Source organism: Strongylocentrotus purpuratus, unplaced genomic scaffold, assembly GCF_000002235.5.
Source record: "Strongylocentrotus purpuratus isolate Spur 01 unplaced genomic scaffold, Spur_5.0 spur5_contig_821, whole genome shotgun sequence".
Taxonomy (NCBI): domain Eukaryota; kingdom Metazoa; phylum Echinodermata; class Echinoidea; order Camarodonta; family Strongylocentrotidae; genus Strongylocentrotus; species Strongylocentrotus purpuratus.
In genome coordinates, this window is record NW_022145526.1 from 1,534,197 (window position 1) to 1,667,445 (window position 133,249).

The 133,249-nt window shown below is 37.9% G+C and overlaps 4 protein-coding genes and 2 long non-coding RNA genes across 8 annotated transcripts; 3 read left to right on the forward strand and 3 right to left on the reverse strand.

The window, feature by feature from the left end:
• Positions 1–5,763: 5,763 nt before the first annotated feature.
• On the reverse strand, positions 5,764–11,377 carry LOC115922321 (caspase-3-like). The gene is made up of 7 exons (XM_030981079.1): positions 11,116–11,377; positions 9,269–9,354; positions 8,741–8,914; positions 8,010–8,226; positions 7,521–7,757; positions 6,929–7,038; positions 5,764–5,913 (listed from the first exon to the last, which is right to left on the reverse strand). Exons 1-7 carry the CDS (start codon positions 11,375–11,377, stop codon positions 5,764–5,766), a joined length of 1,236 nt encoding a protein of 411 aa, XP_030836939.1.
• Positions 11,378–39,423: 28,046 nt separating this feature from the next.
• Positions 39,424–45,462, reverse strand: LOC100890363 (uncharacterized protein K02A2.6-like). Its single transcript, XM_030981086.1, has 2 exons — positions 41,977–45,462; positions 39,424–39,966 (listed from the first exon to the last, which is right to left on the reverse strand). Exons 1-2 carry the CDS (start codon positions 45,460–45,462, stop codon positions 39,424–39,426), a joined length of 4,029 nt encoding a protein of 1,342 aa, XP_030836946.1.
• A 462-nt stretch (positions 45,463–45,924) lies between these two features.
• LOC115922464 lies at positions 45,925–49,973 on the forward strand. 2 transcript variants are annotated; one of them, XR_004063458.1, is made up of 4 exons: positions 45,925–46,095; positions 48,606–48,682; positions 49,122–49,265; positions 49,802–49,973. It is a non-coding gene; the product is annotated as an uncharacterized LOC115922464 (long non-coding RNA). The 2 variants fall into 2 exon arrangements; XR_004063457.1 differs by lacking the exon at positions 45,925–46,095 and having other exon boundaries at positions 48,523–48,682.
• A 3,238-nt stretch (positions 49,974–53,211) lies between these two features.
• LOC589138 (monocarboxylate transporter 12-like) lies at positions 53,212–55,833 on the forward strand. The gene is made up of 2 exons (XM_030981356.1): positions 53,212–54,213; positions 55,332–55,833. Exons 1-2 carry the CDS (start codon positions 53,289–53,291, stop codon positions 55,466–55,468), a joined length of 1,062 nt encoding a protein of 353 aa, XP_030837216.1. The 5' UTR covers positions 53,212–53,288; the 3' UTR covers positions 55,469–55,833.
• Positions 55,834–82,633: 26,800 nt separating this feature from the next.
• On the forward strand, positions 82,634–87,065 carry LOC583041 (caspase-3-like). Its single transcript, XM_782967.3, has 7 exons — positions 82,634–82,672; positions 83,204–83,289; positions 83,486–83,659; positions 84,420–84,636; positions 85,394–85,621; positions 86,004–86,113; positions 86,572–87,065. Exons 3-7 carry the CDS (start codon positions 83,495–83,497, stop codon positions 86,719–86,721), a joined length of 870 nt encoding a protein of 289 aa, XP_788060.1. The 5' UTR covers positions 82,634–82,672; positions 83,204–83,289; positions 83,486–83,494; the 3' UTR covers positions 86,722–87,065.
• A 17,493-nt stretch (positions 87,066–104,558) lies between these two features.
• Positions 104,559–108,601, reverse strand: LOC105436986. Of its 2 annotated transcripts, XR_004063460.1 has the most exons (4): positions 108,436–108,601; positions 105,850–105,926; positions 105,267–105,410; positions 104,559–104,730 (listed from the first exon to the last, which is right to left on the reverse strand). It is a non-coding gene; the product is annotated as an uncharacterized LOC105436986 (long non-coding RNA). The 2 variants fall into 2 exon arrangements; XR_004063459.1 differs by lacking the exon at positions 108,436–108,601 and having other exon boundaries at positions 105,850–106,017.
• Between the last annotated feature and the right edge of the window lie 24,648 nt (positions 108,602–133,249).

Here is a 133,249-nt window from a genome sequence, read left to right on the forward strand (position 1 = left end):
AGCGTGATGCTCGCTATATACCCTCCGTCTCTGTCTGTCTGTCTGCTCTAAGAATATTACAACCGTGATGCGTTGCTATGGCGACGAGATGTTAGGAGGGTGGTGAAAGCGATCGATCGATCGTTATAATGTGTCAAGTCTGATTCGGGAAGACATCTGTTTGTCACGTGATAGAGTAGGTATCACGTGACGGGATGGAGAGGGAGATGGGGATGTATCTAATAGCTGGCAGTCTCAACAACATCAACGAAGATTTGTCGTCAATTAAAATGGTGACCCGCTCCCAAAGGGAGATAATCAGAGTAAAAAATTAAACTTTTGATACCCCCCCCCCCCCCCCCCCACTTTAAAACAAAAAAGTTCCAGAAATCACCTAATCGAGTTGGGAATGTCTGCCCCAAGTAATAATTAATGAGTCCATGATGGGCTCACAATTAATTTTTAGCAAATCATGAGTTTCTTTTTTATCATTACACTGAAATGAATTTCTCAAACGACTATTAAAGAAACAAATCAATTAGAATTCAATTCAAATTTAACCTGATGACAAACTATGGTACAATGTGTTAGACAATAAAATATAATCAGATAAATAAAAAAAAAGATTATAGTAGACATTGCAAAGAAGCCCCCCCCCCCCCCCAAAAAAAGAAACTCATCTTGAAGGTGCTTCCGCAACCCCAACCACCCCCCCCCCCCGCTTTGCTTTTTTTCTTCCTTGGTCTTGCTACAGAAGTGTCACTATATAAGAAAAGGAAATTAGCGATTATTGTCGATAATGGCAGATGTTTTTTTAAATTGTGGACCGAAAGCTCAAACCTCCAACTGATTGCTGTTCCTCTTTACAATGCCTTATTCACGACATCACCTGACATGGGAGGGACAACATTCTGATAATATTCTCTCTCTCTCCCCCCTCTATTATCCTTTTCTTTTTCTTTCCTTTCTGTCTCTCCTCAATTCACGCATCTCCCTCTCTCTTTTTTTCATTTCCTTCTTCTTCTTCTTCTTTTTTTTCCTTCTTCTTCTTTTTCTTCTTCTTCTCCTTCTTCTTCTTCTTCTTCTTCTTCTTCTTCTTCTTCTTCTTTTTCTTCTTCTTCTTCTCCATCTTCTTTATCTTATTCTTCTTCTGATCCTACTGCTCCTCCTTCGTCTCCAATATTCTTCTCCATATTTTCCTATCTCACATTCGTCCTTTCTTGCTACCAGTGATGCTTTCTCTCTTTGATACCAAATAAATTCTTCTCCTCCCCTTTCTCTACTTCCCTCCTCACTCATTTATTTATTTATTTAATTTCATCTCTTTTTATCTATATTTCATTTTTTTGTTCTTTTTCTTTTTCTTTTCTTCTTTCTCTTTCCTTCTTCTTCTCATTTCTCTCCTCTTTTCTCTTACTCCAACTTTACATTCTTCTCGCTCCCTTTTCTTATACACTTTTTTTTCTCCATCTTTCTACCTTGTATTCTCACAGACATGTGCCCCACCCCTCTCTCTCTCTCTCTCTCTCTCTCTCTCTCCACATTTCTCTCCCTGTCCCTCTCGCTCTCTATTTGAGTCTCTCACATTCTCTTTCTAATCACAGTTCACGTTGTTTGACCAAATCAGTAACCAATTTGTCAACCTCAGGCTTACTTTTCTAACTATAAAGCGGCCAAATTCAACTTGAAAATATTGAAAGGGGATTTGTAGGCCATTGTAACACTTTTATATGAGGAACATCAGCTTTTCTTCAGCGAAGAATGAGCTGCAATTACCCCTAAACCCCACCACTTTAGGAGATTACACATAGCTGATCTCAAATTTACAAATCTCAATTGAAAATGGAAATGGTTCTTTTAAAGGCCTAATCCGCTCCAAAAGTAGATCAGATTACCAGTGGTGCGTTCATAGCGTTATTGGTGCGTTATAGCGGTATTGATCAGCTCTCTGTCTTCGCCTACAAACTTTCTTTTCTTTTTATTCATTGTCAGATGTTGTCCTCCCCCCCCCCCCCCCCCCCCTCCCCGGGAAATGGTATTATGCATTTTTGGAAAATTCATGGATTATTGTACAATAATTATACATAATTTTACAAATAAAACAGTTAGCAACGTCAAGTTAAGAGAATAGCGGAAACATCGTATTATGACAATCCTGATATGACCCAGCAAGCAAGATACAGATGTAAAATGACTATGGTGCAAGACCCGGAAGCTGGGACACCCCCCCCCCCCCCCTTGAAGTTAGACCTGGAAGCTTGGCAGCTGGAGACGGCTTTCTTCCAGAAACTTTGGTATTCAAGGTATTCAAGGTATTCAAGGATGTAGGAATCAAAGGAAGAAATAGATTAAAAAATAACGAAAGAAAGAAAAATTAAAGAAGGACGAAAGACAATTTTTCTCCCCCTTTTTTTTCTTCATTTTGTTTAAAACATTCATTGTCAGATGTTGTCCCCCCCCCCCCCGAAAATAGTAGTATGCATTTATTGGAAATTTCATGGATTATTCTACAATAACTACGTCGAGTTAGGAGAATATCGGAAACATCGTATTATAACAGGAAGAAAGGAAAGAAGGATAGAAGGATTCGAAGGAAGAAATAAATTTAAAAAATGGAGATGGAAAGTAGACAAAAAGAAAGAGAGTTATAAATATTAAACGAAAGAAAGAAATAATAAAGAAGGACGAAAGAGATAAATATCAAAATGCAATCAAATGGAGTGTCCTGCGTTCATTATAGGTGGCGCTATACAGTTCTTTGCGAAATACACGTTACGTGAACTGTCTTGCTGTGCTGATCTCTGAGCTAAAAACCTTTCTCTGCACGGCCTCTCTCTCTCTCTCTCTCTCTCTCTCTCTCTCTCTCTCTCTCTCTCTCTCCCCTCTCTCTCTCTCTCTCTCTCTCCCCTCTCTCTTTCTCTCTCTCTCTCTCTCTCTCTATCCTCTCTCTCACTCTCTCTCTCTCTCTCTCTCTCTCTAAAGACATTTTACCAATACATTTTTCGATATATATTCATGAAATAGATATAAAAAGTAATGCTTTAATTGTAATAAAGAGCAATTAATGTCTTTAAAAAACGATGTATTTCTTGGAGTAGGGGCTTATACAAACAGTCGATGAAATAATAAGTCATGACTACAACATCATGTTGTATGTATGCAATTCGCATTCTGAATATTGATATATGACAAGTGAATGCAATCATAATTATGTAACATGAGAAAGTTGAGTTCTGGGAAGAGGTGAAAAATAATTTGTGAGCGTTATCTTTGTGTTATGCAAGCGTGGAATAACATCAGATGAAAAATGTTCCCTGAAAAGCATGGCTCTTCAAATGCCTTAATATCCTAAATAAAGCATGTATTATGTATAAAATCAATAAAAATCGGAACGGATTCTTATGCCACATGTCCCATACACATCTTGAGTGCTTGTAACTTTACCAAGACTAGGCCAAATTTCTTTTCATTTTAATGATTCCAGAACCTTGCAGTAGGCCTGCCGCCTACAAACCAATACTTATATGCTAGATGATCAATCTTTTCTGATCGATTCCACAACGTTTATTTCACAATGCAATCCCTTGACAAGAACTCAACTTTATCTTTAACAAAGATGTTTGCATTAAATGTGATTACATTAATACGAAAATGGTATATTACAATGTATTTTCAAATCGCTAAAGAGGCCCATCTGTTTGATGGTGAAAATTAGTTCTTCTTAATTCACAATAAGCAGGAGAAGTTTTTTTTTTCAACGTATTTACAAGCTTCAAAATTACCGCGATCAGCAGTAACGTCGCAGAGGCATGCGTTGTATATAAACATCTTGGTTATTACAATACACCACATAATTATCTAACTTTCAGATTAATATACTTCCACCCTTGCATTTATCACTACTTAATGAAAGAAAAACTTGAGTTCTGGTAAATATAGAAAATGAAGTCTCACAGAATCCAACGAAACGTACACTGAATATTAAAGATTACAAATAAACGACATGTACCAAACAATTTTGGTAGAAAACATGTATAGCGGCCGAGTAATGAGCCCCCCCCCCCCCCTCCTGTGGATCCGTGCCTGTATATAACCATCTTAGAAAACTAACCAACCTATTACAATTCACCATTAATAACATAATTATCTAACTTTCAGATTAATATACTTCCACCCTTGCATTTATCACTACCTAGTTGAAGAAAAACTTCTGGTAAATATAGAAAATAAATTCTCCCAGAATCCAACGAAACGTACACTGAATATTCAATATTACACATAAATGACATGTACCAAGCAATAGTGGTAGAAAATGTATAGTGGCTGAATAATGAGCATAGAAAGATAAGGAAATCCGGGTATTAAAAAGTAGGCCCAAAACCACGAGGTCACTATATATGCAAATGGAGGTTGTGTTTTTTTAAATCAAAGATGGCGCCCAGTACTTTTTTGTGCGGACTTTTATTTCACTGATTCAAACAACCAATCTACTGCAGGATAAAAACGCCAGGATAAGCCATATCATTTTTTTGTCTCAAAACACGATTCCCATACCAGCAGGGGCAAGGGGCGTCTTTCAAAGCGAGGGGGGCACCCAAAAAGGGCAATTTCTGGAGAAAAGTAGGGGCACCTTCAAAGCGAGAATATACAATTTTTAGACATTGGTAGGCCCTTATACCCCTACATTGTGATGAGATTATCAGTGATGATTTCACCGTTTTTTTCTCTCTCTTTACATGATCCAAGATACTTATTTATTTGCGAGCGAGTAACTATTTTAAGATTTGTGAGGTTGCCGTGCTAAAAATTACATCTTATAAAGAGGAAAACAATCCTAATCATGAGATATAGAAAGATCTTATTATGTTAACTCAAAATGCGAGCGAGCGTAACGAGCAAGCTTATGGGTGAAATCGAAGAAAAAGTTGCTCTTAGTCGCTTTAAATTAGATGCACATTTTATGGGGAAAGAAAAAGGGGACACATGTCCAAAGTTTAAAGGACAATCATTAGAAAAGAAAAAGAGGACATGTCAAAGTAAAAATCGGATTTATCAGAGGTAAAAATGAGACACTACTCGCACCTCATGAGGTGGGAGAAGAAAAAAAAAGGAACTTATAACGAAGGAAAAGGGGCGATTATCAAAAGGAACATGGCACTAATAAAAAGGAAAGGATAGGGGCATGTGTCAAAATAAAAGGGGCACTTATCAGAGATGAAAAAGGGCACTTATTACAAAGTTAAAGATGACACGTCTCACATTTTTGATAAGGGCAATCGCCGGAGATAAAGAGGCACTTTAAACTGTCAAAATAAAAGGGACATCTCTCAGATTTGAATAAAGGCAATTATAAGAGGTGAAGGGGCAATCACCTAAGATTAATGGGGGCCCTTGTGAAAATGAAAAGGGGCACGTATTACAAAGAAAATTGTGCACCTATGAGATTGTAATAGAAGCATTTATCAGACGTTGAAAAAGGGGCATTTATGAGAAAGGGAAGTGGCTCTAATTAAAAAAGAAAAGGGGCATTTATCAGAAGGACAAAGGGCACTTATCATAAAGACGAGGGGACATGTTTCAAAATAAAAGAGGGCACCTATGAGAGGTGTAGAGGGGCACTCATCAAAGATGACAAGGGGCACTTTTCAGAAGTAAAAAGGGGCACCTTTCCTATGTAAAAGGGATTACTTCAGGAAACTTGAAAAAGTGTGTGGGGGGGGGGGGGGGGGGCAATACTCCACCTCCTCTGAATACCAGAGCTCAATATAGCTTTATAGATGCATCTTAACGACTTCCCGCTTGCGGCGGGTATTTTGGTAAGAAGAAGATCTTCTTTCCTATCCCTTGCTTGATAATCTGTGGGGTCTGCAGGGTTAGCTGGCGTCGGCGCTGGTAGAGCATATATCCCTCCTGGCGCTTCACTCTGTCAGTTACCTGAATGCATGGATGATTATGAGAAGAAAACTATAATGAAACCTGTCTGTAAAGAACACACAAGGGTGACAAGAAAAGTGGTATTTACGGACAGGTGGTCTTTATGATCAGGTTCCTTTAGTACATGTTTTAATGAGAAACCATTTTCAAGGGTAACAAAAATACGGTCTTTGTAGACAGGTGGTTTCTCTATACAGGTGGTCACTAAAGCAGATTTGACTGAATATCAAATAGCTCTTATAGATGCAAAGGTTTGATTGGGTGTCGTATCACAAGAGAGAAATGTGGAATGGAGGCGGATCTGTACACAATAACCCCACCCCACGCACTTTAAAGGAAGAAACAAGGGGAAGAGAGGAAGGAGGAAAAGGAGAAGGAAAAGAAGAAGAAGGAGAAGAAGAAGAAGAAGAAGAAGAAGAAGAAGAAGAAGAAGAAGAAGAAGAAGAAGTAGAAGAAGAAGAAGAATAAGGAGAAGAAATTGATGAAGAAGAAGAAGAAGAAGACAGGGAAGAAGAAGAAGGGAAAGAAGGGAAAGAAGGAGAAGATCGAAAAAGACGATGATGATGACGAAAAAGAAGAAGTAAACGATAGCGTGAAGGAGGAAAAAATAGAACAAAAAAGAAACATTGGCTTAAAACCATTCTTCTCTTTTTATTAAGCCTCTTCAGCACCGATGCTGTTCTTCCTGATGTCCCTGCGGCTGTTATTACCCCAGCATCTGCCAGCCTAGGTCTATACACTTGTGGAGATTGGCAAATGTGGAGTAATGCTTTGCCAAAAGACGTATTCGAACCATTAACCCTTGGATCGAGAGTCCAGCGAATGAACCACGACACCTCCTCTGAATGGGCAACAAAATGATTTGGGGAGGGGGAGGGCATCGGGGATGTTTGGAACGAACAAAAAATCGAATGAATTCATTATTCATTTATTCTCGATGGAAAATTAGCTACTCCACGTACTACTCATCTAAAATTAACTCAAAACGAAAATGATGTACTAAAAGAAGTGTAACCTTTGTCATGATGTCATCGAGATGGTGGTCGTGGGCACTGGCGATCAGCTCTTCACAGAGAGCCTGAATGAACCAAGATCCGTTCTGTTTGTGCCGTAGTGAGAAATAGCCTGTCAATGAGAGTACAATCATCGTAAATGTACAGCAATTTCTTCAATTTACTGCTCGTTACCTCTTCCCTTTCATGACCTTCAGCCCCCCCCTCTCCTTCTATCTTTCTCTCTCTTTCTCTCTCTCTCTCTCTCTCTCTATATATATATATATCTCTCTCTGTTCTCCACTCTCTTTGTTTTTCTTTCTCTCTCTCTCCACTCTCTTTGTTTCTCACTCTCTCTCTCTCTCTCTCTCTCTCTTCCTATCCCTCTCTCTCTCTCCCTTTGTCTCCCCTCTCTCTCTTTGCCCCCCCCTCTCTCTCTTTTATCCTCATCCCTCTCTTTTTCCTTATCCCTCTCTCTCCCTCTCTTCCTCGCCTCCCTCGCCCATATCTCTTCCTACATCTCTCTCTCCCTCTCTCTCTGTCCCTTCCTTCTCTCTCTCTCCCTCTCTCACTCTCACCCCCTCCCCCCCCCCCCATCATCATTTCTCCCCATACCTTCCGACGTGGATTGAGCAATGTACATATCAGCATTGTCCGGTACACTGCAGTCAGTTTCCACTTCTCCTCCTCCTCCTCCTCCAACTCTACCAGGTGATGTCAAACATGCTTCATCTTCTGTTACCACGGTAGCCCCTCCATCCCTTGCTACCCCGTCAGTCCCGACAAAGTCTGCACATATTTCATTATCCACTGCGGAAGTGGAGAGAGATGGAGCACTCGGCGTTATTTTTTCTGAAAACAGTAAGAAGAAAAAAAAAATTCAACTTCTTGGCAAACAACTCTTTAACCTCTGCGTTTGATGTCATCGGTGAACGTTGTATTCGAGTGGTGCAGTCAGTGGAAGTGATAAATACACAAAATACTGTGTGTGCATGTGAACGATTTGACCGTGCCTTTTTTTTAATAATTTGAAACATTTTGAAAAACAGCCTTGCGGCTGACGGCAGGTTTTTTTTTACCGTATTGAAATAAAATAAAACAAACCTCCACGGCAAGCCTGGAAGATCATGATCTTTGGTTTCCCAATCAGGGCGGGGCAGTTGTTCCCAGAGAACATATCCTTGATTTCCTCAACGGTCACAACCACCTCGTCGGTACCTTGGATACCTTCCTTCTTTCCGTGACTCATGAAGACTAGGACCACCGAAGTATGAGAGGGTAAGATCTTCCGGTTTAAGCTCTTCAACTTCTGTCTGATGCCCTATAGAGTGAGAAATGGATAAGAGATTAAGAGGGAACAATGAAAATGCTTTGAGAATACACCGAAATGGCTCTGTGTGTGTGCGTGTGTGTGTGTTTGTGTGTTTGTGTGTGCGTTTCGGTGTGGGTGCGGATGTGTGAGTGTGCGGGTGCAGGGTGTGTTTGTGTACAGGGATAGCAGGTACGATGTCTCTGTGCGTGTGTGTGTGCCTGCAGTGTGTGTGTGTGTGTGTGTGCGTGTGCGTGTGTGTGTGCGTGTGTGTGTGTGGATGTGGATGTGTGGGGTGCGTGTCGGTGTGTGTTTGTACACTGGAATAGCAGCTACAGCCTCCGAGACTGATGGTCCGAGAGGCCGACAGCTCTTTCTTAATTGTGCCTTCTGACAAATTTTGTGGTATTTTTAGGTAATAATTATGTCTGTAAAGCGCCTGGACACATCGTCGGTGTATCTATATATATAAGCACGGTTTATTATTATTGTTATTATTCTGTATAGGTATATAAAAAATTCTTACCTGAGCAGTGAGATTTTGAGCTTCGTCTGCCGTATAGCCAATCTCGGTGAAGACATGTTTCACATTGGCTAAGTCAACATCAGACCCTGTTCTTTCAGTCGTTCGATCGGGACCAAAACGGTAGTTGTTCAAGATGAAGACCAGACCCTTATTGCGTTGATCCATCGGGTAACACTGAAAGAAATAATAGTTATAATATTCGTTACAATTATCATCTTTCTTTGTCGGAATCTTTCAGGAGAGGCAAACTTCCCCCACTTGCCAAAATACGCTAGTGAACAAGGAGCGAAACAATTTTTTTAATTAAAAAAAAAAAAAAAAATTGGTTAAATAAATGTATCAATGTACAGTATTATACATTTACTATTTTTTGTTTCTTTTTCCGGGGGGGGGGGGCTTTCTGCCAGCTTCGTTAGCAAGTTTATTAATTGAATGAATAAACACCCAACCCTCCCCTCCAAAGCATCCGACTCCTCCCCCCTCCCTCCTCCAGGAAAAGAACCAATTCTATAGTGGACTAGGACTAACCTCTTCCCGGTTGAGTTGTTGATCGGTTGGAAGAGCTGGGTAGATGTGCATGTCTTTATACAACCCATCAACATCTGGAGGAATATCTGTATGAAAAGGGAGAGAGAGATTGTATATTTTTGAATGTCAATAAAAGAGGAAATTTCAAAATAGGTGGAAACCGGAAAATGTTGGACCTGTGCTTTCACGATGAGACCGATGAAATAATTAATCAAATATTGAATAAGAAATTAAAGAACATTACTCAAATCAGGAAAACAAGATGCAAGTTTCAAAGTACGAATTCGACTTAATTTATCTCATACCAGTAGGCATTTGTTTTTAAATACGTTAATGGTACCTCATAATATTAGTATGATGTCGTATTAATACCATTAAGATAGCAATGCAAATAAGGGCCCGTCTTATAAAGAGTTGCGATTGATCCGAATCGATCGCAAGTCCTCCGATCGATCGTAAGTTTGCAGTCTCCTATCTCGTATGTACTTAGTTGCGATTGCTATCAATCGCAAATAAGGTGCGATTAATCGCAACTGTTTATAAGACGGGGCCCCGGAAGAAATCGCTACATACCAACAATATCGTCTTCCACTGTGTTTTCATCAAGAACACGGTACTGTAAGAAATTGAAAAGTGTATTAGTTGAGAAACTTTTACTATATACTTCTTAGAAATGCAAATATAACATTGACAAAATCGTGAGTCGAACAAGAATGATTGAAATAAATGAATACACAGATTTTTTAGAAAGTAAATCAAACCAAAAGTTTCAAACTCAAAGGTATCAGAAAGAATTTAAATTCATTGAGCCAATTTTGGCTAATTCTAAAGGGAAAAATGAGTCTCATTCCCATTTTTTTATGCCGGTATTTTTTCAGAAAATAAATCAAACTACTGATATTGGTACACCCGGCTTAATTTCTTCAAAGGTATACTGGTTAGGGTTGGGATTAAAATTGGTTTTGAGGTAAGGTTTATGGTTAGAGTTAGGTATACATGTAGTTAGATCTAGTGTTTGGTCAAGGGCTGAAGTTAAGAATTTGATTACTTTAGTTATTGTGTAGAATTAATAAAATAAATAAAAACATAAACAAACATTCTCTCTGTCTCTGTCTCTCTCTCTCTCTCTCTCTCTGTATATGTCTCTTTCTGTCTCTCTCTGTCTCTCCATATATATAAAGGCCTTTATACGAATACCTGTTGTTTGTCATGTCCATGACGTAATTTATAAATGATGTAAATTACTGGCAGAAGAAGTAGGGGAACGCCTAAGAAGCCAATAAATCCAAACTTCCTGAATGCTGTAAAATAAAAAATAACAATTATTATCTAATGACTGATAGCTATGCATATTTTACTATCGATAATGATGTTAAAGGCAGTGTATTATACTGACACTACTGAAGGTTTACGTATACAGAATCAAAGCGGTATACGGTATAATATCACACACAAAACAAGTATTAAGATAAGGAATTTGGGCTAAATACGAAAAAGTTTCAAAGAGCGCCAGTTTGGAGTTGTGAGACGCTCACGCGGTCATAGTTTAAATCACAAAGCTAACAAAATCCCTCCCGTGTGCCATCTCTACGAGAGGGAGTCATTTGGAGATCCATGACATGACTGACCAATCAGGAGCGACTTCCGCTGTCTCGACTCCTTCCATGCGCCTGTGGAGCTTTGACACGTCCACGCGGTTATAGGTAAAATCATGAAGCTAAACAAAATCCCTCTCGTGTACCATCTAGAGCCATTTAGAGCTCTATGAAATAACTGACCAATTAGGAGCGACTTCCGCTGTCTCAACTCCTTCCATACACAAACTATGATTTAGCTGTGGGACTTACTACGTGATGTTTGAGGAAGAGCAGAAGTAGAAGGCACTGTCTTCGGAGTGGAATGACTCGGTGGTGTCGGACTCCTTGGTGTGGTAGGACCAGGACTTATCTCTGTGGTAGGGTTGTCTTTGGTGGTAGGACCCTCGGTGGTCCAAGAACCCTTCTTTGTCGATGAACCCTCCGTTGTCAACGGATCCTTAGTCGCTGGAGGACCTTGCGCTGTCGTCGGATTTCCCGTTGTGAGAGCATTCTCCGTTGTGGAAGAATTCATCGTCTTTGTGGAAGGACTGTTCTTTGTTGTCGAGGGTGGTGAAGTAGTCGTATCAGGCACATGCTTTGTCGAAGATGCTGTTATAGAAGGAGTGGTGATGGGTGGGGTCGGTTGTTCCTTTGCTGTGTAATAACATACTCAAAGACAATTAAATTACTAACAAAAAAATGAAATGAATCAATGTGACCTTCGGCTTATCGCGTCGTTTATGTTTGTAAAACCAAAGTCTAGAAAAAGTAAAAAATATTGTATTGTATTGTATTTATTTTCCGTCATTAAACAAAAACAAATATATATATATATATATTTACATTCATAAAGACACACTTGTCTTATAAAAAAGGAAGACGGAGGGATGGCCCTATTCAGCGTTGTTAGCATAACAATGCTGTTTTACAGAGGGGTATTGACTAGCCTTGAACTATCAAGTAATCCATCACTGGGAATGTAAGATATCAGACTTTCATCCCCAGTGATGGTTTAACTAACAAATTATAATTCGCAGAAAACAATAATGATAACGATAATAATATAAGATTTGTGAGGCGCTGAATCCACTTTAAATCAAAATATGTCGAAAGACTCACAGTTAGAAAAGAAGATATCACATAAAAGCACTTTTCCACAAGAGTAAAACATGAATGGGATAAATATGAAATTCTCATGTGGTGAAATTCATTGATCAGCTTTGTCTTGATGAAAGGCTCAAATAAACAACATCAAGAAACCAAACATTTTCGTATTTCATCAGAAGACATTGGTTTAAATATAGACTGCGTGAATTAAAGTTTGCTTTTTGGTTTGATGGTTTATTCCACCTGGCTGCTATATATTGAGCCTATTATATGCATGCTTGTAAGAATCCAGGGGACCTACGGTTTCAGGTCCTCTCCGGCGAAGGGATTTGGTAAATGGGCATTAGTGCCTTCTCAAAGAGCATTAGACTATTCTCTTGGTTAAAAAAAAAAATCTGGATCCTCCAAGCTACTAGACCATTGCTCTATAACAGGCCCTGTATAGGCCCTGTGTTTTTCGGCTTACTTCGAATCATCGGGTCACCGCGTCGAGTCGAGTTACCCAACCTTTTGTAAGAACATGCCCGTTTGTATTCACAAAATGTCAAGGCTGGTAATGTGTGTGGAATGAACCCCTCTCATCTACAAAATAATAGTCATGTCCACTTTACCCGAAACTAAGCCTACGGCAAATCTAGGAAGGGTCGCGTCCTCAACGCGCATCCTCCATGATTTTCCGCTCGCGTTTCACGAAAGGTCGTCTGACCCGACCACCCGACCGAGCGCGATGATCCGATGATTCGAAGTAAGCCGTAACAAGCCGGACAAGCTTGTAAACCTACCTCGACAACGAGGGAAGATATCGGAGAGAGTCGTATTTGGCTTGCATTTAATGGTAGGATTTCCAACCAGGGTATAGCTAGCATCACTGCAGGCAAACTCACATACGGTATCACACTTGATGCCTTCTCCCGGAGGACAACTGCCTTGGATGAGTACGAGTGGTGATGAATAAGCTGGCACATAACAGGAAGTGGACTCTGAAGAGGATCAGGAAAAAAGAACTAGAGCTCATCAAATTATACGTTCTTTGTCGTTTTATAATCATATGATGGGGGTTGGATATCCGGACACTTAAAGGCATTGTTTAACAATGTTTCCAGTTGAGGTGCATGGCCCTATGTGTGATCAGTGTCGGTGATCTAGTGTAATATTGAAGCCTTAAAACAACTTGCGCTTCGGAAGGATCATGAAGTGCCTCGAAATGGTAAAAATCTTTGGGTGACCGGTTTTAATACCATAATAATTTTTTCCAACAGACTGTAGCATTATAAAAACCGTTGAGAAAATGTTTTTTGAAATTTCGAATTCCAATCATAAATATCTTGATAATCAGACAGGCGATCGGCTTGTAAAAGTCACGGGATTCCTGACTGACCTAAAGTTTTATGATTATGATTGCAGCAAGAGCTAAATCCAGTATTTTGTTTAGAATCTGAAGAAAAAAGATACCCAATCCCTTTAACAAACATAAAAACTAATCTTTTACCTTTGGAATTAAGGGAAAATACTCATCCAATAGCTCTAGTCTAACCATCATGAATGTTTGTCCTTTATGATATTGTCCAACTTTGTTTTAAAGAAGATTTATTTATTTATGTCACATTGCTTGTAACCTTCTCTTAATCAACTGCCCGGATACACAACCTTTCCGGACACTCAACGTTTGGGTATACTATACATCATATTAAAACGATCGAATGTGTTTTGTTTTAATATATTTCACGTTTTACATACCATCTCATTCAGAGTATATTTTACTGCAGTTTTGCTCCCTTTTAACCCCATTTATCATACTTACATCATGCTTGTATTTAATTGTTTGTATTGTTTTAAATCATTAGTATTTGTATTTCATATTTAATTAAATGAAGACATTTATGTTCACCCAATAGTCTGTAATTATATATATGCTAGTTTATGTCAAATAATGTTATTTTCTTACTACAATAAAAGATCGCAATTATTAAACTATTATAATTGTGTACATAAGTTTATATCATTTATATTATATCTGATTTTGTCATCATTGTATACGATATGTATTTCTGTTAATTCGTGCATAATTAAACCTTTAGATTAATCATGTAATTTATTGTATAATTGATTGTTGTAAAGCGCATAGAGAATTTATTATTATGCGCTATATAAAAATGACTTTATTATTATTATTATTATTATTATTAATTTGTTTCACAGCTCCACTGTAACGTTTTCTTTTTTACAAGAAAGAAATGGGATTTTTACCTGTCATGTGCCCTGTAGATATGAGCCAGTCAATCAATACTTTGGTTGCGTCCCGTAGAGCATCTTCCCTCGTAAATCCATCTCGCACCATGACTTTCGTTCCACTCTTTACATCAGTCACGACAGCATCATAACAATAGGGCTCCACCCAAACTTTATATACCCGCTTTTGTGTCACGTTCGTGAGACTGCGACACGATACTCGGGCCTGAAGATTGAGAAAAACAAAAGCCTCTATATAAAGCTACGGTCACAAATGCCATTACTTACTGCTACGAACGCCGTACGAACGAACGATGGAAATTCGGGGAGACAATGAAAAAACAGGGATATTCGTACGAAATTATCGTTCGTAGAACCTTTGTGACCGTATAGCATTAGTCAAGCATTGGTATTGGACTGACCTACAGATAGCATCCAACTTCTGTTTAAAACAATCGCAACTGCACTGAGCAATCAACAAGATTTGTTATTTTTTAGAATTTTTATTTAATAAAGCGTCAATAAAATATTAAAAAAATATGTATCAAATTGAAAGAAAAGTTATACTCTATTAACATCAATAAAGTCAACATTTTGAACTTTCACGCTTAATGGGCAGATTCATTTAACTGGTAGAAGGTCGGATACTTTAAAAAAAAAAAGATCATGTAGCCATTCAAATGTCATTGAACATGTGCATCTGTAAGATAATCTTGCCCACCAACAAGAATAAATGAGAAACAATAAGGGGGATTGAGCTCCGGATTCAAACTGAAGTCTTAGACAAGCACGGTCCAGAAGCCTATCCCATTCGTGTTTCTCGTGATTTTTGTTCATTAATTTAATATGACTTTGCAAGATGGGAATGCTCATCAACATTTGAATGGCCGCGCAGAGACTCAGAGACTAATTTATTAAACGGCTATGCTAACTAATTCGCAAATGGTGTGATTCAAATCGCATATCATCTTACGGAGGGTTAGATTGTCTTTATTTTCATGACAGGTTTATATCAAATATTGATTTGTAAAATCTTAATCATAAATAGCGTTCACGTTTTTATTCTTATTGTTCATTTACGGACGATAAAACATTGAAACTGAAAAAAAACCTACCCCCCCCCGGATTTATTTGAATTTGCTATACCTAATCATGGCGTATGTTCTTTTGTTTTTTGATTGCCCAACAAAGCAGTAGTCGCCATATTAGGGACTTTTAGATTGAGTGGACGAGAACACGACGAACGCCGACTGATTATGCGTGTCAACGTACACTGCCCATGTTGACTACGATTAGAAATCTTTTAGATTGCACTCGACGATATACATGCATGCAGGAAGTAACACTATGAACATCACGGACAAAGAGAGAGGACAAAATATACAGTTCCTCATTCTACTCTCAACAAAAGAACATCCCTTCACTGCTATCATGTAAATATGCATTCGACACCTGTTCTACACATTTTTACATAATAGCAGGGAAGGGATGTTCCTTTGTCTACCTGAGAACTGTATATTTTATGCGCACGCGGCATACTAGTACCTTGAGCATGTAAAGGCGCTATATAAATACCAATATGTATGTATGTATGTATTTTTTTTTAGCAGATGTTTCTGCATTTATTGATAAACAAATATAAAACATTCAAATAACAATAATAGTATATAATATAATTGATTTACATCAAGAGTGACAACTTAATACACACAAAATAAAAAAAAATAAAAAAAATACATAATTGAAAGCTTGAAAGTATGGAGGTAAGTAAAAATAATCAAGATAAATGCAGAGGCCAACTATCATAAGCAAAGAAGCTTGAGGCGATAGCAGCAGTATAAGATTTAGGAAAGTCAAGGTTGACGCATTTTCGATCGCCGACTGAGACGACGTAACGCACGTGCAGTGCCTTAAAATGACGTCACACGTTGCAGTCAAAGCTGTCGACGTGCAAATCTAAAAGTGCCTATTGTGGCAAACTCGAACCGGGTCGGCCAAACTCTCCTAATCAATGGTACTACCTCCAATCAGAAAATTGCCTCCAATATGCCTGAGTAAGCATGCAGTCAGGCAAATTTAAAGTTTGGCACAGTATATCACCGTTTGAAATGTTATTATTTATGACTTCCTCACTTCAATTAGCAATCAAAATGACACATGGTGGCAGCGATGAACCATTGAATAGTATGTTGTAAATAGATATAAGGCCATTACAAACAATAAACATGTTTAGCGTCCCCGCCCGCTTCCTTTTGGGGGCCGCCTCCTATTTTTTTTTTCTTTTTTTTTTAAAATTCTTTAATTTTTTTTTAAATAATTTTTTTTTTTTTTTTTTTTTTGAAGAAAAAAAAACATGAAAAACACTGCTAAAATGGATCTATTTCTGATTTCAAAAAAAAAAAAAAAAAAAATTGGCGGCGGCCATCTTGAAAAATAGCCCGACTGTCAGGGAAAATGTACCGAGCGGCCATTTTGAGCGGCCATTTTGAAAGAAAAAAAAAGGGCCTCCTCCTTCCTATTTTTCGAAAAAACAGGACGCTAAACATGTTTTTTTTTCATTCGGCCTAATAATATAGTGATTAAATTTAATATTACCGAACCCGTCTCCACATCCAAAGCAACGCACCGAGGAAACTTGCAACTATCCCACATTTTGTCTGCCTCTGTGTATGACAGAAGTGATAGAAATAAATAGAAGGGCGTTGCTTTTAATGTCATTACTTTACAATCACTTAGATCTCCATCCATCTCCTTGTGCTGGTCTCTGCTGCCCATATTTTAGTTAAAGGTTGGTTGAAATTCTAATATAAGTTGATTCCTGTTGATGTGAGTGGCTGCATACAATTAGTATATGATTATTCAAACATCTAAATATATTTCATAGATTTTTAAACATTTTTTTAAAATAATTTTCTCAGACCTGCTAAGCTCCACCCTAAAAATGCTCCAGATCTCATTCCCATTATGACATCATCTGTCAATCATTAGTGAGCTAACAAGAGACAGTAGGCCTACCTATGTAGCTTCATCAGAGCTGACCACCTGTTTACAATAGGCCATACAATACCAACATTGGAGTTGCTATATGAGACGTGCTGCAGCATCGCCAGGAAAAGAAAGGTAATGTGGTATTGTATAGAATGCAATTCTTTTGTGAGCATGTGCTGAGCTGGGGGAAGTTACATACCAATGTCTCTTGTTAGCTCACTAATGATTGACAGATGACAATCATTAGGGAAATCAGGGACGTGATAGAGAAGGAATGGAATCAAGCCGCTCTCCTTTGACCCCATGCTCCAAGCCGCCGAAAAGTTATGCGCTAATCTGCAACTGTTGACCAGGTGGTGAGATAAAAGGATTTAGATTTAGAATTCCTACATCAGAAAATGGTATCACTGCAACTGTTTGCTGTCCCTTCCAATGATTTCTCATCCATTGTTGAATGTGTAAAGAGTAGAACAAGCGAACACAAACTTGTGTACTTTCATCCTTTTTTAAACTTGAAAATACAAAAAAACACGCGAAAACACGCATTAGCAAACTTAATGTTTTTGAAGATTGTAAATCATGGATCAAACAACGGCCGGGAGATTAAAGCATGCACAAATTAGCGCGTCATCCTAAAATATTGAGTTTTTGACAGGATGTAATTTTTCTTTTACCAACTCTGGCACACAAATTAAAGGAAGGACGGAGTTCTAAATTTGAAAATTTGTTTGATGCACTATTCCCAATAAAATACCCATATAAATTTTTTGATTTACACTGAAATTTTGCCGGTAATTTAATATTTTGTAATAAATGTAAAACTTGGGCTGGCTTCCGAAACTTCAAAGCCAAGTGGAATGTTACACATCAAATTGTTACGCTTTAGAACTTAAGAATGCGTTTGAATAAATTACAAGAGTTGCGCCTCCTTTTCTTTCACCTCCCTGGGGAAATGAAGACCGCACTTAGGAGAAATACAAAAATCATTCAAATTTTTGTACAGGACCAACGGGAGAGTTGTCCTTTAATTTACTATACGTCACAATCCAATGACCAAATTTGTAATTCAATATTCACATTTATACAACTCACTCCCAGATCTTAATCAAATGATTGGTCATGCGCGGTTACGTGTGATTTATTTACTGAGCCTATTGCACTCGTTTTCATGAACAGGAGTGCAATATTTTCCAGTACTATTGAACTCGTTTTCAGAGCGCGCAGCAGTGCGTGTAGAGGTTATAGCGCTTAATGCTGCGTGTACATGGGCTTATTCTTGCGCAGCACTATGCGTTAATGGGTGTAGATGTAAGTGCGCTTGCTATATCTATACTTACGTGTGCGCACTAAATTGAGATTTATGATTTGTCATATACTGTCATGAAACAATCTTGAATTGATTCTTTTTACATCAAATAACAAGGATCTAGGAGTTTCGTTGTATAAAACAAATGATGCATGTATTCATTCGTTTATTATACGATCTATCCGCCCTCGTTGATGATGTGTGTATCTATCGCACTCGGCCTAACGGCTTCGTGCGGATAGATCGTATAATGAACTCATGCGCATGCATCATTTTGTATATTATACAACTCACTCCCAGATCCTAATCAATGATTGGTCATGCGCGGTCACGTGTGATTCATTTACTGAGCCTATTGCACTCGTTTTCATGAAAAGGAGTGCAATATTTTCCAGTACTATTGAACTCGTTTTCAGAGCGCAACTAATTAGTGCGCGCGTAGAGGTAAGAGCGCGTAATAATGCGTGAGCATGAGCCTATTCTTGCGCAGCACTGCACTGAACTCCCGCCCCCCCCCCCCCACTCCGAGAACGGACGGACCCCATGCGTGTTGCCAAAATGTCCTTTTCGTAACAAAAGAAAAAGGTCGACCCGTATTGACTTTACACACCGGACTTTTGCTGAAAAGGGGGGGGGGGGGGGTGCTGAAAAAGACTCGTATACAAAAGAAAAAGGTCGTGCCGTATTGACTTTACACACCGGACTTTTGCTGAAAAGGGCGGGCGGTTGGAACACGCATATGCGTACCCTAAATAACACTGAGTGGGGGGGGGGGGCGGGACTGAACTATGCGTAAATTGGTATAGAGGTGAGTGCGCTTGCTATATCTATAGCTATGTGTGCTCACTAAATGAAGCCTTATTAAACTTAAGAAACAATCTTGAATGAATTATTTTTACATCAAATAACAAGGATCGAGGAGTTTCGTTGTATAAAACAAATGATGCATGTTTTCATTCGTTCATTACACGATCTATTCGCCCTCGTTGATGCTGTGTGTATCTATCGCACTCAGCCTAACGGCTTCGTGCCACAGATACACACAGCCTCAACTCGAGTGCAGATAGGTCGTACAATGAACTCAAGCGCATGCATCATTTGTTTAATATTTAATGATCTTACATTCCAAAAATTCGTTACTATTATTGTTGGCCCGATTTATTTCGAACGTTCTACTTTCTGTTTCTGTTTCTTTGTTACTTTCATGAAAATGAATTTCATACAAAGTTTGTATTGTCCTTTAGGCGTTTGTTCAATTTCGGGGTTTTACCATTAGTAGGGATTTTTAGATTTACACGACGAGAGCGTGGACTGCCGCGTGTGACATTGTGTTAAGGCACTGGGCCGTGCCCGGCAATGCCTTATTAAAAAGGACGTCACATTACCTTAAAGGCCCACTGCACTACTTGCAGCTACTTGCGCCCTCTATATAACAAACAATGCCTAATCGGTGACCATTGCTCCCCCATGATCCTCTTTTTCTTATGTTAACTGACAGCTGAGTTGATGAGATAACCCCCTGTCCAGTGACCTTGCAGGGCAGTCTAATTCCTCCTATAAACTACGGCAGATAAGCTTTAAAAGGATGTCACACGTGGCGGTCCACGTTCTCGTCGTGTAAATATAAAAGTCCCTATTATTAGGCATGTTCATGACGTGTCCGTTGTCGTAGTACCTGATTGAAATTTGCATCCCCATTGGTACCAGGTTCCACCAACGAGGACACATATTTTGCATTCAGTATTTTCTTTTAAAACTCTTACATCTATCATAACTATACATCAATTTATGCTCTAGCTGTAATATTCAATAATTTATATGGTTTTGATATTATTTGTATTTGGCATTTCATATTTATTGTGTTTGTTTCACAACCTTTTTGTAAACAAGCCTAGTTGCTGAACATTTTGTCATTGTTCTTTTTATAAATCGTGTTCTAAATAGATGAATCTATGAAACAATCAACTAAAACTGTAACCAATTAACACGAGGAAACTGAAACATTGACTGAATTCATTGTTTTCCGCCTCTTGTTATGTAAAATTGTTTTGAAAAGCGTTTAAATAGAGCAAATCGAACCTAGCCTACCTTTGTTAAAGTATGTGTTGTCTATAATTGGGAAGCCATTATCCAAGGACGTCTTTGTAATAGCCCGGGTTATAGTGATGTGTGGCACAAGATCACTCTCTATGCTGTCCGCAGGTTTAGGCCTAGCGTGTACACAACCTTGTATAAAGTTATAAAATATGTTTTTGTTAATAAAACAATATTTGGATAGAATATGCTGAGGGGTCACAACCTTAGTCCCAAATTACATAGACGAACGACAGGAGTGGGGAGAGGGCTAGGGGGGCTAGGGGTTGCAGCCCCCGATGATTTATAACCACCATAGCATCGTGGCACCTCTTCTTCTTCTTCTTTCTCCTCCTCCTCCTCCTCCTCCTCCTCCTCCTCCTCCTCTTCTTCTTCTTCTTCCACCTCCTGCCTACCACTTCTTCTTCTCTTTCTTTCTTTCTTTATCTCTTTATTTTGTTCTTGGTATGTTTGTTGTACTTACCAAGCATAGAATTGAGCATCGTTAAGATGAAGGCCACCCGCTTATAGTTCACAGTTGTCATAATCATCTTCATGGCAGAGAGAAAATAAATCAAGTAATAATATAATAATAGCGACATTTTATATCATGCATAATATTACACACCCAACGAGGAAACTCAAGGCCCCTTTAAGTATAAAGGAAAAGTATTATACCTGGCTTTAGCCCAGCTGCCATAAGACCCTTAAATCTTAAAAGCATTCAATGATAAGGCGCTAAAAGCAGTCAAGGAATGGATTCTTTCCAGGTACCCATTTACTACACCTGGGTGGAGGGAGGCAAATGTCCCATCATATCTTGCCCAAGAACATCAGTGCCTTAGTGGAACTAGAGCCGTGAACCACGCATGTGATCCATAGTCCTATCACCTCTACAAATATAGATAGGGGCCTATACATTGAAGCACAAAGCCGTCCTAGGGTTTAAAAAAAAATCTTTTAACTAAAGAGATGTAACAAACTGGCCTACTGGGTGTGTATTTTCGGATGGGCAAATTGTCCACAATACACATCAATATTGATTCAGGATATTCATTTATCATTCATTAATTACTCTCAATGGTTGATTTATTGTTACAAAATGATGCATTGAAAAGGCCCATACAATAACATTTTGTTGTTGTTGTTGGGGGGGGGGGGGGGAGGTAATAAATGAAACGAAATTTCATTTCATTTCTTTATTATGGCCATAGAGGATAATTGTTCATATTTACATTTACAATCTTGCTTTACAGTAATTTCACAGGAAAAACTGAATTGAATACATGTGAATTGTAAACACTTCCTTAATGTTTGTCTGAATTTTGTTCAACCTCGTTTCAGTTTCAGATTCAGACTTCAAGGCCCTGTTTTTATTATACATTTAATATACATGATCATGATGAATATACTTTGTAATACTCTTTCTTCTTCTTATCTTCTTCTTCTACTTCTTCTTCTTCTTCTTCTTCTTCTTCTTCTTCTTCTTCTTCTTCTTCTTTTTCTTCTTCTTCTTCTCTCTCTCTCTTCTTTCATAATATACACACACACTACCTTTTATTTTATTCTTATATTCTCTAATCTGAAGTAGGTATTTTAATTTTTTCTAATTATTCCTTGATATGGTATAACAGTAGGAGTACGGGAACAACAGTGTATACTGAAACATGTCAATAAGGTATTTTGCATAGTTTTCACATTCTCTACCGTTCTTGATTTCGTTCAGAACTCTTCTCTTTACTGTATTTCATTAACAACTCTTATGGAAAGTGGAATAAATGGATTAATGCGGCGACTCGTTCTTGCTTCTTTAAAAAAAATCTTAAAAATGAGTTCTTGCTTTTAGATATCTCAATCTTCGTCCGCTTCTCAGGTGTATGTACTAGTCATAAAGGGGGTGGATTAGATCAGAAATGAGATGAAATGTAATTCAATGAAATGAAATAATAACACTCACCACCCATTCCTAATCTATTTGTTTATATATTAACAAATGTATTCATTTATTCATGATTTCGTTATATATTTGTTTATTCTGTGTTCGTTATACAAGGTAGTATCTTCAGTATATAAAAACTGTTTTGCAAGGCAGCCCTGTATTACATATTACAAACAAATGACAATGGAAAGCAATAAACAAATTAATAAATAGTAAAATATTACAATACATGAAAAAAAGCAAATGCAAAAACATAGACCGATAAGGGGGAAAAAAAGTATTAGACTTTTGATCACCATACATAGTTAAAACATACTTGTATTAATACAGATACAACACCACAACGGGTGAGTAGTTCGTGATCAGTTTACATTCCCCACTCCCTTCCCCATTTGTATATAATTATGTATGACTATAAGTCGGTCCCCCCCCCCTCCCCCACCCTATGCGGCTATGCGCAATCCATTCAGAGTAATTAAGAAACTACTAATTTCGATACTTAAGTTTGTGATATGGTTCGTAGTAGGTCCATAGTGATAATTATATATAGGTACTAAAGTCATTAATTATGATTTATAACTAGCAACGTTGTTTATCATTTTAGTATTTTCTTCCTCTAAAATCGGTACTTGATACTTTTAGCGCCTTTAAATATCCGATATAATATTTGTTAATTTTTTACTTTTGGTTTCGGTTTAGAAAATATTTGTCTTTTTTTCGAATGCAAGAAATTTCCCGAAAAGGGTCATTATCATTGCGATGTTCGTAAACATGTAAATTCGTATATGCAGAAAGTTAGGTGCTACTGTGGTGCTTCTTGTGTATGCGTATATAGATACGGAAATGGGGGTTATACTTAAAGCTTACTTTTCACCTGTTTCACGCACAAAGGGGTAATATTTTGTGGACAATATTCATGAAAGTGTGCAAATAGGGTATCGGTTTAGACTCTGCCAAGTGCCAACGATCATGCCACATGATCGAAGTGACTTGACCGGGAAATTATCATTGTTTTTGGTCAAATAAACATAGCCAAATTTAATACATGTTACATCAGTTTTGGTTTAACTACTATAGACATGGTATTACTTATTAGAAATTCTAATGACTTAAATCTTTGATATTACTACAAATCCAGGTCTTTAAAAAAAAAATTAGACAACCACCTCGTGTACTGTTCCTGTTCTTGACATTTCTATTTGTAGAGAAACAAATTCATTTCATGTACTTTCGGAATAAATTGCAATTGTCTTTTTCCTTTTCTTTCTTTTACAACATTTCTGAATTCTTCAATTTCATGTTTTATTTCCTCTGAATCACAAGTACCAGTTATACAATTCATTGCATGGAGTAAATGGTCTTATTAATTAATTGTTATATAGGTTTCAATCTTATTATTTTCCAGAATGTTAACAATGCATTTTATCTGTATGTATATATCAAGAATCGTAGTAAGACAACATTTTTACCAACAAGTATTATTGCTATGTAAATTTAAAGGGACTTGGTAAAATCGTTCAGATGAGAGAAAGTGGTGCTTATTAGGTCAGTGGCGTACGCAGGATTTTTTTAAAGGGGGGGGGGGGGGTTAAAATTTTGAAATCGGGCCGAAAATTTCGCAACGACTCAGCCAGCCGCTGAATAAGCGGTGGGGGGGGGGGGGCGGGGGAATTGACTGTTAATCACTGTTAGAGGGTGTCGCACAATGAGGCCTCCAAAGAAAACCATCAATAACGTTGTTGTTTGAGAATATTCTCTGGAAAGTACAGTAAAAGGAATACTAACATTTTTTACAAAAATTACACAGTTTTTTCTTCAACCTTCAACAATGTTACCGAATCACATTAAGTTTTACCTTTTTATATAAATGTGCGATTCAGATTTTTGTATTCAGATGTTGTTTAATTAATCTTTTTTTAATTGAAATAAATCCCCCCAAATCGTCATGTCATTACCAGGAAGTAATCATCCGGTTACTGCATAATATGACCAAAATAAATTTAATTTAGAGATCTAGCAGATATCGATGAAATACTGAAAATTCACAAAACTTACCTTATTAATTGGTCTCCAAACGTTCGAAGTGTTTCTCAAATATATAGCCTATATAATATGCATAAGAATATGATAACAAGCTCCTGGGAAAAAAGCAAGCGGAGTGCCGTGTAATGGAAACTGCTACAATATTACGATGAGATTATCATATGCATGAACAGGCATGCAATATGTACATTCGAGCTTTATTCTCTCTTTCTATCTCTCTCTATCTCTCTCTGTCTGTCTGTCTCTCTCTCTGTCTGTCTCTCTATCTCTATCTCTGTCTCTATCTCTATGTCTCTCTCTCTGTCTCTCTCTTCAATCTCTCTCCCTCTCTGTCTCTCTCTGTCTGTCTGTCTCTCTTTCTCCCTCCTCTCTCTCTCTCTCTCTCCCTCTCCGTCTCTTTCAGGTTAGGTCTTTTGATCATGACTAATACTCATATTTGCATTGCTGATCTATTATTGTCACAGAACTTAGGCCTACAGGAGGGAAATCCCTACGCCTTATTGCGAAACCGCTCATTTTCATTTTCTTTTGTGCTTCTTTTGGTCCTTTTATCTCGACCTTGACGTAGGCCTACATTTAGTTTTTTTTGTTATTATATAGAGCTTTAGATAAAAGTTCAAAGTAAAAATATTTTTGGCAAAACAAAGATCAACATTCATCCTTGTTGATTTCGCGTGGTGTGGGTATAAGCCCCGTATAAGGCCTAACAAAAAAAAAACGATGTTGTATTGCCCATTGCGACCAACCGAAAAATCTTGAAATCTACGGTCGGCTTTTTAATTTTTTTTTTTTTTTAAACGTTTTTTAGGAAAAAATGTATAAAAACTGAGAAATATCAGCGCAAAGAGGGAGTTAGAAAAAAAATTTAAAAATTTTTTTAAAAAAAATCCGACCGACGACCCATGTTTTTGGCACCTAAAGGGCAATACAACATGTTTTTGTTAGGCCTTATTGTATTAAAATATACCCGGGGTGGACCGTGTTAGTGAGCAGAGTGCACTCAATGAAAGCTCGGGGACATCAGATCTGGTTTCAAGTCTTTATTGAAGTTTGCATGTATGAAGAAAAGAAACACGTCAAAAACCTACCGGTGGTCACCAACCACCGACATGTCCAGAGCACGCTGGAAACCATCGACTGTAGTAGGTCCATGAGGAAACACACATGTCAAGATGGACTTTTCTCTTGGCCGTTTGTGCTGTTTATACATGCCCGACTTGCACTATAATTAGAGCGTGTACTTACATTGAATCTATGTACCCATATTCCGCAGCAGCAAAGCTACTACAACAAATTCAATTTCAAGTAACTTCTTTTACATGTCTACTACAACTACTACTACTACTACTACTAAAAGGCTATGCGACTTCTGCTACTATACTAATTCTATACTACTACGCCAATTAGTATCCTGCCAGTGTGCTCGTCTGACCGTACTTAAGTGCCTAATACCCTTGAGCTTCCGGGGGTTCCTCCCCTTCGACTCCCCTACCAGGGGCCCTAAGGCGGTACCCTGGATGCTTATCTGACCGTTATAAAATGCCTAAAATCCCTGAATTTCATGGGGCTCAGCCCCCTGGACCCCACGCCAATTAGTGACCTGCCAGTGTCATGAATAAGGTAACATGCTCATCTGACCGTTATTAAATGCCCATACCACCTGATCTTCCACCTGTACTATTCAAGTTCAAGTTCAAGTTTTATTTCCACATCTGATTAAAAAAAAAACACAAGTACAATTTATATGCATATAATGTACATTAACACGTTAAAATGAAACATCTTCAATTTAAATCATAATGTGGTGGGAAAAAACAAAGGCCAATGGCTATTCCCAAAGATCATAAAATTTACAAAAAAAATTCTTAAATTTGTTAAAAACGAGATACAAATACAGAGACTAAAATAACACAAAGCATCAATAAGCAAAACTAAACCGGACACATCAATTACAAAAAGACAAAAAACAGAAGAGGCATTTATGTAAAAAATGATCGTAATTATCGTATATTCGTATATTTAAAGTCTTTGAAAGACGTGCTAGTATATATGCATGTAGCAAAAGGCTAGAATGACTCTTCACCTCTTTCACACCCTCTCATGCATCTTCACAATCATATTCAAATTAACAGTCTGTGTTGGTACACTCTGGTTCACATCGTAGTCAAGTTAAAGCGCTCATTGTCATGTTAAATGTATTTGCAAGAGCGTTATTACAAAGTATAGTTAACAAAGGCTGTTTATACGGCAATACCTGGCTGTTAATTTAAATATGAAAGGGAGAGAGCAATATGTCCCCAGTTAGGCGCTACCAGTTTGTTACGTTTAGGAAAACACCCGGCCCCCCACTCAGTGTTATTTAGGGTACGCATATGCGTGTTCCAACCGACCCCCCCTTTTCAGCAAAAGTCCGGTGTGTAAAGTCAATACGGCTCGACCTTTTTCTTTTGTATACGAGCTTTTTTCCGCACCCCCCCCCCCTTTTCAGCAAAAGTCCGGTGTGTAAAGTCAATACGGCTCGACCTTTTTCTTTTGTTACGAAAAGGACATTTTGGCAACACGCATGCGGTCATTTTGAAACCTGAGTGGGGGGGCCGGGGGAAAACAGCATCAGGAAAAGTGTTAACGCATTCTAGGAAGGATCGGCTCAGCCTTAAACCTTGAGAAAGAAAAAAAAACATTATGAGCAAGTGGGCCATTGTTTTCACGCTCTTCGCCATCAATTGCATCGACCTTGGGATCGTGAAAAGCTTCAGCGTTCTCATGGATGATCTCGTCGTTGATTTGGACAGCGATGTCGGGACGATAGGGACTATCCTCGGGACGTACCATGGATTGGGCTCCATGCTCGGTAAATACAATGCTTTGTTGAAACTTTGGTAGGATGTCTTTGGAAAGAAGCGATGGGCTTTCAAATGAAAAGAGGGTGTGGTGAAATATCTTATTTTATATAATTTTGTAATCATGGAGATAATCACTTCAATTATACTTGACATTACAATAATAATGCGTATTTATTGAATACAACAATCTGTGAAAGATAAGGTCTCTAGAATTGCTTCGAAATATATTTCAGGAGCAGATCCACGATTCTGTTTAAAAAAGGGACATTTTTTTACAAATTGAAAGAGGCACAGAAAATTAAACAGCAGATAAGGATCAAATTCTTCTTAGGTATATCTAAGATGTTTATAAACATATTACACTTTTGATTGTAAACTCAGAAATGATAATTTGTATCAGAACGAAGTTTTCATATTGAAAAGTGGAATGCTGTCAATGAATTTGGAGTAAGTTTTATGACATTTATTTGGATGCTGTTCTTGAAATAGTACTCTGTACATTTAATCGGATTTTCATTCTACGCAATCGGTTTGTAGCAGTAATTAATACGGAACACGGCCATGCTTTTAAGAAACTCAACCGTCATAGCTCAACACGTGAAAAAATGGTTTTGAAATTGAAGATACAGTTCCCCGAGTATTTTCTTTACAACGTGTAATACCCGACTTACGTTACATTTTAGACTTGTTGGGAAAGGTTTTTGAAGGCTCGTAAAATTTAGGGTGCGTTTAATCGACACTTTTTCACCCTAGAATCACGGTTTCTAAAGACGTTTAGTTTAAAACGCAATGCGTTCAAGCGATTTTTTCGTCGGTCGTAAAAATAAACGTGTTTGAAAACACAAACATGAAACGCTGAAAAAGATGCGTTTTGTATCATGATTCTGCAGAATCACGGTCGCTAAAATTCGATTGAACGGACGGAGTTCTCAATCATGATTGTATGACGGAGCCTGTTCCGGTTTGGGCAAAAACCGCGCGCCTGCTTTTCATGCAATTTGCGTTTACTATACCATGCTCTTTACCGTAGCCTGTTCCGTTATGTTATACCTTGTTTTTCTTCTTTCTTTTTCTCTTTCTGTCTATTCTTATGTTATTCTTTGTTTTTTTCCTTCTATCACCTTCTCTTATGTTATTCTTTATTTTTTATAATTCTATCACTTTCTCTTTTGTTATTCTTTGTTTCTTCTTTCTATTCTAAGATTAACATAAGACTTATGTTAATCTTTGTTTTTTCCCTTCACTCACATTCTCTTATGTTATTCTTTGTTTTAAGCATTCTATCACTTTTTTTTTCTGTCTTTCCTTATGTTATTCTTTGTTCCTTCCTTCTATCACCTTCTCTTATGTTATTCTTTGTTTTTATAATTCTATCACTTTCTCTTATGTTATTCTTTGTTTCAATCATTCTATCACTTTCTCTTTCTGTCTTTCCTTATGTTATTCCTTGTTTCTTCCTTCTATCACCTTCTCTTATGTTATTCTTTGTTTTTAATCATTCTATCACTATCTCTTTCTGTCGTTCCTTATGTTATTCTTTGTTTCTTCCTTGTATCACATTCTCTTTTTGTCTTTCATTATGTTATTCTTTGTTTTAATCATTCTATCACTATCTCTTTCTGTCTTTCCTTATGTTATTCTTTGTTTCTTCCTTGTATCACATTCTCTTTTTGTCTTTCATTATGTTATTCTTTGTTTCTTCCTTTAAGTTATTCTTTGTTTTTTCTTTCTATCACCTTTTCTTATGTTATTCTTTGTTTTTAATAATTCTATCACTTTCTCTTTTGTTATTCTTTGTTTCTTCCTTCAATTTTTTATGTTAATCTTTGTTTTTTTTTCCTTCTATCAGCGTTTTTAATGTAATTCGTTGTTTTAAGCATTCTATCACTTTCTTCTTCTGTCTTTCCTTATGTTATTCTTTGTTCCTTCCTTCTATCACCTTCTCTTATGTTATTCTTTCTTTTTATAATTCTATCACTTTCTCTTATGTTATTCTTTATTTTTTTTATAATTCTATCACTTTCTCTTTTGTTATTCTTTGTTTCTTCTTTCTATTCTTATGTTAATCTTTGTTTTTTCCCTTCACTCACATTCTCTTATGTTATTCTTTGTTTTAATCATTCTATCACTTTCTCTTTCTGTCGTTCCTTATGTTATTCTTTGTTTCTTCCTTGTATCACATTCTCTTTTTGTCTTTCATTATGTTATTCTTTGTTTCTTCCTTTAAGTTATTCTTTGTTCCTTCCTTCTATCACCTTCTCTTATGTTATTCTTTCTTTTTATAATTCTATCACTTTCTCTTATGTTATTCTTTATTTTTTTATAATTCTATCACTTTCTCTTTTGTTATTCTTTGTTTCTTCCTTCTATTTTTTATGTTAATCATTGTTTTTTTCCTTCTATCAGTTTTTCAATGTAATTCTTTGTTTTAAGCATTCTTTCACTTTCTTTTTCTGTCTTTCCTTATGTTATTCTTTGTTCCTTCCTTCTATCACCTTCTCTTATGTTATTCTTTGTTTTTATAATTCTATCACTTTCTCTTATGTTATTCTTTGTTTCAATCATTCTATCACTTTCTCTTTCTGTCTTTCCTTATGTTATTTTTTTGTTTCTTCCTTCCATCACCTTCTCATTCTTTGTTTTATTATCGCGATCTATGGCTATGCTCAAAATAGCAGTCGCCAGTCGGCCGTAAACAATTCCAAAAAGCGCGCGCCGAAGTTGACCTATACTTCCTGGGTCAAACTGCGAGTGTGATCCGCAGTGGCTGGGCTCGAAATGAGCTAGAATCAGCGTTGATGAAAAATCGCTTGAACGCTAACCGCAGTGACCTTGTTTTTTGTAACGGCGTTTTGATTTGTGATTCATGTTTGTGATTCTAGCTTCGAAAATTCGATTGAACGCACCCTAAAATCCTAGGGACTATAATGACTTTGACCTTGCAGCCGCCATATTATCAAAAAGTGTAAATGGGTAGTTTTTAATGAGTAAGATGAATGTAAAATGCGACTTACACGTACATGAAACTTGAGACTTTATGAACAAACACTATGAATATAACGGACAAAGAAAGAGGACAAAATATACAGTTCCTCAGATAGACAAATGAACATCCCTTCACTATTATTATGTAAAAATGGGTAAAACAGGTGAATATGCATGTGACACCTGTTCTACATATTTTTTTACATAATATCAGTGAAGGGATGTTCCTTTATCTACCTGAGGAACTGTATATTTTGTCCTCTTTCTTTGTCCGTCATTTTCATAGTGAAAAATACAAACGATCGAAAAACCCAGGACACCCAGCATAAATTTCAGGGACTATAATGCGCCTTGAGGACCTTGCAAGGTCGATACGTGCGCTATAAGAATCCAATATTATTATTATTATTATTAACTACTACTACTACTATGGTCCTCACCCGTTCCTTTTCCTTCTCCTTTTCCTTCTCCTCCTCCTCCTCCTCCGATTAGTCGTACTAGGCTACTAACAACAAACAATCGAAAACCATTAGAAAAGTGTGCATCTATGCACCTAGATGCTTTTTTTTTGGGGGGGGGGGTATTATGCTTTATTCATATTTGGCAACTTCGTGAATTCATGTTACAATTAAATAATACATTCTTCTCCATTTTCCCTGATCTAGCGCCAATTATTACACCTGTGCTTCAATACATGCGAGTGAAATACTTGTTTTTAATCAGCGTAGTGGGCTCTTTTTCTCTCGTTTGCCTATCCCTGTCTTCCAATGCAACAGCCTTTGGCGTGCTGGCTCTACTTGCCGGTAAGTTTTGTTTATGTTTGTTTGTTTTCCTAACTTATTTGTTTAATTCTTTGTCTATCATACATAGTGTATCATTCGTAGTGTAATCAAATATAATGCATAAAATGTCAAAGACACATAAAAGGGGGCTCTCGGGGGGGAATTCGACACCATTCGGGCGTCTACCCAATAACAGGTGTCTTATTTAATGCTTCGCATATATGGTTAAGACACTACCTTACATTTCTCTCACCCGAAGACTCTCCGAGGGACTAGGGGGTGGGGGTATTTCTTGATGGGACTACGGGTTCGCTGTGTGCGAGACTTGTACATCCATTAATGGTATTTTTTTTACCAAGTCTGGTGTCAGCGAATTATGGCCTTCTGTCATGGAAATTGACGACCTTCTCTCTTTAAGTGCCTCGACGCAAATTATTTCATTCACCTATTACGAATGATTGTATTTCAATGCAAATTGCATACAACCCGTTCCATTTTGAAATTAGACTTTTCAAAAGAGTTGTTCAATATTCCAATGGTTTTGTACTCCTAATTCTGCTATTGTATGGAGGGCAATGAACAGAATTCCACGTAGGAAACAGAAAAAAGTTCTTAGATTTAATGCATGTCAAACATGTTTTCTAAAAAAAACGAAGCACCTCAGCGTCAAAACTTTAAACACTGCTCCCATGGGTGTGTTTGCTTAACTCATTAGCCAGAGTTCACAAAAGGAGGTTTGTCGACAAACCTCCTTTGTGAATTCGGGCCATAAGGGTAGCTACAAAGAGCAGTTTTTGTTCCTGTTGTGTTTCTGTCCTGTGTGCAAATGGACACTCAACCCCTATTTCTTTTGACATGGTCATGTATTCCAATAGAGGATGTAGAGCAAAGATCTACCTCATTTGAAATCCAGGGGCTCACCAAACTGTTGGCATCTACTCCGTTTTCACTCTTAATATTCCTCAAATCAATGCTGCCCTAATTCTCTAACAACTCTGTGTTCAGGGTTAGGCTGATAGCTTATACTGTACACATGCGTGACACTCCACGTAGCTTATACTGTACACATGCGTGACACTCCACGTCGTTTTATATAGCAATAAACAAGAAAGTAAGATGAGGGATTGAAAAATTAAAAATAAATTAATCAATTTTTGAAGGAAAGAAACAGTACTCCTCAGTAAACCTGAACTGTTCCAGCAAAAATTGTCTTTTGTTTCTGGCTTTAATTGTTTATTCTTAAGCTTACACTCACTTTTGTCATCTGTGGTCGACTTGACAGTCTGTACTACTTGTTATACTAAAGTAGGTTTGATCATAGGCTGACATGTTTTTGAGCTTGTAAAAAAAAAGGATGCAAAATAGCATGTTTCAGACAATCTAGGCAAATGTGGTAGGGCCCGTGATTATGGCAGAGGCGAATCTTGCAAACAAATGTTAGAGAAAGGAGAAACTTAGCAGCAGTAAACAATGAAACATTAGAGAACAAATGATTGGCAACCTATTAAATGAACCATGTATCGACTATAAAAATGAAATATTTAGATAATTACAATCATTTTGCTTTATATTATTTTGTGAATTTCTTGTACATGTGTACGTACTTGCTCAATGTGCCTAGAAAAGGAAGTAGAAAAAACCCATGGATTAAATAAATAAATTTATCAGCGAACCGTGGAAGTATGCAGTGAGGTTTGCTAAACCATGGACCTTTTACGGACGGGCATTCATCGTTTTCTTAACGAATTCATTGTGATTGTCTCCGTAAATGTGGTCTCAATAACATTCCGTACATGTTTCTTCACTTTGATCTCATGATGGTCACCGCCAAAAAGCCGGGACAGAATCAAGATAGTGATTTTATTTTAGACATGATTGTTATTCTACATGCGCAGAAGATAATTACTCGCCTAAATCATGGAAAATCGATGTGCAGTTCTGGCTTATAATCGGAAATTGTTGTTCCATGTACTGTATTTTATTTTGAAAAACATGTTGATATACAAGATAGAGTTTATAGTTTGATTGGTTGTGATTTATAATCCCGTTTCCCTCTATTTCCTCATAATATTCCAGAGTTACAACGCACAGGGCTTATAAAGATCATGGTCTTCTAATTGTTTTATAAGGTCATAGGTGTGTGCGAAAGTGTGCAAATCAGTCATAATACATTTCATATCACCAAAATCGTCTGCTTTCCAACTTTGCTGCTCCCCCTTGGGGATGTTTTTATTTAAGACACACTCTTACAAAGCACACCATCCAAACAAAATCCAAGAGAGGGAAACTGCTCCTTGTCAATGACCGAAAATGCTCATGCAGTCGCTATTGTTAAAACAGCTGAATGTTCTCATTAGGATGCACATAATCAGAAGGCGGTGACTATCATTGGATCAAAGAAAGAATCACGTTGAATTTCCATCCGTAATAGGTCCATGATCATATTGACAATTGGTGCATACTCTTGCGCCGATCTGCACTCGAGGCTAGTCAACAGGGCAGCGTTTCACGAAACCGTCATAAGTACAAGTTCACTGACATCCCATTGAAATGCGTGTATTAACTTTAATACGCGTTTCAATGGGATGTCGGTGAACTTGTACTTATGACGGTTTCATGAAACGCTGCCCACTGATGTCCGACTTGGCTAGTAAGGCACATCAAAGGTTAAACATATTTTACCAATTTCTCATCTTAGATAATATACCTTTTATTCATGCTCACCAAATGAATGCCTTCCCTCAAAGTGCCAATAGACCAGTTTACGGTAAGCACATGTCCCAAATGACTCCGAATATCCACAGATCTTCACAACATGAAGAGGTCTCACTTTGTACATTTAGAAATAATCACACTTACAGCGATGGATGTGCTCCATAAATAGCCTTTGTTTTCCCCTTTTCAAAGAAAACTTCCACCTGTGTATCATGGAGTGCACTGCTTGTGCATAAATGAAAAATGCTAACATAACTTTCATGAGCACGTATCAAGTATTTTTCCGTGTATTTCACAATTTAGTCTGCAATGACTTTTAGCTGGTGATGCTCAGACGGCAACCGTGAACTGGCTTATTAAAGGGCCCCAATACAAGTTTATTCGTGTTGGTGTGCAGTCCTGCAAAATTCCTAAATTATGCAAATAACATGAAGTATAATTAGAATTCTATTAATAATAATGAAGTACAAGTCGAGGAGGGTTAGCATATTTCCAGGTGCTAGGCAGTGAGATCACACAAAGGAAATTCAAAGAAAAGAATTTCAAATGAGGAAAGGAACCTCATAAATAGGGTTCGCGGGCGCACGTAGCCATCTTTTCAAAGAAGGAAGAGGTGTCAACAAACGAAAAACTCTCCCCAAAACAGTAAATATTTGTCCAAAAACCGAAATATCATATTATTGATCATAACAAAAGCTACAATAGATCAAATCCATTCAATCAATCATAATCAATCAAACAAAAACTACAATCGATCATATCCAATCAATCAAAACATAACTCCTGTCAAACAACAGCTAAAGTCCAAACAGACATGAAGCCAGGATATATACACTCCCAATTAAAAAAGAGAGAAGATTCTGTAATTTGAACAATAACAAAAATCCAGAAGGGAGGGAATCTTCAGCAAAAGATCTTGAAGGGAGGGACCCTCCTCGACTTGTACTTCATTATTATTAATAGAATTCTAATTATACTTCATGTTATTTGCATAATTTAGGAATTCTATTACATAACATTCGTACAAGTCTTCAGAGGGTTAGCATATTCAAAGAGCAGATCACAGAATCTGAAAAAAGACGAACTTACATGAATAAACAACCAACACTTGAATTGCAGGTGTATGAAATTTTTAATCATAACACGAACCTCAAAAATAATGAAGCATAAAAGGATTACTCAGATCTCCTTGACTAAATCAGTCTTGCTTAAAAGTAAACTACGATCACGTGAATCATGTAAATACATCTCTAGTAACCTAGGATTTTCCTTTAATGGAACTGTACCAAAAATTGATTACCAAAGAGAAGCGAACCTTCTTCTCATTTAACATAGAGCCCTCTTTCGTGATAATGTCATGATATAGAACATAAATTTCAAGAAGCTTGAGCTAAAACCGAAAAAGCGAAAGTTCCATCTTCAACGACGGGTTTGTGGTAAAAGGTTTTGAATGTTCGGGCATTTGACCAGTCAGCTTTCTTCATTATTTCTTTCAAGGTGACCCCATGAGCGAAAGCAGAAGAAGTAGCGGCACTCCTGAAACTGTGCGCCGAAAATACTGATGTGTCAATGCCTGAAGCAAACAAAGAGAATTTTAACCATCTTGCCAAAGTACTGGAGGTTACCGATTTGTGAGGTTTTCTAGTTGAAATAAAGAGCTTCGTTCCCCATGACATTCACGAAGAGGTTTGGTACGATTAAGATATTCCTTAAGAGTTAACAAAACACACAACTTCTTATTCGAAGGAAAAGAAGGAAGTTCAACTATTTGCTTAGCAATACCCTTTTTTGGAGTAGTCGTTTTTAAGACATCCATGACCTGAAAAACTGCACGATCATCTGAAATGTGCATGAAAGAGATATCTAAATGATTGAGAGTCTGTGTACGTTGCGCTGTAACAAGTGCGACTAACGACACAAGTTTTTGACTCAAATGAAACAAAGAAAGTTGATAATTTTCTGCCATTGAACACAAATAATCCAAAACCCTGGAGACTTCCCACGTGCTTTGGTACCTTGGTTTAGGAGGGTTTGCATTAAATATCCCCTTCAATAATCTTATTACCATGGGATGCTTGCCAACTGGAAAGCCTTCCATTGGTGGTAGTACAGAAGAAAGGCCAGAACGATAAGAATTAATAGTAGAGTAGGATTTTCCTAAACCCTGTTGAGCACTAAGAAAATTAATCACGTTTACAATACACGAGTCAAAGGGATCAAGCGATTGTGAATCACACCAGCGAAGCCACTGTTGCAAGCCGATTCATATTGTTTGTTGGTTCCATCTCGCCAAGAGAGGGCGATGAGGCTGGAAGCGTGTTCCGAAAGGCCCGCTGAGCGCCAACCTTTGTTGAGATAATCCAGGCGGTTAGCTTGAGGTTTGGGAATGGGTTTGAATGTCCCACGAGAGAGTTCGGAGGTAGTAGAAGGGGTGGGGCGACAAGTAACTGAAGGATCATGGGATACCATGGCTGGGCTCGCCACAAAGGAGCGATTAGAAGGGCAATGCACTATGAACATGACAGACAATGAAAGCGGACAAAATATACAGTTCCTCAGGTAGACAAAGGGACAGCCCTTCACTGCTATTATGTAAAAATGTGTAGAACAGGTGTCACATGCATATTCACCTGTTCTACACATTTTTACATAATAGCAGTGAAGGGATGTTCCTTTGTTTTCCTGAGGAACTGTATATTTTGTCCGCTTTCATTGTCTGTCATGTTCATAGTGATGTCCACCTTGTCCTCCCGAAGCTTCTGCAAGACCCTAGTATAGAAGACAAAAAGGAGGAAAGAGATATATGTTCAATGCATTCCAAGAGATGGTAAAAGCATCTACTGCAAAAGCACAAGGGTCATACTTCCAGGTTACATAACATGGTAATTGATTGTTGAAACGAGAAGAAAACAAATCAACGTCGAGACATACATTGAAATGCTGACAAATAGAGAAAAACCTATCGGGACAAAGATGAAGCTCTTTGTTTAGATCTCTACGTGAAAGCGTGTCTGCCTCAATATTTGCAATCCCAGCCAGGTGAGATGCAGAAAGCCAAATATTACGTTCAAAACACCATGACCAAATGGCCCGGGAGATTCCATCTAACATGGAGATACGCCCACCAAACTTCTTAATATAAGATACGGCGGAACTATTATCAGACTTAATATGAATATGGGCATTCATCCGTGAATTGCATAATGATGATAATGCGTGTTGAATTGCAAGCAATTCCAGAACATTAATATGTAGATCGGCATATTTAGATGACCAAACCCCTTGAGAAAATGAATAATCATTCTCACAGAAAGCTCCCCATCCCGTGCTACTTGCATCTGTACGTAATGCGATGCTGATAGGAGGCATTTTAGCGGGCGTAGTGAATGCATCCGATGGGATCGAGAGCCACCATTGAATTTCGCATAATGCGTCGGTATTGAGAGACACAAAAGAATCGAAATTCCCACCTGAAGATTCAAGCGCTTTAGTTTTGAAAGATTCCAATTTGCGGTAATGAATCCTCCCTTTTGGAAAGGCCTCAAAGGAAGAAACAATAATGCCAATGAACTTCGCAAGGTCCCGAACAATGACCCGATTCGAAGCTAGAATAGAGCTTCCTACTGATTTCAATTTCTCCACCTTCTCACCAGGTAAACTTATCGACATACTAGCCGAATCAATGCAGAAACCCAGATAAGTTGTGTCAGTTTTAGGGGATAAACAAGACTTCTCGAAATTTATTTCGAATCCCAAAGATGATAATAAATTACACACAAAACTAGTGTGCTCGAGACTTGCTTGCCTCGAATTAGCGAAAATAATTATAACATCCAAATAAATCATAGAACGAATGCCCTGCATCTTATAGCGGCCATCACCGGTTTCAAAACTTTTGTAAATACTCTAGGTGCTGAGCTTAGTCCAAATGGTAAACATTGAAAACAATAATAGGCCTTCTCCCACGAAAAACCTAAGAAACGGTGATGATCTTCATGAATCGGGATTGAAAAATAAGCGTCCCTCAAATCAATTGAGGTCATGAAATCAGATTGCATCATCAGATCTTGAACATTTTTAAACGTTTCCATTTTAAAATGATCATACTTGACAAAAGTGTTCAGGTTTTTCAAATTAATGACTGGTCTGCGTTCTCCCGATTTCTTCGGAATCGTGAAAATAGAAGACAAGAAAACAAGGTCCTGTCTAGATGTTTTTCTAATTGCATTTTTCTCGAGAAGGGAAACAATCTCCCTACTAATTGCTTCCTTCTCTATAAGAGAGGCAACGTAATTGCTCGGTGAGCAACGTTGAAAAGGAAGAGAGCAAAAATCAATTTTATAACCACCGATTGCGTCTAAAACCCAAGAATCAGACGTCAGACGCGACCACTCATCTTTGAAAAACCTGAGTCTCCCTGACTGGGAAAGGTCACTTACTAGTTTTTTGGGAAACCGGGCTTGTTAAACTTGCCCCGATCTGCGTTGTATTTGGACTGTGGAGCCTTGGAAACTGTCGCTGGGGCGCGAAACTCCTTAAATCCAGATGGGCCGTGTCACATATTAAGTGCAAACAAACTAACAAAGTAGTTGAATTCCATAAACCATAGTCTGGTGTTTATTCCCCGCACTGGTTATCAAGTCACGCGTATCGCATATACATCGCGCACATGCGATCTGACCTCCTGAGGTCACAGGTGTCACATTTGCATAATCTGATACATATTCATTATCATGACATCCCTCCTTTGCCAGAATGAAACTTTATCCTGGTCTATTTTTATACTATAGTTTCACTGAAAATTCTTGTAATATTTCTTTTGTTCTTGTGTTTCAGCCATATGTGAATTACTGAAATAAACATGCTTTGGTGCATTTGCTTTTGTTTCTTCCTTTTTTTTTTTTTTTTTTTTTTTTAAGAACAACTTCTAACAAACAACAAATTTATCTGGTCGATAAACTTTTCCCAAATGTTTTATCTTCCAAACAACTTTGTTGAACAACATAAAACATAACATGCAATATAATATCTTTCATGCAATATCTTTCATGCATCTAGTCTGTGGTCCAAATAAAAGTTCAACTGTTCACTGGATACTATTTGAGTTCTAGTTTTGAGTTTGTGTAAATCATCTGTTATCTCCAAGCGTTCATACGACTAGCTGAAACTGAAGTTTCTGGAAATACTCTCTTCGATGATTGAATCCATTTTTGAAAACTGATCGATGCTCCAACTCAAACTTGTGTTTTTCGCAACACCTATCACATACAATAAGGGCAGCGTTCGGCGTACACCCTTTTACATTGATTAATGTATGTGTAATATTGAAACATATATATCAGAACTTATTATTTTAGCACATAACACAACTTCCTCGTACGCTTGGTTTCCATGGTGATTTCTCCAACATGTCGATTTCACAAATATGGGCAGCGCAAGGCGTACACCCTTTAAATCATAACTTGGCTTCAACCAATGATTTCCAAACATTTCTCCTTGGCACATGTAGTTTCAGATATCACTGTCGCTATTTTACAAAGAGCTCATCCCAACCATATTGATCTGGAATCACACAAAATCATCATATCGCTTAGGGAATCTTCTCTGGCGTTGTGGTCTACTAGCTGCCATAGGAACGTTGGTGTTTGTTGTCTCTGCTTGGGTATCACCATCTTGATGTCTCTGGTCACCGCCTGATGTGTTGCTCGCTGCCTCTGAGTCTGGATCTCTGGTCACCGCCTCAGGAGTACTGGTCTCCACCTCAGGATTACCGTCCGACCCTTCAGGAATACCGGTCACCGCCTCAGGATTGCCGTCTGTCCTCTCTGGATTGGCAGCTTCGTTATGAGTGTCTCGGGACATGTATCTTTTTACACTTGATACATTCCTATTATACAGGACTCCGTCAGGAGATTTCACAGTTACCATACTTCCTGTTCTTGCTGTCACTGTGTATGGCTGGCTAAAGTATGGCGTGTCTAGTTTCCTCCTTTCATCACGTCTTACTATCACCTTATCTCCTGGCACTATGTCAGAATGTACGGCTCCCCTCTTCAGATCTGCATAGTATTTTGCACCACTTTTCATTTGGAGGTCCCTGTCTCTGAGTTCCTGATCCTCACTAATGTCCTGGATTTGTGGTAGTTTAGTTCGGATCTTTCTCCCGAACAACACTTCTGCCGGGCTTTTTCCCGTTGTCGAATGAGTACTAGCCCGGTAGCGAATTTTTTTTTCCCAAACAGGTTTACCTATGAGAGTAAAATCCTGCCTCCTGATTGGTTCAGAGGTATACGCATCATGAATATTCATGACTGAGCTGAAAGATACTAGTAGTATTACGCATGCGCGTGACACAAGGCGAAGCTGCTCATGCAGCTCATCGCAATCCAAGTTTGAGTTCGTTGATGCAGCGCAGCTATAGTACGTAGGCTATACACTGCATGCATAGAAAAGCTTGTCTTTGACATGTGTAGAGCCTGTATATATTACTTTATGTCCTTTGTTTTCTTTGGCCAGGTTCATCTGTCACAAAGGAACCAGAACCACTGATATGTTTGTTTGTTTTGTTTTATTTCCACTTTTTCATATCAATACAAAGAAACATACAAATAAATATAATGAATAACATGTAAGTTTGACAAAATTTGTTTCTAGTTAAAGGTAATACAAAGTTTTGGTATGGGGTCATGAATTTGGTTCAAATTTACATATTGGAAGCATATCCGATCCTACAATATTCAGTGATCGTTGTCGCGGTTGAAAGTCTAAAGTGATGAAATTTTAAATAATAAACTCTTTATGTTGTATAGCTCCCTCTCAAGGTCAAGATATTAATTTAGCTATAAAACAATGTTATTTGACTAAAATCGACCAATTTGCTATTACCGTTTGGAATATATATATCACATCTGCATATTCTGAGATTTTCATGGTCGCAGCTACCATCGTATGGCCGTAGGCGCTATTTGAAATTTAACAAAATTTACCGGGAGCACCGGTAAATTTGTATATTCAATTTTTCTCGAAAGCAGAAGTGTTTTAGGAGCTAATTTTTTTAGTACTTAACATACATCCATAGGGCCCTAGGGGCATCCAAATATATCAAAATTGTACCGTAGTATCCAGCCGATTTTCAAAATTTACCAAAACTTTGTAATACCTTTAAAATAAAAGTTTCATACAAAAGGAAAAAGCAGGAGACCACATGTCGTAAGCGTAAATGCTTGAACATGACCGTGGCCTCTGCCGAGTTAACAAAATAAAAGAACAACCCATGCAACTGCATTGTATTCAATGTTAAATAAGATATAAGTGAAGTGATTAAAAGTGAGCATGGCTGAATTAATTTTGGGTGAAAATAACAAAACAAATTTACTGAAATATTTCGTGTTGAGAAGTGCATTTGTGCAAGGTGCAAAAATTAGCTTGGTGGAACAAACAAGAGACTAATACCGTGATATTAATTGTGTGTTGGTTTCAGTTACGGGTGATAATATTAAATGTTTGTCAAGATATCATGCTCAGAGCAACACAGTGGCTTTGACCCACATCCAACCATCTCATGTCGGACCATCCTGATAAGATAATTCATACCCCTTGTGTGTGTCTATTGTGTATTCTTGACAGCTAGTGTGTGCATTTGTTGCTTATGTGTTTGTAAATACATGAGGGTGGGTGGGTCTGTGTTTATAGAGAGAGAGAGAGAGAGAGAGAAAGATAGTGTTTGTATGTATAGCCTATGTGTGAAATTGGAATATTAGTGTGTGTACTGTAAGTGAGCTCTTTGAGAAAAAAAATCCGCAGTGTAAAACTATATAAACCAAGCACCAGAATAACCAGAAATGTTCACAAACAAACAGACCCCCTCCCTTCCCCCAATAAAAATCCCCTCGCACCACAGCTAGCTCACATACATTTTGTACACCTAAATGGCCAGCAAAACTGAAGTCCACGCGCATGCGTAATACATATACTAGGTACTGCAGCTCAGCCACAGTGCTGTGAACTCAGCTCGTGAATATTCATGACGCGTATACCTCTGAACCAATCAGGAGGCAGGATTTTACTCTCATAGGTAAACCTGTTTGGGAAAAAAAAATTCGCAGCCCGGTAGACTGCGACGTAAGTCAGCAAGGCCTCCTTCCAATCCTTGCCTTCTGCCTGTGCAATTCTTAGCCTTTTCACTATACTCTGGTTCTGTCTTTCGACCTCGCCGTTGGCTTGGGGCCATTTAGGAGTCACCCGATGGTGGTGAATTCCTGTAATGTTCATGTACTCTGCGAAAACTTCTGAGATGAACTGGGGTCCATTGTCTGAGTATAACGTCACAGGTAACCCATGTCTGCCAAAGATCTCAGCCAGGGCTTTGACTGTCTTCTCTGCAGTGGTTGATTTCATGATTGCATACTCGTAGTATCTGCTATAATAATCAACTACCACAAGTATAGATTCTCCTGTCGGAAGTGGTCCTAGGAAATCAACAGCTACATCCACCCAAGGTCCTGTTGGCAACATAGTACTTCGAATTGGTTCTGGTGGATTACCCCTGCTTGTGATTTGGCAACCATGACACGTCTTGACGAATTTCTCTGCATCTTTCTCACATCCTGGCCACCATACCTTGGTTCTCAAATTCTGTTTGGTGCCAATAATGCCCAGGTGTCCTTCGTGAGCTAATGACACCATCTTTGGCCTCTGTGCCTGTGGAATCACCAATCTGCTACCTCTCAGCACACACTGACCAATTATACAGAGTTCGTCCTTGATGGGAATGTATGCTTTATATGGACAATCATCCCATTGTCCACTGTGAATACACTCTCTGATAACTTCGAGTTCAGGATCATGTTCAGATTCTCTTTCGACTTCCTTCGTTGTCACCGCACCTGGCGTTGACTGGACTGCCACAAAACGCACAAAGCTCTCTGCTTCTGTTTCCAACACAGAAGTTTCTCTCGGTTGATCATCCTTCAGCAATCTTGACAATGGATCTGCTATGTTGGACTTTCCTGCGATGTGGACTACCCTGTACTTGTACTGTTGAAGCCTCAGAACCCACCGCTCTATTCTCGCACATGGCTTAGATCTCGGTGAATAAATGACTTCAAGCGGTTTGTGATCAGTCACTAGATCAAACTCTATTCCATACAGGTATGCATGGAATCTTTCACAAGCCCACACAAGTCCAAGGGCTTCTTTCTCCGTCTGAGAGTATCTCCTTTCAACGTTACTTAACGAGCGGCTGGCATATGCTACTATCCTCGGGCCATCAGCATGCACCTGCACCAGCACTGCTCCTAAGCCAACTGGACTGGCATCCGCTATGACCTTTGTCGGTGCATTTAGATCATAGTAGCCCAGGGTCTCTGCACTCATTAAGCTTTCCTTCAGCGCCTTAAACGCTTGTTGTTGTTCATGACCAAATTGAAATGGCGTGTCCTTTCTGGTCAGCTTTCTCAGTGGATCTGCCAATGTAGCAAAGTTCGGAATGAACTTTGCGCAGTAGTTGACTAGCCCCAAGAAACTTCTCATCTCAGTTGCATTCTGGGGTTCACGGGCCTCTGCAATTGCTTTCACCTTGGCCAATCCTGGGTTGAGTCCCTCGCTAGTCAGTCTGTGCCCCATGAAGTCCAACTCAGAGACACCAAACTTACACTTTTCTGCATTTGCAGTAAGTCCTGCGTCCCGCAGTCTGCCAAGCACCTGCTTCAACCTCTTGTCATGCTCTTTCTGGGTCGATGCATGCACAATGATGTCATCTGATATGTTCGCAGCTCCTTCTATCCCAGCTATCACTCTGTGTATCTCATATTGATAAATCTCTGGAGCAGCATTGATTCCGAACAACAGTCTCTTATAGCGGAATAACCCACAATGAGTGACAAAGGTTGTCACCTCTCTAGACTCCGGATGTAACTCCAGTTGGTGGTACCCCCACTTCAGGTCTATTTTCGAAAAGACCTTGCTAATCGACAGCTCCTGTAGGACTTCCTCAATAGTGGGAATGGGGTGACGTTCTCTTATGATTGCTTCGTTCACTCTACGCATATCGATACACAGTCTTATTTCATCATTTCTCTTTGGAACTATGACAACTGGGCTTACCCATGGCGTGGAGCGTTCAACTGGCTCAATGATGTCGAGATCGATCAATTCCGCAATCTTCATCTCGACCTTTTTTCTCAGTCCAAATGGAGTCCTTCGCACAGGCTGGGCCACTGGCTTCACCGTTTCATCCACTGCTAACCGCACCTGTCGGCCCTTCAACTTCCCAACTCCTTTGAAGACTGCTTCAAACTCATGCTTTAAACCTGCATAGCTCTGTACCGCATTTACATGTACAATTCCCACCTGGAGCACTCCCAGCTCTCTAGACGTATGTTTGCTCAGTAAAGGTTCTCCCTTTTCTTTGATGACAACAAACTCTGCAGTCGACTTCATCTTGCCAACTTCTACGGTGGCTGTGAAACATCCAACAGTTGTTAATGGTATCTGTGATGTGTACGGATAAAGCCTCTTGGTACTCTTAGTAGATTTGCAGATGATTTTGTCCTTCTTCAGTTTCTCCCACAATATCTGATCTATTACATTGCAATCACTTCCCGAATCTACTATCACTGGGACTGTGACACCTCCAATGATTATTGGGACTTTCTCATGATCACCATTCACAGCAAATTGATAGTACCTCTGATCACGGCCACGGCTGTTGTCATCATCACTATCATGTCCGGGTTCACCTTCCACTTGGCGAACTCTATTCTTATACTTCTTTCCATCTCTGGACTTCCCATCTCTGAATTTTCCTCTCGCCTCACTTGTGCTCTTGGCCTTACTTTTGCACATCGTCGCAAAGTGGTTTTGGCCTCCACATTTCCGACAGATCTTTCCTTTGGCTGGACATGATGCATCCTTCCCAAAATGTCCTTTGTTCCCACATCGGTAGCATTCCAAATTCTTTTTTCTGTCATTCTCGTATGATACTTGATTCACTTGACCAGCTCTAGGCCTTTCTCTCTCTCTCAATGACATGGAGTTAAATTGACCTTCAACAGCTTCTAGAGCAGCAGCCATGGACAATGCATCATTTAACTTGAGCTCACCTCCTTTCTCCAGCAACCTCCTGCGAAGTTTATCAGCTCTGCAGTACTGAACTACTTGGTCAAGAATTTGGTTTTCTACATCCCCAGCTACGAAATTGCATCCAATAGCAACCTGTCGTAATTTGGTAACAAATTGGGCAACCGTTTCACCATCTTCCTGCTTTGTTTTCCTGAACAAATGTCTTTGAAACGTAGCATTAGGTTTGACAACATAATGAGCATTTAGGGCATCTGTGGCTTTTTGATACTCATTCCTCTCTCCTTTATTTGGAAGTGTTTTGAAAGTCTCCCTTACCACAGGCCCCGCAGTGTACAGCAACAGTGCTCTCCGTTGCGCCTCCTGGGCCGGCGTACATCCGTCCAGAAACAGGCCGCGACTATCGGCGTAGGCTTCGAACTCTTCAAGCCAAGCTTTCCACTTGCCGCTGACAATACTTGCACCACCCGTCGGATCGAAGTGTGGAACTCCTCGAAGCGCTAACAATTCCGCTCCAGCGAATGCCATGTTGAAACTTTTCCAGCTCGTAGCCACAGATTCAACATCCAAGAAACATTAATCCTCGTCGCCAATGTCACATATTAAGTGCAAACAAACTAACAAAGTAGTTGAATTCCATAAACCATAGTCTGGTGTTTATTCCCCGCACTGGGTATCAAGTCACGCGTATCGCATATACATCGCGCACATGCGATCTGACCTCCTGAGGTCACAGGTGTCACATTTGCATAATCTGATACATATTCATTATCATGACAGGCCGCTGTTGCGATCCCTCGAAAAACGAGAATAATCCCGCTTGTCCTGCCGATATGGGGCTGGTCGCTGATAGTTGCGCTTGGCACGCCCCCTGAAGTTCTGAGGCGAAATTTTCTGACTGACCAGAAACGAGTCTCCGACCCCTTTAAGGGTCGCTTGAAATTCACTTCCAAAGAGGCCCTCAGATACCGATACTGAACGGCTGGCGTCTTATTTTTTCGTACCACGGCGAGGCCGGATTCCTGTTTTATCATGAATATTCATTAGGCAGGGTCGGGGAAAGTCTCGATTCTCTTAAATATTCATATCGAGGTGGGAATGCACGACGCGCGCTATACTCGCACAAAGTGAGAAGATTTAGTTCACGGAGAATGCATATGGGTGAGTAATTGATTGAAATATCAGTAGATTAAGAGAATTTAGTCATTAATTTGAAAAAGCTGTAATTCGTGATCTACTGTAATTTCTTTACATTTTGAGACTGTTCTCAACAGATTTGTGGGGAAAAGGCTAGGAAAATATTTCTCTTGAAATTGCACTTTGATTTTCATCGTCGTGAAGTAGTTTGACTGCGGTTTGCCTTCATGTCACCCTTTAGAGCCCCGGGGTTCCGGCAGGCCCACGTTGGGGGAATTTCGGTGCTCATCTGCATCAAGATAAAACTTTCTGATCAGGTTTTATTCCAAATTTGATCGTCATCGTGAATCTAATTCACCAATCATCCATTGAATTTAAATCTAGATTTAACGTTACACCTTAAAATAATCTATGAAGTATGATTTCTTTAATAATCCAAGAGGGTTAATTCTTGTTTATATCTTTAGTAGATGTCGACTCTGTTGGCTATACTAGTAGTATTACTAAGACTAAGTGCTATCCGTTCGCTCAGTTGCATCATTGGTGCGTGTCAACTTTTAGACCAAAATTGTTTGTGACCATGGATAATCAAACGGCTCCAAACCATATTTCATTTAGACGTAAACCTGGAACTTATTAATAAAAATATTCAAAAACAAACAAACTAGACCTAGGATTCATTTATTTAATGTTCAGATGTTGTGTGTGTCCAGTGTGCTTGTCAAGTTGTCATAACTTTTCTAGATCTAGACCTATATTAAAGATTTTTTCTTCTCCAAAGTGTGCAGTTCATTTGATAAATCTATTTTTTGTTGGACGTTGTATAAGAGAAGACCCCTAGGGTAGTCGACAATTATGTTTACTTATACGCAGAGGCGGCGGAGCCTTTGGGCGGAGCAACTTCCAAAGTGGGGGGGGGGGGCACCAACAAAAAGGGCACTTTCTTGAAAAAAGGGCACCTTCAGAGGGAAAATATACCATTTTTTTGACATTGGTATATACCCCTATTTTGTGATTACATTATCAGGGATGATTTCAATATTTGTTTCTCTTAATACAGCATTTAAGATATTGCTTAAGTATCATACTTTGCAGTTTTTGGCTTGCAGTGCGAAAAATTACATCTTATAAAGAGGAAAACCCAATCCTGATGGGGTTATATAAGCACAATCTCATAACGGAAGACTGAATAGATCTGTGATAAGTTACATAATTATAACATCTATAACTATGGGCAAGCGTAGCGAGCGAGCTTTGTGGGAAATTGCTTTTAGTCGCTTGAAATTAGGGACACGTTTAATGATGAGAGGAAAAGGGGACACTTATCGAAAGGGTTAAGACACTTATCAGAAAAGAAAAGAAGCATGTGTCAAAGTACAAAGGCTAATTATCAGAGGTGAAAATGGGGCACTTCTTACACCTAAACAAAGAGGCATGCACCAGGGATGATAAGAACATGGGCATTTGTCGACGGAAAAGAGGCACCCATCAGATTTTGATAGGGGGCATTTATAAGCAGTGAAAAGGGGCATTTATGAAAAAGGGATAGGTTCTTTATAAGAAAGGAAATAGGGTACATATCATTGTTAAAAGGGTAATGAGAAGGGGAAGTGGCTCTTATTAAAAAGAAAAAGTGGCACATGTTTAAATAAACGGGGCACTTATCAAAGACGAAAAGTGGTACCGGTAATTATGATAAGGGGTAAGGGTGCTTATAAGGAAAAAAGGCATTATATAGGAAGGAAAAGGAGGACGTGTCAAAATAAAAGGGGCATTTATAAGAGATGAAAAGAGTACTGACTAGGAGGGGAAGGGGTGCTTGTCAAAGTAAAACAAGTATCTCTCAGAAGTGAATAGGGTCATTTACAAGAGATGAAAAGGGGCACTTAAGAGAATGAAAAGGAACTATTTTCATAGATGAAAAGGGGCATTTATGAGAAGGGAAAGGGCCTATTTTTAAATGGGGGCACTTATAAGAAAAAGGGGCACTTATTAAAAATGAAAGGGAGCACATGTGAAGATATAAGGTGCGCTTATCCAAGTTAAAAGGGGTAGTTATTAAAAGGGGAAGGGGCACTTTAAAAACTTAATAGGGGCACTTGTCAGAGTAAAAGGGGCACTTTCCTATGTAAAAAGGGGCACTTTTCCTATTCAAAAAGGGGCACTTTTAGGGTACTTGACCAAATGGGAGGGCACTCTGCCCCCCCCCCCCCTCTCGGAGCGCCGCCTCTGCTTATATGGTATGTAGTCCACCTCTTGTTGTTATAATAAACTAATTCTACTTAGTACTGCTTCGTGTTCATAGGCCATAGAAACCACTGTTTGATGCACAAGTTAAATCTTCCATTTAGTTTTACTTTGTACTGTGGTTCATTAAATAGGAATGTTGATTTCCACACCATATTAAAATTAAGGCCAACCATGACATAAAAATATCTATTAATTTGAATTATGCTAGATCTATTTTATTTTGTTAAGGAGAAAGGGATGCCTTGATTGTCGTATTGATTTTCTTCTTCTTTTTGTTCCAAAAGATTGAAACTGAAGAGCTGGAAGGAGGACATTACAACATCTCTTATATTTGCAAGATGAAGCAGAAAGTCCCATGCAGGTACAGTTATCAGGTTATTTAGCACACACATACTAAACGACCACCTATTAATTCACTCAAAAGGAAATGGAACTAAGTTGACATTGCAAGCATATATAGTGGAGGGTATATTTTATTCTAGTTCTGCACCTAGTATACAAATATTGATGTCTTTTCTTTCTATGTTTACAAAGGAAAATTTGTCCTTATTTACAGGAGGTCCTGTGTTTAGAAGAGCCATATCAAATGCACATTGTAAGCACTACATGTAGGGTATACACAGGACCCCTAATTTTCTTTTTGTAAGGGGTACTTTCACTTCTTGAGCAATGAAGATGAAGAAGAACACAAAATAAGATTGATAAAAGTCTGTTTATAGGATGTATTATGGTTGATATGTATCCATCAGTATCAGTTTTTAATTGAAGTACATGTACCTACTTTGTTTTCTCTCATGTAGGATGATGCCTCTCTACAGTGGATGATGAAGGCATTCTGGTTTGCAAACTCAGGAGAGGAACAAAGAACGGATGTTGACGGGATCATATCTAGAGATGCGGGCCTACTACACTTCATACGAGCAAGTGTGCTAATATACATGAAGGTACCCCCAATAAATTTTTGTGGAACAAATGTCATGGAGAAAATTATAGATCTGAAACAGATATTTTTCATTGTCAGTTGACTTGTAAAAGAATAATTGACTTAATATCACAATTGTAATTTAGATTAAAAATTAAATGTCAATATAGATGAAATATAAGTCTACATTACGTATGTTTCAGTAGCATTATTTCCAGTACATTCTCTGGTCAAAGTTGTTTGGTCATTTTATGTCCCATACTTAACCGAGTATTATTCAATTACCGGTATGAGCACGAGTTGTATTACATTGTATTACTTATTTCATACCTTGTCTGATCCGAGCTCCAGCAGGCCTATCGTCTTAATGGGATCATCAGTAATAATTTAAGATGCGGTCAGTATTTAAACTAGTCTTGTACAAAAAATAGTTTAGGTTTGCCCACTAGAACCCCAAGTGAATTTCAGTCCTTCCTTTTTCTGAGCAGGTATCAGGGTGTATGTTATTAGTCATTGCTGATTTTTTTTTATATCTTATTTCATTTTTCCATTCAACAGACTTGGGTTATATTTTTTTCTGAAAACTAGGCTACAACTTTAGTGATGGATGCAGAAGATATCTACACGAGACTACGTCTTAAAGATGCCACCCTCATATAATGAAAGAGGACAATAGAGATGGGTTTAAACTGGAATATTTACATGATATTTATTTGTTATTTGTATTATATGTTTGTAGAATACTACATTCAATAAAGCTAATGAAGTTTATCATCTTGTCGACTTTCAAATAATTAAAGATAACTAATCCTCAACGAATAAACATTAAAATTCTAACAATGTCAACTACCATCTTATAGGATGAAACTGAGGACTGGGCAGAAAGATTCTCCTTCAAATTTGATTGATAAAGGTCTATCAGTCTATATCAAAGATTGAATTAATCAATGATATTTTGATTATAATTATACATGTTAAAATTCATTTACCTCTATGGACTTCTTTATGGGAAGTTTTGTAGATTATGAAATTATTGCTACTTCAAGTATTGCATGTAAGAAGGTTTGAAAGACAACACTCTAAATGCATTAAATATGGAAACTGCTAATCCTCATTGCCTTTCGTATCCAAACTGGTAGCTTTCATAGAATCATGTTTCGATGCTTCCCAACTAAAGAAAACAGGGAGTGGGGGGGGGGGGGGGGCTTGCTATCCTCTTATCTTATCCTCTGTACAAATATGATTATATGTTTATATTAGAAGGATTTAGAAAGTGAAATTTTGAATTATAGCATTACTGTTGGTAGAAGTAATGGCAGTGTCGGGAGGGGGGGGGGGGGGTTCCTGGTGAAATTTACGGTATGCCAATGTCAAATTAATAAAAAAGAGAAAACTATTCTTAATAATAAAAATTATACAGTACATGGGCCTCCTAACAAAAACCCTGGTACCACTGTTGTGTTTTGAGTGTGTTTTTTTTTTGGGGGGGGGGGGCTGGCAAACCAATTACAAATTTCCAGTGTTAAATTCAAATTTTTTCTTTAACAAAATTATGTCAATATATTGTAATTAAACAATGTTTCACTTTCCTTTTTTTCAAGTTAGATATTTGAATAAAATGATTAACATACTTTCCGGTTTCTCTGGCCTCTACATCAAAAATGTTCTACTTCTAGCAAAGCTCCTGGAAAGGCTGCAAAAAGGGAGAGTGAAGAGAATGAAATTGAAATGTGGACAGTAATGGAGTGAATATGGAATGGTTGATGGTAGTTGATAACGAGTGAATGCAAATGAGTGGCAACAAGTACGACTGAAAGTGAGACAGAAAGGAATTGCAACAGGTTGCTCAGTCAAGAGAACAAACCTTGCAGAAGATAGTTTTCGAAAGACAGAGAAAGAGAGAAAAGGGGAATTATAAAAAAAGGAAAAGGGGGCATGTGTCAAAGGGGCATTTATGAGAAAGGGTTGGGGTTGGGGCTCCTATTAAACAGGGAAAGGGGCACATATCAAAAGGTAAAAGGGCACTTGTTAGAACGTTTAAGGGGACGCGTGTCAAAGTAAAAAAAAATGAAAGGGCTTTTATCAGATATCACAAGGGGCACTTATGAAAATGGAACAGTGGCACTTATTATGAAGTTAAAGGGGCATTTGTTGAAGAAAAAGGGGCACCTGTCAGATTTGAATAGTGGGTAATTATCGCCAGGGCCGTAGCCAGAGTTTGGGGGGGGGGGGGGGGGGGGGCACATACATGTAATTGATCGACGTCCTGGGGAGGGGTCAAAAAGAGTTCAACCGATCTTGGATTTTTTTTCTTCTTTTTTTTCTTCAATGTATGTGAAAGAATGTGTAGTTTTCTCTCGAGTTTGTCTCATCATGCGTGGGATCTGTGGGTGCTGGGGTTCCTGCAGCAACCCTGTACATGGATTTTCTTCAGTGGGTGCATATAACTCGTGGACTTCACATTGTAAACCTTCAAATGATGAATTATCATCGAGTCCCCCACCCCCCCCCCCCCCCCTTCCCTCATTATTTTAGAAAGAAACCAAAGAGAACTTTTAAGAGAAAAAGAGAAAGGAAAGGAAAAAATGGTAGCTAGGCCTAAACAAAAATAAGAGGCAAGATAAAAGAAAACAAGATTGAAGATATGGTATCAATATTATCTTGCTCCTTTCCCTTTTTCTTTTGTCTTCTTTTCATTTCAATTTTCTTGCAATTTATTTCTTTCTTCCTTGGTATCTATTCCGTATTCTTTATTTCTTCCATTCATTTATTATTTATATATATTTTACTTTTTAACTTTGTTATTCTTCTTTCTAATCCCATTTTTCTTTCTTCCTTTTCTTCCTTATGCAGTTAAGTGAGCATAGATCATAGAAATAATTTAAGTGCAATACACAAGTATTTTATTTTTGATAAATGTCTGTATGTAGGCCTATTCTTGTTATCTATTTTATACAGTTTATAATACTGTATCACATATTCAATACCATAATGCAACCTCTGCTTGATTTAAAAAGCAAACCTAGAACTGATTATTTACCAATTCATGAAAAGAACTAGACTCCCATTAATCTCAGAAAAGTAGGCCTAGGCTACTCACAAATTGCCTATCAAGACTCTTACTTGAAATATATGCTATATATCTTGTCTACCGATACTGACATTTTGGCATTTACTAGTAATTAAACACAGCATTTATGACTGTATTATCTAAATGACCATGACATTGCTTTTCTATGTCATATTATAGGCCTGCCATTAATCCAACGTACTTGTTACACACGATATTCGATGCTGCGCATGCCTCGATCATACATGAATATTCAAGAGAATCGAGACTTTCCCCGGCCCTGCCTAATGAATATTCATGATAAAACAGGAATCCGGGCTCGCCGTGGTACGAAAAAATAAGACGCGGCCCGGCCCTTTTCTCTCTGTAAACGGGGTCTATGTGCATGGGTGTCGATCTGTAACTGATACCTATCCATCAGGGGGGGGGGGGGGTGATCTATTCATTCATCCCCCCCTGATGAATAGGTATTACGTAAGGATCGACACCCATGTCTATGTGTCTTTCCCGTGGGCCTACTGGGCGTGCAACATACGCGAAATCGAAGCGCGAGGAGAACTTCGGTCTGTTTCGCGAACGCTAGCGCGCGCTGACCTAGTTAATCAAGTCCATTCGTTTAATACGTGCAGTTGTCCAAAATAAAACGTAGATGGCGTTAACCAGTATTTCCCATGATACACTCCGTTTAATGTCCAATTCATACAAAACTTCATTGAGCTAAAACGAGGTTTGGTTATTTTTCTGTGCAAAACATATTCATGTACGTCCTATTTTTTTTTGTGTCTGAGTAATAATTTTTTGTTTTAAATGTGTCGCCTCAAGACTCTTCTGCCTCTATAGAACTATGCAATAACATGTCAGAAGACTTCTTTCAAAACAGAGATTTTTAAGTGTTACTTGCACGTTTTTCACTTGGGAAATATTCTTTATCATCTCTTACTGGCAGGTGTGTGCTACGCATTCGTGTTTGTATACATGGTCTTACGCATGTGTGAGGAAGTAGTCGACGGCTTTGCTCTGGCATACGGAATCGTGAATGCAGGTACTGCTGTGGGAATGATGGTTCTACCCATCTTTACCGAGTTCCTTCATAGAACGTATGGATGGAGAGGAACCGTAGCCATCCTTGGAGCAATCTGTCTGCATACTTCCATTCTTGTGTTATGGATGGGAGAACCAGCTGCAAAGGATGGTGTAGACAGTCAAGACGTGAGACGCCAACCAGAGGAACATATCTCTGCCGTCACTCTAAACGAGGAACACAACGTAAGTTCCGGAAGTGACGTAGAACAATCTCCATCAGAACATCTACTGGACAGAGGGACTGGAAGTTCTTTGGACAGGACTCAAGTACGTCTGGAATCTCTGCAATACGTATGTTCTAAGCTGTGCTCCAACATTACAGGGTGTCTTCACGAAACCTGGAAGCACTTCGGTCTGTCAATCCTGACCGAGCTACCTTATACTTTGGTTCTCAACGCTGGGTTCTTGGTGATAAGTCTTGTGAACACGGCGTGGGTGATCTACCTGATTCCTCACGGTGTCTCCAAAGGATTCCCACTCTCCCAAGCCGTCTTCTTGGCTCTCTACGGCAGCATCGGCCAATGTATAGGTCGTGTAGTACAGGGGCTTTTAGTAGACCGCAACTGGGTCACATCTGTTGAACTGACTATCATTTGTTCAATCGTCGGCGCCTTCACCCTTTGCCTGGATCCACTGTTCCATAACTTAGAGATTATCTGCACCCTGGCTTTCATCGGCGGACTCGTGAATGGTGCAAGAGTTTCCATTACCGTGGTCATCGTGAAACAGTTCATCCCACGTGAACGATTCAAGCATGGCTACTCTTTAAACTGCTTGTTTTTCGGCATCGGAGAACCACTTGGAGGAATAGTAGCAGGTAATCCCAATTCCTCATTTAATTGGTAGTCAATGTTAATTTCATTACCATCATGATTAAAGATGAAATTGAGTTCTGGTCATGCGATTGCATTGTGAAAGAAACGGTGTGGAACCGACCAGAAAAGGTTGATCATCTAGCATATAAGAATTTGTGTGTATTGCAAGGTTCTGGAATCATCAAAATGATAAGAAATTTGGCCAAGTCTTGGTAAAGTTACAAACACTTGCACAGAAAGATGTATATGGGACTACATGAACACGTGGCGTAAAAAGCCTGCCCCCGATTTTTACGATGTTACATGCATATTTAGAATATGAAGGCATTTGAAGAGCCATGCTTTTCAGGGAACATGTCTTAACTTATGTTCTTCCACACTTGCATAATAAGAATGAGTAATGCTCACAAATTATTTTTCACCTCTTCCCAGAACTCAACCTTCTCTTTAAGGCACCACAGCGTTATCACAAATAAAAAATGCGTTTTGTTATCCATAATAATTGTAATTATTTTGAGTAATAGGTTTAACAAATCGTTCAGGGGGTTGGTAGGTAACGCCCGTAGCACACTTTAATATCGTCATTCTATTGACCGACGTGACCTGTGACTCCTCATGCAAGAGTGATATCTTCCGAAGACACCTGAGCGATGAAAAAATTGCTTCCATGGCTTCATTAGCACATGAAATGGCTCGATCAGGGGTACGTAGAAGTGTCGTGGTCGAGTGGATACGTCACCGGACTGTCGATCACAAGGTCTGCAGTTCGAGTCCGGCCGCGGCACCAATGTCCTTTTGCAAGACATTGATCTGCATTTGCCACACTCAACCCAGGTGGTGTAAATGGGCTCCGGACAGGAATCAATACCTTGAAATGCTATTAGAGCGCCGTAATGGCCGCCTTTCTAAAGCCAGTGTAATAATCAGGGCAGCGCCAGGAGTGTCACGACGTGACAGACTGTGTGCTATTGTAAGAAACCATTATTATTATTGCTATAACAGGTTTTATTCTATTAACCCTTTGACTACGGAATTTTGTCATTCCCATATGCTTAATACGGGGACTATCCGGTCCCAGTACGCAAAGGGTTAACAAAAAAATCTTCTTATTTGTCACCAGGTTACGTCGCAAATGCGTTCAGCTTTGACATCGCTTATGAGGTTCTCGGGAGCTTTGAAATCCTTTTATCTATCGCAATGATAACAACAAACTACTTCATAATCAGAACGGATACGGCAACGGACGATATATGGTAACAAAATCCAAGGCACGTGGAGATACCACATAGTATGAGGTCAACGAAGAATATGGTACGCCCGAATCTTTCGTCCGTCATCGTGGTCGTATAAATGCAGATGGCAGGCACAGACGCAGCCTCTTTAACGCAGAGGTACAGAGAACAAGCGCACGGTTTATTATTTCTCAGGAAATCGGCATTAACGGAGGGGGGGGGGGGGGCGTGCCAGTGGATTATCGATGTTTTTAATATACAAGGACAAATTTGTTAAAGCTGTGTGATACAATGCCGATTCATTTACTGCTTTGACATGGCTTATTTCTCTCTCTCTCTCTTTCTCTTTCTCTTTCTCTCTCTCTCTCTCTCTCTCTCTCTCTCTCTCTCTCCATTTCCCTCTCCCTCTTTCTTTCTTTCCCTCTCTCCTCCTTTACTTTTTACCAGTTTCCTTATATCTTTTCTCCTCTTCGGTTTTTTTTTGGATATTTTAATGCCTTTTATTAAAGTGATTTGATGTTTTTTCCGCTGTTAATTTCAATTATTATCGTTTTTGTTTTGTGCTTTTTACTACTTTTAATGCGTATTATGCTTATATTTTAGTTTTATACTGTTCTTACCTTTGCTTGTGAGCTTTGGGAATATTCATTATTGATATTTCCGTGTACTACATTTTTATCCTGTTCAGGACCATGAGGTAAAACAGATTTTGTATCTACAATGTATATCTGATTCTTGTTATCCTGAATAAATATATTTCAATAAAATAAAATAATAAAAAAGCCCACGAGACCAAGATTTCCAAAAGTTCACCATACCAACGGCTTACGAGATGGACTCCCCCCGAGTCCGACAAAACAAAGAAATATTTATTTATCTAGCTGTTTATCTATTTATTTCTTTTCATTTTTATTAATGTATGCATTTATTCATTCATTGAAACGTATATATTCGTTGGGAAATATATAATGGTAAAAATTCACACGAAATTCCAAAGAGCGACAGCAAATGAGATCGCCAGTCAACCATCCCATACCGACGAAGAAAAGATAGAAACAAGTCGGTTTTGCAAACGCTGGCCGTCGGCCTATCGACCTTCCTTTTAGTTATGAGACTGCAACGTATTTGACGGAAAACTGCTGTCGCATTTTGTGGACAGTTTGCGGCGTCAATCATAAGACTTGCTGACCACTAGCACAGTAAAAGTTAATGTATTCACAGAAATCCAGGTTCTATGAATGAATATTCATTATTTTTTATTGTTGTAAACAATCTTTAAATCGGAGCCAACTTCCATACTGTAATTTTTCTCCTGAGTTTTCTCAGTATACCCACAAATTGAAAACAATTTATTTTAGTTGTACATGTATGATCATGAAACTTTCGGATATGACTGTTCGAGCATGTAGGGTTTACGATAATGGTTGAAATAAGGTCTTAATAACCTGCCAACCTCATCGCTATCACACTGTTTTTCTTTGGAGGGGGGGGGGCATACGAATTATGTGTACCCACGGTACCAGTCACCAGGGAGGCTAGTCCACTGCCTGGATTGTTCTCTACATGATCCGTGCTCGCTCACATATCATATACTAGTACACCATAATATACACGTACGGACACACAGCCTTTTTTTTCGGGGAAGGTGAATTCGTGGGGAGTACGCATATCATACACGCGCGCGCATTTGGGAAAGGGCGACAGATTAAAACGACTATAAGCTGGTCTACAGGGAGGCAGGTATGGGTGTGTCATTTTGTTACATGACGTAATTAGGAGCAGTAAGCGAACACGGGAATTCTCGTATGAGACTAAAGAATCTCAATCACCCATATACCAAAGTGTTCCATTCCTGTACTTTTCTCCGTTTTCCTCCTCTCTCTCTTTTTCTATATATATCTTTCCTTGTTTTTCTCTCTCTCTCTCTTTATCTCTATTTTTCTCTCCCTCTTTCTTTTTTGTCTCTCTCTATCTGTCTATCTCTCTTTCTTTCTCTCTCTCCCTCTCTCTTTCTCGTTCTCACTCCTAATGACCATGGGAAACAATGAGAAGACTTACCAAATTTAGATATACCATGTGATAGGAAGCAGTAACCATTTCCAAATCCAGGGACTGTAAAATAAGAGGAAGAAAAGGGCATGAAAAAAGCGAATCATTATATCATCACAACAAAAAAATCATCATGATGACCTTGTTATAACATATTCGTACGTTCATTGTAAAGATACAGTATATATGATTTTTAGAGAGCAGGATTTTAAGAATAGCTCGTACATTCACTCACTTAAATAGACACACCGGATAAGGATTGATTCTTTCACTGGGCATAGCGCATTTATCATAAAACTATTTTCTCAGGATTTATGCAAACACCACCGACTTTATTATATCAAAAGGTGTATAACTTAAGTTTAGAATATAATTATAGACAATCTAATGAAAAAAAAAGTTGTGTTGAATATACTTGCAGTCAATTAAATTGATTAAGTTTAGAATAAATATATAATATTGTATAACATTTTCCCCTAAGAGTGTATTTATTCAGGGGTAGTATGATGATGTACTCATAAGGAAAAGGAGCTGGATCCGGTTGTACGACAATTTCTTACAATAGCCGCATTCCTAACTTCAACTCTAGGCCCGACACTATACCTAACCTTAATCCTAACCCACAAACAAGCATAAAACACAGTTTCACCCTAACCCCAACCCTAAACTTCTGACGAAATAAAGCCCACAGCAATTGTCGCCAGAGAAAATGACTGAGTACCGGTGCCCACGTATCAAAATTCAATGAATATAATTTAATAGCAAAAGCTAAGAGAAATGATTACAGTTCGAAGAACGGTATTCGTCAATGATAGTCCTGTATCACAGATGATCCTATGTTTCCCGGTGTCCTTTAGCTCGACCAGAGTCTCGTTAATCGTATCGACGTTGATCCGTCGATGTGACACTTCGATTCCCAGGGGACGGATCAGCTCCAAGAAGTTATGCAATCGAAGAAACCCTATAATGGATAGTGATAAATATTAAATTAAGAGGCAATAGAGAGTTGGTCAAGGTTTTAAGTTTGGTGAATATGTATCGGCATTAAGCGCCACTAGTGTCTGAATGCTAACAACGAAACTAATTAGTAGTCAGCCATCTGGTCTTTCTTTACTCTATGCCCAAGGTTGGTTCCTGGGTCCAGGGCCCTGTGTCCCGAGTCTCGTATATTGAATGTGACTTCAAAGGATTAGCCCCAGAGGTAGAATGTCATATCTAAGTGATAGGTGGTTGAAAACCCCAAATAGCGCACTTTGTTTGTTATTCTTCTTTCGTAATTCACATGTATGGTCCAAGATTAAAACAATAATAAGTCAGTCACTCAATTGAACATTTTTTAATATATTGTGAAGTTGTAAGGCCACTTTGGACTGCCCTAGAAAATTATCTATCTTTAAAACTTAAAAAAGAAGTTATTTTCTCGGATTTTGAAAGAATGTTTGGTTGTCCCAAGGACTATCAAAATTCAATATGTATACATTTCTTTCTTTTGTGTACCAGGTTCTACATTCACTGCTGCAAATTTAAGAAAGAGAAACCAAATTTCCATGGTCTTATATCTTTGATAAAAATTAAGTTTAAATCTGAATATGTAATTGCAGCCAAATATGGCAAGTTAAGCCTCCATTTTAAAAAGTTTATATTTGAGTTGTAGTGGACTATATGATGTTTTTGTCATTTCACATTCCTGTACATGATTGTAAATAGCCAGTTGGCTTTTATGTTATTTTTGAGTACCCAATAAAAAATAAAAAAAATAAAAAAAAACAAAACAATAAGTCAGTCACACCGTGGACCAAACCGACACCTCACGTCCTCACCAACAACTCACGAGACATACAATCAAGGTATCCCGTACGGTACTAGTATATGCCGCGTGCGCATAAAATATACAGTTCCTCAGGTAGACAAAGGAGCATCCCTTTCCTGCTATTATGTAAAAATGTGTAGAACAGGTGCCACATGCATATTCACCTGTTCTACACATTTTTACATAATAGCAGTGTAGGGATGTTCTTTTTTCTACCACAGCAATAATTGTTGAGGGTAGAATGAGGAACTGTATATTTTGTCCTCTTTCTTTGGCCGTCATGTTCATAGTGTTACTTCCTGCATGCTTATATATCGTCGAGTGCAATCTAAAAGATTTCTAATTATTTCCTCTTGCTATCTTTTGTTTCTTTTTCTATCACCTTTTCTTATGTTATTCTTTGTTTTATCATTCTATAACTTGCTCTTTCTGTCTTTCCTTATGTTATTATTTGTTTCTTCCTTTTATCACCTTCTCTTATGTTATTCTTTGTTTTTATCATTATATCACTTCCTCTTTCTATCTTTCCTTATGTTATTCTTTGTTTCTTACTTCTATCACCCTCTCTTTCAGTCTTTTCTTTTGTTATTCTTTATTTCTTCTATCACCTGATCTCAAAAATTGGTCACGTGACCGACGAAAGCACAGTCGTGAAAAAACCGAAAGCACTGCCGCGAAGGGAACGGACGTGAGCTGCGCAACGTCTCCACGCTCCAGTACCTCGTAGTAGCCGACGTCGGGTGCCTAAATCGACAGCTCGCTTATAGCGAGCTTTCGATTTAGGCACCCGACAACAATACATATCTTTGTATTGCCAGGAATCTTTTTACTTTGAACTATTTCTAAAACTCTAAAAATAAACACAACTAAATGTACTACGTCAAGGTCGCGTGATAAGATACACAAAAGAATATGAGCGGTTTCGCAAGAAGGCTTAGGGATTCCCCTTCTGTTTTTGTGACAAATAGTAGTACTATTCATGATCAACAGACCTAACCTAGCTGAGAGAGAGAGAGAGAGAGAGACACAGACAGAGACAGATAGACAGACAGACAGAGACAAATAGAAAAAGATATAGCTAGAATGTGCATGCATGCAGGCGCGTACGCAGGGGGGGGGGGGGGGGGGGTAAACCCCCTTCATTTGTTTGTATGTGTATGTTTTTTGAGAACCCCCCTCATGAGTTTAGATTATTTTTTGTTTTTTTGTTTTTGTAAAAAAAAAAAAAAAATCCTAATGGACGACCTAAAAAAGATGACCTTATTACCTCCCCCCCCCCCCCCCCCCCAACGAAACGGAATGTCGATCGGTCAAATTTACAAATTTCGGGACCCCCCCCCCCCCCCCCCCCCCCCCCCCCCCCCCAAAAAAAAAAAATGTCCTCTCCCCCCCCCTCGCTTATTCAGCGGTTGGCTGAATCGTTGCGAAATTGTTGGCTCATTAAACCCCCCCCCCCCCCCCTTGAAAAAATCCTGCGTACGCCACTGCATGCATGTATGTTTATGCACACTGAGCTCATCGTAATATCGTCGCAGTTTCCATTACACGGCTATGCGCTTGGTTTCTTTGCAGGAGCTTCTTATCATTCGTATGCATATCATATGGGCTATATACTTGAGAAACATTTCAAACGCTTTGAGAGAAATTAATGAGGTAAGTTTTGTGAATTTTCAGTACTTCATCGATATCCATGCGCTAGATCTCTAAATTCAATTTATTTTGATAACATTGGGCAGTAACTGGATGACTATACTTCCTGGTATTGATAAGACGATTTGGGGGGGGGGGGGGTGGGGGATTTATTCAAACAATTACAAAATTAAACGACAACTTTTGCTTTAACCCTAAAAAGGCCGGGCTATTTGAGGTCTAAGTAGGGCCGGGGGGGGGCATTATATATGGCCCTCCTTAAGATCTCGGCCGTGAAACAGCCGATCTCCGCGAAAATGTGCACGCATGTCAAGTGAAGTGTATATGGTAATATATATATATATATATATGGTAGTATATGACAATGTGGACTGCTACGGCCGACGTCCTCTTAATGCACTGCCTTGAATGGACGTCACACGTATCAGTCCACGCAAATCTAAAAGTCCCTAATGTAAACGGATCACGAACTACTCGTTCATTATTGTGTTTTACCTGTATTAATAAAAGTATATTTTAGCTGAACTATGTATGGTGATCAAAAGTCCAATACTGTTTTTGCATTCGCTTTGTTTCATGTATTGTAACATTTTACTATTCATTAATTTGTTTATTGCTTTTACATTGTCATTTATTTGCAATATGTATAAATACAGAGCTCTGTTGCAAAACATTTTGTATGTACTGAAGATACTTGTATAAATAAAACAGAATAAACAAATATTTAACAAAATCATAAACAAATAAATAAATGGATACATTTATTAATATATAAACAAATAGATTATGAATGGGTGGTGTATGTTATTGTTTTATTTCATTTGATTACATTTAATGTTATCAATATTACCCCCCCCCCCCCCCAAAAAAAAAAAAAAAAAAAAAAAAAAAAATGTATTTCAGTATAACAAACTTGGATGATTGGAGTTAATACATTTTAGTAACATCAATTCAAGGTTGGGCCCTTTCAATACACCATTTGTGACAATAAACCAACCATTGAGAGTAATCAATGAATGATACATAACCTGAATCAATATTGATGTGCATTGTGGACATTTTGCCCATCTAAAAATACACACCTAGTAGGCCAGTTTGTTACATCTCTTTCGTAAAAAGTTTTTTTTTTTAAACCCTAGAACGGTTTTGTGCTTTAATATATAGGCCCCAATCTATATTTGTGGAGGTGATAGGACTGTGGATCACATGCATGGTTCACGGTTCTAGTTCCACCAAGGCACTAATGTTCTTGAGCAGGATATGATTGTACATTTGCCTCCCTCCACCCAGGTGTAGTAAATGGGTACCTGGGAAGAATCCATTCCTTGACTGCTTTTAGCGCCTTATTGTAAGATTGTAAGATTGTATTGACTCTATCGACCCCCTCTCGGGGTATGAGAGTACAAACATATTTACAACATAGTGTCAACATAACAGTAGTATAGCAATGATAAACATGTGATAACATAAACAATGCTAAAGATAATATGATAATATGAACAAAGACACACATGTGATAATATGAACAATAATAAACGTATGATAATATAAACAATAATAAACATGTGACAATATGAACAAATAAACATATTTACAAATCAAGGCGAACTGGCCAATTCACCCTCCTACCGCTACGAGTGTGCCTAACAACATTGCTTATTTGTGAGCTATCATTTACAGTATCTACCCTGGACTCTTTTGAAAAATGTGACATAATGAATCTAACAAATTTGGCTAATTTCTTTAGCTGGCAAGCGTGAGCTGTATTAAAAATCGTATCCATGTGGAACGCACTTGGTCTTATGCTACTAACACACAAGTTATTTGGTATATAATATTTTTCTCTCATTTTGAAAGAATGGACATATAAAAATATAATGAAATTCATCACCAATATCTGTTGGTGTATAATACAGAGTGGGCATTGCAAATCATCTACTACTTTTGCATCAAATCTACCTTTACTAACTGGTAATCTATGTGTTCTGCATCTAAATTTACTTAAATTTATCATTGAATGCTTTTAAGGGCCTTATGGCAGCTGGGCTAAAGCCAGGTATAATACGTTTGCTTTATACTATTATGCGCCTTGAGCTTCCTCGTTGGGTGTGCAATATTATGCATGATATAAAATGTCGCTATTATTATAATCATTACTTGATTTATTTTCTCTCTGCCATGAAGATGATCATGACAACTGTGCACTATAATCGGATGGCCTTCATCTTAACGATGCTCAATGTAATGTTTGGTAAGTACAACAAACATACCAAGAACAAAATAAAGAGATAAAGAAAGAAAGAAAGAGAAGAAGAAGTGGTGGGCAGGAGGTGGAAGAAGAAGAAGAAGAGGAGGAGGAGGAGGAGGAGAAAGAAGAAGAAGAAGAGGTGCCACGATGCTATGGTGGTTATCAATCATCGGGGGCTGCAACCCCTAGCCCCCCTAGCCCCCTCCCCACTCCTGTCGTTCGTCTATGTAATTTGGGACTAAGAGCGGGTATCGTTGGTTGTGACCCCTCAGCATATTCTATCCAAATATTGTTTTATTAACAAAAACATATTTTATAACTTTATACAAGGTTGTGTACACGCTAGGCCTAAACCTGCGGACAGCATAGAGAGTGATCTTGTGCCACACATCACTATAACCCGGGCTATTACAAAGACGTCCTTGGATAATGGCTTCCCAACTATAGACAACACATACTTTAACAAAGGTAGGCTAGGTTCGATTTGCTCTATTTAAACGCTTTTCAAAACAATTTTACATAACAAGAGGCGGAAAACAATGAATTCAGTCAATGTTTCAGTTTCCTCGTGTTAATTGGTTACAGATTTAGTTGATTGTTTCATAGATTCATCTATTTAGAACACGATTTATAAAAAGAACAATGACAAAATGTTCAGCAACTAGGCTTGTTTACAAAAAGGTTGTGAAACAAACACAATAAATATGAAATGCCAAATACAAATAATATCAAAACCATACAAACAAACCATATAAATTATTGAATATTACAGCTAGAGCATAAATTGATGTATAGTTATGATAGATGTAAGAGTTTTAAAAGAAAATACTGAATGCAAAATATGCGTCCTCGTTGGTGGAACCTGGTACCAATCGGGTTGCAAATTTCAATCAGGTACTACGACAACGGACACGTCATGAACATGCCTAATAATAGGGACTTTTATATTTACACGACGAGAACGTGGACCGCCACGTGTGACATCCTTTTAAAGCTTATCTGCCGTAGTTTATAGGAGGGATTAGACTGCCCTGCAAGGTCACTGGACAGGGGGTTATCTCATCAACTCAGCTGTCAGTTAACATAAGAAAAAGAGGATCATGGGGGAGCAATGGTCACCGATTAGGCATTGTTTGTTATATAGAGGGCGCAAGTAGCTGCAAGTAGTGCAGTGGGCCTTTAAGGTAATGTGACGTCCTTTTAAGGCATTGCCGGGCACGGCCCAGTGCCTTAACACAATGTCACACGCGGCAGTCCACGCTCTCGTCGTGTAAATCTAAAAATCCCTACTAATGGTAAAACCCCGAAATTGAACAAACGCCTAAAGGACAATACAAACTTTGTATGAAATTCATTTTCATGAAAGTAACAAAGAAACAGAAACAGAAAGTAGAACATTCGAAATAAATCGGGCCAACAATAATAGTAACGAATTTTTGGAATGTAAGATCATTAAATATTATACAAATGATGCATGCGCTAGAGTTCATTATACGACCTATCTGCACTCGAGTGGAGGCTGTGTGTATCTGTGGCACGAAGCCGTTAGGCTGAGTGCGATAGATACACACAGCATCAACGAGGGCGGATAGATCAACGAATGAAAACATGCATCATTTGTTTTATACAACGAAACTCCTAGATCCTTGTTATTTGATGTAAAAAGAATCAATTCAAGATTGTTTCGTGACAGTATATGACAAATCATAAATCTCAAGTTTTAATACGTCTCAATTTAGTGCGCACACGTAAGTATAGATATAGCAAGCGCACTTACATCTACACCCATTAACGCATAGTGCTGCGCAAGAATAAGCCCATGTACACGCAGCATTAAGCGCTATAACCTCTACACGCACTGCTGCGCGCTCTGAAAACGAGTTCAATAGTACTGGAAAATATTGCACTCCTGTTCATGAAAACGAGTGCAATAGGCTCAGTAAATAAATCACACGTAACCGCGCATGACCAATCATTTGATTAAGATCTGGGAGTGAGTTGTATAAATGTGAATATTGAATTACAAATTTGGTCATTGGATTGTGACGTATAGTAAATTAAAGGACAACTCTCCCGTTGGTACTGTACAAAAATATGAATGATTTTTGTATTTCTCCTAAGTGCGGTCTTCATTTCCCCAGGGAGGTGAAAGAAAAGGAGGCGCAACTCTTGTAAGTTATTCAAACGCATTCTTGAGTTGTAAAGCGTAACAATGGGATGTGTAACATTCCACTTGGCTTTGAAGTTCCATGCTCCGAACCGCGCTTCCACTGCGGGGACTTTCGGAAGCCAGCCCAAGTTTTACATTTATTACAAAATATTAAATTACCGGCAAAATTTCAGTGTAAATCAAAAACTTTATATGGGTATTTTATTGGGAATAGTGCATCAAACAAATTTTCAAATTTAGAACTCCGTCCTTCCTTTAATTTGTGTGCCCAGAGTTGGTAAAAGAAAAATTACATCCTGTCAAAAACTCAATATTTTAGGATGACGCGCTAATTTGTGCATGCTTTAATCTCCCGTTATTTGATCCATGATTTACAATCTTCAAAAACATTAGGTTTGCTAATGCGTGTTTTCTCGTGTTTTTTGTATTTTCAAGTTTAAAAAAGGATGAAAGTACACAAGTTTGTGTTCGCTTGTTCTACTCTTTACACATTCAACAATGGATGAGAAATCATTGGAAGGGACAGCGAACAGTTGCAGTGATACCATTTTCTGATGTAGGAATTCTAAATCCTGAAATTTCATGCGCTCTTTTATCTCACCACCTGGTCAACAGTTGCAGATTAGCGCATAACTTTTCGGCGGCTTGGAGCATGGGGTCAAAGGAGAGCGGCTTGATTCCATTCCTTCTCTATCACGTCCCTGATTTCCCTAATGATTGTCATCTGTCAATCATTGGTGAGCTAACAAGAGACATTGGTATGTAACTTCCCCCAGCTCAGCACATGCTCACAAAAGAATTGCATTCTATACAATACCACAGAAGCGGATCTAGAGGGGGGGGGGGGGTTGCAACCCCCCCCCCCAAAAAAAAAAAAAAAAAAAAAAAAAAAAAATCCGGGGACCATTTTTTAAAATCTTATCTTTTTTTTTAAACTTGTAATTTTATTTTATTCTATTTCTATGTATTTATTTCATTTATTATTATTATTATTATTATTATTATTATTATTATTATTTCTTTTTGGGGGGAGGGGGGGGGGGGTTGGGCGAACAAATGTCACAGAGTCCCTTGCCCCCCCCCCCCCCCATCAGCTTTTTTGAGGACACGGGCCACCGCCGAAGTGACAAGCTAGGCCAGCGTTGCCGATTCTCATCCCCAAAATCCCCACATTAAAAAAAAAAAAAAAAAATGGGGGATTGTTGAAGTCTTTGGGGATGAAAAATAAATATTTGGGAATGAAAATAATATTGAGTTTTATGAAAAACGAATTTGGGGATTTTCTGTCAAAATTTGGCAACTTTGGGGATATTTTAAGTGTCGTTTGGGTGGGGATTTTGTGAAGATTTAACCTGGCAACGCACGCTGAGCTGGGCTGCTCATTTCCTGGATTACTTGTTCAAGTTGCTCACTTTTTTATCAGTCTGGTCTGAGTGTAGTGACAAGCAATATGGAAGCAAACAGGGCAAAGAAGTTGCGGCAATCCAGTCTCGCATCTTTTTTTACAGCTTTTTATGGTCTCCATTGTGTTAATAGATGCCAGGAAAACATCACTTACGGGGTTCAAATAAACACCCCCCAAAAAAATCGGCTCGCCGCTTCGCGGCTCGTGGACGATGCTCCGCATCGTCATTATTTTGGTCAATCCCCCCCCCCTTAGCAAAAAGCTAGATCCGCCCCTGTACCACATTACCTTTCTTTTCCTGGCGATGCTGCAGCACGTCTGATATAGCAACTCCAATGTTGGTATTGTATGGCCTATTGTAAACAGGTGGTCAGCTCTGATGAAGCTACATAGGTAGGCCTACTGTCTCTTGTTAGCCCACTAATGATTGACAGATGATGTCATAATGGGAATGAGATCTGGAGCATTTTTAGGGTGGAGCTTAGCAGGTCTGAGAAAATTATTTTTTTAAAATGTTTAAAAATCTATGAAATATATTTAGATGTTTGAATAATCATATACTAATTGTATGCAGCCACTCACATCAACAGGAATCAACTTATATTAGAATTTCAACCAACCTTTAACTAAAATATGGGCAGCAGAGACCAGCACAAGGAGATGGATGGAGATCTAAGTGATTGTAAAGTAATGACATTAAAAGCAACGCCCTTCTATTTATTTCTATCACTTCTATCATACACAGAGGCAGACAAAATGTGGGATAGTTGCAAGTTTCCTCGGTGCGTTGCTTTGGATGTGGAGACGGGTTCGGTAATATTAAATTTAATCACTATATTATTAGGCCGAATGAAAAAAAAACATGTTTAGCGTCCTGTTTTTTCGAAAAATAGGAAGGAGGAGGCCCCTTTTTTTTCTTTCAAAATGGCCGCTCAAAATGGCCGCTCGGTACATTTTCCCTGACAGTCGGGCTATTTTTCAAGATGGCCGCCGACAATTTTTTTTTTTTTTTTTTTTTTTTTAATCAGAAATAGATCCATTTTAGCAGTGTTTTTCATGTTTTTTTTTTCTTCAAAAAAAAAATTAAAAAAAATTATTAAATTTTTTAAAAAGAATTTCAACAAAAAAAAGAAAAAAAATAGGAGGCGGCCCCCAAAAGGAAGCGGGCGGGGACGCTAAACATGTTTATTGTTTTTAATGGCCTTATATCTATTTACAAAATACTATTCAATGGTTCATCGCTGCCACCATGTGTCATTTTGATTGCTAATTGAAGTGAGGAAGTCATAAATAATAACATTTCAAACGGTGATATACTGTGCCAAACTTTAAATTTGCCTGACTGCATGCTTACTCAGGCATTTTGGAGGCAATTTTCTGATTGGAGGTAGTACCATTGATTAGGAGAGTTTGGCTGACCCGGTTCGAGTTTGCCACAATAGGCACTTTTAGATTTGCACGTCGACAGCTTTGACTGCAACGTGTGACGTCATTTTAAGGCACTGCACGTGCGTTACGTCGTCTCAGTCGGCGATCGAAAATGCGTCAACCTTGACTTTCCTAAATCTAATACATACATACATACATATTGGTATTTATATAGCGCCTTTACATGCTCAAGGTACTAGTATGCCGCGTGCGCATAAAATATACAGTTCTCAGGTAGACAAAGGAACATCTCTTCCCTGCTATTATGTAAAAATGTGTAGAACAGGTGTCGAATGCATATTTACATGATAGCAGTGAAGGGATGTTCTTTTGTTGAGGGTAGAATGAGGAACTGTATATTTTGTCCTCTTTCTTTGTCCGTGATGTTCATAGTGTTACTTCCTGCATGCATGTATATCGTCGAGTGCAATCTAAAAGATTTCTAATCGTAGTCAACATGGGCAGTGTACGTTGACACGCATGATCAGTCGGCGTTCGTCGTGTTCTCGTCCACTCAATCTAAAAGTCCCTAATATGGCGACTACTGCTTTGTTGGGCAATCAAAAAACAAAAGAACATACGCCATGATTAGGTATAGCAAATTCAAATAAATCCGGGGGGGGGGGTAGGTTTTTTTTCAGTTTCAATGTTTTATCGTCCGTAAATGAACAATAAGAATAAAAACGTGAACGCTATTTATGATTAAGATTTTACAAATCAATATTTGATATAAACCTGTCATGAAAATAAAGACAATCTAACCCTCCGTAAGATGATATGCGATTTGAATCACACCATTTGCGAATTAGTTAGCATAGCCGTTTAATAAATTAGTCTCTGAGTCTCTGCGCGGCCATTCAAATGTTGATGAGCATTCCCATATTGCAAAGTCATATTAAATTAATGAACGAAAAATCACGAGAAACACGAATGGGATAGGCTTCTGGACCGTGCTTGTCTAAGACTTCAGTTTGAATCCGGAGCTCAATCCCCCTTATTTTTTCTCATTTATTCTTGTTGGTGGGCAAGATTACCTTACAGATGCACATGTTCAATGACATTTGAATGGCTACATGATCTTTAAAAAAAAAGTATCCGACCTTCTACCAGTTAAATGAATCTGCCCATTAAGCGTGAAAGTTCAAAATGTTGACTTTATTGATGTTAATAGAGTATAACTTTTCTTTCAGTTTGATACATATTTTTTAATATTTTATTGACGCTTTATTAAATAAAAATTCTAAAAAATAACAAATCTTGTTGATTGCTTAGTGCAGTTGCGATTGTTTAAAACAGAAGTTGGATGCTATCTGTAGGTCAGTCCAATACCAATGCTTGACTAATGCTATACGGTCACAAAGGTTCTACGAACGATAATTTCGTACGAATCTCCCTGTTTTTTCATTGTTTCCCCGAATTTCCATCGTTCGTTCGTACGGCGTTCGTAGCAGTAAGTAATGGCATATGTGACCGTAGCTTTATATAGAGGCTTTTGTTTTTCTCAATCTTCAGGCCCGAGTATCGTGTCGCAGTCTCACGAACGTGACACAAAAGCGGGTATATAAAGTTTGGGTGGAGCCCTATTGTTATGATGCTGTCGTGACTGATGTAAAGAGTGGAACGAAAGTCATGGTGCGAGATGGATTTACGAGGGAAGATGCTCTACGGGACGCAACCAAAGTATTGATTGACTGGCTCATATCTACAGGGCACATGCCAGGTAAAAATCCCATTTCTTTCTTGTAAAAAAGAAAACGTTACAGTGGAGCTGTGAAACAAATTAATAATAATAATAATAATAATAATAATAAAGTCATTTTTATATAGCGCATAATAATAAATTCTCTATGCGCTTTACAACAATCAATTATACAATAAATTACATGATTAATCTAAAGGTTTAATTATGCATGAATTAACAGAAATACATATCGTATACAATGATGACAAAATCAGATATAATATAAATGATATAAACTTATGAACACAATTATAATAGTTTAATAATTGCGATCTTTTATTGTAGTAAGAAAATAACATTATTTGACATAAACTAGCATATATATAATTACAGACTATTGGGTGAACATAAATGTCTTCATTTAATTAAATATGAAATACAAATACTAATGATTTAAAACAATACAAACAATTATATACAAGCATGATGTAAGTATGATAAATGGGGTTAAAAGGGAGCAAAACTGCAGTAAAATATACTCTGAATGAGATGGTATGTAAAACGTGAAATATATTAAAACAAAACACATTCGATCGTTTTAATATGATGTATAGTATACCCAAACGTTGAGTGTCCGGAAAGGTTGTGTATCCGGGCAGTTGATTAAGAGAAGGTTACAAGCAATGTGACATAAATCTTCTTTAAAACAAAGTTGGACAATATCATAAAGGACAAACATTCATGATGGTTAGACTAGAGCTATTAGATGAGTATTTTCCCCCAATTCCAAAGGTAAAAGATTAGTTTTTATGTTTGTTAAAGGGATTGGGTATCTTTTTTCTTCAGATTATAAACAAAATACTGGATTTAGCTCTTGCTGCAATCATAATCATAAAACTTTAGGTCAGTCAGGAATCCCGTGACTTTTACAAGCCGATCGCCTGTCTGATTATCAAGATATTTATGATTGGAATTCGAAATTTCAAAAAACATTTTCTCAACGGTTTTTATAATGCTACAGTCTATTGGAAAAAAATTATTATGGTATTAAAACCGGTCACCCAAAGATTTTTACCATTTCGAGGCACTTCATGATCCTTCCGAAGCGCAAGTTGTTTTAGGGCTTCAATATTACACTAGATCACCGACACTGATCACACATAGGGCCATGCATCTCAACTGGAAACATTGTTAAACAATGCCTTTAAGTGTCCGGATATCCAACCCCCATCATATGATTATAAAACGACAAAGAACGTATAATTTGATAAGCTCTAGTTCTTTTTTCCTGATCCTCTTCAGAGTCCACTTCCTGTTATGTGCCAGCTTATTCATCACCACTCGTACTCATCCAAGGCAATTGTCCTCCGGGAGAAGGCATCAAGACTGTGATACCGTATGTGAGTTTGCCTGCAGTGATGCTAGCTATACCCTGGTTGGAAATCCTACCATTAAATGCAAGCCAAATACGACTCTCTCCGATGTCTTCCCTCGTTGTCGAGGTAGGTTTACAAGCTTGTCCGGCTTGTTACGGCTTACTTCGAATCATCGGATCATCGCGTTCGGTCGGGTGGTCGGGTCAGACGACCTTTCGTGAAACGCGAGCGGAAATTCATGGAGGATGCGCGTTGAGGACACGACCCTTCCTAGATTTGCCGTAGGCTTAGTTTCGGGTAAAGTGGACATGACTATTATTTTGTAGATGAGAGGGGTTCATTCCACACACATTGCCAGCCTTGACATTTTGTGAATACAAACGGGCATGTTCTTACAAAAGGTTGGGTAACTCGACTCGACGCGGTGACCCGATGATTCGAAGTAAGCCGAAAGATACAGGGCCTATACAGGGCCTGTTATAGAGCAATGGTCTAGTAGCTTGGAGGATCCAGATTTTTGTTTTAACCAAGATAATGATCTTTTGCTCTATGAGAAGGCACTAATGCCCATTTACCAAATCCCTTCGCCGGAGAGGACCTGAAACCGTAGGTCCCCTGGATTCTTACAAGCATGCATATAATAGGCTCAATATATAGCAGCCAGGTGGAATAAACCATCAAACCGAAAAGCAAACTTTAATTCACGCAGTCTATATTTAAACCAATGTCTTGTGATGAAATACGAAAATGTCTGGTTTCTTCGTGTTGTTTATTTGAGCCTTTCATCAAGACAAAGCTGACCAATGAATTTCACCACATGAGAATTTCATATTTATCCCATTTATGTTTTACTCTTGTGGAAAAGTGCTTTTATGTGATATCTTCTTTTGCAACATTGTGTCTTTCGACATATTTTGATTTAAAGTGGATTCAGTGCCTTACAAATCTTATATTATTATCGTTATCATTATTGTTTTCTGCAAATTATATTTTTTTAGTTAAACCATCGCTGGGAATGAAATTCTGATATTTTACATTGCCAGTGATGGATTACTTGCTAGTTCACGGCTAATAAGTTTGTTTTTATTCTAGACTTTGTTTGTATAAGCATAAACGACGCGATCCGCCGAAGGTCAAATTGATTCGTTCCATTTTGATGGGTTTTAACTGATTATTGTCTTCGATCATCTTATTACATAGCAAATGAACAACCAATCACAAACAACCATGTGCCTCGTACTACTACGACTACTCCACCACCCTCGACAACAAAGAAAAGTCCTTCCACAAAGAGGATGAATTCTTCCACAACGGAGAATGCTCTCACAACGGGAAATCCGACGACAGCGCAAGATCCACCAAAGACAAAGAATCCTTTGACACCGGAGGGTTCATCGACAAAGAAGGGTCCTGCCACCAAGGAGAATCCTACCACAGAGATAGGTCCTACCACAGAGATAGGTCCTACCACACCAAGGAGACCTACACCACCGAGTCATTCCACTTCGAAGACAGTGCCTTCTACTTCCGCTCTTCCTCAGACATCACGTAGTAAGTCCTACAGCTAAATCATAGTTTGCGCATGGAAGGAGTCGAGACAGCGGAAGTCGCTCCTGATTGGTCATTCATTTCGCTGAGCTCCAAATGACTCCCTCCCATAGAGATGGCACGTACACGAGAGGGATTTTGTTAGCTTCATGATTAACTGCGTGAGCGTGTCACAACTCCAAACAGGAGCTCTTTAAAGGTTTTTCGTATTTAGGCCAAATTCCTTATTTAATTACTTGATTTTATGTAATATCGTCGCACGGCTGGCAGAAGGGCGTTAGCGCGCGATCGACTCGAAAACTACTTTTCGAGTTATTCGCATTTAAAGATTTGTTTTATATTTAAACTGCTTTCCGTCCCGAAATTTGGTTTAAAACTTAAAAGACTAATAGAAATGTTAAAGCAGAACACGACAAGACATTTTTTCCCGGAAATAAGTCAATTTTATAAAAGTTTGAGGCGATTTAGTGCTAACGCCCTTCTGCTTAACGCATTATTGCGCATCTTCTTTCATGCTAAAGGGCGCAAGCCGCGTAACGCCCTTCTGCTTTGAGTAAAATAGATACGCTTCGGCGCGTAAAGCTTGTAAAAGGGCGTAACGCGCATGGTGTAGCCCGGATGGAGCGTGTTGTCATTCAGACTTTCTGAAATAAAAAGCAGACGCATGCAATTGTTTGTGATGATAAAATATCAAATTTGATTTTTCGTTTGCTTTTGTTTTAGCATTAATTAATAGTATTAGGTTATGCTTTACGGATTTCGCTTCCAATATTTACAAAAAACTCATTAAATTTATCAGCAATTTATTTTAAATCATAATGTATCACGACAATTTATTGATTATTATGCAAGGGTAATTCTTAATGCATTAACCAAGTACATCGCTTATAATATCCAAGGTATTTTTCATGTTTCCTTAAACCTATTTGGAATTTCAAATAGTAATAATTACTTTATGCTGATTTCCGGAATTTATTCCCATGATTTCGAACTCTATTATATTTCCTCTTATTCGTATCTCTATACAACGAGGTCAATATATTCAAAGAGTAATAGAGTAAAAAATAAAATTACACTGATCACATCACTCTGCCCCATCCTGATATTTATCTTTAATCCTTCACAGAATGCAGGAAATGCATTAATTTGTTACAGAATGCCCTTTATGTCTACAACTGTATACTGTACGTTGTGCTTCATATGTGATTTAAGTTTGATTGGATATTGTTGTCAATGATCAAAAGTATATTTGCATCCTTTTTTGGGGGGGGGGGCACACCAAGCACTATGTACAATTTCTTCTCAATTCTTTCTCTTTCTGTCTCTCTCTCTCATGCAAACAAGAACATCCCCTCACTCTCTCTCTCTCTCTCTATTTCTATCGATCTCTCTGTCTATCTCTCTTTTTCTTTCTCCATTAAACACATCTCATAATCGTTTGTTACCCCTCTTTTGCAGTTGCGTGTCTATCTTCTTGTCGCATTAGTCATTTCCATTCTAGTACATTACTCTCTCGGACACATTTTTCCCATGAACAAATGTAACTATATAAGAATAAACGCTAAATAGCACAAAGCAATCAAATGTTAAGATGAACACTTCCGTCATGGTTATGACTGAATTTATTTCTTTGCAATATAACTGGAATCCTTTTTGTACAGTTCATTTTACAATTCCATGTACAATCATTCAAAATTGATCAATCATAATGAATCGTGATTAAATATAAAAATTGGAACTTATCTGTAGCACATGCTCATGGCAGAAAGAACAACATGGTAGCTCTCAAAAGAAAGTTTTGTATTCTGCGTTGAATCTGTTCTAGCTCTAGTGAGCTTTTGTAGCATAGTTTTAAAAACTGTGCAGTAAGTTTACAAAAGAGAAAATACTTGAACAATTTATCAGCATTATCAAAGGCAAATAAACAAAATTGTATGACAATAAGTGAAACTGTAGCACATGTTCATGGCATAAATTACCACAGTGTAGCTCTTAAAAGAACTTTGTGTATTCTGCAGTTAACGTACTGTGCAGTAAGTTAACATAAGAGAAAATACTTGAACAATATTTCAGCATCATCAAAGGCGATATAAAAAAAAAAGTATGACAATAAGTGAAACTGTAGCACACGTTTATGGCAGAAAGTACAACATGGTAGCTCTTAACAGAACTTTGTGTATTCTGCAGTTAACGTACTGTGCAGTAAGTTAACAAAAGAGAAAATACTTCAAAAATATTTCAGCATTATCAAAGGCGATACAAAAAAGTATGACAATAAGTGAAACTGTAGCAGCTGTTGGGATCTGCAATACGTTTCCTGGCTCTCTTATTCTGTATTAGAATAAAAAATATAAAAGTGGTGGACAAAATATTAGTTTAACATATTCATGCTTTGAACTGTACAGAGTGCAAAATTCTATAAAAGTAAAAGTACTGGTGAAGGATGAAGGAGTCAACACTGCAGCAAGTCAATGTAAATGACTGTAACCTTGCAATCTGACTGGCATGCTTCTCTCCTTTTGCTTCCCCTCTCTTGCCTTGATTTAATGAACCAATACATTCACTCTCTCCCATACCCCACCTTTAAACCCAGCCATCATCAAGAAATAAGGGAGTGAAAGAGAGAGAGAGAGAGAGAAAGAGAGATGGGAGGAGAAAGAAGAGAATTGCAATACGTCTGCATGGTCATTTATCCCAGAACCCCTCCATCAGAGGGAAACAGAGCAATTATTCCATTTACTCTGTCTAAAGAGATGTACACCAGCCATTTTCTGGTACAACAAAAATACATTTATCTTTTTCAAAGAAAATTCTCCACTCCCTGGGCAGAATTTGTAACAGGCAACCATTTTAAAGCTTCAGACTTTTACCTCACATTGTTCAGAAGCCACTCTCTGTAAAGTACACAAGAATAAACTTTATGACATAGAAATGTAAAACCCATTTTTGAAGTAAATATTGTCGGAGAAATAAATGGTTCAAAAGTTAGCTTAAGAGGTTGTTGTTTTGATTAACGAATATTGTAGAGGTGTCTGCAACAGCATAATTCCAACAAACTGACTTATAATTCCTAAAGACAATGCCCACTGTAAACTACAAACTCAAATTGGTGACATTTGAGACATTAATATTTTTCAGTACTACCTTCACTGTCTGCTTGGATAACTTGAAACTATGTCAACTGTCTCCTGCACTTCGATTGCTAAGGGAACAACCGTCATCAATTCCAGAACTGTGTCGATCGCTGGATGATCTTCTGAAAACCTCTCCGGAATTTGAAGTAGATGCTATGGTAGTAAAAATATGTAAAGCCAGGAATAATATTATAAAGAGAGCACTGTAATATTTTGTAATACAGTTAGCATGATACCTTCATCTTTCAGCTTTGCCGCAGTCAAAACTTAAATATACCGGTACCCATAACCAGGGGAGTGCCACTTACATTCTTTTTTGAGAACTTTTTGAACATATCCTGAAATTGTCATGGCAGCAATGACTTTAAAGTTAACGGTTTTATTGTTTTTGTGATTTTAAACAATTATCAGGGGGGGGGCAGATACTTTTAACTATTGCAACATCTTCAAAAAGTGCAAGCAAACTAGCAGAAACAGCTTAAGGAATAATGTAACAATTATCATGGATTTATAACTTCTTTTTGACCATATCAATACTGTATAAGGGCTTTACGATAATTTATAAGGCATTTTTAGTGAAATCAACATAACGCTAGTTTAACTTACGGCATAGTTATTGTGGTTTGCACATGGGTTGTCCTCTTTGAAGTGGTGTTCACACAGGGAAACAAGACACTGGGAGCATGTACTAAACACTTCATGTAAACATATGAAATGTTGACACATTTGAACTTCAATGAGGCATGTCTATGAATAAAAAGAGAACGTTACAAAAATATAGAAAACAAAGAAAAACTTGAATATCACTTCAACTATCTCAGTCTGGTTTATGAGGACTAAATAACTAATATCATCGGTGGGGTGACAAAACCTTGTATCTCAAAAATCATGAATTTTCAGGAGAGCGAAAAAACTTTCCTGTCTCAACAAATTTAGTGCTGTGACACCCGTCTTTTCTTTTTAAAACTGGAATATTTATACAATTTGTAATGTCATTGTTGAAATACAGTAAAATAATAGGTTTTATATTTAAAAGTGAGTTACAAGGTTTTTGCGTTTATCTACATTGAGATACAACTTTTTAGTTTTTATTCAAATTGAGATACGAGTTCTTACTTTCAACTCTGAATGATCACGAGTATTTGGTTGAATAAGTTACGAGGATTTGAATACACTAACTTCGGTACTGTTAGGCCGTGTGTGAGTTACGAGAAAAAGGGATTACGTATCTTATGTTACGAGGTTTTGTCAGTGCAGCTTCAAAGGGGGTTAAAGTTGCGAGGTTTAGTTTAAGGGTGTTTGTGTGGAATTTGTAAAAAAACAGAGAAGGCGTTCCATGGATTTATCAGGTGGTGTCGTAGGCCATTAGGTACACAAATTGAGATACAAGGTTTTGTCACCCCACTGACGATATTCTTTACTAAATTGAAAATTTGATGAAAACTTTTTTTTTAAATGACACTTACTGCATATGAATAAAAGCCAACAATGATCATCAAATAATTTTGGAAAGTATGTAAAGCCAACAATGTTTCTTCGTGACATTACTTTTCATTGCTTTACATCTCCATCATAAAGCCTACCGACACTCGGTTGATCTCGTATAGGTCCATGATGTACAATGAAAATTGTTCAGAAATATTCATTTAGAAATCATGATACTGTATAGCATTTCAGTTCAATGATTGCTGTCATATTGTTATCAAACCAAACAGAATAGTATGTAGGCCAACAATGTTTCATCAATAGTATCATACATTACCTGTCATTGTGACCCGACATCTCCAACGTCAAGCCTTGGTTGATCTGGTAGAGGTCCATGGTCTACAATGAAAATAATTCAGAAATATTCATTTAGAAATCATGATACTGTCAGGGGCGTCGCTAGACCTTCTTCAGTGGGGGGGGGGGGGGTGTAGAGGCCAACGATTACCGACAAAACTAGCCACCAATTACCGACAAAATTAAATGTCCCAATATCTACAAATTTAACCCTATAAACCTGGGGTCAAAATCTAAATTGTTTTTCATATGAACTATCTATAGTACTTGTGTATGCGCAAATGGTCATTTTCCTCGACGACATAAATATACGAATTATTTCGTCAACTAATTCGGTGGTCACATCCCGCCGTACTTGCAAGTGCGTGCTGTCTACGTGCAAAAACGTGTGCAAAATTTGGGTATCGGTACGTGGTGAGTACCGCCTCCATACGTATTTGGGAGCACGCAGACACACCGTAGCACTTTTTAGGGAGGGGCGGTAGTGGGCAAGCGTATCATTTTTAATTGGGGGTGGGTGATACGCCTTAGAAAGCTTAGACGTTTCCATAAATTGTTAAGAAAAAATGACAATTTATTGTACCATCCTCGACTGTTAATCCGTGTCTGAATTCAGTTTCTCCACCTTCCGCGGAAGCTTTGACGTTTCATTAAATTATGAGAAAAGCAGACGATTCGGTGTACTGTTCTCGACTCTTAATCCTTATCTGAATTCAGTTCTCCCCCTCCCGCGCGAAGCGCCAAAGTTTTTATGTTTCATTTAATTATTAGAGAAAGTAGACGATTCGTTGATATGCTCGACTCTTAATCCTTGTTTGAATGAAGTTTCCCCCGCTCGCGTGAAGCTTGGTAGTTTTGAAGTTTCATTAAATTATTAGAGAAAGAAGACGAATAGTTGGGCGTTTTTTACTCTTAATAAGCCCTAATTGTCTGAATTCAGTTTCCTCCTTTAACGCGAAGCGCGAAAGCTTTGACATTTCCTTAAATTAATAGAGAAAGCAGACGATTTGTTGTACCCAGCGTTTGCGACTCTTAATCCTTATCTGAATTCAGTTTTCCTCTCTCGCGCGAAGCGCGGAAGCTTAGACGTTCCCTTAAATTATTCGAGAAAACAGACGATTAGTTGTACCGTTTTCGACTCTTAATAAGCCCTATTTGTCTGAATTCAGTTTCCCCCTCTCGCGCAAAGCGCGGAAGCTTTGAAGTTTCCTTTAATTTTTAGAGAAAGCAGATGATTTGTTGTACCGTTTTCTACTCTTTTGGCCCTATTTGTCTGAATTCAGTTTCCCACTCTCGCGCGAAGCGCGGAAGCTTTGACATTTCCTTAAAGACCGTCAATACTACTGGGTCAGTTTCCCTCCTCCTGCGCTTTCGCGCGGAAGTTTTGACGTTTCCTTAAATTATGAGAAAAGCAGACGATTTGTTGTACTATTCTCGACTCTTAATCCTTTTCTAAATTCGGTTGTCCCCCCTCCCGCGCAAATCGCGGAAGCTTAGACGTTTCCTTAAATTATTAGATAAAGAGGACGATTCGTTCTCGACTCGTCTAAATTAAGTTTTCCCTCTTGCGCAAAGCGCAGAATTTTTGGCGTTTCATCAAAATATAGAGAAAGGAAGACGATTCATTGTACTATTGCTGACTCTTTATCCTTGTTTGAATTTAGTTTCCCCGAAAATTTTAAACCTCTGATTTCTTTAGCTGATATTATAGGAAAGTGAAACTTCTAGAAAATACAAGTTTTGTAGTCGTAGTCACTCTCGAAGTCATCGCAGCGGACAAAAAGTCACATTTCGTAGGGAAAAAAACTTGTAGCCAACCGACAATATAAACCTCACCGACTTCAAACTTCTGCATTGATATAGTACATGAGGATCGAGCAAGAATACCGACACAGCTGACCCGACACAGTAACATATTTACTCGTGTCTTTCTTGCTCCCTCGACGAGACGACTCCACCCAACAACCCCTTCTTTCTTTTACTCCCACTCCTCCTCTCTCAGGCTCTTACCTCCCCTCTCTCTCCTCTCTTTCACCCGCGTTTCTTTTGTTTCCCCCTTTTTTGTTTGTTTCTGTCTTCTCCTTCTTTTCTCTTTTTTCCTCTCCTCCCTCTTTTTCTTTTTTCTCTTTCTTTCTTCTCTTTTTTTCCCTTTCTTTCCTCTCTTTTCCTTTTCTTGTTTTTCTTTTCTTTCCCTCACTTTTTTCCCCTCCCACTTTTCTCTTTTTTCACGAGGGCAGCGCAATTTTACCGACAATATCCTGACAGGTGGGGGGGGGGGGGTGTCGCGTCCCCCCCCCCTTTGGAGACGCCCCTGGATACTGTATAGCATTTCAGTTCAATGATTGCTGTCATATTGTTATCAAACCAAACAGAATAGTATGTAGGCCAACACTGTTTCATCAATAGTATCATACATTACCTGTCATTCTGACACCGACATCGACATCTCCAACGTCAAGCCTTGGTTGATCTGGTATGCTGTCATCATCACTTTCCTCAGACTCATCATCCACTGACAGGACAACTCCCTCCCATCTCCTGCCTTTCCAAGGCATGAAGACTTTTGTCCCTTTTATTGGAATACAGGGACATTGAATATATCTCCATACACTACCACGTTTTTTGGAGCCATCTTTTTTCCACTGAACAAGCAATTCTCTTGTTGGCTCCATGCTGCAGCCTACCTGTGCAAATCCTGACAAAGTGAGGGAAACAAAAGGGTTACATTAATTTTGACTGAAAGTAGATCTAATCCAACTTACAAGCTACTTTACAATTGACCGTCCCCAATACTTGTAGCGGAAAGTAGAAACTTGAGTTCTAGACATACAACTATCATTTGAGATTGCCCTTGATTAAATTTGAACAAAGCCACTAAAAGACAAAGGTATCAAAATTCAAACCATTCTCCTTTCATATCTGTAGACTACTATCATTTTTGCAAATTTAATTTGAACAATAAAAAGTATTAGACCTCTAGAGTCTAGAATCTGCTTGCACTGTTGCAATTGGTATAATAATACCTGAATACGGTATACTACTAACAATCTGGCATTTATTTAACTAATTTTGTAGATCTACGCTAAGCATGCTTTCAAATTTCAATCCGTACCACTGTCTTTACAAATTGTTGTCTTGTCTCGTCTTTCCATGAGCGAAAAAACAGTGAAATGATTATCACAGCACATAGATCTATAGATTGACGACTACTCCTACATACTGTACATGTATCTTGATCTAACTGAACAACCTCACACAAACAACATCACATCCCGCACCCAACTCTACCGGAACTGACGTTTTCCCTCGGGACAGCTAGTAACTGCGTGGAACGCACTTTCGAAAATCACCCTTGACTTGGGGCTTGATGCTAGTTGCTAGACCTAGATCTACTTCATATTTGGAGGCCTTCAACTTCAAGGGAGCGCTTCCATTGCAACCCACTCCAGCAAAGCATAGAGTCAATGCCACTCAACATCCACCCCAGCACAGAGAGTCAATGATAATGCGTAATGACTCTACTTACCCGTGATACCATATAAATCAATACATGGGGCAACGTATTAATTATCATCATTATACATCGCATTTTTACCCGATAAAATCAAAATATTCTAACGATCCTAATCATAATGTAATCAGTGTGACCAAATATATCAAATCTTCCAGATAATTTGACATTTACAACACGTTATTTAAAAGAAGAAGCAGTTATTTTGCTTACCACAGGCCTAGCAGACGTCAGCTTCGCGATAACGCCCTTCTGCTTTGATCAAAATTTACGCTCGCGCCTAATATGCAAAGGGCGTAGAGGGCTTACGCCCTTCTGCTTAGCGCGATATCTGACAGTTTGTGCTAACGCCCTTTTACTATTGTCGATTACGTAATCATTTACTTCGTTTTATGCCATCTCGATCACATCATTTGAAAGAGCTTTGAAAACTCTATTAAATGACATGAAATATCAAAAATCGATTTTTGACCTGAAATTCGAGCTAACGCCCTTCTGCCAGCCGTGCGACGATATATACCGCTTCGATGCTGTATACATAAATCTGAACTAGGGTCAGGAGAATATACTGTCTTTAACATCAGTATCAATAGTACAATAACAGTTATTAGATAATAATTGTTATTTTGTTATGTTACAGCAATCAGGAAGTTTGGATTTATTGGCTTTTTAGGCGTTCCCCTACTCCTTCTGCCAGTAATTTACATCATCTATAAATTACGTCACAGACATGACAAACAACAGGTATTAGTATAAAGGCCTTTATATATATATATATATATAGAGAGAGAGAGAGAGAGAGAGAGAGATACAGAGAGAGAGAGAGAGAGACAGACAGACAGACAGAGATAGAGACAGATAGAATTTCTGTTCATGTTTGCATTTGTTTTGTTTTGTTTTATTCTACAAAACTTGCATAGCGTCAAAAATAACCATACACTAATCGAATTCTTAACTTCAGCCCTGGACCATACACTATACCTTACTACATGTATACCTAACTCTAACCCCAAACCTTACCACAGACCCAATTTTAATCCCAACCCTAACCAATATACATATATACCTTTGAAGCAATTTAGCCGGGTGCTTCTGTTCATCCAATACCATTAGTTGGATTTCTTTTCTGTAAAGATCAAAAATACTGACATAAAAAATGGGAATCAGCCTCATTTTTTCCCTTTAGAAATTGCCAAGAAATACTCAATGAATTGAAGTATTTTCTCATAACTTTACGTTTGGGACTTCTGGTTTGATTGACTTTCTAAAAAAAATGAGTATTAATTCATTTCAATCATTCTTGTTCGACTTACGATTTTGTCAATGTTAAATTTGCATTTCTAAGAGGTATACGTAAAAGTTTCTCAATTAATACACTTTTCAATTTCTTATAGTATCGTGTTCTTGATGAAAATACAGTGGAAGACGATATTGTTGGTATGTAGCTGTTTATTCCGGGGCCCCGTCTGATAAACAGTTGCGATTAATCGCACCTTATTTGCGATTGATAGTAATCGCAACTAAGTACATAACAGATAGGAGACTGCAAACTTACGATCGATCGATCGGAGGACTTGCAATCGATGCGGATCAATCGCAACTCTTTATAAGACTGGGCCCTTATTTGCATTACTATCTTAATGGTATTAATATGACATCATAATAATATTGTGAGGTATACCATTAACGTATAAAAAAACAAATGCCTACTAGTATGAGGTAAATTAAGTCAGATTCGTTCTCTGAAACTTGCATCTTGTTTTCACGATTTTAGTAATGTTCTTTAATTTATTACACAACATTCGTATTTCATCTATTTTTTTGCCATAATTATGTCATCGGTCTGAAAGCTCAGGTCCAACATTATAGTTTCCATCTATTTTGAAATTTCCTCTTTTACTGACATTCAAATATATACAATCTCTCTCTCTCTCTCTCTCTCTCCCTCTCCCCTCTCATTTCATACAGATGTCCCTCCTGATGTTGATGGGTTGTATAAAGACAGGCACATCTCCCCAGCCCTCCCAACCGATCAACAACTCAACCGGGAAGAGGTTAGTCCATTTCAGAATTAGTTCTAGATATTTTTTTCCTGGGGGGGGGGGGGGGGGGGAGTCGGAGCCGGATGCTTTGAATGTATAATACATTAATTAAAAAAAATATATAAAAAAGGGGGAAACATTTGCCCCTCCTGATAGATTTCCGACAAAGATATATTGTAACGAATATTATAACTATTATTTCTTTCAGTGTTACACGATGGATCAGTGCAATAAGGGTCTGGTCTTCATCTTGAACAACTACCACTTCGGTCCTGATAGTAAGAAGGAAAGAAAAGGGTCTGATGTTGACTTAGCCAATGTAAAACATGTCTTCACCGAGATTGGCTATACGGCAGATGAAGCTCAAGATCTCACTGCTGAGGTAGGATATTTGGTATAGGTAAACGGAATTATAATTATAATCCATGCTTACATACAGCTTGATACACCGACGATGTGTCCGAGCGCTTTACAGACATTACCCCATTTATCAGATTCAGGCTAGCCCGCACACAACGTATGCACATTCTCCACTCTCTGGGGAGTGATCTCGCCAGCTCCATTTTACAGACGCTCACAATGCAGATCGAGCAAACTCCATTAACATTCGCATCCTATCAAGTACCCATTTAACACCTGGGTGGATAGTGGCAAATGTAGATTAACGTCCCGCCAAAGCACGTTAGTGCCGGACTGAGATTTGACTTACACACTAGCTAGAACACAACATAATCTACACCATGTTTTTTGGGGCTTGAAGAACTAACCAAAAAACAAAAAAATACTTCAGGGGAAATAAGGGAAGAAAATGTCGGTCTCGTGGGCTGGTTTCGTGAACCATCTGAAAAGTGATTAAACGGATAATGTCGGTTGTCCGAGTTTTACTAGTGGGTTGGAGGTCTCATGGGCTGTTAAAAAAAAATTGTCTGAAGGCACAATTAAGAAACCGACATTGTCGGTATAGCTAGAAAGCTGTCGGCCTCCCGGACTCTCAGTCTCGGAGGCTGTACCTGATATCCCCGTGCAAAAACACACACCGACACGCACACACACTGCACGCACACACAGTCATACAGAGCCATCTCCATGCATTCTCAAAGCACTGATATTGCTCTCCCTTATCCATTTCTCACACTCTGTAGGATATCAGACTGGAGCTGAAGAACTTAACCCGGAAGATCTTACCCTCTCATACTTCGGTGGTTCTGGTCTTCATGAGTCACGGAAAGAAGGAAGGTATCCAAGGTACCGACGAGGGAGTTGTGACCGTTGAGGAAATCAAGGATATGTTCTCTGGGAACAACTGCCCCGCCCTGATTGGGAAACCAAAGATCATGATCTTCCAGGCTTGCCGTGGAGGTAAAACACGACTGGAAATACTCTCGAGAAAAACCTATTAAAGGGGCATCCAACTCTAGAGAAAAAGAATGAAAATCAGAGAAGTAGACTGGTGAAAGTATAAATAAAATCGGACAAAAATGGGAACGTTATGAATGTATGGGCTCTTCGAATTGGCTAAATCGGTAATTTCTCTGTGATGTAATGGCGGACAGCTGTCTTGTTCTAATACGCAAATGACTAAAATGATGAATGTATGAGACAGGAGATTCTATTTATTTTAGAGGACCTATACTAATATGCTATCTATAGAGTAGTGCCCCAAGGGAGAAAGAAAGATTTTTTTTAAATACATGACATAGATTAATGCCTTGCCAAAGGACCGTAGTGACGTGTTGGGGATCGAACCCATGTCCTTTGTGTTTAAACCGACTTCGACATCTCTGAATAACTCATATTCCCACTATCAGCTTGAGCAAACACAGTATTGAGTGATCACGCTTTTGGGTCTCTGCATGACTTGTGAGGCTCTTTCGCACGCACCGTCACATAACCCAATGAAGAAATTAATGGTGCGGAAACATGCCAGTTAAAGTGTTTTCAATTATTTGTTAAACCGCACAAAAAAAGAAGAGAAGAAGCGTTCACACACACATTATTTTGTATTTTATCTATCACTATTACTGACTGCACCACTCGAATACAAAGTTCTCTAATGACAAATGCAGAGAGTTATTTGAAAAGGAGTTCGGAATTCTTTTCTTCTTATTGTTTTCAGCGAAAGTAACGCCTAGTGCTCCATCTCTCGCCACCTCCGTAGTGGATAATGGAATATGTACAGACTTCGTCGGGACTGACGGGGTAGCAAGGGATGGAGGGGTAACCCTGGTAACAGAAGATGAAGCATGTTCGACATCACCTGGTAGAGTTGGAGGAGGAGAAGTGGAAATTGACTGCGGTGTACCGGACAATGCTGATATGTACATTGCTCAATCCACGTCAGAAGGTATGAGGAAGAATAATGAGAGGGGGGGGGGGGGGGGAGAGAGAGAGAGAGAGAGAGAGGGAGGGCGTGGGCAAAGAGAGAGAGAGAGAGAGTGAGATCGAGAGACAGAGAGAGAGAGAGAGACAGAGAGGAGGAAGTGACAGAGAGAGAGAGAGAGAGATAGAGATACGGGCGAGGGAAGCGAGGATCGAAGAGAGAGAAAGAGAGAGGAAGACAAAAAGATAGATAGAGAGAGAGAGAGAGAGGGGGAGGGGGAGAGGAAAGGGGGCCGGGGGGGGGGGGGCTGGAGGTCATATTCAGGGGAAGTGGGAGAGAGCAGCAAAATGAAGAAATATTATTGTTGTCCTAGTATAAATGTCACATTTCCGTTGTCGATTGACAGGCTATTACTCACTACGTGATAGACAGAACGGATCTTGGTTCATCCAGGCCCTCTGTGAAGAGCTGATCGCCAGTGCCCACGACCACCATCTCGATGACATCATGACAAAGGTTGCACTTCTTTCAGTATATCATTTTCTTCTAGATATTTTAAACGAACAGTGCGTGGCATAGTTACAGGGGGCACAGGGGAACATTCCCCACCGAGTATTAAAAAAAAGGAAAACAAAGAGAGAGAAAAGATTAATTGGGGAAGGAAAGGGGAAAGAGTTGAGGACATTTAAACTTTCTCCAAAACCCTACGGCTATCAATAGCCTTTTAAATGGTACAAAGTAGTTTTGTAACTGACAATGCTACCCTGCAAAAAATTATTTAAAAAAAAAAAAAAAAAAAATAAATAAATCAATCAATAAATCGATCAATCAATCAATCAACATTATTAATAAATAATTCACACCTCATTTTCCGAATATCCCCGATTCCGCCTCCCCTCCAAATTTCGCTCTTGTGATACGACAGCCAATCACATCTTTGTATCTATTTTTCTCATAATAATTCATGCATTTAGGTTACAGACAGAGTGAAGCGACAGGAGATAAGGATAGAAATCAACAAGGAACGACATCTAACCATGCAGACCCCGCAGATTATCAAACAAGGGATAGGAAAGAAGATCTTCTTCTTACCAAAATACCCTCCGCCAGCGGGAAGTCAATAAATTAAGAGGCATCTATAAATCTAATCTTGAGCTCTGGAATGCAGAGACGGTGGAGTCGGGGGGGGGGGGGTGCACAGTGCCCCTACTTTTTCAAGTATCCCTAAAATGTGTGTTTAAGATATGAAAGTTGTCCCCCTTTTCTCCAGATAAGTGCCCCTTTTTATAAGGGCCCGTTCCACATTCTTATAAGTGCCTCTTACCACCTCTGACAAGTGCCCCTTTCACCGATGATAAGCGGCCTCTATAAAGATCTTATTAAGGTGCCCATTTTAATTTTACAAGTGCCCTTTTCTTTTGTAATAAGTGCCTCTTCCTCTTCTGATAAGTGTCCCTTTCCATCTTTAATGAGTGCCCCTTCTCATAAGTGCCTTTTTGTTTTGAAACGTGCCGCCTTGTCTTTATAATAAATGCCCCTTTTATTTTTTTAATAAGAGCCACTTCCCTTTCTCAATGCCCCTTCTCACACGTGTGATAAATGCTTATATTAAAAATCTCATAGGCCCCTTTTTATTTTGACATATGCCTCTATCCTTTCTTATTAGTGCCATTTTCCTTTTGATAATCGCCCCCTTTCCTTTTTCATCTCTCACCTTATCAGGTGCAATTAGTGTCCCATTTTCACCTCTGATAATTCAGATTTTTACAAGTTTGACACGAGCTCCTTTTCTTTTACAGTAGGCCTAATTGTCTTTTTAACTTTGGATATGTGTCCCCTTTTCCGTTTTAACCATAAAATGTGCTCCTCAGTAATTTTAAAGCAACTAAGAGTAACTTTTTTCTTCAATTTCACCCAAAGCTTGCTTGCTATACGCACATTCGCATTTTAAATTAATATGATTTTATTTCGTATTAATGTTTTTTTCTATCTCTCATGATTAGGTTTGTTTTTTCCTTTTTAAAAGATGTAATTTTTAGCAGCCTCACAAATCTTTAAATTTTGCGTACTCGCTTCTCTCGCTCGCAATTTAATATATAGACAATCACTCCCAACGGCAAAGTATGATGCTTAAGCATTATCTTGGACCATGTAAAGAGAGCAGCAAAAAATGAAATCATCGCTGATAATCTTATCACAATATAAGGGTATAAGGGCCTACCAATGTCTAAAATTTGTATATTATTGCTTTGAGGTTTTCTTTTGTAGGTGCCCCATTTTTTTTCTCCAGAAAGCGCCCCTGTTTCATTGGTCCCCCCCCCCCCCACTTTGAACTTGAAGACGCTGCTGGTATGGGAATCCTATTTTGAGAAAAAATTGCTATGGTATATTTTGGCGTGTTTATCCTGCAGTAGATTGGTTGTTTGAACCAGTGAAATAAAAATATACGCACAAAACTGTACAGGGCACCATCTTCGATAAAAACCACAACTCCAATTTGCACATAGCGGCCTCGTGATTTTCTTATCCTTTTATGCTCATTATTTACTCAGCCACTATAAATTGTCTTCCAAAATTGTATAGTACATGTCATTTATTACTAATATTGAATATTCGGTGTAAGTTTCGTTGGATTCTGTGAGAATTTATTTTCTATATTTACTAGAACTCAAGTTCTTAATTCTTAAAGGTAGTGATAAATGCAAGGGTCGACTGGTCGTAGCATATTAATTTAAAAGTTAGATTATGTTACCAGTGGTGTATTATAATAGGTTGGTTATTGTTCTAAGATGGTTATATACAACGCATGCTCCTGCGACGTTACTGCTGATCGCGGTCATTTCTGAACCAAAATACAAATGTCTTTCTTTTGAAGTTTGTAAATACGTTGAAAAAAAGTTTTCCTACTTATTGTGGAGAAGAATTCATTTTCACCATTAAACAGATGAGCCTCTTCAGCGATTTACGAATAGACCGATATTGTATTGGAATATACCATTTCGTAATGTAATCACATTTAATGCATATTTCTTTGTTAAGTGTCATGTTACAAATGATTTCATTCATATATTTACGAATAATTATATTACAATAGTCAGAATGCGAATTGCATAGTGCATACGTACATAAACGTAACTTAATATGATGTTGGAGTCATTTGTTATTGTGTCATCGATTATCATTGTATAGGCTCCTATACTCCAATAAAATAATGCATTGTCTTTCGGAGACATTGTTGCTTTTTATTACAATCAAATTTTTTACTTTTTGTATCTATTCTGTGAAGATATCGTAACATGTAGTAGTAATCAAATACCATAGCACACAAGTCTACATAGATGTGCTCAATATTTATAGTTGATGAAAAGAAGAGTGTGTAACTGAAAAGAGGGGGATTTATTAAGAGAGAGAGAGAGAGAGAGAGAGAGAGAGAAAGAGAAGATGGAGGAAAAGGGGTGTAGAATTTATTGATAGATATATAGTCTAGAGAGAGAGAGAGAGAGAGGTTCGGAGAGAGTGAGCTATAGAGTGAGAGAGAGAGGGAGGATAGAGAGAGAGAGAGAGAGAGAGGGAGAGAGGGGGCGGGGAATGACCAACGAATGGGAACATCAATTAGAAAGCTCTTTAAACAATTAAAACAAAAGTTAAGTGGGTGTCTTTTTGGGAAGGGGGTGGGGGCGGTGGGGGGCATAGCTTTTATCGCCCTCCGCCGTGATCATTTTTAGACTATATAGGCTCACGGCAATAAAGTTATAGTTCGGCAATTTGTTTTCTCTAAAACAAGGATGTATTACTATGTTTCGAATATTAATATATGGCCTTAATATTACTATCACATTTCTGCGCTATATACATAGATATAATTATGTAGTTCTACAGTGGCTTCATGTTTAATTTCGATTAGTCCAATAATTAATAGTTGGGATATTTAGGCTGATAATTGATTTTAGAAAAACAATCACTCAGTCCACGAACCATACGAGTTATGTTGTCTGGCCAACTAATATGTGGCTTATGTAGAAGGGTGTGGGAGGGGGAGAGAAGGGGAGAGAGACCTGTATCCCCCCCCCCCCCTCCCAGCGGCCCCGTCTCAGTCTTTCCCTCTCGGAGACTCTTCAGAGTGTAGTGAGATAGTGACTTTTCCATAAGAGGCGATTGGTGGTAAATGCAGAACATTACATGTTATCTCCCATCTAGCATCTGGCATCTCTCTCTCAAGTTCGAGCTCTTCTCAGCAGCCCGCCCCCCCCCCCCCCGGATTATAGTTCAACTAGCCATTAATAATACGTGGCACGCGAGTCGAGAAAACTGGATCGGAAAGACCTTGTCAGAGGTCATATTTACTAGTCTAATTTTATAAGTTCATCATAATTTATTATGAAATTTATCAACATATTTTGTTGTGAGTGCAATAGTTGCATGAGTAAAATACATGCACCTCCCTCAGGAAATAATCAAAAAATTGACCAACTGAAAAACTAGTATCTATTAAACAATGTGACATGTTTATTATGCTAAATATAAATGTTAACAGAGCTTATATAACAAAAATGTTCTGAATTTAGACTACGTGTGCAAGGCTGTTATGATCTACATTGCGTTTATTCACTGCATGCACGGTACATTGTACGTTGGTCTAAACTCCTTTACCCGGGCCAGCCAGCGTATCAAAGCTTGTTTATACTGCGACTGTAATTTGTAACAGCTGTTGTTACTATTCTGACATTTGCAACTCACATTTTGCATCATTTCTGAACCATTTTTACGTCCCGAGACGTCCAAGAAATAACAATGTCGGAAGACCATTTTGACGATCTGGAGCATTACAACTACGATCCCATTCACAGCGGGGCGAGCGGCAAGGGGCTGTCGAAGAAGGAGAAGGCGACGAAAGAACACAATAATCCACACACAACGAAAGAGGCCCGTCTTGTCGAAGATCAGATTACGAATTCGGAACAGAAGAAAAAGGATAAGATCAAGAAACAGAGCAGCAAAGAATAGATTTGAGGACAGAAACAGTGGATGTTTGTTGAATAACGACATGAATTGTAACTTTTAAGGTGAGACTCAGTTGCAGTCTGCATTCTTAACCTAATTCTTATTTAATCTTAATTTTAGAAAATTTAGTCAAAGAGAAGATTCAATTCTGACTTCTTGGAAGAGGTGAAACATAATTTGTGACGCGAGTGATATCATTGTTAATAATAATATGCAAGTGCGGAAGAACAACAGATAAAAAATGTCCACTGAAAAGCATGGCTCTTCAAATGCCTTGATATATAGATCTAGACCCTACGGCATGTAATGGCATACAAATCGGGACGTATTTTTACGCCACATGTTCGTGTAGTCCCATATACATCTTTCTGTGTACAGTGCTTGTAACTTAACATAGACTGGGCTAAATTTCTTATCGTTTTGATGATTCCAGTCTAATTTCCAGAACCTTGCAGTACACACCAATATGCCAGACGATCAACCTTTTCTGATCGATTCTTTCACAATGCAATCGCATAACCAGCACTCAACTTTGTCTTTTAGTTAACATCATATTCATAAATGCAGCAAGTCTGTTTGGAAGATTATTTTATTTTCAACTCAACACTGTAAATAGAAAAAAAAATTCTGAACAAGATGTAGTCCTGCTACATACATTATATGACTAATGATAAGTAATGTAGCATGATTAATGCTATGTTTAAAGATAAAGACCAGTTATGGTCGTGCAATTGCATTGTGAAAGAAAGGTTGTGGAATCGATCAGAAAAGGTTGATCATCTAGCATATAAGTATTGGTGTGTACTGCAAGGTTCTGGAATCATCAAAATGATAAGAAATTTGGCCCAGTCTTCGTAAAGTTACAAGCACTGTACACAGAAATACACACCAATAGATAAACTAATTTACCAAATATATCAATTAGTAGGCGGTATACTCTTTCACATGATTGGTAATAAGAGCTTCCATTTCATTTTTTGAAATTGGGGCATTTCCAATACTGGTCTTTACCTTTAAGTTTTTATATCAGCACTTTTCATGATGACATTTGTGAAATCAACAAATCTTTTGTTTCTTTCTTCTTCGCTTAGGTTTGGATTTGCCACAGAAGATCGGATACAGTGTCGCTATGTCGGGGACCGGAACATGGACAAAGAGGATGCCAATCATGAATAACATTTAAGGAATCAAAAAGAAGTTGAAAGCGGCCTCCATAGTCTGTCTCTGATCAAGGGTGAATTACTCAATGCAGTCGAGATGGAGTATCTACAGAAATTGTGAAAATCAACTCACTTTTATACAATTAAGTCTGCATGTTTTTTTGAAAATAATTTGTTGATGTCTCTGATCATGGGTCAATTACTCAATGCAGTCGAGATGGAGTTCCTACAGAAATCACTGAATTTGTGAAAATCAACTCACTTTTATACAAGCCTGTATGTTTTTTTGAAAATAATTTGTTGATGTCCTTGTGTGGAAAGTTTGGAAACATTCTATAATTCAACTGTTTGAAGCAAAGGGTTTGATTTGGGTTGAAGCTGAAAGTTTGACAAGAGATAATAAATGGTTAAAAGATTCTAGAAAGGTCTACCGGTACTCATTCTCATTCCAAATTGAAGAAAAAAAGCCTTGATTTAAATATATTAAGTATTCATTTATCGGGGATGCCAGTTTTCAGTGTTTTTCTTGAATTCGCGTCCTATTACCTCTCTACCGGTAGGCTGGCTTCGTTGTAGGCTTAATAGTGTACACTGTACAGAATGTATGGGGCTCCCACATGTCATAGTCTTAGTTGAAGCTAATTGAGTAAAAGCAACTGGGCAGGGTTTCACGAAACTGTCATAAGGACAAGTTCACCGACATCCCATTGAAATGCGTGTATTAAGTTAAACACGCGTTTCAATGGGATGTCGGTGAACTTGTACTTACAACGGTTTCATGAAACACTGCCCTGGTATCCTAGTCAGAAAAACATGTCTGCTTAAAGATACTTCGTCCTTTAACTTTGATAAAGCCAGACATACATACTATATGTAGACTCGACAACACATACAAGTAAACCCGCATGAAATGGACTGATTTGTCTATTTCCTGGCATCCCTGATATACATCTAATAGCGTTCATCAAATTTTCCTGTAATTTAGTAGTCACTAAATAAAAACCCGACATGATAGTATCGTCATAGAGCCATGCAGTAAATAATGCACATGTACAGGTCCATGAGTAGAAAAATTATTCATGTAGGAGATTCAAACATTTATGTTGGTGTATTAATTAAGTACTGAGAAGATTACCTTGAAAAGGACATTTAAAACAAACACACTTATGCTATGCCACCATATGTGTTTGTTTTTTTGATTTGGCATCATAATCCGGTTACTTACCCGGTACTTATTCAACTGCCTAGCAGTTTTTACTTTGTGCAATGTTCATTGACCCAATAACTTCCATACATGTATGTATGCAGTATCTCTCAATTTGTTTTCAGCGTCATTCGTGTTTACGGCAACTCACAACTGATATTCATCGTCATTCTAATTTACGGCAACTCAAAACTGATTTTCATCGTCGTCAATCTTGTTTACGGCAACTCAAAACTTTTTTTCATCATCATTCTTGCTCATGAAGTCAACCTTTGCAATGGAATAGTATTTAGGCAATATCACACTTTTCCCCATGAAGTATAATACATGTACATAGTACATGCAACCTACTGGGTGTCACAAGAAAAATAATTATTATGAGTACTTACATGTACATGTACATGACATGCCAGCCTCAAATTTCACTTGTCTGAAGTGTCAAAGGCACACCACAAACACAAACAAATATATTCAAAATCTCAAATGGCTTCAAGTTTTGCATAATTGGATTGAAAAGCTCTGAAGTCCAAACCAGGAAAATGGTATTTTAATTTGCTACCCCATCAGGCATGTGGGCAAATCATGCTGTAGCACACCTATTAAACATGTAAGCTGGCATGAAATACATTACCTTTATATGTACAGTATTCATAGGTTGCATCACTTGCATAATAAAATATCATATTTTAGTATTATCCCAATTTCTTGTCAGAATACTGATTTTTTCATAGAATAAACTTTAAGAAACCGATACAAATTAATAGTATAGTCGTTGAACAACGTTTAAGTTTTCTAATATTTCCTTTACATGGTATTTTAATGCCATTTTTTGCAATATGTATTTGTAGTAGGTTTTTGCATTAATCATTGCAGTGAAGGTCTCATAAAAATTCTCAGTAATAGACATTTTATGAAAATTTAACATAACACAAAGTCACAAATGACTATGAGAATCAATGCTCAACTGCAATTATAGTCTATCTTCATTTGAAATATACACATGTACTATGTGATAGTGAATTATTTCAGAAATATTTTTTTAAATTTGGTCTTGAACAGAATTGTAAATGACGAAATACAAACCTGTGTAGAATATAACTGCATCCAATGCATCAATTTAATCTTTGTATTTTGAATACTTGCAATGTGTTAACAGGGGACCAATCATATGAAAAAATAATTTGATTGTGTATTAAAGAAAATGTATACAAAATAATAAACAACGGATAATTCTAATGATGTACGGTTAGGAATTATTATGAAGTAAAAACAAAAGAAATAATGAATTTCTTGCAGGGAATTCAAGTCAGACTTGGGTTATTGCATGAACTTTAATACAGAGAGGTGTCATGGTCTAGTGGACAAGTCTTTGGACTGTGGGAACCGCAAGATCCAGGGTTCAAATCTCTGCCTCAGCACTTGAATTAAAATTTGGCAAGACATTATTCTACATATGCCTCACTCGACCCCAGCTGTCGTAAGTGGGTACCTGGGAGGATGTATCCCTTGAATACACCAAGCACTAAGGTTGCCATATGTAATCCCTGGGAAATATTATCCAAATTCCTTTGGAAGTGCTTAAAGACGTCATAACACGAAGGGCATATTATATCATTTAAAGTAGTGATATACTCAATACTCGCCTTCATTGAGACGATATTGGAACTTGTATTTTCTCCTTATAGAAATAAAATATGATTAATGAAGCCTGCTATTCTTCATATATTTGTCAGTGTACTCTATGAAACCACCTATAAATCCAAATATATTTTTAGATGATTGGTCCTCTTTATATTTTACATTTATGATGTAATGTTATTTGTGCCTCACTAGATGTGTGTAATATTGGTAAAGGTAGATGTAATAATGTTTACTTCTGAATGTTTATTTACTATTACCAGGATTTGTGGTCTTAATTTTAATTTTATTGTGTACTAAGTATCATGCAGTTTTCTTAGATTTACATAATACCAGCTATTTGTAGAAGTTGATTTCAGAACTGATTAATATAGTCAGTATGAAAATTAATCTTTGTAATTTGTTAATCAATATAAAAATAGAAATACAATGTATAGTCACAAATACACATACTGTAACTGGTTGGGGTTGGGAAGAGAATTGATCCATGGAGTTTCTCCTATATTGTGAGAAAATATATGGCTAAAATTGCTCATTTAGATTATTGCACTCTGATTCAGGACAGTGGCATAGCTTTTTTTGCCAAGTTCTGGGGGGGGGGGGGGGTGAGGGGATGTTCCTTCTGTAGTTAGGCCATTGTTTCTGGGAAAGGCTGTGACAGCACTTTGGTAAATTTGTTTAAAATGCTATAGTATTAAGTGTAAAGTTATAATTGATCAATAAGTAAAGGATTTAATAGTTCTTGTACCTTTTAGAGATTCGACAGATTCAGTTCATTTAGATGCACCAAAGGTTTTCATCATTTAGATTTAGCTAAGACCCTTATAATTATATTAATTAGATACATTTTACATGTATTCCTTTTCTTTCTCTTTGACTGTTCTTGAATATGATGTAGCTTTAACACAGAATAAAATGAATCTATTAAAGAAAAACAAATTATCACAATTATTTTATTGAATAAGTGGCTGGAAGAGATTGCGAATCAATTAGCTTAGAAGGGGGTGTGTAATGAGATAGGCATAGTCATAGGAAAAAAGGGGAGAGGGTGAAGAGAGACGAGAGAGAGACAGAGAGAGAGAAAGAAAGAGAGACAGAGGGAAATGGGGAGAGAAATAGGGCTCGACGTAAAAATGTCAGAGGAAAAAATGTCAGAGATAAAAATGTCAGAGGAAAAAATGTCAGAGGTAAAAATGTCAGAGGAAAAAATGTCAGAGATAAAAATGTCAGAGGAAAAAATGTCAGAGGAAAAAATGTCAGAGATAAAAATGTCAGAGGTAAAAATGTCAGAGGAAAAAATGTCGGAGATAAAAATGTCAGAGGAAAAAATGTCAGAGGTAAAAATGTCAGAGGTAAAAATGTCAGAGATACAAAAAAAATGTCAGGTACAAACAAAATGTAGGGGGAAAAATTGGTGCCATCATAATATCTCGGCACTTTATCACACAAAATGTCAAGATGTAAGCTACTGGGCTAGTCTATTATATTTTATAAATGACTGTGTAGTGTACTTCGTACATGTCCTGAGGATAATACAATGTGGAAAATTGAAACTTATATTTTGTGATGGTTTGCATATATTAATTTCTATCATGTTTCGATATTTTAAATTGGTTGATGTTTTAATGTTTATTTGGTTTTGAGGAAGTAGGCCTAAGTACATAGAATATTAAGATTGAATGAGATACAACAGGGAATCAGTTATAAAGATCGCACAGAAATTCCACAAATTCAGTACTTAGACCCATCTTCATGTCCATCCCAGTAAAGACTGTTATGACAAGAAAACATTAATAGAAAGACACGGATGCTTTGTCCCCCTCATCGATACTTTATTACAAAAGTTTAACAAACAATATCAAAGCTTCGCTTGAAGAATGTCAGATAGTAGGCCTACAAGTGATAAACGTTTAGACATATCTACCCAGGTATTTTGTCATGTGCTTTCGAGTTTCGACCATAACACTGCGTAACTTTATATTTAAAAAAAAATCATGTTTGTGATTAAGAAACGTGGGAGAAATACAGTATAAGTACCTCAGGGCTTTTCGCCTGCTCCCCGCCCCCCCCCCCCCCCGCATCCGACGCCAATGTGACCCTATGAGCACTTTGGCTTCGTTTGCGAACCGAATGCACGCACTGACATGTGGAAGTCAGTGAAGTGGTGGTCTTCCAGTACTTATCTCAATATTTCCTCAATGACAAATCGAAGCACCCTAAAATTCTGTGGGAATCTCTTCCCATCAGACAGAAGTTTTGAAACTCCAGCAAAGCGGCCAAATTGAATTTTCGCATTTTACGAGAAATGCATAAGGTTTCGCATCTGGCACTCATCGGATTTGGATTCAGCACCCTCAAATTGACAAGAAAACATGAAATAACCTGTTAAATGGCCAAAGAATAAGCGTTTTTATGATTTGGCTGCCATTTTGGCGGCCATTTTGAATTTTCACCATTTACGAGAAATGCATAAGGTTTTCGCGTCTGGCACTCATCGGATTTGGATTCAGCACCCTCAAATTGACAAGAAAACATAAAATAACCTGTTAAATGGCCAAACATTTGGAAAGAATAAGCCTTTTCATGATTTGGCGGCCATTTTGGCGGCCATTTTGAATTTTCGCCATTTACGAGAAATGCATAAGGTTTCGCATCTGGCACTCATCGGATTTGGATTCAGCACCCTCAAATTGACAAGAAAACATAAAATAACCTGTTAAATGGCCAAAGAATAAGCGTTTTCATGACATATCAATTCCTTTCATAGCAAAAGCGCTCCTCACAATTTCTGTAAATTTGGCAGTTTAACGCTACGCGTACCGCCTTGACCGGACTGTGCGGTATCTGTGCAGTTCTGTGTGTAGAGAGGTCGGGCTGTATTCATTATTTCTTGGGGGTGCATAAATTGCTCTAATTATGCGTACGCGTGTAATGCGCAAGTTTATTGTGACGGCACTAAACCCATCCCACTCATTGTTCCCCTATTTTCATAATGGTACTGACCCAATGAAATGTAGTGCAGTGCGCTCGTACGCGCTGCGCTGCGTGTGTACATGTACTGTACTTATGCATGTTCAGTTATATACGTACATGCATACAGGGCTAGCTGGCACAAAACCCTGGGTCGGGCTTCTAAAATGGGACATGAAGCATGATTTGACATGAAAATTGACGGAGCTAAAAATGAATCAATCAAAATGAAATTTATATGTATGAAAAGCTTACGTATCATATGTCATTGTCTGTGATTGAGGATTTACAAATTTGACGCAAAACGCGTTGCTGCAAAGTTAAAGATTGGTTTATTGAAAGGCAATCGAGCACAGTGCGACCGATCCATTGACATTGTGTATGAGAGAGTAATTTTTTTTAAATGGATTGTAAAGTTCAACGTCAAAGTGACGGAGGTTTTTTTTCAAGTAAGGGCATGGTTTTACATGGAATGTAAAGGAAATGTTTCCTTCTTCTCATATCTCGATTGAGGATATTATTCTCAATTTCGATTTTTAATGGTAAAGAAAAGTGTAAAAAGATGTCGAGAATTTTACCATATGTCATGTAATATAAAATGCGCGCGGGTCGGTTGATCTCCCAAAAGGAGCGCGAAGGAATTGATATGTTTGGCGGCCATTTAATTTGGCGGCCATTTTGGCGGCCATTTTGGATTTTCGCCGTTTACGAGAAATGCTCAAGGTTTCGCGTCTCGCACTCATCAGATTTGGAATCAGCACCCTCGAATTGACAAGAAACCATCAAAAAACATTGTATATATAACAAAACAAGGTTCCTTGCTCTCTAGCCTGGACTATGTATCCGACGCACGTGTAAGACTTAGGACATAATGTATACATTCAGTGTCGCCACTAAATTTGTTGCCATACAATTAATCGCTAGTGCTAGCCACCGGTGTGACCGCGTAGAATGGAACCCGCACCGATCGTCCGGGAATTAGAGATCGATCGAGAGCGGACGATCGGTGCGGATTTTAACCGCGCAGAATGTCCTAGTCGGACATTCTGCGCGCGCCTCAATGTCTGACGGACAATCTGTGCGGAAGAGGTCTCGCACCAATAGTCCGCATGTCGCACCGACTGTCGGTACTCTAGCTCACACGGTCTGTCCTATAATCTCACATATTATTTCGTCTGTCATCCCTCTCGACTCCCAATACACACAAATAACACAATAATACACTTCAATTATTGTGGAATAGCCTGACAACGACTACTGAGAGCCGGCCGTTTATTCAGTATGAATTGATGTTTAACAAACATTTCTTCTCGTTTCCTTCACTGGAAACCGGACCGATCATGGTCCAGGATAAAAAAAAAAAAACAGAGGTAAAACTCAACGGGCATAACAACTCTGGAAAACCTTATTCAAACACAGTCATGTCGGAACACTACATGACACAAAGCTCTTTTATTGTAAATAAAAGTTGTCTCGTTGAAAGTTCAAGCTAGAATGACTCAATTACACACTAATTCATGCAACGCACTGGTCTCCGTGGTAGAATTAGCTCGCACACCTGTACGAGCTGCCTATGCAAATTACATACCATCGAGGCACAGCCCCGGACCCAACATAAGTATGCATTCATTAACGATACAAACAACATTAATTTGTCTGCTATACAATCGTACCGCAGACAAATAATATTCATACAATACAAGTATATACACAAGTAGGCCTATGGATGAACTGGTTGGATAACTCATATTCAGCTGTGCCAGCTAGATAGGCACGACACTACTGGTGTCCCCGGGCGCGAATCATGGGGGGGGGGGGGTGAGGGGGCCTTGCCCCCCTCCCCCTCGCCAAAAAAGGAGAGAGAGAGAGAGAGAGAGAGAGATAAGGACAAGAATGGAAAGGGAAAGAGGAGAGAAAGGGAAAGGAAGAAGAGGAAGAAGCAAAGAAAAGGCGGAAAAGAAGGCAGCCGAAAGGGCCTTGTCTCCCAGGCTGTTGCCTCCCCTCCCCCAGCAAAGAGAAAGCCATAGGAAGGAAAGGGAAAGAAAAAAAGATAATAGAAGATAAAGGGAAGGAAAAAAGAAGAAGAAAAGAAAATAAGGGGGATATCAGTTGCAATTTTCACGCCAACAAGTTCTGGATAGGGAGGGCGGGGGCGCGAAAGGCTGTTGCCCCCCCCCCCCAGCAAACGTAAAAGAGAGAGAAGGATGAAGGGGAGGGAAAGATAGATAACTAGGCGTTGTGGCGTGCGCCTGTAATCCAGCTAAAAAGTGGAAGTTACAAACTGATTCAGCCGAGGACGCAGGTTCGAAACTGAGTCACGTCTTTCGGATGGTGACGTTTAAAGGTCGGTCCCAGACGTAAATAATCATATCTGATTGATACACGCGTCTGTAAAAAAAACCAATACACACACACACACACACACACAGGGGAGGGAAAGGGAAAGAGCAGAGCTAAAAGGGAACAAAAAAGATGAAGAGGGAAAAAAATGGATAACAAGAAGGGGATATCAGTTGCGAATAATCCCGCCAACAGCATGTGGATCGGGGGGGGGGGGGCGAAATGCTTTTGCCCCCCCCCCCTCCCCAGCAAACATAACAGTGAGAGAAGGAAGGGAATAGGGAAAGGGGAAGAAAACAAAAGATTAAGAAGAAAGGTAGGGGAGAGCAAAAAAAGGGAGAAAGAAAGAGAGAGAAGGAAAGGAAGTGAAAGGTAAAGTGGTGAGAAAGATAAAGAAAAAAAAGAGGGGGGGGGGAAGAAACAAAGATCAGTTACGATATTTTGTTCAACTATCATTGTACAAATTAATGTATGTATTCGTTTATTTATTCCTGTTCGAAAGGCCCCATGCATGTCCGTGCGATATGCAATGCCGTTGCGCGGGGCCTGGAACATGTGTGTAATTATACTGGTACGAGTTGGTTGAAGTAAGAAGCCACGTACAAAAGTATAATCGATTACAACAGTTGCGGGGCCTATATCACGTGCATGACGGGGTGCGTCTTATTTTTTCGTACCACGGCGAGCCCGGATTCCTGTTTTATCATGAATATTCATTAGGCAGGGCCGGGGAAAGTCTCGATTCTCTTGAATATTCATGTATGATCGAGGCATGCGCAGCATCGAATCAGTCAGACCGCAGCGCGCGCGTTAATGAGGCTCAAAGCTGATTTTTATTCAGCGATATCTGGCGATCACAATAACATTTACGTCTGCTGAATTTCCATGCGCTTTTCAGTGAGATTTGTAGGGGTGTACATGTAGCTGCGTTTTGGGTTGTTAACTTCATTCAACATGGCAGCATGCAACGGAAAGTCACTCTCGAGATTTTCAGCATCAGTTTGATATGTAATTTGCCATATTTCGCAATTTGTAAACAATAATTTTTCACAACTTTTATTGACGTTATTTTTGTAACATTTCAAATGCTGTTTTGACCCGGGAATTTCACTTTTGGTTCCTGACTTTGGGACAAAATAAATTTGTCCACTTTGAGATTCGTTCGAAAGATGAAAAGTCACTCATCAAAAATATGTCAAAACCTAATTGACGCAAAATCATGTTCTTTTTATAATCATAGTAATTAAGACCCTAAAAACCCGGAAATTACCAATTTGTTCTTTTTATGATAGCGCGAAATTGTGTGATTTCATACTCGTGCACGCTCGCCGTCTGAGCAATGGCAATGCATAACTGATTATTAAACTCCAGGGAGCTCCGCCGCGCCATCGACTAGCCGAAAAAAATTAGAAAAATGATTAAAAAAGAAATATAGTAGAAAAGAATCTTATACATGGCAGGTGAGGCAATTGATCTCGGGTCATTAGATTGTTGTCAAGACGGCTTGCGCGCACGTGCATTACAGGCGCACGCCACAACGCATGGTTACCAAAATGTGGTATTCAGAATGTAAATAAACCAAAGCGAAACATATGTGACGTAGTTGACGTAGTTGACCAATCAGAACTCTCTATTATCACATCGGCAAAATGTACTACTATTTTTAATTATTCATGAACATGAGCGTGATCTTTTTTGGTTCCTGACTTTGGGACAGCGTAAAATATAATAATTTTGATATCATTGTAAAGAAAAATATATATGCTTTATGCTGATTATAACATCTTCTTGACGCAAGAATGATTTCTATGTGAAAATCAGCCCTACTCTTTAGATAGATTTATCGTCGAAAAACCCCATTTTCAAGGCGAAATATCTGTTTCTAAAATATATCTAACATGATTGTCATATAATTATATAGAGAGTGCAACTTCTTATCTTTAAAATAAGACCCATTTCATGAGAAATGAACAATTATAAAGGCAAAAATTGCCGATCGGGAAGACCGTCTGCACTACTCATTACGTATGCAAGACACGTAAATTCTTGCATACGTGCTGAATAAAATAGAGGGTTTTCGCACCGGCTGCGGTCTGACTGGAATATCGTGTGTAACAAGTACGTTGGATTAATGGCAGGCCTATAATATGACATAGAAAAGCAATGTCATGGTCATTTAGATAATACAGTCATAAATGCTGTGTTTAATTACTAGTAAATGCCAAAATGTCAGTATCGGTAGACAAGATATATAGCATATATTTCAAGTAAGAGTCTTGATAGGCAATTTGTGAGTAGCCTAGGCCTACTTTTCTGAGATTAATGGGAGTCTAGTTCTTTTCATGAATTGGTAAATAATCAGTTCTAGGTTTGCTTTTTAAATCAAGCAGAGGTTGCATTATGGTATTGAATATGTGATACAGTATTATAAACTGTATAAAATAGATAACAAGAATAGGCCTACATACAGACATTTATCAAAAATAAAATACTTGTGTATTGCACTTAAATTATTTCTATGATCTATGCTCACTTAACTGCATAAGGAAGAAAAGGAAGAAAGAAAAATGGGATTAGAAAGAAGAATAACAAAGTTAAAAAGTAAAATATATATAAATAATAAATGAATGGAAGAAATAAAGAATACGGAATAGATACCAAGGAAGAAAGAAATAAATTGCAAGAAAATTGAAATGAAAAGAAGACAAAAGAAAAAGGGAAAGGAGCAAGATAATATTGATACCATATCTTCAATCTTGTTTTCTTTTATCTTGCCTCTTATTTTTGTTTAGGCCTAGCTACCATTTTTTCCTTTCCTTTCTCTTTTTCTCTTAAAAGTTCTCTTTGGTTTCTTTCTAAAATAATGAGGGAAGGGGGGGGGGGGGGGTGGGGGACTCGATGATAATTCATCATTTGAAGGTTTACAATGTGAAGTCCACGAGTTATATGCACCCACTGAAGAAAATCCATGTACAGGGTTGCTGCAGGAACCCCAGCACCCACAGATCCCACGCATGATGAGACAAACTCGAGAGAAAACTACACATTCTTTCACATACATTGAAGAAAAAAAAGAAGAAAAAAAATCCAAGATCGGTTGAACTCTTTTTGACCCCTCCCCAGGACGTCGATCAATTACATGTATGTGCCCCCCCCCCCCAAACTCTGGCTACGGCCCTGGCGATAATTACCCACTATTCAAATCTGACAGGTGCCCCTTTTTCTTCAACAAATGCCCCTTTAACTTCATAATAAGTGCCACTGTTCCATTTTCATAAGTGCCCCTTGTGATATCTGATAAAAGCCCTTTCATTTTTTTTTACTTTGACACGCGTCCCCTTAAACGTTCTAACAAGTGCCCTTTTACCTTTTGATATGTGCCCCTTTCCCTGTTTAATAGGAGCCCCAACCCCAACCCTTTCTCATAAATGCCCCTTTGACACATGCCCCCTTTTCCTTTTTTTATAATTCCCCTTTTCTCTCTTTCTCTGTCTTTCGAAAACTATCTTCTGCAAGGTTTGTTCTCTTGACTGAGCAACCTGTTGCAATTCCTTTCTGTCTCACTTTCAGTCGTACTTGTTGCCACTCATTTGCATTCACTCGTTATCAACTACCATCAACCATTCCATATTCACTCCATTACTGTCCACATTTCAATTTCATTCTCTTCACTCTCCCTTTTTGCAGCCTTTCCAGGAGCTTTGCTAGAAGTAGAACATTTTTGATGTAGAGGCCAGAGAAACCGGAAAGTATGTTAATCATTTTATTCAAATATCTAACTTGAAAAAAAGGAAAGTGAAACATTGTTTAATTACAATATATTGACATAATTTTGTTAAAGAAAAAATTTGAATTTAACACTGGAAATTTGTAATTGGTTTGCCAGCCCCCCCCCCCCAAAAAAAAAAACACACTCAAAACACAACAGTGGTACCAGGGTTTTTGTTAGGAGGCCCATGTACTGTATAATTTTTATTATTAAGAATAGTTTTCTCTTTTTTATTAATTTGACATTGGCATACCGTAAATTTCACCAGGAACCCCCCCCCCCCCTCCCGACACTGCCATTACTTCTACCAACAGTAATGCTATAATTCAAAATTTCACTTTCTAAATCCTTCTAATATAAACATATAATCATATTTGTACAGAGGATAAGATAAGAGGATAGCAAGCCCCCCCCCCCCCCACTCCCTGTTTTCTTTAGTTGGGAAGCATCGAAACATGATTATATGAAAGCTACCAGTTTGGATACGAAAGGCAATGAGGATTAGCAGTTTCCATATTTAATGCATTTAGAGTGTTGTCTTTCAAACCTTCTTACATGCAATACTTGAAGTAGCAATAATTTCATAATCTACAAAACTTCCCATAAAGAAGTCCATAGAGGTAAATGAATTTTAACATGTATAATTATAATCAAAATATCATTGATTAATTCAATCTTTGATATAGACTGATAGACCTTTATCAATCAAATTTGAAGGAGAATCTTTCTGCCCAGTCCTCAGTTTCATCCTATAAGATGGTAGTTGACATTGTTAGAATTTTAATGTTTATTCGTTGAGGATTAGTTATCTTTAATTATTTGAAAGTCGACAAGATGATAAACTTCATTAGCTTTATTGAATGTAGTATTCTACAAACATATAATACAAATAACAAATAAATATCATGTAAATATTCCAGTTTAAACCCATCTCTATTGTCCTCTTTCATTATATGAGGGTGGCATCTTTAAGACGTAGTCTCGTGTAGATATCTTCTGCATCCATCACTAAAGTTGTAGCCTAGTTTTCAGAAAAAAATATAACCCAAGTCTGTTGAATGGAAAAATGAAATAAGATATAAAAAAAAATCAGCAATGACTAATAACATACACCCTGATACCTGCTCAGAAAAAGGAAGGACTGAAATTCACTTGGGGTTCTAGTGGGCAAACCTAAACTATTTTTTGTACAAGACTAGTTTAAATACTGACCGCATCTTAAATTATTACTGATGATCCCATTAAGACGATAGGCCTGCTGGAGCTCGGATCAGACAAGGTATGAAATAAGTAATACAATGTAATACAACTCGTGCTCATACCGGTAATTGAATAATACTCGGTTAAGTATGGGACATAAAATGACCAAACAACTTTGACCAGAGAATGTACTGGAAATAATGCTACTGAAACATACGTAATGTAGACTTATATTTCATCTATATTGACATTTAATTTTTAATCTAAATTACAATTGTGATATTAAGTCAATTATTCTTTTACAAGTCAACTGACAATGAAAAATATCTGTTTCAGATCTATAATTTTCTCCATGACATTTGTTCCACAAAAATTTATTGGGGGTACCTTCATGTATATTAGCACACTTGCTCGTATGAAGTGTAGTAGGCCCGCATCTCTAGATATGATCCCGTCAACATCCGTTCTTTGTTCCTCTCCTGAGTTTGCAAACCAGAATGCCTTCATCATCCACTGTAGAGAGGCATCATCCTACATGAGAGAAAACAAAGTAGGTACATGTACTTCAATTAAAAACTGATACTGATGGATACATATCAACCATAATACATCCTATAAACAGACTTTTATCAATCTTATTTTGTGTTCTTCTTCATCTTCATTGCTCAAGAAGTGAAAGTACCCCTTACAAAAAGAAAATTAGGGGTCCTGTGTATACCCTACATGTAGTGCTTACAATGTGCATTTGATATGGCTCTTCTAAACACAGGACCTCCTGTAAATAAGGACAAATTTTCCTTTGTAAACATAGAAAGAAAAGACATCAATATTTGTATACTAGGTGCAGAACTAGAATAAAATATACCCTCCACTATATATGCTTGCAATGTCAACTTAGTTCCATTTCCTTTTGAGTGAATTAATAGGTGGTCGTTTAGTATGTGTGTGCTAAATAACCTGATAACTGTACCTGCATGGGACTTTCTGCTTCATCTTGCAAATATAAGAGATGTTGTAATGTCCTCCTTCCAGCTCTTCAGTTTCAATCTTTTGGAACAAAAAGAAGAAGAAAATCAATACGACAATCAAGGCATCCCTTTCTCCTTAACAAAATAAAATAGATCTAGCATAATTCAAATTAATAGATATTTTTATGTCATGGTTGGCCTTAATTTTAATATGGTGTGGAAATCAACATTCCTATTTAATGAACCACAGTACAAAGTAAAACTAAATGGAAGATTTAACTTGTGCATCAAACAGTGGTTTCTATGGCCTATGAACACGAAGCAGTACTAAGTAGAATTAGTTTATTATAACAACAAGAGGTGGACTACATACCATATAAGCAGAGGCGGCGCTCCGAGAGGGGGGGGGGGCAGAGTGCCCTCCCATTTGGTCAAGTACCCTAAAAGTGCCCCTTTTTGAATAGGAAAAGTGCCCCTTTTTACATAGGAAAGTGCCCCTTTTACTCTGACAAGTGCCCCTATTAAGTTTTTAAAGTGCCCCTTCCCCTTTTAATAACTACCCCTTTTAACTTGGATAAGCGCACCTTATATCTTCACATGTGCTCCCTTTCATTTTTAATAAGTGCCCCTTTTTCTTATAAGTGCCCCCATTTAAAAATAGGCCCTTTCCCTTCTCATAAATGCCCCTTTTCATCTATGAAAATAGTTCCTTTTCATTCTCTTAAGTGCCCCTTTTCATCTCTTGTAAATGACCCTATTCACTTCTGAGAGATACTTGTTTTACTTTGACAAGCACCCCTTCCCCTCCTAGTCAGTACTCTTTTCATCTCTTATAAATGCCCCTTTTATTTTGACACGTCCTCCTTTTCCTTCCTATATAATGCCTTTTTTCCTTATAAGCACCCTTACCCCTTATCATAATTACCGGTACCACTTTTCGTCTTTGATAAGTGCCCCGTTTATTTAAACATGTGCCACTTTTTCTTTTTAATAAGAGCCACTTCCCCTTCTCATTACCCTTTTAACAATGATATGTACCCTATTTCCTTTCTTATAAAGAACCTATCCCTTTTTCATAAATGCCCCTTTTCACTGCTTATAAATGCCCCCTATCAAAATCTGATGGGTGCCTCTTTTCCGTCGACAAATGCCCATGTTCTTATCATCCCTGGTGCATGCCTCTTTGTTTAGGTGTAAGAAGTGCCCCATTTTCACCTCTGATAATTAGCCTTTGTACTTTGACACATGCTTCTTTTCTTTTCTGATAAGTGTCTTAACCCTTTCGATAAGTGTCCCCTTTTCCTCTCATCATTAAACGTGTCCCTAATTTCAAGCGACTAAAAGCAATTTCCCACAAAGCTCGCTCGCTACGCTTGCCCATAGTTATAGATGTTATAATTATGTAACTTATCACAGATCTATTCAGTCTTCCGTTATGAGATTGTGCTTATATAACCCCATCAGGATTGGGTTTTCCTCTTTATAAGATGTAATTTTTCGCACTGCAAGCCAAAAACTGCAAAGTATGATACTTAAGCAATATCTTAAATGCTGTATTAAGAGAAACAAATATTGAAATCATCCCTGATAATGTAATCACAAAATAGGGGTATATACCAATGTCAAAAAAATGGTATATTTTCCCTCTGAAGGTGCCCTTTTTTCAAGAAAGTGCCCTTTTTGTTGGTGCCCCCCCCCCCCCACTTTGGAAGTTGCTCCGCCCAAAGGCTCCGCCGCCTCTGCGTATAAGTAAACATAATTGTCGACTACCCTAGGGGTCTTCTCTTATACAACGTCCAACAAAAAATAGATTTATCAAATGAACTGCACACTTTGGAGAAGAAAAAATCTTTAATATAGGTCTAGATCTAGAAAAGTTATGACAACTTGACAAGCACACTGGACACACACAACATCTGAACATTAAATAAATGAATCCTAGGTCTAGTTTGTTTGTTTTTGAATATTTTTATTAATAAGTTCCAGGTTTACGTCTAAATGAAATATGGTTTGGAGCCGTTTGATTATCCATGGTCACAAACAATTTTGGTCTAAAAGTTGACACGCACCAATGATGCAACTGAGCGAACGGATAGCACTTAGTCTTAGTAATACTACTAGTATAGCCAACAGAGTCGACATCTACTAAAGATATAAACAAGAATTAACCCTCTTGGATTATTAAAGAAATCATACTTCATAGATTATTTTAAGGTGTAACGTTAAATCTAGATTTAAATTCAATGGATGATTGGTGAATTAGATTCACGATGACGATCAAATTTGGAATAAAACCTGATCAGAAAGTTTTATCTTGATGCAGATGAGCACCGAAATTCCCCCAACGTGGGCCTGCCGGAACCCCGGGGCTCTAAAGGGTGACATGAAGGCAAACCGCAGTCAAACTACTTCACGACGATGAAAATCAAAGTGCAATTTCAAGAGAAATATTTTCCTAGCCTTTTCCCCACAAATCTGTTGAGAACAGTCTCAAAATGTAAAGAAATTACAGTAGATCACGAATTACAGCTTTTTCAAATTAATGACTAAATTCTCTTAATCTACTGATATTTCAATCAATTACTCACCCATATGCATTCTCCGTGAACTAAATCTTCTCACTTTGTGCGAGTATAGCGCGCGTCGTGCATTCCCACCTCGATATGAATATTTAAGAGAATCGAGACTTTCCCCGACCCTGCCTAATGAATATTCATGATAAAACAGGAATCCGGCCTCGCCGTGGTACGAAAAAATAAGACGCTGACGGCGTGACGAATATGGATTTTAAAGAAAATATTCACTTCTTATTTCAAAAGTACTGGTCCATTTGCTCTAAAATTTGTAGAGAGTTATTATCATGTAATTTCTAGAAAACTTGTCAACCACATAATTTACATTATTAACCGTATCAGACATCTGAGCAGGGCAATCTTTAAATGTTATTGCCCTCAAGGTAATTTGTCGGTCAATATGGTTATACAGTAAACCAATGAACAAATATTTTAGCCCGCTCAGAAAAGTCACATATGGAAAACTTTTAGCCCTAAACGCGCATAAAAGAATACGCACTAAACAACCGCTTTCACGAAGAGAGAGCGCTCAAGTGCACTCGTGCGTGAAAGTACACTGATCGGACTAGTTCAATGCGACAAAGCGGGGGTGCGAGCGCTTGCTCTCGTTGACTACTTACTAACACTAACAAACTAGAATTAGAAATGAAACTCACCTAGTTAAATAAATGCAAAATTACGGTAGACTACATAAGCAGAGGCTTGCCATCACACCGTAGACGAAATCGAACTCATAGCTCTTCCAATGATTATACTGACTTCCCTCTATTTGGAGTGCAATGACCCATTCGGGTGCGCATGTATAGACATGATGCGGTCTCCGAGATTTTGAGCGCAACGCACACACTCTGTATAATACGCACTGCGTTAAATACACACACTGACCTCTACATGCAGCGATTGCACGGAAGCTATAACTGTGCATTGTGTGTACGGTACGGGCGCACTCGTTGTGAGTAGCTATAGCGCTACACTATCCCAGTCACCTTGGTTTAGTATGAAAAGTTACTTTTTATTGGTTGTAAAATGGCTACCGTTTCCTCTCCACGAATGAAAACAATCGTTATACCAACGTAAAGGTGGGATGTCAAGGTTTCTGAATCCGAGGCGTCCGAAGATTTTTTTATACGTCACTCGTGTAAGATTTGCCGACTGGTTGACTGAGCGAAACCCGACAAAAAAGGGGGAAACAGTGCAATCTCCATAGGCAGGCTGAAAAAGTCAAAACTTTTAGGTGAAAATGGCTACCGTTTCCCCTGAAAGAATAATCCCAAATTTAGTATCATTTTTAAGACGACATTTCAAATTATAAGAAACCGTCCGAAGATTTTTTTAACAAATTTCCATTTTCCCATAATACCAGCAATTATATCAAAACATGGCTTTTTTGGTGTACGTTCCCCGTGCTTAACAGGATAAGCGACGAGGCGCAGAGCAGATGCGCGTAAGTTTTCAATATGTGGGATTTGTGTGTAATTTGCCGGGCAATATGGTTATACAGTAAACCAATGAACAAATATTTTAGCCCGCTCAGAAAAGTCAATGGGATTTGTGTGCAATTTGCCGGGCAATATGGTTATACAGTAAACCAATGAACAAATATTTTAGCCCGCTCTGAAAAGTCAATGGGATTTGTGTGCAATTTGCCGGGCAATATGGTTATACAGTAAACCAATGAACAAATATTTTAGCCCGCTCAGAAAAGTCAATGGGATTTGTGTGCAATTTGCCGGGCAATATGGTTATACAGTAAACCAATGAACAAATATTTTAGCCCGCTCTGAAAAGTCAATGGCAAAATGTGTGTTAAACTGGTGAGGAATAAGATAGAGCTACTTGTAATTTACATCGCGCATCAGTCACTGTAATTTACATCGCGCATCGTGTATAAGAAAATGCGCACTTTGCGCGAACTCTATTGTGACGTAACAATCACACCCTAGGCAAACTGTTTGCAGTGTATCGAAAATCTGTCAAACACTGGATGAACAGTGCTGGTTTGACAATGTTTTTGCAACTTCTCATGCTAGGAAACCCTGTATAGCCTACATAATTTAAGAGTACATGTATAAGATAGTAAGAGTTTCTTGTTTGCCCTAGATGTCTGATGTGGTTAATAATAGTAATATTGACTGCCTAATTCAGGGCAATACGACTTGTCATATATCACCCTCACCTTCGGTTCGGGCGATATATGTCGTATTGTCCAGAAGGCAGTCAATATTACTTAAATATCTAAATACATTGATTTGCCGAGTTGCTTCCTTTTATCAAATGTGAGGACAGACTGTGCGGATAGGAAACCGCACGGACGATCCATGCGAGCACTGAGAAAACCCGCATATTATCCCAAGACGAAAATCCAATTGAATCCCCATTGAATGTCCCCATTGAATCCCAATTGAATACCAATTGGCAATTTGGAGTACATGGAAAGTGAAACAATGGGATACCCATTGAAACCAATTGGCAATTGGTCCCCATTGAAATCAACTAGCAGTTATTCGTCCCCATTGGAACCAACTGGCAATTGGTCCCCATTGAAACTAACTGGCAATTATTGGTCCCCATTGAAACCAACTGGCAATTTATTGGTAAATAGACTATTGATAAATCGATACTTCATAATCGATGTTGGCAACTGTCCATCAATAGGTATATTCTAATCTCAAATGCATTTACTCCATCACAAAGATCATCTGAAGTGAATTTAAGATTGACTTTTATAAAAACTTAGGCTCGTACAAATATATATAATAAACATACATGTTGTTTCTTGGTTAGTAATCATATAATCAATATATATATTGCTAAAACGTCCATTATTGTAACATGATCAGACAAAATAATCTCTTGGTCAATAATTGCCGAAGGAAAATACAAATCACAAAATGTATGTGCATTGTCATAATTTGCTTAACAAATCATGTAAAATGTATTTTTCTGTGACACGTGTATATTATACTAATGAATATTCATGAGATACAAGATCTGTTGGTTTCTATTGGACCTATTGGTTTCTATTGGTCCTATTGGTTTCTATTGGTCCTGTTGGTTTCTATTTGTCCCATTGGGTTCTTTTGGTCTTATTGGTCCTATCGGTCCTATTGGTTTCTATTGGTCTTCTATTGGTCCAATTGGTTTCTATTGAGCATTCATGGTTGAAACCAATTGAAACCAATTGAATTTTCAATTGGTTTCAATTGGACCAATTGGCCCCATTTGACTCAAATCGGGACTTCAAATGGTTGCAATTGGACCAATTGAAGTCCAAAATAGGGTCCATTGGACCAATTGAAACCAACTGAAGTCCTATTAAATTCCCATTGAGACCAATTAAAACCAATTGGAACCAATATGAAACCAATTGAAACAAATTCAATTGGTGTTCAATTGGTTTCAATTGGATTTTCGTCTTGGGATGTCTGACGGACAAACATTGCTCCGATTGTCTCATTTTCGCTCGCGTGAACATTGCCAGCACAAACCACTGACCTTTATCTCCTGTACGGATCATCGCACATTCCCATTCATTATACGTTACGTACTAAAAGGCTGTATTGTCTGACCGTCATGAATATTCATGTTTTTGCTTACCTCGGCTAAATGTTTGCATTTACTAAATTGAAAAATTACGGTGGGGGGTTGGATGAAATGGACATAATGAAATAGGCAGAAGTGATCTATGATAATTCATGCTTTTTATGTTTCGTGTGCTCGACCTATAATCTTCAAATCGCTTGGCAAACTGAGTACAAAGTTAGACTTGTTTCACATGTGTATTATAGGCAATGACGAGCTTGCAACCTATTTTGAAAAATTACGGTGGGTGAACTTTCAAAAGTCAATGAGACATGAGGGCTCCAATGAAAGAGCTAGTGATAACGTACGTCGGGGTGGATGTGCTTTTCGTTTAAACAAAAAAATGAATTTTTAACGATTAAAAAAAAAACGTCCATAGGCTAACATGTTAGGCTGCTGGCTCAAACCATGCTCTGACGATAGGGGGCGTCGTGAAATGAGACTAAACGGAGCAATATGCGAAACTGGTAGGACAAACGGCGCGGTCACACCGGCGCGGCTTAGCAACCATGTAAATAAATACTTATACAGAATATGCGACACGGTCTCGCCCATCAGGCACCACAAAATTGGATGGTAAGAAAATTCTAAATTTTCACCAGAGTCCGTCAATATTTGGTTAAAATTTACCTTTATTGTGATTAAAGATGAGGGTACAGCTAGCTCGTGGATATTAATCAGAGGTGTATATGCGTAATTAAAAACAAAGAAGTAATAAAAACAAATAACAGAGTGCGCAGTATGTTGTCACTGACAACAGGTGTTTAGCATTACGCGCAGCAAAAACAACTGCAATTTTGACTTCCTTAATGGGAGCTAAAATAGGCTGGAATCAGATTACGACACATACCGGCATGATAATCACTTCAGCCAAGCGTAGATGCAATGCCGTAATGCGTATTGAGCTCTAGCGCTGCATACATGTACGTGCTAAGAGGCATCAATACACCCTTTCACGATTAGGCCGCCATTTTAATTTGCGAGTGACAATGACAATGACAATGGCAATCTATTCTCGTGTCACCTACATCAGGGTATTGGAGAAGTTTACAATCAGTTTGAATTTGTCAATTTAACACTCGCAGGTCAACAAAACAGTTGAAACCAGTTGGATTTTCAACTGGTATCAACTGGAATCAACTGGTGTCATTTGAATCCAGTTGACAGAATTGTAATATGTGCCAGTTTATTCTACTGGTAAACTTCACATGCACCAGTATATGCCTGCTGAAACCCATTGACTCTACTGGCACATGCTGAAAACAAACCAGTTGATTCCAGTTGAAACCAGATAGCCGTACTGGTATATTGTTACACCATGTAGTTGATACCAGTTAAAAAGAACAGGTGTTACTGGTACATCTGCCAGTTGATTCCAGTTTAAAACCCATCAAACCAAAGTGGACCATTTGAGACCAGTTGTTTCCGATTTGAACATATTGAAACCCAATTAATGGGTGTAGTTTACCAGTTGATTCCATTAACCAATGGGCCTTACTGGTAAATCTACTAGTTCATAACTTCATTCCAGTTGCAGCACAGTGGCTAAACTGGACCATTTGATACCAGCTGATTCCAGTTGGAAACCAGTAGATGATTACCAGTTGATTTACCAGTTGAAAACCAGTAGATTATTGCCAGTTGCTTTACCAGTTGAAAACCAAAAGATAATTACCACTTGAATTACCAGTTGAAACCAGTAGATGATTACTAGTTGATTTACCAGTTGAAACCAGTTGATGATTGCCAGTTGATTTACCAGTTGAAACCCGTAGAATACCAGTTGAAAAACCAGTTCAATATGCATATTCATGATTAATTTGCATGTTTTCAGAGAAAACGTAATGATCATGATCTAACAAGCAAATGTGACAATGCACATCAATTTTGTGATTTATAGTTTCTTAGTCAATCATTAACAATTATGTCTGATCATGTTTTACATCTAATTTAAGACGTAAATATACTGATATATGTAATTAATAACCAGTAAACTATGTACAATTTTGTATATAATAATGTACGAACTCTGCCTACTCAATTAACATTATATACTTTTATTATTTTTTCCCCACATTATTATGATTATTATATTATTCACTAAAGTTTGGTTCAGTTGGTTGCCAGATGCCATGCAATATTGATTATTGATCGATTGATTTATTATCAGTTAATTGCTGGACGCTACTAAATGATCAACTGGTGGTTTCAACTGGTAATTCAACTGGTACCAGTTGATTCCAATATACCAATTTCCATATTGAAACTAGTTCACTTAACTTGTATCAACTGGTACCAGTACCAGTTGCTTTCAACTGGTCCCCAACTGTTTTTTTTTAAACCTGGGCTGCAACCTGTAACATATATGTAATTCAAATCGAATTATTGTTAATCAATACAAATTGACACTATCGACAATAGTGAGGGGAAAAAAATTATAACAACATTAATGATAATAATAATAATAACAATATTAATACTAATAATAATGATAACAATATTAATAATAATAATAATGGCAACAATATTAATAACAATAATAATACAAAAAGAAAAAAAAAGAACGATAATAGTAATTACAACAATAATTAATGACAAAGTTAATGGAAGCAATTGAAATAGAAAATTCCTGGCACCAGTAAATTGATATTTGAATTAATGAATTACTGAGAATATTCTTGATATCAATTAAATAATATGATATAAGGCAAAAAAGAAAAACATGAAGCTAATATTGAACTCTTAACACGTTTTGTGTACATGCATACTTAAAGATAAAATTGAGTTCTGGTAAAAAAAAAAAAAAAATTCTCACAGAATCAAACGAAACTTACACTGAATGTTCAAGATTACATATAAATGTCATTTGCCAAACAATAATTGTATTAATAATTAGAAATTACACATGACTTAGCCTGAGCATACATATATTATTACATTGAAAAAGTTATCATCAACATTATTCTTAAGTAATTTCAAAGAGAACTCCTGTCAATCAAATCACATGCCTTCTTGTAGTCAATAAATGCACAATAAACCCTCTCTTTTGGAGAGAGATATAAATCGATCACTGAATGGAGAACAAAAATATGATCAAGCGACTATTTCGAAAACCAGCCTGTAGCTTCACCAAGCAATTGTATTTTACTGCTATTAAGGTGTCATCAATAAATTGTGACTAAAGTAGGCTACCGATTTTGGCAGATTTTGAGTGAACTCAGTCGAGTGGTGTTTGAAATGTTAAGAATCATTAGAGGTCGTCTAAACAGTTTTTAATACACAACAAGTATACTAATGCTGGTATGTGTGATGATAAATCTGAAATCGATGTGTTTACATTGATTTCATTCAGTCCCATGTGTTGATTTTGGCGTGCGATTCATGTTTGTTATGAATGGATCATTTTAAAATAAAACGGCAAGACGTGAAGTGCTGTATGATATCAATACATCCAGTAGCACAATAATAATAATACCATGTTTGGGGGTGACATGCGAGTAATAATAAGTATTATATCCCTCATGTATAGTTGTTTGCATTGCGATTGTACAGAGCACGAAAAAGGTATAGATAAGTACTATCTACCTGAGATAGTACTTTTGTAAAGTAATTGTTTGCTGCCACCCCACTTGCCCACCCTTGCCCATTGAATACGCATAGCAAAGTAGGTTACGCGAAATGTCAAAGTCAATGTCAATGTCAAATGAGCGCGCATCGACTGTATTACATGTATGCATGTTGCGCTTTGTAAAATCTAGCTGAAGCTAAACTGTTTGCAGAATCAGTTCTTATTATTTTAATATGTAAAATTCACTTTAATTAGACCTTATTGCCGATGTGGGATACAAAACAAATATTAACCTCTTTTACTCGGGCAATGGATACAAATTATCATCGCCTCGGTGATCTCGGGGCTACCATCATCCCTTGCCTTGCAGGCTCGGGAAGATAGTAGCCCCGAGATCACCTCGGCGATGATAGTATTTGCACCATTACCCTCGTAGTCGATTAATATTTGCTTAATAGCAATTTCAATTGCTAATTGTCACCATGGTCACCCACACATTCTGCATTCCTGGATGTCTATTAAAAACTGTTCTATTGATATTGTGCTACATATATAGGATGATTAACAAAAGTTAGTTTGTCATCTAAAATTACACCAAGAAAATGTTTTAGTTGTATTCAAGACTGTCCTACCCATTTCTAATTTAACATCAGATGTATTGTGAGAAACGTTTGGTTTACAAAAATGCATGACATTAGTTTTATCGTAATTAATTATTAGCTTATTAGCTTCAATCCAGGCTGCCACGTTACATAACTCCCTATTAGTTTCATACAATAGTTCATCAAAGTTACTATGTGAGGAAATAATATTCGTTTTGTCTGCAAAAGAACAAAATGGAAAAAGGATGATGCATTACATTAAGACATGAACATAGGAATGAATACGAGAGGGCCCAACATGAAGCCTAATTGAGGTACTCCACACTGGACCTTGGAATATGAAGATTGACAATTGTTATAAAGAGTCAATTGATATTGATCATTCAAAAAACTATAACAAAACAATCCCATGCTATGCCCCGAATTCCAAAATATGATAATTTAGGAAAAAGAATGTTATGGTCAATAACATTGGAAGCTTAGTTAAATCAAGTAAAATGCCAAAAGAATAAAAACTAGATTTGTAATACTTGTTTGGAACAAGTATAGGTGGGCTGGTCCAACTAAAATTTGAGACAAAATGAAGGGCACATTTGAGATAGCTTATTGTCTCAGCTACAACATACTCAAAGTTCAGCGTAAGCGAAGCTAAAACGACGGAGATATTGCTCGCGAAAGACGGGAATGCAGAATCCAGTTTTGAGAAAAAGTCATGTCCCATAGAGAATACACGCAAAAAGAGAAAAATCTACATGCCTCCTTTAATCGCAAAAATACGTCATGATTCCTTTGTCGAAATAAAAAAATCATGTAAATGCATTTGTAGTGAATTATCTCAGCTAGAACATATCGAAAGTTGGAAGAAAATCAATCAATATTTACAGAGATACAATCAATTTTCCAAAAATATGCTGATGTCATAATATGCAAATTGAAATTTTGAGTTCGGAGGCCATTATGATGACGTCATGAGTTAATTGAGGGTCAAATGAGACCAGAAATCATATTTCCAATTCATACTCAAAATTTGGGGTCACCTTACATCCTAAAGAGCTACAATGGATTTTGTATAGGCATGTTTTTGCCCATATATGCTATGTATTACAAGAGCTCGCACGCACGGACGTGTATCTTAAACGCACGCTCACTCTGTTATTAATGGTCAGAAATATGTTAACAAGGTATCAAAATGCTTGGGAAAATGTGCCAAATATGATGACAAAGAAAAATTGGCGATTCTTTGATGCAAAATGCCAATACGCGCGAAAACGCGCGCGCATGCGCGTGTGCGAGATTTTTTATAAAATGCTTAAAATGGCCTAAAACTTATGTAAAATTATTTTGAGACTATTTTGAGCATTTTAATATTTTGTGCGCGCACTGACCTGAAATTGACCGGACGAATATTGACCTTAATCATGATAAATATGAATCCAAAATGGCTTTTGGTTATGAAGATATGATCATGAGTTGGTTTTCAGAAAAAATTTACAAAATGGCGCCTAGATGACGTCATCAGTGAAGGTCATAAATGAAAACGTAATTGTGCCTTGTACATATGCCTATACATATGTGTGCCAAATTTGAAGGCATTTGATTGAGCCGTTTTCAAGTAATCGTGCTTACAAAAAAGTGGTTCGAAATAGGAAAAATAAATAAAGGCAATTCTAACGAAATTATAAGGTGGTCTGTACGTTATACAGCCCACTTGATTACTTTGAAAGGAATTTAAAAGTACATTGTGTACATCGATAAGGGCATGATCGCAGGAGTGGTCTGGTCTAAAACCATATTGATCATTATTTAATCATTCATGTTTATTAAATGAGAAGGTGTTCTATTATAGATTTTTTTCTTCAATATCTTCAAAAAACAAGGTAATAAAGTAATGGGCCTATAATTTGAAAATAAATATTTGTCACCTTGTTTATACACAGAGTTATCTTACCCATTTTTATTTTCGCTATTACATGAATAACCTTCTTTATTAAGTTCTAGCTAATATTATCAAAACCTGTAATATTAGTACTTTTAAGATTTTTTACAATATTAATAATTTCATTTGCATTTGTTGGATATAAAAAAACTGATTTATCACAATGATTCCTTAAGTACGAAGTAAAATGAGGATGTACTGATCGTTTCAGCAAAGTTTGCTGGAGCCAATAAGGCAATACTAGAAAAGAAGTCATGGATATGACCTTGAATGTATCCCGCCCCCCACTCAGTGTTATTTGGGGTACGTATATGCGTGTTCCCTCCTTTTTAAAACACCCCCTATAAGTCCGGTGTGTAAAGTCAATTTTGTGTATGTACGAGCCGGACTTTGGTGCGTGAAAAGTACCCCTTTACCGGACATTTTGGTAACACGCATCCGGTCATTCCGACCCCGGAGTGGAGGCAGGCACGTAGCCAGACTTTGATGTTTGGGGGGGGGGGCATATACAGGTAAAGGTAAACAAAAAAGGGGTCTAAAAAAGTTCAACCGATCTTGAAAATTTAGAGGGGGCACGTGCCTACCCCCCCCCCCCCCCCCCGTGGCTACGTGCCTGAGTGGAGGGGCCGGGGAATGTATGTAGATAAATTGTTTTCCCTTTCCTTTTTACTTTGTTTTTTCTAAACTCTTTATTTTTTTTGTTTTCTGCATGAATTAAAACAAATCTTTATATAACTCCACAATTCTGATTAAATCTGTTGTACATCTAATTGTATCTTCATTATTCCAATCTGTTTTCTTCCTTCTATTTCCGCTTACTCCTTGCCTCTTTTTCTTTTCCTTCATTTTTACTTGCTCTATTTTCTTGACTTTAAGCAATCTTTCTTTCTGCATTTATTTCATTGTTCCTCCTATTCTGAAAAAAAAACATATGGTGCACGTTCATTTGGCCATGCTGTCCCGTCCCAATGTTATGAAATAGCTTCCCCAACGCATGTAGGAACATTTTTAGAGATAAGTCCAATTCTGTAGTGCCTTAAAGGGACTTGGTAACATTGTTCAGATTAGAGATAGCGATGCTAAGGTAGTGACTTCATCAGGGGCGGCGATTTCTTTTCATGACCGGGGGGGGGGGACGAAATGTGAGGGACGAGGATGCAGTGGCGTAATGATCAAAAACGTTGGGGGGGGGGTAGAAAAATCCGCATTACCACCACTCTCACATTTTACGCAGGCCCTGGCAACGTTTTTTTCAAAGTGGGGAGGGGGCTCAGTATTTACGATCAGGTAGAGCAAAGCGAGCGAAGCAATGGAGCGTAAATTGGCGTGGGGTCCAGGGGCAAAGCCCTGGCGGGGGTCAAGGGGCAGAGCCCCATGAAACTCAGGGGTTTTAGGCATCTAATTGAGGTGAGATGAGCATCCATGGGGCAGATCCCCCGGGAGTTCTGGGGTTTTAGGAATTTAATTACGGTCAGAGTAGCATATTTTGATACCTTATTTGTGACTTGCACTGACATGCAGGTCACTAATTGGAGTGGGATACAGGGGGCGGAGTCTCCAGAAGCTCAGGGGTTTAAGGCATGTAATTACGATCAGATGAGCATCTAAAGGACCGCCTCAGGGCATTTATTTGGTGGGGTCCAGGAGGCAGAGCCCCCGGAAGCTCAGGGAAAAGTGCCATTTCAGCAACATTTGTAAATCACTGGTATCAAATTGGAAATAAACCACGTTTGAATTTAATTTTTTGAGGGAGAACTTCCCCAAAGCACCCCCCCCCCCCATCACCATCAATACGCAAGTGCGAGGGAGCATAGTGAATGAGAGGGGTGAAGGTGACGGAAGATACTATCCTCTCACAGGTTTTGAAGTTTTGGTTGTATCAAAAAACTACATTCCTTAGCAAAACTTTAGTATAAAAACAAGCAATATACTTTTTCCACACTTCACTTTTCTCGGTATTTACTTAAACATTTTGAAGGATATTATGCGAGGAAGCGTAGCTGCTGAGTGAGAAAATTTTTGCAATTTATTTGTCTAAACGCTACACTCTTGGGCCCTCCAGAGCCTTAAAGTGTGTTGCAATCTGTAGTCAGTATTTGCTATACATTTTTGGGGGCACTTTTTCAAATTTTCAGGGGGGGACGATAAAAAAATTTAGGGGGGACGTGTCCCCCCGTCCCCCCCCCCCCCCCCACCCCCCCCCCCGGGATCGCCACCCCTGGACTTCATTGCTATAGATAATCTGAACATTTCAATGAAAACATACCATTATTAATGATACAAATTGAGAAAAACTGATCCGGTCGATTCCTTCATTCTCCCAACTATATTATTGCAATTTAATTACATTTTAGGTGAATGTAAAACGTCACAAAGCAATAAATTGCCTTTTCATACCATTCCTGGCTTTTAAGTGTTGACAGATTTTTAATAGCCTGTTTTATGTTTTTTTTTTCATAGAAAAAACGGTTGTAAAAATTCAAAAATGGTTGGGAGAATTTACTGTTAATCGCTGTTAGAGGGTGTTGCACAGTGACGCCTTCAAAGAAAACCGTAGATATATTCGTGGTGTGAGAATTTTTTCAGGATTTTTTTGCAGGTCAGAGGGTTAGTACAATATAATAAGTAACATTTAATACTAAAATTAAGCAATTTTGTCAACAACCTTCAACAATGTTACCGCCCAATAAACAAAACACTAAAAAGTAACCTCTTTTGGGAGTGTATTTTAAGTGATTTTAAAGTATAGTGCCTTTTGAACTAGATTTAAACGTTATCGACACGCGCCTTCATTTAAACAAAAAAAGGTACGGACCTGTTCACGTTTTGATCTAACCTTAAAACCACCAATTTATCACGCGACTGGAGTAACGTGATTCCACTTACCTCTGTAAATCAAGTGTTTATGACCAAATAACCACTTGACCAAGCAACGAGTTTTTTGTCCGTTAACCGATGGTGGTGATAAATAAGTAATTATTTGGTCTTGTAAGCACCTTTATCGATTGGTTTCACAGTTTATCCAAGGTTGATGGTAATAATCACGTTACCTACACCGGCTAATCGTCTTATTGTTCTGTCCGTGAATCTCTGGTTATATCAAATTAGTAATTCTGAGGTGTCTTACACACCTCTTTAAATGGTTTCAAAGTTATTAACTTTCTTGGTTATGATCACATTGCTAAAACTGATTACTAATCTTAGCTGTGAATCTGTGATATTTAGGTGTGAAAAATAAGTAATTGTTAGGTGTCTTAAAACACCTATTTAAATGGTAGTCAAAGTTGCCAGCAGTTCCGCGGTGATGATCTCGTGACTCAAACGGATTATTAATCTAAGCCGGGCATCGGTGATTTTTAGGTGTGAAAAATTAGTCATTATTAGGTGTCTTAAAACACCTATTTAAATGGGAGTCAAACTTGCCAGCAGTTCTGCGGTGATGATCTCGTGACTCAAACGGATTATTAATATAAGCTGGGTATTCCGTGATTTCTAGGTGTGAAAAATTAGTTATTTTTGGGTGTCTTGATGATTTCACAGTTACCATTTAAGTTCTGTGGTGATAATCCCGTGACTGTTGGCATATTTCCAGTTGCACCAGCTGACACCAATTCATTTGCATATTGAATATGGGGTGCGTGCAGATTTATGTTTTTTTAAACAATTTATCTGAATTTAAAGCACATTTCGTAATTACTGATGATTTAGTTATATGCAATTCATTTCGAAAATACTACCAATATAAATAACCAGTTATTAGGACATTTTACATTAGGTAAGCGGACACTTTTTTTTTTTTTTGGAGTCCAAAAAAAAAATCGCAACGAGCGCCAGGGGGGGGGGGGGGCTCAACCCCCCCCCAAAAGGTACAAATCGCGTGATTTTGCATGATTTTTTTCCTCAAGGGGGGGGGGGGGCCGGGCCCCCCGGGCCCCCCTGGATCCGCCACTGCCCTCTAATCCCAAAATGCTTCCGGCGCGCCTGGACGTAATTATGGAAGATCCAAAACACGATGTTCAGAAACGGAATGAGAACGTCATTATTTTGGTTCGGTTATTGTGTAATATTTGAGTAATTATTGGGTTGAACGCGGGTTACAGTAACATATTTCCTCTTCGACGTAAATTTCACGTGAATGAAGAACATGATCCATCTCAAGCCAGCCTCGTAATCACGTGAATTTCACGCAGATATTTTGACTAAAACTATCACCAACGCTTCACGTGTTTCTGTGACGCGATAATTTCGTTTATGAAGATGTGATTTCATAACCAAACAAACACGGTAGTTACAAACCATGGTCTCCAAGGTAGGGATAATCACGTTATTATAATGGTGATATTGAAGTGACAATTTCGTGATTTAGTGTACGTGTGTTTTAAGTGACCTAGAGCAATAAACGTATTAACACATTTACGTAAATGTCCGGTGTTTGAAGAACGTAACTCTCCTCAAGTCGATACATTGATAATGACGTGATTATCACGTGATTTTATTTATTGGGCGAGTCACTTTAAAACGCACATATTCCGAATGTTAAACAGATAGTAGGTAATTTGTTACCGTTTTTCTCTTTGCTTTCCTTTTCTTTCCAAGCGCATTTGGGACCTACTTATAATGTGTTATGCATTATAAAAGAATGGTTCATTGTCATTATTATTACTAATAATAGGGTGGCCAAGTCCACAGCGATATCCAGCAACATCTGTGTTAATATTTAGTTGATTTCATGTAATGCATTATGGGAAAATGTCAACAACTAATATCAGCTGCCATTGTGGCATTATTTTATTGACCCTTAAGATTAGGGCATTTAATCAATAGTTTTGGTGGGAAAGGTTAGAATAAGTTATCCAGAGCAAAAATTTACATCGGTAGCTAGCGTTATGCTGTGCTGCGCTGGTTGAAAGATGTGGACCCATGAGCACAATTTTTTTTGCTCCCGAAAATTTGAAAAACGCGCCAGCCAAAAATTTGCTAAGTGGGGGGGGGGGGGGGGGGGGGGGGGGGAGGGGGGTAGTGAGCACATTTTTTTTTTTTGATCCTCAAAAAAATTTCAATTTGCACCCCCCCCCCAAAAAAAGGTAAAAATCACGTGATTTTACATGATTTTTTTTCAGGGGGGGGGGGCCGGGCCCCCCGGGGCCCCCCTGGATCCGCCACTGCTGTTAATTGTGGATCCACCCTATTGTTCATCTTTCTTTTATGTTGCTTCTTAGTTCTTACGGTTGTAAACAAATATTTGGACACTTTCCTGTTCATTCTATCCATACAGAATTTAGACAATTGCTGCTGATTCCAAATACAGCATCTCATCATGAGTGACTGCTTACCAGGCAGAGAAAGGTACTTACCTGGAGAAGGAGCTGGTCTGGTAGGTAGCTTTTTTGGGGGGGGGGGGGGTGTTAAATCATTCGACTAATATTTTGCCATATACGTTCTGAAATATTGAAAATTTACATTTTATATGCAAGAGTACTGTGTGCGAGTAGTGATTATAATCATTATATATGTATTCAATATTTCGTTGTTGTTGAAATTGTGGTGAAGAAAATTATTATTATACAGTCAAACATTTCTATTGAAGCCACTCTAAGCAATACAGTGAAAGTGGCCACAGTATAGAAAGGTGGCCCTCCTAAATCGACAGGTTCTACAAGACTGATTACTTTATTTAAAAAAAAAAGAAAAGGTTCTAATCTTTATATTGGTGCGCATACTGGCCATCACTCTAAACAGCCTCAGTGTATATTGAAATTGAATTGAATAGACAGTGAGTCACAAGGTAAATGTTCAAATCCCTGCCACTGACAGTGCCATGCAATTAACATCTTTGGACAGAAATAACCTAGTAGGTTATTGGAATGTACCTGATATTGGTTTCCAGATTTAAAGCAGGGTTACTATTTTCCAGAATAACTCTCGCCTGTTTGAACAGATTGTTATAATTATGATTATCATTATGAAACATTAAATCATTCCGTCTTATTGAAGAAGTTACAACAAATGGGTTTTAATAAGGCAAGTTTATATTGGTTCAGATCCTACTTATCTAATCGACACCAAGTAGTGGCCATTCATGATATTCGTTCCAAACTAATGCCTGTAACATGCGGTGTTCAATTCCTCAGGGAAGCATTTAGGCCCATTTCTATTTTCAAGTTATATCAATGATATGTGTATTTGTATAAAAGACTTTAAACTATTATTGTAAGCAGATGGCAGCGTACTTATCTATTCAAATTATAACCCTAAATATATTGAGGAAAAGCTCAGTGAACAGCTGTCTACGTGTGTCGATTGGATAACTGATAATAAGCTCTCTTTACACTTGGGTCTTTGGAAAAAACAGAAAGCATTTTGTTTTGTTCTAAAAGTAGTTCTAAAAATTCATTTTAATTCAAAGTGACACACAATAATCAAGTCAACATTTTAAGAGGAAATTAAAGTAATACATAATTCTTGAGAGTCAGAGAGGGGAAGCGAATGACATGTTATATGATTGAAATTTGTATTCTTCTGCCAGTTCATATTTTTTTAAAATTTTGTATATATATACTTATGTTTTTGTACGTTATAGAAATTCTACAAATTCATCATTATTTTCCTCTTCTTCCTCCTCTTTTTCTTTTCTCATTCTTCTTTTTCTTCTTGTATTTATTATCATTTCTATCATCAGTTTAATGTTGTTATTATTATTATCTTTGATTATTGTTTTTCTTCTTTCTTATCTGTCTGTAAATATTGCTCTGGGGACCCCACTGCAAGCTCTCGAGCTTTCGTGGGTTATCCTGTTCAAGCTGACTTAATTTTGATTTGCTATTCTTGTATATTGTTGTATGTTGGAAGCTTGGCGAATAAAACCAATATTTCATTATCATTATCATTTTAATCATCATTATTATTATTAGAAGTAGTAGTAGTAGTAGTATTGTAGTTATTATTGTTGTCAGTATTATCGTTATTATTAATAGTATTAGTACTATTTGTATTATTAGTACTATTAGTATTATTGTTATTAGTATTGTTATTATTATTATTATTAGTAGTAGTAGTAGTTTTATTATTATTATTATTATTACTATTATTATTATCATTACTATTATTATTATTATTATTATTATTATTATTATTATTATTATTATTATCATCATCATCATTATTATTATCATTATTTGTATCATATTTACAATAATCTATTTTTCAATCCTAGTCCGCACAAATGACAGCACCTGGAGGCATCTTCGAACTGGGACTGGAGGCGAACATGATGATGCAAAGTAGGGTAAAGAGAGAGCGAAAAGTGGTGATAAAATCATCCAGCCAAAACGGCAATGTGACAACATATTTCCAGGCGGAAGAACGGTTTGAGAGTGCAAGCAGCAACAAATGTACAATACTCTAAACCATAATTTAGCTGGTTTTTCAAGCATTAAAGGTACAATGTCCCATTTTGCAAGCCAAAAAATGAAATTTAAATTCCACTGGCATTTAAAAGATGATACTAATTTAGAACTTCCCTCAAAACGAAAGGGCTTGAAAATGTATTTTTGTCGAAAAATAACAACAGTTAGTTGTTGAATTGACTTTAGTGATTGCAATCCATGTATGAATTAGTGGGTAATTGATGTAGACAAATGATCATGTACATGTACCTGTTACAGCTAATTTGTATGTATGTTATTACCAAAAGAAACAGAAGTCTATAGTCGCTCAATAGTGTATGACAATATGAAGTCTAGAAAGTAAACGGGTTTCCTTGCATAATTTGAATACTATAGGAGTCGGACGCTAACGTTTAAATTTCACAGATATAGGATACGTGAAATATCCATACCTTTAAAACCTGATTAGAAAATCAGAGATGAAGAAGACCATTGAGTCAGGATTAAATTTACATGCAGGGCTATTTCCAGCCCTGATGTTTAAGGGAAACTCACTAATTACAGCTTCCTATATGGGGAAAGTTATTATAATCTGTGTACAGCGTTTAATATAAGCAGAGGTAATTCTATAACATCTCTGAGATATTTTCATGGTTCGTACTTTATAGTATAGAGGGGCTCGCTCGTAGCGTGCCATTATAAAGGGTAGAATTTTAGGGTAAGAAATAGATGCAAAGAGGAGGAAGGAGAGCTCCAATGGAGAACCGAGCCACACCAAAAGCAATCAAAGACGGAGAAGCCAGGCATCACGATTAGGTACCACCTACTCGACCCCTTTCGGGGCTGAGGGAGGGGGTAGCGTTGAGGAGGCAGTGGCCGCCCACTTATTCGCGACATCATTTTCTCAAAAGACGCCATTCAAAGTGGCAATCCAGCTTTCAAGGCCAGGAATACAACACTCACTGGAGGGGAAATGCAAAAATTAGGAGGGACAAAACTTTTGCTAAATGCCCACCTCTGCTGAAACATCACAGCGGATACATCACTCCTAATTATTTGACTATAAATGAAAAAGGAAAAGAAGAAAAAGAACAGAAAATCCTTGCAGAAAGTAATACCTGGGTGATATCCAATTCCTTTGGAAGTGAATATAGAGACGTTATCACAAGAACGGCATTATATAAATTATAAATTAAAGCCGACACTCAGTTTATAGCCTATAGCCTATGTCTATGTTAAATTAAGATGATATTTGAATTTCTCCACAAAGAAGACAATTTGGTGGTATACTACATGGAACCACATACACATCAAAATTATGTCTGTTATCCTTTTTAAATTTTACATTTATGATATAATGTTGATTGCGCCTCGATCACTAGACGTGAGTAATATTGATAAAGGTAGATGTAATAATGTTTATTTCTGAATGTTAATTTACTATTACCGGTATTTGTGGTCTAACATTTACTTTTATTATGTATCGTGTAGTTTTCTTTTGATCTAACTAATATGCAGAAGTTGCTTTCAGACCTCATTAATATATAGGGTGTAAGAGAATTAATCTTTGAAGTTTGTGAAACAATATAAAATCGGAAATACAATGTATGGTTACAAATACAATGATGTAACGGGTCATCATGCATGGGAAGAAAATTAAGCCATGAAATTGTTCCTATATAGAGAAAATGTTTTGCAGAAATTGTTCTATGAGATTATTACAAACATTGATTCAAGACAGTGGCATGGTCCAAACATTGTGGGGGCACCGCGGTTTTATGGGGGGGGGGGGTGTCTTGCACATTAGTGTGTGAGGAGAAAGCCATGCAGAAGTTGCTTTCAGACCTCATTAATATATAGGGTGTAAGAGAATTAATCTTTGAAGTTTGTGAAACAATATAAAATCGGAAATACAATGTATGGTTACAAATACAATGATGTAACGGGTCATCATGCATGGGAAGAAAATTAAGCCATGAAATTGTTCCTATATAGAGAAAATGTTTTGCAGAAATTGTTCTATGAGATTATTACAAACATTGATTCAAGACAGTGGCATGGTCCAAACATTGTGGGGGCACCGCGGTTTTATGGGGGGGGGGGGGGTGTCTTGCACATTAGTGTGTGAGGAGAAAGCCATAATGCAGAAAGTCTAATTTCACACTTTACCACAATTCCTAAAGAGTTTAGCAGAGCCTAGCTCTGTCAGTCTCGATGTCATTGGAGGAGGGGGGGGGGGGGGTGGTTCCTTCTGTAGCTAAGGCATATTGTTTCCGGGAAAGTTCCCTGCCCATGCATGTCAAGGCAGTGACAGCACTTTGGTAAATCTGTTCAGATACTAGTAAAAAGTGTGAAGGTATGATTGATCAATAAGTGAGGGATTTAATAGTTCTTGTACCTTTTAGAGATTCTACAGATTCAGTTCATTTAGATATACCAAAGGTTTTCATCATTTAAATTTAGCTAAGTTCCTTATGTAATTAAATACATTTTAAATGTATTCCTTTTTTCTTTCTTTGACTGTTCTTGCATGTAGCTTGAACACAGAATAAAACTGGCTTGAAGAGACTAGGGATCAGGTTATAATTTTTTGTGAGAATGAGAATGGCATATGAAAAAGGGGAGAGGATGTAGAGAGAAAGATAGAGTGTGTGAGAGAGAGAGAAGGAGAGAGAGAGAGAGAGAGAGAGGGGGGGGGGGAGAGGGGGGGGGGGGGAGAAGGGCGTGGAACAGGAAGAATGTGCATGTATTGTGAGAAGGATAAAAAAAAAAAACATTCATAGGGGAGGGGGAAAGAAGAGTATAATTGAGAGAAAGTTATAGAGCGGTAGGGGAAAGAGAGATCGTGTAGCGGGGGTGAGGGGAATATAAAAGAGTGAACAGGAGAGCCATCGAGAGGGAAGGGAAGGAAGGGGGCCGGGGGAGCATGGAGAAAGCATGGCGAATTTGGGGCTGATTAGGGGGAAAGAAAGAATGGAAGAATTAACAAAGGAGAGATATACAAAAAAGCAGCCACACTGAACAATAACAACAACAACAACATCAAGCTGCTATCTTCACTTTTTACATCTTTTTACACTATTCCTGAACCTTGACGACATAATCAATTTTTAAGCTAAACTATCCGTTTTTAAATGTAAATGCAATCACATGTCCTATTGTTAAAAAAAATCTAATATTTAAAATACCTGTAATCCTGTATATAAGAAATATAGGGTAAGCGTGTAGTGTTCAAACATTCTCTCTTCCCCCTCTCTTACTCTCTCACTCTCTCTCTCTCTCTCTCTCTCCCTCTCTCTAAATGCCAGGAGTTTATGTAATAATTATGATGGTTTGTTACTATTGTTGTCTTGCTTTAAGCATGATTTTCTGTAATTGGGTGTCTCTGAAACTTGGTTTAAAACTACAACTGATATCAATACTTTTCAGATATACCTGGCTTTTCTTTTGTTCACGAATGTATAGGGTAGAAAAGAATGGCGGTGGGGCATGTTCGTATATTAAAGATTTATCTGGGTCAAATGCAGGGAAATTGTTTTTGTTGAAATACCAAGCTTCAGTAAGGAGATTATTATAGGGCTCCTAACTATGATAGTACATCCTTTGTTTAAAATTTAGAACATCAGCTACAGATATTGGGTAGAGAAAACAAGGTAATATATTTAATGGATGACTTCAACATCAATTTATTGAATTATGATAATGATCACAAAAAAACTTATAGTGTTGAAGATTTTGTAGATTTTATGTACTCTTTTTAATTATTTTCTCTTGTCACTAAACCTACCCGTATAACTGAAATTAGTGCAACACTGATAGACACTATTTTTACAAACTGCATTCAAAATGAGTTTAGCTCATGATCAGGTGCAATTGTCTCTGATCATTATACATGCCTATATTTTGTGAAAAAATAAGGGTTCTGTATACTTCTGTTAAGAGAGATGGACAAGTTATGAAGCGGTTAATAAAATTAATGATGAACGAATCTCAAGGTTCAAGCAACACTTATCTGGTCCAGGAATTGTTTGGCAGGCTCTGTCTTCATTGGAAGGAGTCAACGATTCATACGAACAATTTCTACAAATATTGCTGGAATTATATAATTTATGTTTCCCATTAATAGAGGTAACAATAACGAGTAAATGCAAAAAGCCATGGGTATCTCGTGGTTTATTGAAAACAATAAATCATAAACATAAGCGTTATGGTAGTTATGTCAATTAGAGACCAACAGCTGACAATAACAAGAAATATTTTAATTATAAGAATGGCTTGGTTAACACTTTCGTAAAACCCAACAAAATTATTACAATGATTTGTTCCGCAGTGTTAAAGGCGATATTAGGAAAACTTGGTCTAGCTCATATCAATGAATTGTTAGGTCGATCAAACAGGCATTCACTTCGTAAAGAGATGGATTGTAATGGAGTACTATCATCTGCCAAGGATAAGGCTGAAAGTTTTAATTAATATTTCATTGGATTACCCATGAAAATCAGTACAGATATTCCTCAAGTACCACAATCTTTTCAAGATTATATGAAACAGTGTGATGATAATGCATCTATGTTCCTAAAACCAAATTCAAAATCTGAGATCATCGATATTGTGTCATATTTGAAATCATCTAAATCTAGTGGTTCTGATGACATTTCACCTAGAATTATAAAGGAGTGCTTCACCTTTTTATTGATCCCTTATGTAAAATCATTAATATGTCTTTATCTCAGGGAGTTGTTCCAGATAAGCTCAAGGTATAGCTAAAGTGTATAACAAATCTGACCGTAAGAATGTCATTGATATTATTATAGGCCGATAGCATTAATGTTATCAATCTTTTCTAAAATTCTTGAGAAAATAATTTATAAACGAAATGAGTTTATATCTAAAAAGAATATCTTGATTCCTCAGCATTGTGGTTTCGTAAGCACTTCTCCACACATGCAAATGGGTGTGTTTAATTTATTAAGTGATATCATAAAAGCTATTGATGGGTATTGTTTGGGGATATTCTTAGATCTAAGGCCCTAATTGACTATGGCATCCTCGATCCTCAGGAAACTTGAGCGTTGTGGAATACGTGGTGTAGGTCAACGGGACTCAATTTGTTGTGGTGGATGGTACTAGGATCCCAACTTGCTTATATTAAATATGGTGTACCTCAGGGTTCTGTTCTTGGTCCCCTGTTGTTCTTAATCTATATAAATGATAATACACTCATCAACATTATTCTCATACTCACTATTTGCTGATGATACCATCTTGCTGCTGGCTGATAAGAAGGCCGCTGAAGATTTATTACTAATTAATTGAAAATCAAGAGATTCAGAAACTGTAAGCATGGTATTTTTTGTAATTAGTTATTGTTGAATATTCAAACGGACAAATTGTGTTATTTTTCACTCAAAGGGTAAAAAGCTTCCAGATGGTATTAATTTGTTAAACGGTTGGGGGCCATGATGTTGCGCTTTAGTGAGAATGTTCAGTTCTTAGGGTTAATTATGAATGAGCATTTATCTTGGAAAAATCATTTAGATGTTGTATGCAAAAAGTTGTCCTGAAGTGCATATAGGTGTCGTTTTTAGATTAAAAATTGTTTTACCCGAAAGAGTGCTGATAACATTATTCTTCCATATTCGACATTGTAATGTTGCTTGGGTAAACACTTTTAAGTCATATCTCGATAAGTTGAGAGTATTGCAGAAGAAGGCAATACCCAGGTAAAAAAAAAAAAAACAGTTCAGGAGTTGAAAACCACCAGTTGTTACCAGTTCAAACCAATAGATGATTACCAGTAGGAAACCGATAGATTATTACCAGTTGAAAACCAGTTCAACGAATCTTATTCTCCTAGACATAGTAAATTAGGATATCGTAATATAATTACGACAAAAAAAAAAAAAAAAAAAAAAAAAAAAAAAATCAGTTTTCAGGTTATCTAGTTAGACTAGATATATGTTAATCATATCTATATAGGCAATAGGAGAAAAGGACCTAACTTTTGTGTATAAATAAAAACAAACATACAAATAAAACAAAACAAAATTCCTAATCATAAAGTCTGGTAAAGTTGCCTCATAAAACATGTCTTCTCCCCAGACCCCTTCCCCTACATGCACAGGCTCTTAATTTGATTAATCCCCCCTTGCGTCAGGCAACCTCCTCCCTCCATTTTCTCTCTCTGTCTTTCTGTCCCTGTATCAATCTCTGACATGTTCTTCTTCCTAAACCCTTCTCTATCAAATTATTACCATTCCTGTCCCCTCCCTCTTTCTCTCTGTCATTTGATTTATTTTTTCTTTTATTTTCCCACCGGCCCCCTTCAAATAAGTTTCCTCTTCTCCCTCAACACCCTCTATCCTCTCCTTTTTAATCCATCCTTCCATCAACCTACCCCTCTCTCTCTTTCTCTCTCATTTGATTTCTTCTTTTTCCTTCCCTATCCCTACTCTCTCTCTCTCTCTCCTCTACTTCTCTCCATTTTCCTCTCTCACTCCCAGTAACTTACATTTGACCAATTACACATATTCACAAAAGTGCATCATGTTTTCTGTAAAATTTCATAATAAATATATAATTTACGACATAAAACATAAATAGATTAAAGCACCATTGTTTGGTTTTTTATACAAAATATATGTTCCCAAAGATAAGCTGAGTTTACTTTGGGATTTACAACTTCCAACCTATGATAATGTACATATATATTATGTAGGTTGACTTCAGCATTAGGTTAACTGTTATAGTTAGGAACCATTAGGCATATAGTGTTCACTAGTGAAGATACAGTTAGTGTTGGTAATTGATGTAAAACCTGCTATATCACATGCATATAGCACAGGGTCTGCGCAGAGCCATCTTCTTGGTCTGCCGCCTTCAATCTTAAAGGTAAAGACCAGTTTTGGAAACGCCCCCCTCTCAAAAAATGAAATGGAAGCTCTATTGCCAATCATGTGAAAGAATATGTTTTGACTAATACGACATCATACAAATTTTGCTGAGAAACCGCCTACTAATTGATATATTTGGTAAATTATTATATCTATTTGGACCTGATAGATATAACGCACGTGTCAAGCACGTGTGCGTAGTCCCATATACATCTTTCTGTGTACAGTGCTTGTAACTTGACCAAGACTGGGCCAAATTTGTTATCATTTTGCAGTACAAACCAATACTTATATGCTAGATGATCAACCTTTTCTGATAGATTCCACAACGTTTCTTTCACAATGACCAGAACTCAACTTTATCTTCAAAGATTCATGCAGAGTCTAGCTCTGTCAGTCTCTGACTGTGTCATATAGTGAAGGGCAATATGGACTGCAGTCTCTGTATAGTCTCCTAGCTTAGAACCTCTCTAATGCATTACTCTGCCTGCAAACTAACCCTTGCCAGAGTAGAGACTGTCAAATTCAAATTCAGGAAAGGCTCAAGGTTAATCTAAGTGTCCAATTGTGAAGCGTCCAATAAAATTCTGTGCTCTAAGACTATAAGGCTAATTGGAGGCATACAGAGGTTATACAGTGCACGTACATGTACATGTAGCTCCTGGAATAGAATTACCCTGAGTCATCATTCATTTTGATGATAGGGGCCATACCTCCAAGGGGCTACCCTTGAAGGTCTCATTGACCCCAAAATAGAAAACTGTTTTTACACATATTATATACAGTCATGATTGATTAATAATTATCATCATTATCGCCACTGCAATTTAAAGATTAGCTTGAGTTCTGGTAAAGATACAAAA

Excerpts from the sequence above, each read along its gene's own strand:
- LOC115922321 (XM_030981079.1), bottom strand. The coding sequence starts at position 11,377 with ATGAATTCTTCCACAACGGAGAATGCTCTCACAACGGGAAATCCGACG. Across the intron at positions 8,915-9,268 it reads AACAACTCAACCGGGAAGAG|TGTTACCCGATGGATCAACG; the intron begins GTTAGTCCTAGT and ends TATTTCTTTCAG. Across the intron at positions 7,758-8,009 it reads CTTCCAGGCTTGCCGTGGAG|AAAAAATAACGCCGAGTGCT; the intron begins GTTTGTTTTATT and ends TACTGTTTTCAG.
- LOC100890363 (XM_030981086.1), bottom strand. The coding sequence starts at position 45,462 with ATGGCATTCGCTGGAGCGGAATTGTTAGCGCTTCGAGGAGTTCCACAC. Across the intron at positions 39,967-41,976 it reads AGGAGGCCTTGCTGACTTAC|GAACTCAGAGACAGGGACCT; the intron begins GTCGCAGTCTAC and ends AGTGAGGATCAG.
- LOC589138 (XM_030981356.1), top strand. The coding sequence starts at position 53,289 with ATGGTCTTACGCATGTGTGAGGAAGTAGTCGACGGCTTTGCTCTGGCA. Across the intron at positions 54,214-55,331 it reads ACTTGGAGGAATAGTAGCAG|GTTACGTCGCAAATGCGTTC; the intron begins GTAATCCCAATT and ends ATTTGTCACCAG.
- LOC583041 (XM_782967.3), top strand. The coding sequence starts at position 83,495 with ATGGATCAGTGCAATAAGGGTCTGGTCTTCATCTTGAACAACTACCAC. Across the intron at positions 83,660-84,419 it reads CTCAAGATCTCACTGCTGAG|GATATCAGACTGGAGCTGAA; the intron begins GTAGGATATTTG and ends CACACTCTGTAG. Across the intron at positions 85,622-86,003 it reads TGCTCAATCCACGTCAGAAG|GCTATTACTCACTACGTGAT; the intron begins GTATGAGGAAGA and ends GTCGATTGACAG.